Genomic DNA, 144,179 nt, shown 5'->3' on the forward strand with positions numbered 1-144,179 from the left:
TGTCCAGAAACTCACAGAACCTCTGTTTGTGTGTGTGTGTCTGTGTGTGTGTGTGTGTGTGTGTGTGTGTGTGTGTGTGTGTGTGTGTGTGTGTGTGTGTGTGTGTGTGTGTGTGTGTGTGTGTGTGTGTGTGTGTTTTCTCATGCAAGGCAAGATGCCATATCCTTCTAAGATACAACAATTTCCTTGTCCCAATCAAAACAGTAACTCACACATGTCCACATTGTGAAGGAGCATGACAGCATGTGAGCTGTTGTCTTTGTCACTAGTGTGCATGAAAATCTATTTGAAAATCTATCTGATGTCACTAAAGCACAACATTTTATTTAGCCATAATAAAATAGACTGAAGTAACATTTGTCATGGTCCAGGGTCCTTTGGACCCCGTGTGTTTTGTTTTGGCTTAATCTTGTCTGTTCTGTTCTGGGTTTTTTGGTTGTGGGGTTTAGTTTGTTATTTCTAGTTCCTTGTGTTCTCCCAGTATTCTGTGTCAGATCTGCGTCTCTGTTCCCTCGTCTTACTTCCTATTTTATTTTGATAGTCTTCCGGTCTTTGTCTATTGTGTTCAGTTTTGCTTCCCCTGGTCTTGTCCTTGTAATTAGCATCACCTGTGTTCCCAGCTGTTTCCACTCCCCTGTTATCCTCCTGTGTATTTAAGTCCTGTGTTTTCAGTCCTGCCTTTTGTTAGCTCTGCCAAATAAATCTGATATTTTACTTCTGTCTGGCGTATCCTGCGTTAGGGTCCTCCTTCCTTCCTGCCTGCCACACAGCCGTTACATGACAACATTAGCTAACACAATACAATTGTTAACTTTCCATTAGATGAATCAAGTACTCTACTGCAGCTGCTGTAGCTTATGCTATGTAGCAAATTCAGATGTATAGTTGCCTTAATTAATGAAAAGTGTATCATACAATTTTTACCTTGTTTCTATAGGACAGTCCATAATGTGCCACATCTCTACAGCTTATTTACGAGTCCCACAGTGGTAAAGGTCTGACCACCGGGTGCTTGCAAATGTGCCCCATCCACAGAGGGTGGGATGAGGACTTTTTCCCTTCTTTAATGTCTTTTAATCAGAGCTAGTGGTTTAGGCTACATCACATATTGGTTGAAGCACACCATCAGTGTGATAAAGTCTAATACAGACATATAAACGAGGACCAGATTTTGCCATGATGATGATGATGGTGATGACACAGGTGCTAATACAGCCAGAGGCTCACAAGATGAAAACAGCTCACTGGTGAATATACAGAATATTTCCATGGCGGAGCTCTAAAAAAAGATGAAGAACAAGGGAATAACTTAAAAAAATATAGAATCCAGTCTTTGTCACTGGAAAGTCTGTGACTTTATTTGTATTCAGAAACAGTCGCAGACTATCTTCATTCTTATTTCAGTCATAACCACATGACTCAAAGCAAGAACCTGTAGTGTATCAATGTAAAAAAAGATCCGAGTACCGAACCACCCGGTTTTCTGTAATCTCCAAAAACAAGCAAGTGTTTTGGGCTTTTCTCTCCTGGGCACTCCCCTCCTTCTGCACCGCATGGAGCAGGGTTCATTTGAAAGCCAGTGTTTGTTAAGGCTTTAGCGGTTAGTAAGTGCTTCCTTTGTTTGGTGGGAGCATGGAGACGGGGGTTAATATCTCCCAGGGAGCACATACAAAGAAGGCCTTCAGCTTCCCTGGCCGGAGAGGGGTGGCTAGATGAATGAGGCATGGTCGGTGGGGCAAAGGTGCCAGGGAGGGCACGGGAGGGTGGGGAAGTGCAGGGGGCAGGAGGCAGGCAGAGTCCAGCAGGTCACAGGGGTATTAGAACACTGCAGGGGGTCTGAGAGGCTGCAGGCTGCTAGAGAACAAAAGGAGAGAAGTCTCATTTTGGACAGTGATGTGATGCAAAAGAGACACCAGGCTGGGATAACTATCAGTGCCCATTTGGTCTAAAACAACCACTGACAAGTCAGAAACTGTGATTATGACTTTCTGATGTTTATTCTTATTGTCTCCAAATTATAGTAGCCTTATGTACAGTAGTGAATGGTTGAGGATATTACATGTTAGTTCTATTTGAACCATGTGGTGTGATTCCCCTGTCCCAGTGCTCCCAAAGGTGGTAGGATGGTATCTATAGTGAAAAGCAGTAATGTCATTACGCTGCTCAAAACAGAAATGCCATTGATACCATGTGATTACACACTGTTTTGAGTGTTATCACATGGTAAGGGTCATCCCCACATCCCCCTGAGAGATAAAGGAAGTGACAGATGAGATACCAGTGAGGAAACTAGTGAGTGCAACTCATTAGAGCAGGGGTGGGCAATTAATTTTCCCAAGGGGTCACAAAAGAAACTGAAAATATTGACAGTTCTGCTCGATATTAATTTAATCTCTTCATAAGTTCAGTGGTGGAGCCCTCCACAACAGTCCCAGTTTCTCATGTGGCCTCTTGGGAAAATTAATTGCACGTTCCTGCTTTGCAAGGAGGTAGATAAACTAAAAATGTAAATAAATAGAGTTAAGTCACCATGTGACAAATTATTCATTTAGAAGTGAAAATACTGTAAACAGGAAGTAGTCTGAGAACACAAACCTCCACCAAGACAGCTCACTCTCCAGGTAGCATTTACTTTTAAGGAAATAGTATTGTGTTTTTTTTTTTTTTTTTTTAATATATATATATATATATATATATATATATATATATATATATATATATTCATTTTGTTTTCTTTGTTCTTTTTAAATGTACGTGAAGAGGTTTGTAGTAAGGGCAGCATGACAGATGCTTACTTTAATTACACAGACATTATGTAGGAGTAGGTAATGGATAATAGGTATTGATTTGTAAATAACTGGACATGGATAACTTGAGCTTATTATATAAACTAAATTTATTATACTACAGTATAATTAATATATTATACCACAGTATATTTCTAACTACCTAGGCAGTTCATTCTCTTTCTCATGACAATATTTTCTTTAAAGATATAACACATTTGGGGGTGAATTTGAAGAAAAGGCAGATGTGAAATGTAAATGTGAAATCAGAGGTCAAATATGACATATTTGGATGCAACACAACCCTACATCTACATCCCTACAAAGTTTTTATCAGAATGCAACACACACACATACACGTACGCACATGCTACCAAAAGCATAACCTCCTCAACAGAAATAATAAAAAATATGAAAATATGCTGTTCAGCTTACATGCTTTCTTCACCCCCACCACCACCACCCTGCCTCCCCAGTGCTCATCCAGAAGCAGTATACATATGTGTATTTTAGTACTCTGTTCAGCACGAGTGCAGTTTCCCAATAGAGCCTGATTGTGAAGGCTCAGTGTTGCATGATGGAGAACAATGGGATTTCTGTAGTAGTTTTGGATCAGATTCTATTTCATGGGAATTGGTGTGTACTTTGGATTGCTACATGTGTTGGCCTGAGTCATGATACAGATACAATTGGGGGGGAACTTGGCTGTAGGGGATAAGACGTATTTTGAACTGGGATTTGGCAGAAATAAATTTTTCCAGGTATTGATGTGCGAGGGATCAATAACACAACTCTAATTATTTCTGGGTTTTTTTCAACAGCAAGAACAAAAACTCCATCAAACGTGCGTGTTAATAATTACAGATAATGTATTCCAGAGTGCCACAGAACAATTCTCTTCTTTTAATGGATCGTTGCTTTGTTTTTCATTAGTTTTACTTCCTTGTTAGAAGTGTTGCTAGGCTACATATCTTGTGTTAGCTTGAAATTATGCTTACAGTGTGTCAATGAGGTCTGGTTGTGAGGGCTTTTTTGATGTCTCCGTCTCTCCATCACAATCTCATTGAGAAGAGAGAGAGGGAGATCTGTCTCATTGAACTCAGTCTTCCCACGGAACTCCAACTGGATTCATGCTGCGTCTCAGCCAAACCAATGGTCCCTTTGTGCCCGTCCATCCCAGATTCTCTCTCCTCTACACACTGCCCTCTCTGTGCCCTGTCTATGACCAACTATTGCCTCTCTTCCTGCTTCACCCTCATAACTACTTCAGCAAATCTCAACAAGTTCCCTACACACCTTTGTCAGCAGGGCGGTTAATCTCATGGGACGATTTTGAAATGTAGTGGTGTGGTTATTGTACAAGCAAAACTACAATAACTGAAATGCAGCTGCAAACATACACTCACTGGCTACTTTGCTAGGCACACATTGGTAGTACCAGGTTGAACTTTTTGCTTTCAGAACATGCTTAAATGCTTAACCCTCATCCTACCAACATATTTAAACATACATGGACTACTGACTGTAAGAAGCAATTATAATAGCAAATAATAATAGCCAACCTTATTTCTTCTCAAACATTATTATGTAACTGTCATCTGAATAAAAAAATAGATTACTACTATTTTTGCAAAGTTACAATTATTTTGCGTATTTTGTAAATGTATTGTTCTTTAATACAACTTGCAGCCTTTATTCAATGTAAATCCACATTATTACTCAAAGGTTTGTTTGTCAATAAGTAAACATTATTTATGTCATATTTATGTTATATGATGAAATCAGGATCATTTTGATCCCATTATAAAATAACAGATAAATACACAACCAGCCAGGCCAGCGATCTCATCTCTCCAGCATGTCTCTGGTCTGCCCTGGGGCCTCCTCCCAGTAGGATATGCCTGAACCACCTCACCTAAGAGGCACTCTGGTCAGATGCCCATACCACCTCAGCTGGCTCCTTTTGATGTGGAGGCCTAGCGGTTCTTTTCTGCATCCCTCCCAGATGACTGAGCTCTGCAGCCTATCTCTAAGGGAGATCCCAGACACGCTTTAGAGGAAGCTCATTTCTGCCGCTTGCATGCATGATCTCATTCTTTTGGTCAATACCCAGAACTCATGGCCAGAGGTGAGGGGAGGAACACAGATCAGTCTATAAATTGACAGCTTTGGGTCTCATCTCTGACTTATTGCTGGCAGTTCAAACCAAACTCTCATTTTGATTGTACAGTGACCAGAAGCAACTAAAGACGACTAAATCTAATCAGACATAACATGCAGTTATGGCATAAATTTGCTTCATGCTATGCTCAGGGCTTGCTGATTGTGACAGGAGGAGCACTACCTTCCTGTCTCTGATTTGGCAGCAAAGGTAACAGCTTTTTCAAGTAGATCTTCTAGGCAAGCATGAAGCAGTCACATCAGCAGATGGAGCTTTATTCACTCAGTCTTTGCTGCTCAGACTGGGTCTTGTAATGTAACCATATTAACTCTCCTTTTCACGTGATGTATGACCAGGGTGTGCCCCAGATCTCTCAGGTACTGTAGCTCCAGCAACGTCACCAACATTCTGATAACTTCCATCTTGGGAAGCTCCTCATCCAGATGATGCAAGGAGCAATGGCATCTGAGTCTTTCTTCTTTTAAATGACTGTGTTAAGCTTGATCTGGACACCTAGACACGAACGCAGAGCACAGTAGTGAGGTTAAAAGATGTTCTATTAAAAGTCCTTGAGAATGGCAAGCCGTCCTCACAAGCTTCTCTCTCTTTTCCAAAACATTCCCAAAAGCGTTCTCTCTCCACAGCTTCCTCAGCTGCAGCAGGCATCTGAACAAAGCAGATAAAGGTGAGCAAAGCAAGACAACAGATTGCAACTGAGCATTGCAGGAGCACAGCTAGTTTACCACATACAGTGTAACAAACTGGGTATAAACACCAGCTTCTTATGGTGAATGTCCTAATCAGCTCAATAATGTGCAGGTGCATAATAGGAAATGTCTTTCAGGTATGTAATTAGTGGGGTGGAGATCCCCACAAGGCTCCACCTCTGAAACAAAGCATACAAACAAACTCACTCACACTGATAGAGGAGAGAAAGAGAGAATAAAAGTAAGAGATAGAGAGAGAGAAAGGTGAGTTGGTCCAGGAGGACAGGGGAACCATGACAGACCAAGTCAATGTAGAAGTCCAAATGAAATGTGTAGTTTTAATAAAGACTCGGGCCCTCTGGGACCTCAAAACACTTATATTTTTAAAAATCAATAATCAAAACAGAAATAGAAAACAACATTGTTAGGAACAAACTGATTGACAAAGTTATAAGAAATTGGAATAAACAAAAAACACCTGTGACATATGAAAAAAAAAATACCTCTGGGCTCTGCACAGACCCCATTTGGTAGGATGAGGAATAATGGCATAGATTCAACAAGGTGTTCAAAGCTTTCCTCAGAGATTTTAGTTCATATTGATATGATAGGATCACAGTTGTTGCAGATTATCTGGGTAGGCCGCATTGTTTAATAAGTTGGTACTAAGGTGCCCAAAGTGTGCCACACCATTACACCACAACCAGCAGCCTGAACCTTTGACACAAGGCAGGATGTGGCTGTCTTCATGTTATTTATGCCAAATTCAGACCCTATCGTGTGAATATTCTCCAAGACTTATCAGATCTCATTAGTCTCAGTTTTTCATTCTTGCCTGACTGGAGTGTCAGCTGGTGTGGTCTTCTTATGCTGTAGCTCATGTGCTTCAATGTTCTCTGTGCAGAGAGATGCTGCATAACGTGGTTGTAACAAGTGGTTGTTTGAGTCATTGTTTCCTTCCTGGAAGCAGTCTGGCCATTCTCCTCTACCCTCTGACACTGACAAAGCATTTTTGCCCAGAGAAGTGCCGCTCACTGGATAGTTTCTCATTTTGGATCCTTCTCTGTAACAGATTGTGCTGGAAAATCCCAGTAGATCAGCAGCTTCTGAAATAATCAGACCCGTCTGGCACCAACAATCAGGCCACATTCAAAGGGACTTAAATCACCTTTCTTTCCCATTCTGATGCTCAGTTTGATCTTCAGCAGGGTGTCTTGACCATGCCTACATGTACATATCTACAGCGGTATGCAAAAGTCTGGGCACCCCTGACAATTTTCATCATTTTCCTTTAAATAAATCATTAGTTGTTCGGATCAGCAATTTCAGTTAAATATATCATATAGCAGACAAACACAGTGATATTTGAGAAGTGAAATGAAGTTCATAGGATTTACAGAAAGTGTGTAATAATTATTTGAACAAAATTAGGCAGGTACATAAGTTTGGGCACCCTTGTCGTTTTATTGATTTGAGTACCTTTAGCACTAATTATTGTCAGTTTCCACTGTGAGGAACATAGTGAGGAAATGGAAGACCACAGTCACAGTTCTAGTTAAAGCCCGAAGTGGCAGGCCAAGAAAAATCTGAGATAGGCAGAGGTGAAGGATGGTGAGAACAGTCATAGTCAACCCACAGAGCAGCTCCAAAGACCTACAACATCATCTTGCTGCAGATGGTGTCACTGTGCATCATTCAACTATTCAGCGCACTTTGCACAAGGAGAGGTTGTATGGGAGTGTAATGCAGAAGAAGCCTTTTCTGCACACATGCCACAAACAGAGTCGCTAAAGCACATTTAGACAAGCCAGCTTAAATTTAGAATAAGGTGCTGTGCACTGATGAAACTAAAATTGAGTTATTTGGACATAACAAGCGGCCGTATGCATGGCGGAAAAAGAACACAGCATTCCAAGACAAACACTTGGGAATCTTGTTAAAGTTGAGGGTCGCATTGTTTCCAGTCAATAAAAGCAGATTCTTGAGAACAATGTTCAAGAATCAGTGACAAAGTTGAAATTGTGCCGGGGCTGGATACTTCAACAAGACAACGACCCCAAACACTGCTCAAAATCTAGTGAGGCATTCATGCAGAGGAACAAGTACAGCGTTCTGGAACGGCCATCTCAGTCCCCAGACCTGAATATTATTGAAAATCTGTGGTGTGATTTAAATTGGGCTGTCCATGCTCGGAAACCATCAAACCTGACTGAACTGGAGATGTTTTGTAAAGAAGAATGGGCCAAAATACCTTCAACCAGAATCCAGACTCTCATTGGTAGCTACAGGAAGCATTTAGAGGCTGTTATTGCTGCAGAAGGACGATCTACTAAATATTGATATCATTTTTCTGTTGGGGTGCCCAAACGTATCCACCTGCCGATTTTTGTTTAAATAATTATTGCACACTTTCTGTAAATCCCATAAACTTCACTTCTCAAATATCACTGTGTTCATCTGCTATATGATAGATTTAACTGAAATTGCTGATCCAAAAGCCAATGATTTATAAAGGAAAATAATGAAAATTATCAGGGGTGCCCAATCTTTTGCATACCACTGTAAATGCATTGAGTTGCTGCCATGTGATTGGCAATCAAACAGGTGTACCCAGCACAGTGGCTGGTGAGTGTATGAGCCCAAGCAGAACCTAGCTGGTTGGAAAGGGAGTTCTCCTGTAAATCTTTCACATTATTTATCACCGTTTCTGAAATACAACATAATAACTTGAATGGAAAAGTCAAAATGCATTAGCAGTGTGATGTATTGTGCGTTTTATACCTCAGTGATGATGCTTGAAGGCTATATTTCTTGATAAAATTCCTTCACACTTGGCACAAATGTTAACTTGGACTCAAGGCTGAACTGATTAGAAAGGCTGAATCCCTGTGACCAAACATCCATCTCATTCTAAAATGCCGTACCTCAGGAACACATGGAGGTATTTTTCAATGTATCTAACACAAACATTCACTTGCATTTGTTTGGAATTTGGTGATGAAAGGTCAAATGTCAAAATCACTATGGCTGCAGCTCAAGAGTAGATACTCTTATTGTAAAAAAAAAAAAAAAGTATCACACTAATGCCTTACAGGATATATATAATGAAGTTATGAACTTTTATATTCCAAAGGTTAACTTAACTATGATCTCCTGCCTCACATCTGGTACACAGGTACACCTTAAATTCTTTCACTACATACACGAGTTTGAACAGACATGGACTTAAATTTACTGGTTGGCAGGGGAAAGGCAACATTTCCACAAATTAACTGTCAGTGAAGAAAGCAGTCTGTGGCTGGCCTTTTGCGTTATCACCATTTCCACTTTCACAATTACTGTGGCATTTATGGAGTCAGTTGTCAACAGGCCTTCAGCAGAAAGAGTGATTCACACCAGGTGTGGTTATTTTGGGGTTTAGCACATGCTGTGTGATATTGTACAATCCAGGACGACTAACGAGGTGTTATCGGCTATTTTCAACCTACCTAAATGAAACTGTAAAATAACAGTTGCTTATTTAGCATGTTCCATATAAACATTTTCATTACCACATTGGTTAAATAGCATATTTAGGATCATTGGTCCTGCTAAATGAATAAATGTTGTCCAGAGTTGCACTGAATACTCCTGTATATCTCTGTATTCATCTTGCTGCTTCCATTAGCTTCAAACTGCAAATACCCATGTTATGGAAACAAAACAAACTTTCACCCAATGAGTGAGCCCTGACCCTAAATCATTCAGAAAACGGCAGTTACCAGAGGTGGGAAACTCCAGAACGTTGACATGTTTACACGTATTAATATCAAAACAAAATGTGAACGCTAAATCAAAAGTGAAATCTGTGTCCAAACCTTAATGTGACGTTTTACTTTGGATTGTATCCATCTAATAAGGATAGCATGGTCAAACCATTAAGGTTTAAGCGAGATTCAGCGTGTAAGTATGAACTGATGCTGGACTGTTTTACACTTTAGCATGGATTGCAATTGCAAATTTAATAAGCCAGATTTATTGTGTTTTATATAACTGTTTCAGATTGATGAAGTATATTTTCAAGATGCCTATTTGGATAATATTGCATCACGACTGGAAATATTTATACGTGCTACATCACTATGGAGAAATAATTCATTGTTAAAGTGAAAGAGGGTTATGGCAGTGCTGCAGTGTTTTTGCCAGACTTTTTGTTGTCTGTCATGCCAGCTGAGTGAGTGTGCATCTGACTGTTTTAAATTGCAACCGTAAACAACTTTTCTGCTCATTAAAAGAACTTGACATCCCACTTCCTCATGTCCCTAGCAATACACTCGACAAGTGTAAAGTAAATCTATGCCGTTTAAGTCCCCGCTGTTTATAGCCAGTCAGATATGTCCCCAGTAGGATCATAATTATCAAGTTGCTCATCCTGCTTGTAGAAAAAAAAATCATGGAACTTGATCACAGAAACCTTAGCCACACTGCCTCCAAAAGCCATTATTTCTCCTAAAAAAGTCAAACATGTTAACGTATGCTTGGTTCCCTATCTAACTAGTGTTTTTTTCCCCTTTTTCTTGATGTTTTTTTCCCAGTTTTTTCAGGGGTCACTATAGTAGCATTTTCCCCCTGAATGATCTCATCCAGTTCTCACAGCTTTAAATATGATGTTCAGTTCAGATTCAAAGCAGTTCTGTGAAAGAATAATATTGCTCTGTTTAACCCCCCCTCTCCACCTCTGCACATTCCCCAGCCTACAGAACCGTGCCAACAATATCACCCCTCCCTTTTCCCCTTGCGTCCCGCTGCCTATTCTGCTCTCTCCCTGATAATGTCACCAGAATAGGCGGCAGGTGTCTGGGTAAAATGCCATGTCCACAGGATAGGAAGTATAGGATAGGAAGCATGACTTGGTTCAAAAGAGTGCATGTACTGCTGATACATTGCTGTTGTCTGCAGATGACTTACTGTTTAGTTTCAAGCCTTGAAACACCATATTAAAATATAGCTATTCCATCAGAAAAAAAAAGTGTTGAAAGGTACCACTGGGCTTTGAGTGTTTTGCTTAGCTAAATTAATTTCCTCCAGGTGCACTAGCAGAAGTCGGTGAGAGAAGCATGGAGTTCTTTGTTTTTAAATTCTGTTAAACTGCACATTTATAGTGATAGCAGCACTACCTCAGGTTCACTGGAAATTTGACAAAGCCCCAAGAGATCTATTGTAAGAAATGAATAGAACGTGTGTCACCGATTGCTCCTCTGAGTCATGATCCAGTCAGCATCAACGCTGAGCCCATTACGCACGCCATCTCACAACAGTTGCAAGTCCTTTACTTTTGTTTTTTAAAAGAATGTTATCAAGAAAAAGTGACCTTGGTTTCAAATATATAACACGATCTTATGTAAGATAATCTTTGGATGAAAATGCTTGTACATTTTCTCTTCATTTTTGTTGTTAGTGAAACGGAGCAGTTTTTTATGCAGTGTAACAGGGAAAACCCAGCATGTCTCTAGAATGAAGTAAACAGCTTTGGAAAACAGACACATGCGCTTTTATCCTCTTTCAGTTTCATGAATTCTTGTTCTCAGAATAATTTTTCATGTGATACAAAGACTCAAGTTTGTCAGAGACTCCAGAGTCAGTGATGTCATCAGATTTGTAGTCAAGAAAGAGGAAATGAGGAGAGTGAGTTCACCATAACCTGTGCTTGTCCTGGAGCCTAATACTTTGATTGGGGGTTTTGGGCTGGGAGACAGGCAGAGAGGTCAGCCCTGGCAGAGTCACACTCTGCTCAGCTCTTGGCTCTTTCATCACACACTAGTCATGATCCATGTTACTTAAAAGAAGAACTCTTGGTGCCTTCCTGTTTTTCTCTTTCCAAGCCTCTGCTTTCTCGCTTGCAAAGCTTGAGCTCTTGATCCAAGTTTGACATTTCAACTGCTTCACTTCTCACAAGCCATCGTGAGCACAATATGAAGGAAAGCCAGATGAGGATTCACCACTCAGTCTGTTCAAGTGTCATTACAGGACAGGGAATGTAATGTCTAGACTTAAACTAAACAGAGCCTCTGTAATTAGCTATCTCTCACCCTCCCTGAGATTTGACAGAGTTGTTGAGAATATGGAGAGAATACGATCGAAGCTGGTGGAGTAGAGTAAGATTTTGTAAGTTTACCGGAGCATGTGGACATGAGCTGGATTGAGTGTGATGAAATTTAAGGAGGACGGGCACAGGCTCTTGTCCAGTTATTATATTCACTGTGTTTGTACAACTATGAATGTTTATATGGATTTTACTAATCTGCTTAATCTTTATTAGTATTATACTCTCGCTGATGCACACCCAGACATAAACACTCACAGAGTCACATACCTTTTACTCATACCTGTTGCTATCGCTCCAACAAAACAGACATTAACTTTTGTATTTCCCCCTTCCATCTTTCCTCTCTCACCCTATTCCTTTCCTTTGCTCTCCTCTGCTCTCTGCCTTTCCGTGACTAGCTGTCATTAATCTTCCCTCTCTAGGGGCAGAATCTTGACTGTGTGCCAGTTAGCGCTCATACAAAGCCAAGACAGCTATCCAAAAACAGAGCCGCTTTTCTTGTTTCCAGAGCACCACGAAGCTCACACTCACACTCACGCTGCCGTGGCCCTCGGGGCAACGTCCTCAAACATTCACACCGAGCTTAACACCCATACATTTAGATACACATGCAGGCTGGCATGTGTGCGATGCATCTGTTTGTTTGTTTTTTTCTGTTTTGTTTTGTTTTGGGGTTTTTTTTGGCATGTCACACTGAATCAATCATCAGTCTTTGGATACATGTCCATTATAATCAATATGATTATAATGGACATGTACATGTATAATGGACTTCTCATTCTAATATTTCATCAGCTGTTGCTGATACAGTTCTATTTATGTCTTTATTTTAATTTTACTGATCATATTTGTAACCGCAATAGCACCTGCAGCAGCCTTCAGGAAGGGAAAAAAGTGATTACAGTTACTACAAGAACATGAGTCAGCTTCTGCTGACATTTCAGCATGATGTTATCAAGCTATACACACTTATAGTCCTGCAACAATGATTAAGCTTTGTTGACCAACTTGTTATGTTAAATATTTGATTTCTGCATACTCGATTGTTTGCATTTATAGCTACAATTAAAATCACCATCCCTTATTTGTATTCTGTATTTTTCAGTCTCTGTTGACCAGTCAGTGAGGTGAGCCAGAGTTCACCTGAATGACTGGGGTTCAGTAGGTAAACCAATCCTTGACGTCATCCTCAGTGTGTTGGCAGCAGACTCTGGACTTTGTTTCACAGGTGGGGATTGCACATTGCAACTCTGTGGAGAAGAGTGAGTAGTAATTTCAACATTTGCCCCTGATAAAAAAAAATACAGATCCTTCACCATCATAAAGAGCTACTGTGAGGTTTACAGTCCATTGTTAGTGCTATAAATGTCAGTCAAGAGCTTATTGTTGCTTATGAATGCACCATATCTTTATTAATTTATTACAACCCATTTTCTAAACCTACACCTACTAATTTTAATTTATCGTGAGTGAAGATATTGTGACCTGCAGAATACTAAATAAAAAAAGGAGCCATCCACTAGCAGTGGATGTGTTGCGGTATCTCATCTTAAAAAAAAATCAAGTGCTCCATTCAGCCCCTATCAGCCACACACACCAAAACACACACACATACTTTACTTCTTAGAATATATCATCCAACCTTTACAACCCACCACCACATACTACTTAACTTGCCCACTTCCCTTTGGCCTTAGATCTTTTTTGGCTCCCTCACTTTAATCTAGAAAGACCACCATGTTCTTCCTCAAAAAAATCACTGTTTTCAGTTTTCCAAAAACAGGAACGATGCACAATTTGAACTTATAAATTAACATAATGTGGTTTTACCATTGATTTGGTTCTCAAGTGTTCCACTCTGTCGATTTTTTTTTTTTTTTTACTCAAACCCACATTATCTTGTTATACGGGTGTGGGAGTGCGGTTAAGTGCTGGGGGTGTGTTTCAGATTGTGTGAAATATGTTACAGATATGCCACCGCTCTCAGGCTTACAGATACAGATGCAGATTTGCAACATTGCTAAGGTTGATGAGGACAGCTCCTATTTATCTTAGACAAGTCACACACTGTTCTTTTGATGTTTTAACAATTGATTTATACAAAGGGATTCATTCATTTTAAGTTCTCTCTGAACGACTGAAACAAAATCAATTTCAGGCATGTTGAAAGTTGTTACTGCAGATGTAAGGGACACACATGTAAGATGCACATAATGGTTTAAACGGAGCTCAGGAGGTGCTGTATCTACCCAGGGGGAGGATTTACATTCATTTGTCAATTGTGATGATCCTAATGTGTGCACTCAGTTGTATACAGTGTGCTATATCATGCACATTATTGCTACTTGACTTCTTAAATACAACGATAAAATAAGCCCCATGTAATTATTTCTTGAAAGGGGCAAATAAAAACCTTCAAACTGTTCAAACAGAACTTTCGTTCCTCTGCTTTTCATCTCTTCGGCCTAAAGGCAACAGACAGTCAGTCATATATCCCCGTGTTTGCCTCGAAGGAGGACGCATTAACCTGCCTCAGCTGTCACGCTAGCTCACAGTTGCGTGAGTCAGCGTCGGCAAGTGAAGTTGGACCTCGGCATACCATTCTCACACATCAAAGGCGCGGGCTAAAGTGACTCCATACGCTGAGCCTCCGTGGCACGGTGCACACAGATTCAAAAGAACCAGTCGGGAAAGAAAATTTAAACAAAATGTTCTGAGGTCATCCCGTTTCCAGGAATCAAAAGGGAACAATGGTGACAAAATAAGAGCTACAGCTAGTTATACTGGAATTGTAAATCAGAGTCAATATTTGCCTTTATTTTGAAGTGGTTGTTTACATATGTAATGACATGTTTACAATTCAGAACAAAAGGTTACGGTCCTTTCAAATCTGTAATAACTGACATAAGTGTTTAATGTGTAAACTATGAAAATGATGATTATGCCATGTGGTATGTGTTGCCTACAAACAAACAATAATCAAATGTGGATTTCTGATTTCTGAAAGTAGGGAATCAGCTCTTTGGAGGGATTCTTTTAATACAGTATGTCCCATTGATGACAATCACAACACAGTTTTTGCCATTTGTTGCTGATGAATTTCTTGTATTCATTTCAGAGATACGTTGCCAGTGCTGTTCTGTTCTCTGCTGGAGCGTGCCAGGAAGCAGTCATTATATTCCAACTCAACCCTGTTATTAAATGACTGGGTGGTGGGGAATACTGTTTGCAAACATCTGCCTGACGTGACCAGAGAGAAAGTGACACAGACAAACAAAACAGCTACAGAACACCCTGACAGCTTCTTCTATTAATAAAATATTGCAGTGTCTAAACAAAGTTAGCCTGTAGGAGTGCTACACACACCAAATTAATATAGAAAAAAAAAACCTGTGAAAATAGTCTTCATTTACATGACTTTATGTTAAAGCATTGGGGACATCAGGTAACATTACATTAGCCTTCTAAATTTTCAAAAGGCATGGTCTGTGTTATTGGCTAATTTTATGGATACATACTGAAATATTTCCCACATGATGTGGGTAATGAAAAGGAACAATGGTTCCTTTTGGAGTCATGTGGTACAAATTTGCAGAGAAAACTTGTTTCACTCTTTAGTTACAAATTTGTTGCTCTCTCTCCAAGCACACCTTGCAGTGTGAGGAAGGACAATACAGCTCTTTCACAGCTCTGACCCAACCATCACACCTCCAGGATGGGGACAAAAGCAATTGTTCCCAATGAGAGCCGAGAGACACAGAGATGAACTGAACGTGAAACAATAGACACAGACAGCCAAAAACACAGCACAGTTTCAGTTACAGGAAAGTGGGCGGATTGTAAAAATTTGTGGGAAGCTGAGTATTGTTGATATCCTCGTGTAGATCAGAGTGTTTGTGCCTGTATTTATTGGTCCAATGGCAAGCAGTAAGGGCTGTAAGAAATATCTATTTAGTCTCCCACACCAATTGCTTCATATTCCCTTTCAAACAGCCCCTTTGTGTCAGTGTTTCGTCCAAGCATGGTGAAACAGTGAGCTGCATTGACGAGATGCAGACAGATTATCTTGTTTGAATGGCTTTTCCAGAGCAGCAGAAAGGCCAGCACAACAATAGGTAACTTGTTGTAGGCACAACAAATCTAATATTCATTTAACATAGCCTTGTTGTAGGCTACCAGTGGGGGCTGCTCATGCTGGTACAGTAACTGTTTGTATTTGCATAATACACTTCACCTCAGCAGGGCTACTAATTGGGCTGGTTGGAGGGAGCCAAAAGCCCCTGATGAAAGAGAGCAGCAGGCACAATTATCATGGGAGACAACAATGAAGGGATTGAAATAATTTCTTTTGTGGCTGCATGGGACTGTCTTTTCCTCTCTGACAGTTTGACTTTTCCAAATAGAAAAGAACAGGCAGGGCTCACAGGCAGCAAGGTGGTGCAGTAGTTAGCACTGTTTTCTCACAGCAAAAGGGTCCTGGGATCAAATCCAGCAGCTGGCTGGGGCCTTTCTGTGTTGAGTTTGTGGGTTCTCTCTCAGTATGCGAGCTTCTTCCCACAGTCCAAAGACACGCATGGGGTTAGGTTAATTGGTGATTCTAAATTGGCCAGAGGTGTGAGTGTCCAGGGTTTAGTGCACCCTTTGCTTTATGACAGGCTCCAGCTCCCCAGTGATCTGAATTGGATAAGGAGGAGAAAATGGACAGATGGACGCAGGACTCAGCTACATTTAAAGGTTGTAAAGTAATCTGAGTGAATCCTAAATCTTTGCTTGTATGTGATCTAATGTTAATAAATATAAAGTATACTGGAACACTGCAATATAGTCTCTATATAAAGTCTATATAAATACTATATAACTTTTTGCTTGTCTTCCTTCACATGCATATAAATGTGAGTATTCTTAATACATAGGGTTTAATATGACGTTGGCCCACCCTTTGCAGCTATAACAGCTTCAACTCTTCTGGGAAGGCTTTCCATAAGGTCCAGGAATGTGTTGAAGGGAATTTTTGACCATTCTTCCAGAAGCATATTTGTGAAGTCAGACACTGATGTTGGACAAGAAGGCCTGGCTCACAGTCTCCACTATAATTCATCTCAAAAGTGTTCTATTGGGTTGACATCAGGACTCTGTGCAGGCCAGTCAAGTTTTTCCACACTAAACTCACTCATCCATGTCTTTATGGTCCTTGATTTGTGGCACTGATGTGCAGTCATGTTGGAACAGGAAGGGGCCATCCTCAAACTGTTCCCACAAAGTTGGGAGCATGTAATAGTCCAAAATGTCTTGGTATGCTTGGTAAGAGCTCAGTAAGAGTTCGCTTCACTGGAACTAAGGGGCCAAGCCCAACTCCTCAAGAAAAACCCCACACCATAATCCCCTCTCCACCAAACTTTATACTTGGCACATTGCAGTCAGACAAATACTGTTCTCCTGGAAACCGCCAAATCCAGCTAGTCCATTAGATTGCCAGACAGAGAGGTGTGAATCATCCCTTCAGAGAACATGTCTCCACTACTCTAGAGTCCAGTGGCGGCATCCTTTACACCACTGCATCCGACGCTTTGCATTGCACTTGGTGATGTAATGTTGGATGCAGCTGCTCGGCCATGGAAACGCATTACATGAATCTCTCTACGCGCTGTTCTTGAGCTAATTTGACGTAAACCACTCTGTCAGTTTACGTAGCTACCACTTTGTGGTTGGGTTGCTTTTGTTCTTAATCACTTCCTCTTGACTGAGGAATGTTTAGTGAGGACACTGAACTTGTTGCACAGGTGGCATCCTATCACGGTGCCACGCTGGAATTCACTGAACTCCCGAGAGTGACCCATTCCTTCACAAATGTTTGTAGAAGCAGCCTGCATGCCTAGGTGTTTAGTTTTATACATGTGTGGCCATGGAAGTGATTAAAACACCTGCATTCAACTATTTGAATGGGTGAGTGAATAATTTTTGCAATATAGTGCATATGCATCTTTATCTTTCATGTACTAATGTTGCAAGCACTTTTGGGTATGTTAACAAGCAGCATGTGAGTATGTGTACAGACATGCAAGTCTGGGTGAGTTTTCCATTGTGAGTGTGTGTCCTTGACATGGCCAACAAGCTAAAAATATCCTCCTTTACTTTTCCATTCATTTTCAGTGTTTTCAGCTAGATTTGATGCTACTAACATTGGCACAGAGGTTTTGGCTTCGCCATGATGATCATTAATCACAGATCATGGTGTATCAGAACCTGACAGGTCTTTTCATAGTTTCACAGTTTGTGGTGAAGCGCAGCATAAAGGAAGTGCGTGACTGAGGTTGGCAGGGGTACTAGAGCTTGAGTCTGCAGACCAGATTTGGACTTGTTTTATTACCTTCCCCAGGAGTTCATCTGTAATCATTCACACACACACACACACACACCAATAAATCTTTTCAAAGTTATTCACACATATTTTTGTATATTAGTAAAGCTGTACCAAAACCGTGTACAAAACACAAAACAGCTAATTAAAGGTTACAGAAGTTGAAAGGGATTTTTTTTTTTTCCCAATTAGAGTCAGTGAAGATGCCACTTTATTCCCATGGCTGTATATTAATGTTACTCTAGAGAGAGATTACATATTTTGCGACTGTTGGATCATATCATGATGGTGGTGCTCAGTAGTATTGCCACCTCACAGAAAAAAGGCCCTGGGCTCTGAGTTTTAATTTTACCCACACTGACCATTCATGCTTTTTAGGTTAACTGCTGGTTCTAAACTGGCAGTAAGTGTGAATGTGAGAGTCTCTTGTCTGTTTTATTTTTATCCCTGTGATGTGCTGGCAACTGATCCAGGGTGCACCCTGGCTCTTGACAACTTGGCTAGGCCCCAGCCCCCACTAAACAGATAACCAGAAAATAGCTGGAAAGATGAATAGATGAGAGGTCAAGTTGTCTGCATATGGGACTGAGTATTGGTAATACTAGCAGTGACACCGTGGCTGGTATGTTTTCATCTTTATGAGTCTGTGATAAAATGTGGTCCTTGGGGTGCAGACCATAGTGAAAACTAGCACACAGGCAGTTCTGAGTAATTTGGCAAGCACACTTTGGGAAATTGTCCCAACCCTAAAAGATGCAACAGGCATGTAGTTGACCTTGACATTATAAATATTCTGCACTTACAGTATATATTGCCATCTAACCTTACATTAGTTTTTCAAAGCTGGACACAGAGCTACCATGTAAGCACTGTTCTTGGGAGGATCTTGGATTTTGGTGTCTTGCCCAAGGAAACACACCAACCCTGTTTATTGGTCTCCATTATCTCAGGCTTTATTGGTGTTGTGGCTGGTATGATTCCAAGATGGAGTATAGTTTTGATTTTGAAATGGTTAACTTTCATTGATGAAGCAATTTTACTGAAATAAAACTTGTTCATTTTGTCCATAATGGAATATTGTCATTTAACTTAATATAATTACACAGGATTTTGCCGGACAAATTGCACTATGGTTAAAAATTACCAAACAAAGTAAGTATGTGGAATCTGCTTATAAAACAGATTTTTTTCCAGTCAACCAGATATTCAACCAGTTTCTCAAGCAACAGAAAGAAACTTCATATCCTCCATAGGAAACAGGTGCTGAGTCAGTGTGTAGAGGAATTTCAGAAGAATGGGGAGGGAAAGGTAGCGTGTCAGCGTGTGCATGAGCGAGAGAGGGAGAATGAGAGGTGTGTGGCAAGTGTGTGTAAAAGAGAGTGTGAGTAAGCCTCGGAGCTGAGGAAAGAACAAGGGGAGGAGACTCTCTGGGGATTGCGTGCGGACATCAAATGTTTACCTGTAACAAAGAGAAAGGGGAAGGTGTAGAAGGCAAAAAGGAGAGGAAAAAAAAGGACGTGGTTTACAGGGGTGGGCGGGGACCCAAAGCCCAAAGCATGAGCTTCGCACGCAACTTAACAATACTACCTTTATGAAGACTGTATTTCATTAGTCAGTGAGTGCACACACACATATTCGCACGAGATAGCGCCGGTGCTACACATGCCCGTGAGCACACATAGACACAAGTGAAGGAATTTAACAGGAATAGATAAGGGATGGCACTTAGACTGAGGCTCTCCGTGTCACACAGTGTAAAAGGTTAAGAAAGATTTTGTGATGTCCAGATAATAAGATCAAGGGCACTTAGACTATTTTATGGCAAACACATTTTACACCAAATTGGACCAAATAAGTGATGCCATCTGTGGAACAGCTGGAGTTTCTGTTTGGCAGAGGGGTTACTTGTGACTGTGTGTCCAAGAACCAAAACTTCTGAAAGCAGATGTTTAACATTCCCACACATTCCAGACCCTCCCCATAGTTGCCCTGTTCATTTTTTTTTCTCTATAATTGCCCAACAAATCACTACAAAATGAGAGACAGCTTTTGTTGCCAAAACCACAGAAAGCGTCAGTAATTTACCAACAGGCGACCTCTCTTTTACTTTCTCCGGGGGTCTCTCTCCATCTCCAGTCTACAGTATCTACATGGCTCTCCATTTCAAAACGGCCTTATCTGTACTGAGAATAAAAAGACTGGAAAAACCTGGGCTCGTGTGGAGCTGATAATAGATTACTATCAGCAGCCAGGTCATGGATTTATATTGTCCATTATGGACTCTTAAAGTAACACCTATGAATAATTTTATAAAGTTGCAGGCTAATATTCACACTTATAAAGGCAACTTGTTTTTTTTTTAATTGTTTGCATTTATCTTATTGAAACAGCACATTGTAAGTTTCCCTTCATAATATTATGCATGCAAAATGTTCTCAGTTCCATTTTACCTTTTACCAAATACAGCATTCCTACTTTTTCACACTTTGAATGAAAGAAAAATCTGTCAGTCACAGCTCTGATCGGTAACTTGCGTGTAAAAGGCAGAGTTATTGGGATTTAGCTCGGGGCGCCTGCGGTCAGCACAATATGTGTACTATAAATAATTTGACTGTGTATCTTGTGTGATTGTGTGAGCAGGGTAGGAGAGACGGGCAAGCGAGCTACGCTCAAACTGGGATCAGGGCTTCCTCTCCTGTGAGTATCAGCAGTCAGAGCGCAAGGCACAATAGAGAGCATTGTTCAGTTGGCAGGCCCCTGCTTGCCAGCTCCCCCTCCATACCTGAGAACAGACAGGTGTATTTCTCCTAGTCACGCATAGCCCTGCCACACTCCCAGCTGCCTACACACTGCTTGCCACCAAAATCTCCCTGCGCTTACACACACACACACACACACACACACACACACACACACACACACACACACACACACACACACACACACACACACATTTAGCAAAGCATCCACAGGGGAAAAATTTTTTTTGCATATGCTTACTCTCCAGCTGCAGGTATAAATTGTATTCCTTACAGTATTTTCCTTCTTTAAGGCATTTTAGCCTTACCTTCACCTTTTCATATTTAAAATTGTACATTTAATATGGGCTCTTTGCATAGTCACAACACAGAACTTGTGCCTCTTGACTTGCATGGACAAACTTTGCATATGTAGGTGTGCAGCTGCACGCTTATTGATGCATACTTACTGTGCTGATAATTAGAGCTTTAAATTTTTATTTGTATAGACTGAGGTTTGCTCTTTCACATAGAAACCCAATAAACCAAGACACCTGCAATGGTCAAACTATGTTACAGCTCCAGGAAGGGTGTGTTTCTCCAAATAAATTCCCCCTATGCCCAGTGTAAGAGTGAATGAGTCATATAGGCTACATGTCGGTGGCACTGTACAGCTAGCCCAGGCCAAAAGTTGATCTTATTTCTCGTTAAGTGGGGAAACTTGGTTGAATACACATTCGAACTCCAGTTACAGTTTGACATCTTAATGCAGGATGAGATGAGAAAGGCCTGAGGGAGCTAATTTACCAAAATCTTTACGGTTAGCACCAATCGAATGAGGGGTTTGAGGGGGATTGTGCCATTGATTACATGGTTTTCTTTGAAAGGCTTTCTCTTCCATAGATCTGACTCCCTAAGGTGCTGGAAGGAATCCAGCCCTATCATTCTCATGGCACAAGAGGATTAGCTCTTTATCCTCAGTGATTCTATAGAAAAGAGGTACACGCCACATTATGTCTTATTATGTAAAACTGGCACAAGCCATTTTTTACAAGTTTCACATGAGAAATTTTCACCCACATCACTGTGAAACCTTGCCTTGACCCCTGTTTTGCTACACTTTGCCCATTCCCACAGCCATGCCAAAAAAACAGACGGAAATCTGCATGCTGGCTGTATGTGAAACTGCATGGGCTGCCAACATGGAGTCTAACCTCATGTTTCCTGGCTGTTATTTATCCAATTAATTGACAGGCGGATGTAGAAGTAATAACACTTGTAAGAAGTGGGAAAGTGAGAAAATAAGGAAAAAAACAGCATGCAGTTATCGGGAAATATTTGTCACTGTGTCACTTTCCTGTTATTTCTATAAGGTCATTAACAACTTTCCACCTGCCCCCACCTGTGATGCTGCCCATATCATACTATAAGAGCAGCAGTGTGGTCTGCAATAATGTCTGCCTTTCAGTCTCATAGGCTCTTCTCTATATCCTGTTGCTGAAGCTTGGGCACTCAGGGCCACATAAGGAAACATTTGTTCCCAGTCTGGTTGAATAGAGCCTTGTGTTGGAAGTAGTCAAAGAGATACAAGGGGATAGGACATCCAAACAGTCCAACACAAGGGCTCTGCTCTGAAGCCCCTCTCTGTCTGAGCTGGGCCAGTAATGAATGTCCTCTAGTCTTAATCACTCTCGGAGCACACACTGGAGATATGACTGACTCAATTGTCCTCTTCTCTATGTTTTCTACATTGAAAGCAGAAGGTCACGAGGGTCATCGTGTCCAGTAAATATTAGATTTGTTTCACCAACTCCAGGTGATGACTGCCTCACTTTGCTCTTTTGCCAGCAGATTTCCACATATCACACATTTTACAGTTGTATGACTGTCAGTGGGTGTACACTCAGTCTTTTTTTTCCTGAGGATCCTTTAATGCATTCCCCCTTTTCCTCCCATCTGTGTGAGCAGCATTCAGAATGGTTTTATGCTCTCTGGATATGATTATCCTTGTCACACCAATCTGGAAAACATTGTGTGCACATTAGCACATACCTACAGACACATGCTGGCGTGAGTGGAGACATGGTGTAGGAGGATGCACACAAGAGAGCATAAACACGTTCGCAGGCAATTGCACAAACACACTGGGAATCCCAACCATGCATGCTTTATGGGGGATACAATGAGAAGTAATGCATTTTCATTTGAATTGATACTATTGTTCAGCTGGCTGGTTGCTTAATATGAAAGCTGGCACAGTGTGTTTACATTCATCACATTGTTTTTGGATAAGAGATAAACACCTCTTAATTACTCCCTTGAGATAATTACCTCAACTGTTACTTTAATTCAGTCTTGATTAACAATTAATGAGCTAAGAGAAGACTTGTGGAAGAAGTGAGGTCAACACAGTGAATCAGATACAAATGTGTAACCCTCCTTTTCGTTCTTTCTTTTCTCTTTTTTTTTCTAAAGGAAAGAAAAACCCTTCACACAGCAGCGGTGGCTTAGGAATGTGAGACAGGAATGCTGTTGAGTTACTATAAAGGGGGTTTGATCACTGAAAACAATGACTTTGTGTTTTCATCCCCAGCGCTAGTCACGCAATGCTGTGTGCGCAAACCTCCAGCAACTTTTCAACCCCTGCACACAAGAAAGCCATCAAGTACCTGCAATTGACAGAATCGCGTGCAATTCAGGTACTCCTGGACTGTACTGGAGCACAGCCAAATGTGTCAAGGAAAAAGTGGAATGGAGCCTTGCCCGCTCCTGCATAAATAGATGCAATGTATGAAGAAGGAAAATATATTAAATGTTGATATAAGTTCTATGTGAATATACTTTCTTTCTTTTTTTTTTTTTTAGTTTAATAAGGATCACTTGTTTAGGTCAGAGTTCACCAACTTACTCACATATCCCAGCTTTGTTGTCACTTATCTTCTGTCTACTGTGGTTTTATTACAATCATAAATGTTTCATCAAAACATTTTTAAGTATGATTTTTTTTGTAATGGAAGTAAAAAATAAATAATTAAAAAAAAAACAGTCTAATGCACGACAAAACCATTCATGACAACAAATATTCATACAAGCTTTGATTCTGACCCATGCTGAGTGAGAAGAAATGCCCAGTTTCATTTAGCTTCAACACACTGCAAGTGGGTTATATTCTGATTTTAATCTGTGCTCCCTTCCCGGGAATCCGGTCCTTGTTTTGAAGTTTGAGAGACGCTATGATCCCAGAAATACAAGCAAGCCTGGAGGTGGTTAGGACATGAAAGTGAGGTAAGAAAGACAAGAGATTCATTCATGGGAGGGTGATTCAAGGCACCGACATCTCTGTATCTCTGCGCTGCGACAGATGATCATTACTCACACACACTGCTCACACGCAACCTGGAATGAAACTGACAGGTGATGAACGATTGCAGCAAGATTCTAACAGCTTATATCTGTAACATCTTTACTGACGTTTAGAAATAACAACAACAACAACAATAATAATAATAATAATAATAATAATAATAATAATAATAATAATAATAATATAAAACTTGTGAAATAACTGTAAAGTTATTTCACCTATAGTTTATTAATTAAGTAGTAATCATAGCCTATGGTATCGTTTCTTTTAAAAACTGAGATTTTAAGGTTTAAACCTGATTCAGCTTTCCCCTTACCAGGTATTGAACGGCAGCAACAGTTAACTCCATTTACCGTCATGCCTTGCGTAACTACGTTTGCCGAAAGCAGCATGTGCTGAGCCGCTCCGCTCAAACTATGGCTCAGTGAAGCTGCAGCTCTCCACGGGAGCGTGTTGTGTCAGCAGACCCTCTGGCTGTAGCTGCCGCAGAGACCGTCATTGCGCTGGACCATAAGGAGGAATCAGCGTCTTCGGAAATAATCATTTTGATTGCTTTGCTGGATTTACTTAGGCTTAAATCGTTTAATGCTGGGGTTCTTTGAACGCATTAACTGGATTAATCGCGGCACTGACCAACGCGGAGAAGTTATTATTTTTGCTTAAATCTGATCACGATGACAGCAGCTGATGGAATCAAAACTCCAGCTATGGATCTTTTCGTGTGTTATAAGGAAATACTGACTTCTCTCTGGGACGACTTTCTACTCCTGCCACAGATCCAGCTGCTGGACAAGTCTCTTGGGATACACGCGTGGTCAAGTGTTGACATTTTCGTAGATGGTTAATGTTATGCGCTGCCACGCTTTCGAAATTAAAATCTATTTTGGTGGATTTTGGCACACTGAAGGATACCCTGGAATATATTCTGGAAGCTCCGCTCAGCTGATGTCCATTGATTTGGATAATGTCAATACGCATCTCCTGATTCCGCAGGTAATGTGGATAATATCAATTTCAAAACCTTTGTGGCAGTAAAATAATACAACTATGCCTAATTTCTGACAGAAATTCATATGGTGATTTTTCTTTCTTTCTTTCTTTCTTTTATTTATTTTTGAGACGCAACGCTGATTCGAAATAAATGCGTTCACTATTGTCTGTTTTGCTCAGAGGTTCTGTCGTTATCTTCTCAACACACCCACTTGGCCTATACCTTCTCAAATTGTAATTTATAGTCAAATTCTTCTCGCTTGGGACTCCTTGGGAACATACTTCACGAGCTGTGTTTCTACTCAGTGTCAGCGGTGAGCGCTGTATTTGACATGGGAAAGCTTGCCAAAATCCCACTAAGTTCACCTGCTCGGTGTGTGAGAACCCTGCTTCGTTAATCTAACATCATTACATCTGTTAATCATAAAGAAGAGGAAAAATGGCTCCATTTAATATTTCACACGCATGGATCGAGCGTTGCCACTGGCTATGCACCTGCACTGCCGGGTGTCCACAGCCCAGAGAGCAGTGACCTGTTGTGAGTTGTTAAAGACCAGCTGCAGCTAAAATAAACCCACAAGGTGTGGATACAGTGTTCATAAAAAGAAGCAAGCCCTCAGTAACTCCATTCAGGTGAGAGTAAAGTGGTATGAGCTCTATAACGCTGACCTCAGAGTGTCCTGTGAAACACCTGTCATTCCTGGTGTCTTCTGCTGTCAGACACATGGTTTGTAGAACATGTCAAATCTGAGCTGGATTCGGTTATAGATGCTTAATTTGAGTTGAACCTACAGGTGCACGTGATTGCCCAGTTGCAGGAGATAACCTGCTTTGCAAGCCGGCTTGTCCATCTTTTACAAGAATGGTGTGACCTAATGACACTCCTTTCATAACGTGTGTGTGCATGTGTCCATGGAGCTTAATTTGATGAGGCTTCCGCTGTTTTAGATCGCTTTCACCTGCCTTCATCTTTCAGCACCCAGTCTTCTGAATCCCATACATTTCTGTAGCAATGAAGATTTTCTTCTATTTTTATTTTGGAAGGGCACAGAGCCCCACTATATGTCCATATACAGCTTAGAGCACAGGCTCAGCACCCCCCCCCCCCCCCCCCCCCCCCCCCCCATCCAAGTCAGCACCCCTCCCACACCACCTCTATTAAAAATCTTCTCCAAACAAGACCCCCTTTCTCCACTGAAGAGCGACCCTCTGTCTAATGCCAAGTGACTCTCATGGCCAGCATTGACGGTGGGACACTTGCTTCACAAAAGGAGCTGAAGTGTCAAATAAACTCGGTCAGAGCCCCCGACACACAAGAATTCCTTTATCTGGCACCCTGGGAGGCAGACAAAGACAGACTTTGTGTCAGTGAGCAGGCCTTGACTAAACACTGGGGCTTTTTTTTTTTTTTTAACTCCTCTTCTCACAACTTCTGCCTCTTCTTCCTCCTCCTCCTTTTGTCATTTAAACGGCAAAGTGGGTGCATATCTGACCCCCAGTTGCCCAGCATCTGCCCTGCGCATGACCAATGTCACGCTTTTGCTGTGTAAGCTTGTTAAAAATACAGATGCTTCCATGGAAGCCCACGAGCCATCTGATAGACATCACAGCAGTCATAACATTCCTGTATGTGTACTTTTTTATTCTGTCATTTATGTCTGATTCATCGCTAAAAATAGCAGGAATTCATTTTCTCACAGTTTACAACTGGCTGTGTTGTCATATGATATGTTTGTGGTGAACCACAGCAGAGAACCATATACACACACCCAGGGTAAGACTTAAGAACCCTGCATTTACTCCACTCAACATTTCAGGAGAACTTTCTCATCATTGCCATCTGGACTTGACAAGGATATAACGAGTTAATCTTGTAGGTTCTATTTTATCATTTCTCCACAAGGTTCAGATGACGTTTATTGGATGATTAACACCAGTTTTCTCTGCCTTAATATAAATGTCACCTAAGCAAATCAGGCAGCGCGTGCAAACAGTGCAGATTAATCAGACACACTGTTTCTACACTGTGGTCTGAAGTAGATTACACAGCTCTGTTGTCTGGCCCTTGCGATGGAAAAGGACCACATGCAGCATTAAGACTGCACTGCAGCTGAGACAGTTTAGTGACCCAGAGTTGGAGCTGTGAGAGTCATGTACATCAGACCCCTAGGCGTGCTAATACAGGCCTGCGCAAGGAGCAATAGTCTTGAGCACAGTGGTTAAGGTAAACAGAGTTCCTGTGGTCGAGCGTGTTAATGGTGTGTTTATGAGCTTAAGCTGAGAGGCGATTTATCATGTCTGAACTCAAGGCCTACCTTGGGTCCCTGGCCTCAGTTGAGCTCGTAGGGTGACAACACCGACTGAGCAGCATGACCTCCTGGTGAACTGTGACTCAGTGTCATGACCGCTTTTGACCACTGAAGAGAAGTGGAAGGCATTAGGAACATTTATTCTGCATTAATTACAAATATGGTCAAATATGCCCTAATGGTTAACTCAGCCTGTCCTCAGGTTCAAAGCTTGAGTCGCAGGAAAACATCCTTACATCATTAGTGTCAGATAATGATTTAATGAGCTCCAGCTCCATTTAAGGAGAAATGCCAGGCTGTATAAAAAGCTCTTGTGTATCTTTTCATATAGAGCACCATTTACACTCTGTTTGTGTGTGTATATGTGTGTGTGTGTGTGTGTGTGTGTGTTTAGAATAGGCTCTAAAGTTTGTCTGAACAGGAGAACTGTCATTTATTAGTAGTGCTGGAACAATGGGGAGCTTGTCTCCAGGGTGGTGGGGGCTAGAAGGGGGGGCAGTGGAGCCGGGGAGGGTGGCCTGAGATTGGGCAGCAGCCTCTGACCAAGAACAAGCCCCTGTCTGATGGAAAGAACTGCTGACCCTTCCTGAGTAAAATGGCACCTTTGTTTCGAGGTGTATGTGTTTGTGTCTATGTGTTTATGTGTGTGTGAAAGGGAGAAGGAGAGAGGTTTTTGAAAAGCTGGAGCGCTTTATAAAGTGTTTTTCTTCTTGGCGATTTGGCAATTGTGTCTCCATATGTGCTGCCTCGTATCTTACATTTGGTGATTCTCACACTGTTCGGCTCAAGGTAAGGAAGTGAGCGCAAACTAGAACTGATATCAGTGCTGTTCAATAGCACGCCATGTTTTTGAGGTCCTCTTTTCTTGCTTGCAGTTTCAATGAACTGCACCTTGTTTTGAAGAGCAGCTTTCATGAGAACATCCTTTAACAGTAATGTCCAGCAATCACGTCAAAATGGGTAAACACCTTATATTAGTAAACCAATGAGTGTCTTAGAAGCCATACAACACTTACCCTTACGTGATGCTCTGACACCGGATCACCGCTTTAGATTAATTGCCCCCTTTTTTTGTGTTCTTCTGGCTTGTTGCCACAGTCTGAGTTGTGCTTTCTTCCTACAGACCCACAAACAAGTGTCCAGTCTCTAATGACGCTCATAAGGAAGAGATGTGATTTTAAACATTGGGGTGAAGAAAAATTAAAGGGAGGTGAAAGGAGGTGTAAAAGCTGGTAGCTAATGGCAGCAGATTGCTGATTTCCTAAAGGAAAACCACAACTTAGAGGGTGGCTTGTGTGTATGTTTCCCTCAGGATGGTGTTATTCTGGTGTGCGAGTTACCAGGAAGTGTGAGGTTCAGAGAGGCAGGCAGCCTGCACTTAGGTGAGTCTGAGGCCGGCTGTTTTAGAGGAAGTAGCGTGGTAGCGTAGGGTGGGGGGTTCACCAGAGTGATGCCTTGTGGTCTGGCACAAAGCCGGTCTTCTCTGATTAAAAGGTCCCTGTGCACCGTTTGTTTACAGTTTTTCAAGTTACATTGCAGCCACATAGCCTGTCACTTCTACAGCCACACTGACCTCTGCAGGAGAACGTATAGAAGATAGAGAGTATCAGTCCAAGTGTACAGACCAGAGAGCAAACAGTGAAAACACACAGCGCAGGACAGGGGCACCTCTGTGAGCCCAGGCAGACAGCTCTCCATTCTGACTCCGTACGCTACCCCCCACCCATCCCACTCACACACACAGACACACAGACACAGACACACACACACACACACACACACACACTGGATCTCCAGAACAGGAATGATGCTATCAAACTGCTGCAACTATAATAGTAAAACTAGAATACAAATAGTTTGCAGTGTAATGATGACAAAATTGGTTTAAAGTTCACCATTTTTCCATCATTACTTGTATTTGTGGAGCGACGTGGACTTTTGGGTGCCTTCTTGACCTTCCTTTTATGCCAAAAAAAACAAAAAAAAAAAACTGATAATTTAGCAATGCTTTAAATTCCAGACATTTCTCCTCCAGTTTTCTTTTAACCTGACCTCTTGACTTGTTCTCTTCTTGCTCCTGTTTTGGAGGGAAAATTCCTCCCTTTGTCTTTTTGCGCTCACAAATGTCACATTCCATCAAACCTGTGGCCACGTTCAGCCTTTACTTTACTGGGTGTGGGTTGCCATGGCTGCCTCATTGCGTTTCAGCGAGTTACACCTACATAAGTAAGCCACCCTTATTCAAGAGTGGGTTTCTTTTCTTTTTCCAGTTCAGTCTTTCATTCCTCATTTCTTTTATTTTGTCTCCAGTGGGGAGGATAAAGGAGACATTTTCAGTGTGAAGAGGAGCGTGAAATTTCCTGTGTGACCTCCCTGGGACGCAGCAGACCACCCTCACCCTCCTCAGACCCATGTTTATGTGTGTGTTAAATCACACAGGAATTGAATCACAATCTTCTCCACATAAAAAGTGCAGTTGTTGAAAACTCTGAGTTTCTGGACGCATCGAAGTTTCACACAAGTTATCATGGCACATTAATGTATTAGGCCTGATAGCTGGGAGGCAGACGCTTGTGTGTTCAAGGCTCTCTGAGTAGCCCAGTGTGTTGTGCTGTCAAGCTATTACTTTGAGCCCTGAGCTTCTGACAGACATGGAAGAAATGACCACCAGTGATGCGGAAAGGGGTCACTGACAGGCAGATAAATTGCAGCACCAAAGTGCTCTAATATGAGTTAAATTGACTGGAAGCTGTCCTGAACTCAGGCAGTCATCAGAAGGTATCAATCACTCAGCTGTGAAAACGCAAAGCCATTCGTGGTTTCCAGGAAGCTGATGCTGATTTAGTTTTCTGTAATCTTATGTAGGCTTAAAATGAAATCTGAGCTGTATACGGTGGGATTTTACAGAGCTTACAGTTACGTTTTGTCTGCGTAAAATAACACTAACAAAACTGCTGTGCTGCAGTGCCATCTGTAGTGAATTTTGGGAATTGCCTTGATGCATGTCTTAGACTCTTCTGCACTCTTGTGGAGAATGTGTGCAAAAACATAATGCCTGTTTCCTGACCTGCAGTACTTTCTGTGACCACTTACGATGTGTGGTGCTACTTTATAACTTCACTCTTCCCTGCACTCCTACTGCCTGTCCCAAGCCCAGATAAATGGCAGGATTGCGTCAGGGAGGGCGTCCGGTGTAAAATCTGTGCAAGTCAACATGTGGATCCGTCCCCTTGGGAAAGTACCCCATTCACTTAGGACATGGAGGAATTCTTTCAAGTTGCTGTTTATAAAAATAAAAAGTAAATGTAAGCCATGCCCAGCTTTATCAACCACAGTGATATATAGGAACTCTATAAATGAAAAGTGTTATAGTAAGTTTCAAATGTATAAAACTTTAAACTAAATCAGCATAATTTTGTCTAAAATATACTTATCTATCAAATATCAAATCTTAAAATTTATCAGTCAAAAGAAATCTTAACATTTTTAAATTTCATTTATTTTTATTTATTTATTTTTAGTTTTAATAGCTTTGTGGTGATTTTGTTTGTGCCCTTTATCCACCAATTCATGGTGAGAATGTCTTCATTTATTTCAAGAAAAAAAAAAGATCAGGCAGCAGGTTACAGTTCAAATGTGAACTCTTTGAAAGTCATTCAGATCAATTATAAAATAAATTGTGATTCATAATAAAAGATTAACTCTCGACTCTTATGTGTTAAAAAAAAAAATCTAAACATGTCACATATGTCTGTATAGTTTAGGAGTTAGGTACATCTCAACTGTGCTACTGAATCTGACTTAAAACAGGACTTCAACACTTTTTCACCACAGCTGATTAAAACATGAAGTCTTTTGATAATTCTGGCTCCAAACTACAACTGGAGACATAACATTTTTTCTGTTCAGGCAACTTTGGTTTGCCACGAGTTGGCATATTAACAACATCTAGTGGCTAACAACTGGAGACATGAGAATGTCCTCTTTTCCTTCGGTCCTCTATGATCAAGCTGTGTGCTGATGGTGCCAAAGGAAAGGAAAATCGGAGAACACACTTTGTACTGCTGCTGTTCGACGTGACACTGGGGTCCAGATATTACTTATGCTGTGGAAACTTATGATTTGGGTGCCCCATCAGGCACTTTGTGCATATCCAGAGAATGTGATGCACATTTTGGTGGCAACGGGCATGATTGTAGAGAGTGTGCAGAGGAGGGATAATGGATGTATTGGACAAAGGATGTTGGATATTCAGCTGCCAGGCAGGAGGAAAAGAGGAAGACCTCAGAGGAGGTTCATGGATGTAGTGAAGGAGGACATGCAGAGGGCTGGTGTGACAGAGGAGGAAGGTAGGGATGGAATGAGATGGAGGCAGATGATCTGCTGTGGCGCAGCTGGAAGAAGAACAAGAAGATACTGATCTCCCATAAAGGTGTGCACTCCCTACTCTGCATGTATCCAATCCAATTTGTATTTCATTTTATTTCACATTCTAATATGAAGGATGCATACAGTCCTATAAATTACATAAAACATAAGCAAATGTTTAAAACAAGTTAAAATCTCTTTACTGCTGTATACTGTTGGATTTTGGGGGCATTTTTCTTTTCTCTTTTTTTTTTTGTAAAGTAGGCAACACACACACACACACACACACACACACACACACACACACACACACACACACACACACACACACACACACACTTCCTGGAATTCATCACTAGAGGTCACAATTGGATTCTTTTCAGGGGAGCTAATGACGGCCCCACTCTCTACTTGTGTATTGTTATATTGTTAAGTGTAATTTGATTACACACATCACAGTGGATAAACTTGCATAATATGCAGTTGTGATTTCCTCTGCCTGCCTCTTCTACCTTTATCTTAACTGTAAATTACAGCAGAGCTTCATGCTTTTCTTGGTGTGTCCTCTACTGCACTTTATGCATTTTTGATCCTGACTGCTTTTAACACGTATTTACAAATGCTTTGATTAGCATTTATTCGCATCCTTAGCTTTTCACTGTTTAGCAGTATTTGGTTCGGGAATGTGGTCAGTTCTCTTTTCCACCTTGTAAAATTTCCTTCACAGATTGCTTTATGGTGTTTTTATCTATATTTTTTAATGAGTATTTTGGTTTAGTGTTACCACTGTCCCTTAACAGCGAGAACATGTTGGTCTTGAATCTCCAGGTCATGTTTATGTCCATGAACATGTTCTCTCTGTGTCTATGTGGATTTCCTCTGGTAGCCCTGGTTTCCTCACACAATCCAAACACATGCGGGTGATTTGAAATCGGCTGTAGCTGTGGCTAGAAGAGTGTATGGCTGTTTGTCTCTCTGTTTTAGCTCTGTGATGGACTGAAAACTTGTCTAGTGTGTATCCTGCATTTGCTCCATGACAGTTGAAACAGGCTGCAGACTGACAGATTTGAAGTTAGGTTGCCATTACAGGTAGAAGTACATTTGACCACTAGATGGCAATGCTGTACCATTAAACGTGGCTGGTCCTCTAGAAAGCAAAAGCTACTTTGCATGTTGCAGCAACCCTGTGATCTATGGAGTAATGGATGTAGATTGGCATTATTATCTTCTTATTGCCCCTCATTCTAGCTCATCTCCCTTTGAAGATCAAAGTGCCTGTGTGCCTCAGTGTGTACCGACACTGATAAAATCAGAGCGAACTTCAATAAACTTCAACTGTTCACTTTGCACATCTGTCTCCCCTGACCCTTTTCCGGCCTTGCAAGTTGCTGTTGAACCATAGGAGACTCAACTGTGCAGGATTTTTTGACGATTGCTCAAAATATCTCAAGATATTCTGAATAACAAAGCTGTAAATATACTGTAGTTTTAAATATCTGATAGCACCCAGTCTGGTTTTTGGATTTAGCAACTAGTAAGCAATCTCCTCACTGAGGTTCTTCAGCACGTCTTTGGACATTACGGAGCAGACAATGAGTGAAACCGAGATAAAGGTGGCATACTTAAGGAACAGGTGGCGCAACATATGACTGAGTGACAGCAAAGTCATGAGTACAATGCCATCTCAGTTTCTATTCCCACAGGTGTCTTATAGGTGTCAGTACAAATTACACCTAGGTCGAAGTTGTACTTCGTTAGTTTTATTATTAATTGCTTCACAGATGTAGTTAAACTTAATAAGCTTACAAAAAGAAAGGTTTTTGTGTGTTCTGAGCTGTACTGGTGCATTGAAAAGTCACTTTCTCATTACCACTGTTGAGTATTGACTAATACAATTGTTGCTTATTTTGAAAGGCCCAGTTTTCCATGTCATCTCATTGTGTACACTACATTGTCACATGCTGACCGATTTGCTTTCAACTAATCAGATTTGAAACTATGCAGTTTTTCCAGTTTACCGTATGCCCGAGTTAGAGATTTAAAAACAGTGTCATGGGAAGCAGTTTTAATCATAGTTCAATATCCGTGCAACCTTATGCTCCTGTAGTGTTTTTGATATAAAGTGTTTCAATGTTCACACAGTCTGTGTGTTCATACTGTATTTCATGTATGTACATGTCCAGTCAGGCATGTGCTATTACATGCGTTTGTGTATAAGTGCAATACCGTTGTGTGTGCACTTTAAATGCAAAGCTGCAACTCATGCAATGGCACAAATGCACTATTTCAAGTTATCCATAATCTACAGCTAATCAGATTCCTCCTTTTGAGTAGGTCATGCATGGGACTTGGACCTTTGACACTTTAACAAGTTGCACACGCAGAGAGATATGCAAAGCCTTCTTAACTTTAGTCATTTTTCATGTACTGCTGAGGCCTCTTATCGTCTCATTGCTTTCTCACCAAAGCCTAAATACACACAAATTTCAAGCTGTGGCCTTATCAAAGCTGCTGACCATTCATATCTGCTCTTGCTGTATTTTCCATATATTTTCTATTTATTCTCAGTGAAAGTGCAAACTTGCACTGCCCACATTTTGCTTTCAGGTCTTTGTGGAAAGCTCACTGATAATTGCACCTGAATTAAAACTCATTCATTCTCAGACAATTGCGGTGCACAGTGTAAGTAAAACATTGCTACACTGCTTTCAACTGCTTATCTTTCCATCTCTTCTAAGCTCTCCAGAATTACTCATCTCTTCATAATAATCGATCACTGAAATCCTTCAGCAGCTTTTGATAACCTCCTACTGCAGAGCTGAGAACCTGACCCGGCGTGTTCAGTCAGGCAGGTATCTTAGGAGCTCTCCTGCCTTTACAGAAAAAATCCATGTTTTTCCCCAAGCTGTTTACTGCAGACAGTTTGTTGAGGCATGGCAGAGCTGCAGAATGAGCAAGTCAGGGTGGAGCTTTGGTAGAGATATGAAGGAGGAAGTCTGTAGTGTATTTGTATGTGTATCTGTCTAGTCAATGGCTCAGGTAAACCTCAGTCTACTGTTCAAGTTAATCATTGATGCTGGAGTTCACCATCTTTCTGTACTTTGTAAGAGGGCAAGGCTTTAGGAAAACATTTGTTCATCAGCTGCATGTTTTAGATTTTAAACCTCAGAAGGCTGGCTTTTGCATTAACCACATTTTGCAGCTGGGCAGTAAAGAATTACATTTCTCTGTAGCTATTTATTATTGCTCTGTGTCGTGGCTCCCTGCAGTTGATTTTAACAGGGGGTGTTAAAGAGCAGCAGCTCCTTGACAGGCCTTTTTGGTGTACATAGCTTTTTTTATTTGTTAAACTTTCCAGCAGGTCACCTCCACATAAGGCCTCCCTGGTATAACACTGGCAATTCCTCAGTTTGAAACCAGGTGAAACCCTACCACAGTAAAGTACTACATCTTGCCCTTCTGCTTCTACAGCACCCTTAATTGGTGCTGCATAAGCAGCCCGAATATGATACACTTGTGTTACACTATTAACAGAGAGGGAGTCTAGTGCTCAACGTGTGGCATAGCTAAACTAGACACAGACATATACATGCACACCCATGTACACAGAGAGCTGGTTGGCAGTGGTGCATGGCTGTTGTGAGCTTGGTATTCAGTGTGGTGTAAGGAAAAGTTGGTGTGAGATTAGCGTATATGTTTGTGTGCGTTCCTTCGTTCGCTCACAAAGCCAGCACTCCTCCACTGTAAACTCTGCCAGCCTGGATTCTTCCAGACATCTGTCTCTCTCTCTCTCTCTCTCTCTCTCTCTCTCCCTGTCACACACACATTCACATGCCTACCTAACTTCTCAGTAAATCCCCAAGTCTCAACAAGCTGCAACTTGAAATCCAACCCCAGTGTACCACAATGTGTGCATGCAAAAACAGGTAATACGCTTTCAAATGTAATTGCAAATGTGACATTGCTATACTGTATTGTAATGTGCTCTCTTTGTCTTGTAAAGCAAGGAAGGTCTGTGGAGGTAGTGATCATGTGAGAGTAGATGGTCTTAATGTCTCTGAGGAGAAGGCAAAGGTCATTTGGGTGAGACTGGACCTCTCCCAGAACTGTGGCGCCATGTAACAGATCAACTGCACTGAGCTCTTGAGGGCTGAGTCGTGTACGACCAGGGAGGAGAGGCAGAGTTCAGATTGCGAAAACATTTTGGAAAGTTTGAGTGAGGTGTTCGGGGACCTGGTGGCTACAGATGGCAAGCTCTGCTTCTGCCAGTTGCCAGCTTATCGCTTTTAACGATGTTAGAGAGCGATGGTCAGTCCCTCCGTCTCCTGGGTTTCTGTGTCCTTCATGCCTGCCAAGGCTATAAGAATGGCAGCAGTACACCAATAAAACCCCACATGGTACTGATCGAGAAGTATTAAAGTTTATATTTCCTAAATCATGATGATCAAAGAAATTAGATATGGCCAGCACATTTGGTCATTTTTATGCTGAAAATGGCCTCTTACTTAAATGTTTTGTTAAATTTCTTTAACCATTATAGGAACAGATTTGTGAAAATAAAAAAAAATTTAATAAAGCAATTTTTAGAATCAAAATTCATGCAAGAACTTTTCAATTTCAATGCATTTATTTAATTTTTTTAGTAAAACTTTTGGTTTGGGGCACCACAGGTCAGATTCATTTGCCTGCCCACCGCCTACTGCAGTTTCTAACCTGCCTCCGTTCCTCTCCTGTCCTCTTCTTTTTTTTGGCTGAGCTGTTTTGGAGGGAGCTCCAGGGGTAGCATTCATTTAGGAGTCAGATATAAACAGGCATTAAAAAGCAGCATGGTCTTAATTAGCTGAAGCTGCTCATATGTTTGGTGTGATTGTGTAATGTTTATATTTCAGCGAGTGAGTGAGTGCATGCTGTGTCAGGCCACGGTGCTAATCACCCAACCTTAGTTTTATTGCGCTGTGCGTTGCGACGATGCTGAAGTGAGACGTGCAGAGAACACTCCCACAGAGGCAGAAGATCAGTGGACAACTTGTATTTTTAATAACTTTGTAGCAGCTTAAAAACAGCTGCTGTTTTAGCACCAGTGCACGTCGTCTTTGTAGCAGCATCGTGATTATGCTATCTCAAAATGTCTTCCATATGGGTGCGTCCAGTGTGATTATGTAACTCGGTTTTAAGTGTGGGTAGTTTGCTTTTGGGTTTTTTTTTTTTTTGTGTGTGTGTGTGTGTGTGTGTGTGTGTGTGTGTGTGTGTGTGTGTGTGTGTGTGGAAAAAAAAAAAAAAACAACAGCATAAATGCATAAACTGGTTTTATTTGTGAGGCACTGAGCTGTAGTGTAGCACAAGTAGAAGTCTGTGAGTGCAAGCATCCTTATCTTAAGCAAAGTCCCAAACCAACATAACTGTCTTGCTCATTTTCCAGAGACATATCTGCCCCTTTCGGTGTACAGTGAAGCAATAACATTTGGCCAGGTCATAAAGGAGCTACAAGAGCCATAAAAAACACCTTACCATGTCTGGGTTTCTGTAGTCAGGTTATTAAGCTGTAAAACCCTATTGTAAAAATCTTGATTGAACCGATTTAGTTAAGGAGAGTGCAGCAAAGATGAAAAGGGCCTTACCCTGCCATACTTTCATAAACGTACAGTGGGCTTGGTTTGTGCCGGTAAGCACACAGGAGAATTCTTTGAATTCCCCGGCCTCACACCCTCACTCTACTTTTGCCGCCTGGCAGCCAGTACTGCTGGCTACATGCGCTTGTTTGTGGCACGTTTGACGTCACAGAGGGTTCAATTAGCTCTTCAAATGAAGTAGTTGTTGCTTTTCTCCTTCCAGTTTAAAGATATTTCACTTTATAGTTTGTACATTGGACTGAACCCGTAGATAAGAAAAACAGTATGTGGGAATATGCACTTTTAACCTTGCAAACACTTGCACACAGACACATTAATATTCACCTCCTGTGTAGGTGGGCCAGATCACACTGTCTGACCATACTGGAAGCTGTCCACAAGTCTGGATGCACCGCTTCTCTGCCTTTTTTCCTGTGTCCCTCATCTCTTCTATCTATCTTTCTATATTTGTTTCCCAAACCCAGACATGTCCATAAATAAACGGGATCTCCCTCTCCTCAACCAGACCCAAGCCATGTTTATATTCAGGCCTGTGTTGGGGGCGCCATCTGGACCGCTGGGACTGTATCACCACCTTTCTCTGAGCTCAGGTGGAATCAAGATGTGCCGCTGGCATCTGCTTAGCGGACTAACACAGGCTGAAGACAGTTGGTCTTCGGAGATATATCGTTTTTGAGCCCCACGTTGTGATCATTATCCTACAGTGAAATGATCGATTCTGTTTAATGCTTTTTCATCGATTACATCACAACACAAACTGTACTTTACTTTCAGCATAGCATAATCCTTCAGTTCCTGTTTTATTCTTATGCAAACTGTTTAAGAAAGCGAGGAAGATTTTTTTTTTTTCAGAACAGACAGTTGAGGAGCTTTTTGGTTTATTTGGTTTATTTACATTAGCTGGATGTGGTCTCCTGGTCTTCATTTCATTTGGTTCGGGAACCAGGCTATTAAAACTAATGAACACTTATTGCCCTGAGTTGGATCCTGAGTGACTTGCTAAACATCCCTTCTGTAGCTGTTTGTTTTACTTGTACCTGATTAGTCAAACAGAGCAGTAAAACATGTGGCTGAGCCTTTGCCTCTGGTCTTTACAGGTACTCTCATAAATAGCCTGATGTACAATATGTGATTGGATAGCCAGGGTTTTTCTTGTTTGGGTGGGCTTCACTTTTCTCCACTAATCATCCTGGAAATCCAGTGTTTTTAATGCATGCGCTGCACAATACGGTGTCCTGCATATTCAGGTATCTGCATGCAAAAATCCATATTTTTCAGTGTTAAAAAGCAAAACTGTTTAATGCGGAACATTTTGAAGTTTCATTAAAGTCTGCTGCATTTCGTTTGTGCACTAGCAACATGCGTGTCTGCTTTGTAATATTCTGATACTTTGTTTAACAACTTTATTTATTTTCCGGTTTACCGCTTTAAAACGGCCAACACCTTTTACCTTTATCTCGTTCCAGGATTTGGCGCTTGATCGTTTTATAATTGTTTGCTGATCGCCAGGTGTCACACTGAAAATTACAGCAATAACTGACAGATGCGCTAGAAAAGTGTATGCATGTGTGTGCATATGCCCACGTGCTTTTGTGTGTTTGTGTACACAACTGATTTCCACTAATGATTGGCAGCTTCAATGTGTCGCTGCCAATCATTAGTTGAAATAGAGCGAGCGAGTTAGTGACTGACACATGAAAGTTTGTATTTTTCTCTCCTCACCGTGACCTTTGTGCTGCATAAATCAGCCCGAACAGCTCGGGTGATGTTAGGGAGGAAAGGCGTGTTCTTTTGACTCTTCTCCTGACATTTTCGGTTGGTTTTTAATATGATATGTGCATATGGAAAGCATGGTCAAATAAACAGCGTGTAAAGTTTCCCATGTCTGTACCAATCTGTCAGAAAGAGATGGTGCTTGACTTTCATCCCCCTCCTCCTCCCCTGCATCGCCCTCACTCAACCCCTCCCACTACTCTACAGCCCTCGTCATTCCCAGGTGGAATTTCCCTGGAGTCAGCATCGGCTATTTCTACTTGTTTTAACCTAATTAAATGATCTGAGAAGGCATGCGAGTTAATGGCTTCTTTGTTTATCAAATAAAAGATTTTAAAAAATGTGCAACTCTGAGAGAAAGAATATAGATATAGATAAAAGCAAAGGAGAAAGACTTCTTTTCTAACTTCTTTTTTTGTGCGCGACATTACCTGTGCATACCTGAGGACGAGTTATAAATCAGCTTTCTTTTTTTTTCAGAAACCTTATATGGTGAAAATACAAGGTAGGGCTGCATGGGCCAAATCAATAGTTCTAATGTTCTTATATTACCTTTCACTTAACGTGGTCTCATTGTAAAAATCTGTAATTAAATATAGAACACAAGGCACCACACCTATAAATCTAGCACAATTATAAAAGCCTGTTTTGGCTTGATACTTGGAGTCCACCTACGTCAGTGGTGTGGCTGGAACTGGTTGACTGCGCGCATGTGTGTGTGTGTGTGTGTGTGTGTGTGTGTGTGTGTGTGTGCGCGCGTGCAGGTTATGTACTATATCAGTCCCTGTTGTACTTAGTCGTTCTACAGATTTGCTCTAAAGAGTTTGGAGATCTCACAACAGCACAAAACCACCTTTTACAACTCTGCTTTCCTTGTTTGTACTGAAAATCATGAACCGCACTGGCACCTCGGCAAACAATGGAAAGAACAGATTAGAACATTACAGCATAATGTGACGGCAAAATGTTTAGAGCAAGAATGGGCCCTGCAGCTGTGTAAAATGACATAAAGAAACAGAAAGCAGGGCCAGGCATTGTGGGAGAACATAGAAGACAAACCTTTGGAGAGAAGTTTGGGTCCTCAGAGTATCTTAACTGTAGCTGCTGGGAGAGGAAATACTGAATCCTCACTGCGGGGGCCTTCCTTTGTTCTCTCCTGGAGAGAAGGTGCCTCCAAAAGTGCCTGATAGCACAGGTTTTTCTTGGATGCCTAACAAAGTCTTTCCTGCTTCTTCTCACACATCTAAAGATGTATTTTTATCACAGCACAGATGACAGGGGTAATCCTTTGGTGTGTTGCCACCCCCAACTGTCTGTATACTTCCTCTTTTTGTTTTGCTTTCACTCTCTTCTTTACCCCCTCTTATCAGCTAATCCCTCCTTGGACAGAATGGTCAATTAAGGGACTTAGTTGATAGAAAACAAGACCATTTTGGATGCATGGAATGTGTGAAAATGTAGTGAAAAGGGGGGTTGTGACTGGCCCTCCAACCAAAGAAAAGGGGGAAATGGAGCTTTTTGCAAGGGTTCATTTACCAAAGCATAGTCTTTGTTGCCTCTGAGAGGTTAGAAACAAACTTCTGAATAGTGCAACAGAAACGGAGTCGAGAAATCTCACATCCTAAACTTGTTTTGTTACACAAGTGGGTTAGAGCGGGAATTTCAGGCGTCATTATCAGACACTTTTATAACTGTAGCATTGCATTGACCTTAGCATTCCTGACCTTTAAAGCAGGAAAAAAAAAAAAATGGCACAGCAATGTCTTTCAAAGCAAAACCACATGTACATGCATGGCTTCTGATCTGCTTACTAAGATTAGACACAAATGACCAGGATTATGACGCTGTAGAATATCATGGTTTAATATGGTTTTAGAGCTTAAGGCCATCTACTTTTGTCTAATTCGGGCAAACATATTTCACAAGACTAGTTTGATTAGTAGAAGCCCTGAGTTTTCCATAAACTGCAAACTACCACTGCTAACTTTATGAACTGAATTACCTAGAAATCAGTTTTCTTCTGAATTCTATATTACACTCTAAAGTTACTCACTTTCTATTCTGAGGAACTGACAAGTAGCAAATCTTTTTTCTTATGCTTCTGAAACTAATAAGTGATCACTTATGCCACATTTTAGCGGCACACATCCATCTAATCCAACGTCTTTTCAGTGAATGGCATTCTGTTACTGCTGTGAAGTTTGAGATGCAGCTGGGGGTGAAAGAAATGTTGTCTGTGTACAAAACATAAATGAGATGTGCTTTGAGCACAGACTCGGTGCTGTGCTGCTCAAAGGGGGGAGAGGAGAGGTGAAGGAGAGGGAAGGGTGGGGGTAATTGCCACATTAAGGAGAAGGAATTCAAAATAAATTTAATCTCCCAATCCCTTTCACCCCCCAAGAGGTTTACAGTGAGCATGCTCTGTCTTGTTTTGAGACACAAGGAGAGCGCAGAGAGAGTGAAATGGAGATGGGGAACACGGAGGGCGATGTTCTGATCGAAATAATCGGCTGGCTCCTGATTTTATTTTTTCAAATGTTTGCACAGGCGAGGTGATTTTATGCACAAAGTGTCTGAGTTGGACGTGTGTGTGGGTGTGTGTGTTTGTTGCTGGACTAATGATCTTGCCCAAACCAGATTTTCATTCGGTCTTCTATGCTAGCACATTTCTCACACCACCTCACTCGAGACACTATTCAGCTGAGCGTCTTGAAACCAGAACATGCTTTGATCCTATGCAACACACTACACAAGCCCACTGCACCGTCTGGCAACATTTCAAGAATGGTACAGGTTGTGGTATGTGGGTTGGATTTAAGATTGGCAGATTCAGATCAAATTGAGTGATTTAACACTTTTAAAGTGCAAACTTTCCCTTTTGATAATCATTTTGTGTGTATGTGTGTGTGTGTGTGTTTGAAAATAACCTGGTGAAATGCCCAAAGTGAGGCTGTGTAAGCTTGTGAAGCGCAGAAGCCGCGTTAAAGGCCTGGTGGATTTTATTGTGTGTGGTTTGGGCTCTTACTAGGACATATGGTGTGGCATATTTTTTTATAATGTAATCATTCCTCCTCCTGCAACAACACTGTTAAAACTGTCTGCATGCTGGGGCAAGAATTCAGTCAAGGACCCTGCTGACCCAGACACAGCAGCGCATAAACAATGCTGGTAAGGCTTTAGCAGCACACATGAAAGCACGCAATTACTGCACACATCATACATTGTCAGTACCCAAAAGCTGTTTATTTCCACAAATTGCCTAGCGGTTCACTGCAGCTGTTTTTTTTGTTGTTTTTTTTTCTGATTTTTAAAACCATTATTTCAGACTTGGGTCGATGGTGCATACATGCAAACATCTTGCTCCAGTGGTTTTATTAGTTCCCTGTGTTTATTTTACTCAAATGCAACCTGTGATTTGCAGAGGTTAGTCATCTTCCACTGCCGAGAAGGGACAGAGAGGTCACCTGGAGTTCGTTCATTCATTCATTCAGAAGCAGTTTAAGTGACACTGATCTGGCTTTCGGGTAGTAAAGGTAATTAATGTTGTTGCACAAGCCTATCATTATGGCTCCCCTTCATGTTGTCCATGTATATCCCTTCTGTCACACTTGCAGTAATTTCTGTGTCATGTGTAGCTCAGAAAATAATAATAATAATAATAAAACGCAAAAAAAAAAAAAAACGTCTTGCCTTCTCTGCTTAAAGTGATGCGTTTTAATCACTGGTCCTGCTGTTTGAAAGATGCTTCCTGTAGAAACGACGCTGCTAACAGGCTGCTGTGGCACAGGAGAATTGGCGGCATGATTGAATGGGATTGTCTTTGCTCTATTCCGCCGTCTCATTAGGGAAACACCAGCCCGGATTTCAGGGTGCTGACAGGCTGATTTGGCGTGATGGGTTGCCCTGTGCATGGACATGCCATCCCCTCGGCTGCTGCGTGAACACTGTGCTCTGTGTTGACTGTGACGGCAGGCACACAGATCATCTTTCCAGCAGAAGCAGGAAGTGAGAATTGGAGGGTTCCTGCTACCAGGCCCCTTCTTTCCTCCCAGTACTACACGAGGCCAAACTGAAACCATGTGTGTTCTCACCCTGTGGACCTCCGCATACAGCCAGCCTGGCTGCCCGGCTGGCAAGTGATGTGGTCTTTCTAACAACATGTGATCTCAGGAAACATTCAGCCTCCCCCTCATACTATTGTTATTTGAATCCCCTCTCTGTTTAACTCCGCTGAGGTCTCTTGGGGAAAGTGGTAAGTGATTCCTCCCTGTGTCCAGACTCCAAAGAAACACCCCTCCTCTTTAAAGCTTTCATTCAAGGTTAAGCGCACGATGGATGTGATTGGGGAAGTACAGTAGTCTGTCACTCGGCCCAAAGGTCATTTCCTGCTGCCACGGGTTAACAAGGAGCAGATTAAGAAAAATGTCTTAGACTCGCAATGACAATGGAGGAAGTAAAGCACCGAAAATTACACACAATTTATTTGTAATCACATAAATTCATCATTTTGTTGGCTTGTATTTGACAGCTGCAAAAAAAGGTTGAAAACTGGAGAGATTTTTGGGATGCAAATAACTACCACATCTTTCAAGTAATAAGCTCCACTGTATGTCTTTACACACTGAAGTACACAATATAAAAATCCCACCCTCAATCTCAGTATAAAAGTCTTGGATTCAATCATCTATTTCAGCACAAACATACGTTTCTTTCTTTTTTTTTTTTTTTTTTTTGCTTAGGACCGTCTGCATTACAGCTTCTTCTAAGCATTCAAATTGTGTACACTGTCATCAATCACAATGTTTTAGTCAGTGGTGACATGCTCAGGCATGGGAATACTCCTGAAGTGAGGTGTTTATGTTGATGGAAAGTGAGGGTGTATGAAGCTGATTGCTTAAAATACCCGTCTTTTCTTTCAATCCTTCCAATTCAACCAATTGTTTACTGAAAACACTGACTGATGAGGGGATAATCTGTCAAAAATATACTGTACAGTGTGCACTCCTTCATTGTTTGCCTCACTCTTTCTCTCTCTCACTGACTTCTGTTGCTCTTACATTTTCAAGATAGAAAAAAAGGCTAATTTAACCAATGCATGGCACTGGCTACACATGCAAAAGAGAATTAATGGGGGGGGGCTTTAAAAAAAAAAAGCATATTCTTAGAAAGCTGCTGTGTCAGCATTCCTGCTGCTCCTGGTTTGTGAGAGGTTTCTGGGGCCTTGCTCCGGTCTAATTCCACTCCTCTGTCTCATGTGAAAGTCAGCCCTGACCAACCTCCCATCTCCCATTTTTTCCTAATGAGACATGTATTGTAGGGACACCTGTGGACTGCCATTTCCATTGAGGGGGGTTGAAGGATGGGCGTGTGGTGTGGCAGCTCTGCTAGCTTTTAATCGAGACGCGTTGACTAATCGCCCAAGGATTAGCCTCTTAGACAAGGCCTCTTTCATTCTGATATGCCATATAGAGCAAAGACTACACTTGGAGATGCAGAGGGCGGAGGAGAGTAAATTTTGGGGGGATGGGGGATTGCAGATGGCATACTGTACCTGGGTGTGCTTTGTTTGATCATGCCTTAGCACTCTATACACACACACACACACACACACACACACACACACACACACACACACACACACACACACGCGTGCGTATCCTGAGGCTGGATCTTCTCTCAATTCTCTAAATGGAGACAGCTCTGCATTTTTCTCACAGCAGTCACCTACTCTGCCTCTACCTTCAGAAAAGTGGAGCATATTAACAAAAGACTGCCCAAAATCCATAAAGAAATAAAAAAGAGGAGCTTTACCACAGCAATACCACTGTACCACTTCACACTTTGCCCTGTTTTCAGCCCTGTTACAAACAAACATGCACATGGATACATTTTTGTGCAGGCGTGCTGTGACTAACATTAAGTTTAGTATGCTGTGAAGTCTTTGTCTAAGTGTTGGTGGGAGTAAACTGTGGACCTGTATATTGTTGCATGTAAATGAAGCAGGGTGCTCTTATTGGAGCTCTGGGGCTGAAATTCACAACTGATGTTGCCCAGACCCCTCTGCTGTGTATTCTAGGGTTTGATGAGGTCATTTATAACATGCAGTGTATACATGCACGCAGTAAACATTCTCATGACAAGATATAATGAAGAGAGAAAAAAGAAAGCTTAACCTTGCTAGAGACTATTGCTTCTGTCTACTCTACATAGAGGTGTAAAATTGGTTTTCCTTTAAGACAGGTAAGACAAGGATCCCTTAAGAGAGAATGCACCCTTCAGAAGGCAGAACAACCCAGATTCCACTTTAGCATTCGATGTTTACTTCACTTTACTTTACTATATATATATATATATATATATATTGCTCCTGAAAGTTCTGTCTCAAGAACATTAAAAGAGAATGTACTTTGGTTTCTGGGATTAGAAACTGGTAAGGTATGAAATGCTGTTTTTTGTGATTCTCCTTTTGCGCAGTTTGACTTTCAGCTTTCGCATTCCTATCAGAACAGGTTGCTACACACTTACACACTGAGCTGTCTCTGAGTAGGGCATGGTGCAGTGCAAGCACAGGTCCAAGACAACTCTCGTAACATGACAGAGCATAAAGGGGGCAAACAGCACAGTAATTTGAGCCATTTCAAATATTCTGTTGGGGTAGTACTTTCCCGACTTGTCCTCCAATGCAAACAACAATATCAGTCGTTTGTCGCCAGTCGTCCAGTGGCGTTCTGCTCTTCCTTTTATTAACCCTGACTAAAAGACGTGTTTGCAGTGAGCACCCCTTTAACAGCTGGCTGGGATCATCAGAAATTTTCTTTTGTCTTTTCATTTGTCACAATGAGACTCTTTTTAAGCTGTTGTGAATGGGTAGCAGGTGAGCTGGGCTAAGATGTGCATTGTCATCCATGTTTGTTTAGTGGTTTTATGTGTTCTTTCAACTGTTTACACTCTCAAATAGCAATGGCTCAAGCCAACATTGATGAAGAAACCTACATGAGGAAGATATGATGGTTGAATATCAGGTTCAAGGATTCATAATTTGCTGTCTGAAACTGTATAAGAGAGTTCATTTCTTCTGTTAAGTTGCACTGTTCTACCTATCAGATGCCACTTCTTCAAACTGTTTGCTCTAGAGTACACACGGTGGCCTGTTGTTTGTCTAGTCACAGGAGCAGCATGGATGTGGCTGCCAACTGGGCTCTGCAGGTTATGTGGAGCTTGTGGGGAAATGATAACAAAGGAAATAAATTAAATAGTACTGAAGCATTTGTGGTCTGGGAGATAGAAAAGTGAGACATATTTTACAGCAAATGGGGGGGGTGCAAAGGCAAAAGCTGAGACTGCAGGATATGAATAGGTGTGTGTGTGTGTGTGTGTATATGTCTGTTTATGTATGTGTGTTAAAAGGCTGTTTTTATGAAGCAAAGGGCTGGGAACTAAGTGTTTGGCCCTCCAGGTGTGTGTGCCAGTGATTGTTAGGGCTTGTGAGGCCTGCTGCGGAGGTGGCTACGTGACAGTGGTAATGATAGGTTGTGGCAGGTGAAGACATGAGTGTATATGTGTATCTTGCTGCAGGCAAGTGTTAGCTTGGCTCCTGATGACATACTCACACACACACACACACACACACACACACACACACACACACACACACACACACACACACACACACCCAAGACTGTGCACACTTTGAACAATGTACCTTATATCAGACTTCATATCCCGCGCAGTGCAAGCAATTAGATGCATGACATGAGAACAAGTGAGCACTTGCCAAGTGAGGAGGGCCAAGTTCTTCAGTTTGGGGTCAGATAATCCTCAATCAACCAGCCCTGTCTAAAATGCAGGCGCTTAATTCAGGTGACTGAGAGGTCAAGTTCAGGTTGAGCTGTAATTTAGCAGAGAGTCAAGTGCTTCCTGTCTGATGGTCTCTGACCTCTTGACTTAACAAGTTGATCCATGTTTTTACTTCTTCAGGTTTTTAGGCATTTATGCTAAGTGAAGAGTACCAAGTGTGTACACATATATCAAGTATTTGTTTCATCAAGATGAGAATAATTGCATAGTTTTCATGTGCACCAATTTGTCATGAAATTGTGCTTTTATTATGTATGTAATCTATAGTGTGTGCAGGTGAACTGGGAGTGAAACTACAGATGTTTTTTTTGTTGTTCAGTTCAATTTGGTTCCACAATGAAAAGTGAGTCAGATAAATTCATATATTAAGTCTTTAAATATTCTGAGACAAAAATATGTCTGAAAGAAACTTATATATATAGTGCCTTAGTATGCATGGAGGGTTTCACCCCAAATCCAGCAACCTGAGATTGCACGCTAAGCGGAAGGAAAGAGGCCGAGGACTAGTGAGTGTCAGAACCACTATCCTAGATGAAACATTAAAGATCCATCAGAAAGATGGCCACAACTAATCATAGTGAATACCTCAGGCAGCAGAAATCCAAGAAAGAAGAGGTCCAAGAACAGCAACCATCATGGAGGGACAGGCCCCTGCAAGGCATGTACCACTGGCAGATAGAAGAAGTGGTTGATATCAAAAGATCCTACCAATGGCTGGGCAAAGTTGAGCTGAATGACAGCACAGAGACACTAATCATGGCAGCACAGGAACAAGCTCTAAGCACAAGATCAACAGAGGCTGGGGTCTACCACACCAGGCAAGACCCCAGGCGCAGGCTGTGCAGAGATGCACTTGAGACGATCCAGCCCATACATGAAACGCCATAACCAAGTGGCTGGTATAGTAGAAAGGAACATCTGTGCTGAGTATGACATGGAAGTCCCAAGGTCAAAATGGGATATGTCCTGTGGGACTTACAGATACAGACAACCTTGTGATGGCTAACCAACTGGACACAGTAGTGGTGGACAAGCAGAGGAAGAAAGCAGCAGGGATGGACGTAGCAATACCAAGCAATGACAACATCAAGAAGAAGGAACATCAGAAGCTCAAGAAATATCAAGGGCTGAGAGAAGAGCTAGCGAGGATGTGGAAGGTGAAGGTAACAGCGGTCCCCATGATAATCGGAACACTCAGGGCAGTGACCCCCAAACTGGGAGAGTGGCTCCAACAGACTCCAGGAATGACATCTGAGATCTCTGTCCAGAAGAGCACAGTCCTGGGAACAGCTAAGATACTGTGTAGTACCCTCAAGCTTCCAGGCCTCTGATAGAGGAAATGAGTTTGGAAGAGGACAGACCGCGTACAGGGCAAGAGGGGAATTAATTTTTTATATTAACTTGGGCAATAGACAAGTTTTTGCATGAAGTCATTATTATAATAAATGTGACCAACTAAACTTGTAAACTATTTACATGTGTGCTTATCAGGGTCAGGGAGAAAGAAAGCATGATGGAGGATAAGAGAGGAGCTAGCATGGAATTGCACAAGGATCTCATTGTTGCTTTTGTTCTCATGGGGTTTGCACCATATCCGTCTGGTGGATATGGTGCTATCATGTCCTCCAAGATGAAGTGTTTCAAATATGGATTTTTTTTTTTTTTTTTTTTTGAAAAAAGGGCCTTTTGAACAACTGAACAGACTGTCTAGAGTGCATAATGCAATATTTTTCTTTAGCACAAGTTTTCTGATCAACATAACACATGCTCTTAAACACTGAGCTAAGATCTGCAGATGTTTAAATTAGCATTTTTTTTTTTATGACAAACACATACCTGGAGCTCATTAAATGTAATATTCACTGTACTACACTCTCCTGTCATTTACAGTAATGTATGAAGATAATAGTACTGCTTGACAAAGATGTTCATTGTTGTGGCTTGCACCAAGACCTAGCATCTTGGGGAAATAGAACTGGCTGCGGCTAGTCCCATCACACAATAAAGCTCTCAGTAGGACCTTTTCAGGGCCACGGCGCTCCACAATGGTCTCACCACTCTGGCCGCATCCGTTTGCCCCATTCTGCGCTTCTTTCTTCTGTGATGTCGCAATATGTGAAAACACACATATACATATATATACACACACACACACACACACACACACACACACACACACACACACACACACACACACACACACACACACACACAAATACACAGGAAGAAGAAAATGAGGCGAAGCAGAGACAACAGGCAAGCTATTGTCTTGTCTTACATTGGATAGGTTCAGAACTACTCATGTCTGCATATCTGTGGTTTAAGACGGTTTATTTCCTAGTGCTATATGCCAAGATGACTCTTTAAGGTGTCATCTACCATTTAGTTTGTTAAAAGTGGGGGAGATAAAGTTAATGGCAGAAGTGAAAAATGATTTTAGGCAGCTCCAGAGTCATCCTCAAAATGGCAGCTTTCCACATTCCATGCTGAAGAGTAAAGTAGTCAAAATAATACAGTTTGACAGATAAACAGTGGGGAATCACTAGTTTGTTTGGGGGCTTTTGTTCACCAAGATCAGACCCCCTTTGTCAGGTGCATGTGCGTAAGTACTTGTGAGATTATTTTTTTCATTAAATTTTCTATTATAAATCAGACTCTAATGGGATGAGTTCAAAGGCATCAAGAGGATATTTCCTGCTGTCTGAGTGCATAGAACTACTTCAAAGTAATCCAACTGTTGACAGCAGCTGGTCTTCTCAGGAGCGCTGACTTTGTCCTACTGTATAAAGAAGCTATTGCTTTTGTCATTCCCAACTGTATACCATCCCTCATGTACCGCAGTAGAAAGTTTTATGCTTTAGACAGTATTAAGCTCTCTGGAAGGATTTCAAAGCTTCCTTTTGCCATCATTGACTCTCATTGTTTTTCTTCAATTCATCTTTTTTTACCGTCCCAGAGACGGCAGTGCCCAGAGGCAGTATCAGTGCTTATATTTGTGATTTTGTTGGCAGAGGAACAATGCTTCAGTTTAGGCAGTGCATTCCTGATTATTGACACACGGTGGTATGGAGAAGGATTAGTGAGTGCCTTGGCTTTCTGATTCTTCAGCTTTGGCTCATGGGCTACACCTGAGTGTATCTATGACAACAGGCATCACAATGGGCAGCGATTTCACCACCAACCGGTTCGACAGAGAGTCTGTAGCAAAACTTGTGAAAGGAGTGTCACTTGAGAGGAGAAAGGGGGGAAGTGTTTGCTTTATAGTACTGACTGTGGCACAAAGTGTGCCTGTGAAAAGATTTCTAGAAATTGGACTTGAGCTGTCACCACTTTTAAATGATGATCATATAATTTTTTTTTTTTTTATACAATGTTGTGTATACAGTAGAAATAGTTTAGTAGGGTGTAGCAGGTGATTTATAATTTCTGCAAGAGAAACTGGTTCCTATTCTGACAGCCCTGATTACCTGTGTCCGGCTGTCCCACATGTGGTCTGTGGTGAGATGGCCTGATATCTGGAACTGAGGCAGCATTGTTAGCCAACATTTAGTTTGCTGAGGGTCTCCTTACCTTACGAATTTCTCTCAGTCTTATCAGCAGGGGCCCACAGGACCCATATCAAGCATCCGGGAAAATACTTTAACTGACATCATGGATTTAGGTGGGAATTGGCTACTTGGTTTTGCAAACAAATGCCAAGACAATGAGAATGCATATTATCTTCCAGCAGTTAGAATTGGAACATGTTGGATGTAAATGTGCTACTTACTAAATCTGATGATACAATGAGACCCAGGATGCAGGGATTTTATAACTTCACAGAAAAAGCACATAATGTTCAGGAATTTTTAAATGTAGGATGTCACGATAATTTTTTGCATTTAGAGTGAGCATAATAAACATCCTTTTTTTTTTTTTTGTCTCCATTGCCCTGGAGGCATTATGTTTTTGGATTGTATATCCATTCGTCCATTGTTCCATCCCACTGATGTTAATATAATATGTCAGGAATGCCTGAAATGAATTTGATTCCAGTAGGCACAAAACCAAGACATCTTTGACCATACATAAATCCCTGACGTGCTAATTTTGCAAAATATCGCACAACGGTTTAATGGATTGAAGAGATAAAGCAAATGCAAAAACTCACTCACCGTTGCTTGATGATGTTAGATGAAAACACTTTTTTTCTGGTGAGTATCACTGCTGGGCTGCTGTGGTCCAGGAGGTAGAGCAGGTCATTGACTCGTTAAAGGCAGCTGGTTCCAATTGTCTTTGGTCAAGACACTTTGTAGCTTCTTTACAGCAATACCAGTATTTTATGGATTAACCTTTGTGTTCTGTGACAATAAGGAGGCCAAGTGTAAATATGCTTAATTTATTAACCCCTTTCAATATCATTACTGCATACTACTGCATCTCAAAGAATGCAAATATTGTGAAAACGTTCTTTTTTGTGTGCATGATTTAATTCAAAAAGATAAATTAGGGATTTTGTAAACTGAAACATTTAAAACCTTTTTTTGTTTTAATTTTGATTATTATGGCTTATAGCTCATGAAAATCAGAAATCCAGCATCTCGCATCAGTCAACAAAAGGATTTACACAGAAATGTCCAACTTCTGAAAAGTATGTTTATTTATAGATGTAGCGTGGCATGGAGGCGGTTACTGAAGCCCAGGTTGCTTTGATAGCATCCTTCTGTATTTTTGAATTGGGTTTTCTCATCTTGCTCTTGACTGCATAGATTCTCTGTGGGGTTCGGGTCAGGTGCGTTGCCTGGTCAATCAAGCACATTTTCATTTTCAGACGATCTAGCACATTAGTCTCAGCGTAAGTTGCAACTTGTTTAGTTGGCAGAGGTTAGATTTAATTTCAAAGAATATTCATATTATGGGTTTAGACATCAGTAAGGATTACACAGATTTGATCTGTCAATTGAGGTTGCATTCCTGAAAAACAAGTCTTTTGGTCATTCTCATAAACAAGTATGGGAAGCATATTGCTTTCAAGCTTTTGAGAAACGGCCTCAGTGACATCATGCCAGCATTTCTGTTTGTGAAAATGAAGGTCTCAGCATTTGTTAATTACTTATGGCAGAACTACTTCTGAACTTCTGTATCTTCTCGTGAGTGGAGCACAAAGCTTGAGAATAAGCTGATATATAGATATCATGTAGGAAACAGTGTATCCACACTGAAGACACTGTCTATACATTCAAGAGGTGACTGTTATTTATAATATAAACTTTATCTTGAACTTTTTAACTGTGTTCCTAATGTACATCGATAAGAGAGGTATTTAGGGCATTGCTCAGTCTAGTAGAGGTAATATTGCTCAGCAGGGCAAACAGCTGAAAAATATGCCAAGTGGAGGAAAATCCATCAGCTTGGAGCACATTTGAGTCTCTTAATTTCACAAGTTAATCCATGTCAGTAATCTCCCCTAATAAAAATAATTGATTCATGCATTTTATTTTGGAATATATTTAAATAATAAAAAAAAAAAAATACATAAGAGTAAGCACAGGTGGTACCCCAAATTAGCACATAAATTGTGAAAGAAAAAAAATAAACATGAAAACTTCTTCCTGATAGCTGAGATGTCAGAGGCATATATTGTCATGTGACAGGAAATGAGAGAGACGTGTAGCAGAACCGGACCACAAGTGGTTTTGTTTGGCGCTGCCCCTGTGTTGACATTGACACTGTGATGACACATCTTGCACAATACCAATGCCACTGTTTTACCATGAAGTTACTGTAACCCCCCCCCCCCCCCTCTTAACTGGAAGAGATTTAGATAGCCAAGAAAATAGTTGCTTTTTTGTGATACAGAAACACATACTCATCAGAATTATTCTTTTTTTTTAATCATTATATCAGTTACATACAGTATCTGGACATTTTCTCTAGAATCCATGTGACAGACAGTGTGCAAGTGTTTTTCCCAGTCATTCTTTCATCCTGGGTGTGTAATTGATGTGTTAGCCTTGTCATGCTGATGAGGAAATGTAGTAGTTTTTTTTTTTTTTTTCCCTGATGGCTCAAGGCTCAACCCTGCATGGGCACTGAAGCACTGGCCCTTTTGGAAACAAAATTCCCCTGCTTATAATGAAGTGTCACAGGCTTTAACCATGGTCTTGTGGTGAAAGGCAGCGTGGGAAGTTTGTTGAACTTCCTGACCCCACACACCACCACAGCACATTGACCCTCATCACGTGATAAAGGAATGTTCCTCATCTTTTGTTTTAACATCCACGGCACTCACAGGGTTGAGAGCAATTTTGCATACTATAGAATGATCACTAGCTTGGCATTTTGCCTCCCCATTCTCCTCCAGTGTTATTATCAAACACGATTTGTGGGCAGCTCTCTCCTGCATCTTTTTAAATCACTTCAAGCGCTGCTGAAGCCTTTTTCACCCAAAGCGGGCACCAATCTAATGGCATCATTTGGGCCACATTAAGAGAATCAACCCCATTTTTTTCCCCCCCTATGCTTAAGGTTTTGTGAACTGGGGAAAACAAAAGGCCAGCCCAGTGAAGCGCATCTCGCCTGGCCGGCTGAATAGAGGGGCCCCTTTCATGGCTGTTTATGAGCACCCCTCTTCAAAAACACACATACAAATCACATCCAGTTCTCCCAGTGGCTCCTCTAATATGAGGGTGATGGCAGGCAAGGGTGGGGAAGGGATTTGGGGCCTCTCTCCGCATAGTCTGTTCCAGCTGGTTAATTTCATTTACCAAGTATGTAAAGTTTGTAACATATTGCGCAATTAGTAGATACTGTTTCTCAGTAAAATAAAATAGAATAGAATACAAACTCACATGGCACAATAAAAAAAAAAAATTATGTTTCTTTAGCAGCTTTTTTAAAAGAATCCACTGAATTAACACAACATAAAGATAAGACTAATAGTACGTGTCACTGCCTGAAAAATGGGGATCTTCTCAAATTAAATGGCAACCAATTAAGACTTGAGTAACATGCACTCTTCTCAGTAACAGTATTCCACAGTTTTGTTAAGAGTTGTTAAGTGTTCATCGCGTAATAATAATATCACTTTGGGCATCTGCTGAGAACATTGAGATTTTTCACATAGCCACTGATGTGTCAAATTCTAAGTGATTTGCAATTTATGGCAGAAAAATATCCATCACAGCACCAGGCACTTAAGGGGACACCTTTTACAGGTGCACACAAGGGTTAGATATTATAGAAGAAGTACATCAAGTTTCATTCCAATTGGATATCATAAATAATGTCCAGATGAGATACTGTGTTCCTATTTTCAAGCTACAATTTTCACTGTATACATTTACACACATGTAGAGAAAGCGTGAGCTGCATATACGTGCCTTTTCCCTGTGACTTAGTGACAAAAGTCAGAGAGCCGACAACCTTTTTTAACAAATTGAAGTCACGAAGTAGATCTGCAACTACCTTTTTTGCTCTATGTCATATGTTGTTCAACAGGTAGGGTTTGATGGACAGGAGGAATGCAGGCTTAGGGATTTGTTTTGGAATGGTAGTCCATTCTTTGGGTGTTCTTAAGCAAATAGTGTGGTGCTATGTCCTGTTTTTACGGGTTTCACACGTCACTGTTCAAACTCTCAAACAGGCTGATCCCCAAGAGGACGTGGAAGAATGGAGGAGAGCAAACAGTGTCTAATACTTCACCGGTCTAACCTTCTGCTAACTTGATATACACATAGACAAACATGCACTCACGCACACAAACACACACAGACACACGTACACACCTTTTACCTTTTGCTAAAGGATGTGAGTATAATCCACCTGTTTTTTTTTTTTTTTTTTTTTTTTTAGCACAGTCCACCTCATTCTGAACTTTTGTTAAATACTTACAGTTTGTCAAAATATTAAAAAGTTTCTTCCTTTTGTTGTTTTTGATTTTCCATTGTCTTCACGCAAGGAATTTTTTTTTAAAAGCACAACAAGTCCTCACAATCACTGTTGGTGGCTGCTGTATGTCATGATTAAGCAGCATATGAACCCCCACCCCACCCCCAAGTTTGGTTCCGTGTGCCAGCCTAATTGAGTGCTACTTTAATGCGTTTGGGTCAAATGCATGGAAAATGGTGGGAATTCTGTGGGAAAGTTTGAACACTCATAAAATGATGGATTTTTAAGTACTCCCTTTATTCCAACAAACTGTAATGAAACAGGCCAATGTGTTTTTTTATTAATGGCATGGAAAACTATATAGGAAACATGTAGTGCTCCCTGCTTGGTGCGCAGTGCTGTGTGCCTCCGTCTGATTTAGTTTATACAAGCATGTGTGAAGCAGTCAGGCGTATATGTCCAAACATGTGTGTCACTCTTACACTAGTGCCAAGTTCCCAGCCGTGTTTTTTCTTTTATACAAACATAAAGGAATCAAACACCTACTGCTTCCATAGTTGTCCCTGCGATCCTCTCTTTACTGTTCTTTTTCTTTTGCGCTTGTTTTAAATCTTTCTTTGATATACTAGGCATTCCTTGGCTGTTGTGCAACATGATTTGGGGCAAACGGAGAGAGAAAATGAGAGAAAGAAAGAAAGACAGAGAGCAAGCGAGAGAGGGGAAAAATGGTTTGTCTCGCTGTGTTTCATGTCCTGCTGTGTGCTCATATTTCTTAGCCCACTTCACAGTTGTGGGGAGCTGGCTTATCGTTGGTCTCCTCAACTCTTTCCACCATGCATGGCCTAACTTAATCTCTCTTGTGTACTGTAAACTGCACCTAATAACCCTGCACACGATTAAAGCAAACATCTTAATAACGGCCTGTCTCATTATCAGCTCACATTGGGGAAAATGAAAGGTTCACCCTTACCTCTGTAATGTGGCTCACAAATAATCCGGAGAACAAGGCAACCTGCTTAGTTGGTGTCTGAAAGAGAAACAAAGAAATAACCACAAGCCTGATGTTTTAAACAGAATTATCTGCATTTTAAATAAAGCAAATGTTGCTGATTAATATGTGTTTGAGCAACATTTTCTGCACATCATGCAGGGACCAGTTTACAAAACATGACTAAAGTGTAGGAGGGAATGAATTGTGTTACTCTAGAGGGTGCTGTTTGCTGAGGAAATGTGCCGTCCTCCCTTTTCCTTTCCTGCAGCTCCCATTGAATTCCATTCCTGCTGTTTTCTAAATATGAAGTTTTAAACACATCCAACCAATGTAAAGAACATCAAAATAAAAACAAACAAACAAAGCCCCCAAAACAACAAAACAAAACAACCCAAATTTAGTGTATATTTTACATAATGTATATTTCAGATCAGACTCGACTCAAAAGGTAAAGGAAAGTAAGAATTCCTAAAGAAATAATGGGAAGTCTTTGAGAGACTGTGGGGTATTATGCCTCAAGGTGTCTTTGACATGACATTAGGCCTCTATAATCCTTCTGTGTGTGTGTGTGTGTGTTCTCCTCACCTGTATGTCCACACACATAGACACGGAAATGCCCACAAGATGTTTACACAGGTTTCACACAGCCAACGAAAGTAGATGATAAGCTGCCAATCAGACCTCCCCTGGCAGAGTGGAGACGGGGAAGAATGCATCCTGGGTGATGGTTACACCTGTGCTGTCTGTGATTTCCTGCGGCGGTATTGCAGGGTGTAATCCCTAACATCGCTTGTGTTTATGCTTGTGTTTTAGTTACAGCCCTGATACACACATGCTTTCGAGCTTAGATGCGACTTCTGCTTCACTTACTCCTCATCTTGTCCCCGGGGCATCCTCTGCAGCTCAGACACACACAGGCTCATCCCCAGAATGTATACAGTAAACTCATGTGTCGTCAATCTTCTGTTCACTTTATATACACAAAAGGAATCTGCACAGAAACTGAAGACAGATGATTTTTGCTTTTTTTTTTTTTTTTTTTTTTTTGGTCTGTTGATTTGTATTAAAATATGAAGTTAGAAATTCTTCTCTGTAAAAGCAGTTTATACTTTTGCTTTGTTCTAAATATAGAAAGCAGGAAACTGTATTTTTCTTCTGTTTTGGGCCTGAACTTATATAACAGGATAATTTACAGGAAACACTAAAGTGTGGCTGTTTCCTTATGTACTGAGTATTTGAGGAGGTCTCTTTTTTTATTGTTTTATATGGTTAGTGTTTCGTCATGAGTGACGCCGGCTGCACCACTGAGGTCATGAATGGGCAGGACAAAGTTTCTGTGCCAGCGACTGAACTCACTTTTTATTTTAGCAAATATGCTAAATTTAGAGCTCAGCCGCAGCCAAAAGTTTGTCCCAAACTCCCTGAATGACACACCTTTCGAGAAGTGACTCTTAACATCTGCTATGTTTATCATAATTATATTTTTTCCTCCTGTTTTTGTTCCATTCTATTCTCTTTTCCTGACAGGCACACTGTACATGTTGCTCTGTTTTTCATTTATTAGATTTGTTGGCTGAGTTATTACTGAGAGGACCCTAATTCCCACTAAAGGAAGGGCATGCTTCAGCTGTGTTTTTGAAAACACTGTGCTCTGACGTTAGTAGAAGTGAAGAACCAGTAAAAGGTCTGCTCTGTTAACACACCCTCCAAACACCACTGCCCAGTTAAAGGTCTGCTGTAATAGCGGCATTTCAACCCTTCAAAATCAAAGACGGCCAACTGGATGATGGGATTTGGTTTGCCATCCTGGGGAACGGACCAAGTTGTGACAGTGCATAAAGTTACGTATGAGAACTTCTGCTGAATGAGACAAAACCTAACACTATGTAAAGTCTAGACCAAAATAGATGCTGCATTGAAGCCTTGTGGGTTTTCTGTATAATGTGACATTGATGAGTTCCACCCATCGCTCATCTGTTATTTTTGTCTCTAATCCATTGTGGATGGCATTTTGCTCCACTGTAAAGTAGGTAATGTTTGCAACTTGGTCCTCTCCGAGCCACTTTCACTGAGAGTACAGAGTATTGTGTGTAGAGTAGTACATACCCTATCACTCTTTCACCTCAATTAATCCAGGTGAACAAATGGACAGCTACTGTAAGTGTAAGCGATGCAATATTACTGTATATATATTATCAATGTGTGAACTGACACGTGTCCTCTTCTGATTTTTCTTCACAGTGAAGAAAGCCAAATTCCTTAGATGACATGTCGACCTTTTATTGCATCCCAGGGATCTTCTGGTGAGTTTATGTGTTTCTAAGGTCACTGCAGACTGTTTGTGCTTGGGGTATTTTAGTGTTAGTGTCTTATCCTGTTAAATATTCCAAATCAACCTTCTGCAACCTTAATGTGTTCAGGAGTGTTTTATTTGTCACTTTTTGTGGCAAAATGCTGTGTAGCACAGAGGATGCATGCCACAGACTTATGGTCTTAGTGTGGTTTAGGCTTATAAAAACTGACGTAACTCCTGCTTTTACTGTTGGCACAACAGTAAAAGTAACCAAATGCTGTGAACCATTTAACTTAGAATGACGAATTGAAACCGAATTTCCAGGGTGATGTTTGTTGTTTTGTACTTAAAAGACTGTTCGCATCCTCAAAGTGGCGTCTTAACGCAAGTCATTTAATTAAACTGCTTTAAAAGGGCCCAGCCATCAATATCATTTTGACTGTACTGTAGCCTCCATCACACTGTGTGCTTAGCTTCTCTCACTCTTCCAATCAGCCCCCACCCCCACCCCCTTCACCCCATCCCACTCCCCCACTGGTAGCCCTTATCCCTTGCTCTCTCTCTTTCAGCTGGTCCACCCTCTATCAACCAGTGTCTGCCTGTCAGTGTGTCACCCCAGGGTGATGCCCCTCTCTCAGCCCCTTGGGGCCCTTTTGCCTTCAGGGCACTCCATGTTTGCCCAATCATTTGCGAGCCGGATACGGGGATGAATTGTTAACTACAGCAGGTCAGCCAGTGCCCCACACCCCCAAGCCCTCTCTGCTCTCCCCCGACCTGCTGTTGACTCATCTCCATGGCAATGGGGCAGGAATTTATTTATTTTTTTCTCATGTGTCTGCTGCCAGCCAGTTACCCGCCACCCTTTGCCACTACCGCTTCCTCTTCTCTTCATTCCCTCAGCCTCAGAGGATCCAATCTAAAGGCAGCTGGAGAGAGTCACATGGTGAGGAAGTGTTGTGGGTGCCCACTGTGTAGAGTGGTGCTCTCTCTGGAGATTGGCTCAGATGGGGAGAAAGGCTGTAGAGAAAAAGGACTGTCATTTGTTTGGTAGGGTTGTGAATGCAGTCGCTACCTATTTTCCGAGACACGAGCATGCAGCCAGTTTTTAAAATTCTTGCACATATATTTTTGCAAAATGTGCAACTTAATAAAATCTATACTGTGCAAGCTGCCTAAGTCCTCTTCTCACAGGGATTGTGAGTTATGTTAATTTTTGCCATTCTGTGATTTGGAGATGTTCAAAACAGAGAACAATTAAAGAAGTATTTATGTATGCCTATTTTCCTGCTTCACAAACCATAGTTATGAAGCAAAAGTGACATAAATCACTTACATTCCTTCTTGATATGGTGATTGTGTCATTAAAAATGTTACATGTGACTATCTCTAATAGGATCAGAAGCTCCGATGCTATTTTCATTCAGCCATAGCTTGCAGTCTAATTCCCACCATTGTCTCAGCATATTGACAAGCTTAAGTGTGTGTTTGCCCCCACACATTATTAGCTTAGGGCAGGTGAGTGTTTGTCTACCCGTCTCCTTGTATGAGATCAGTGTTTGCCCAAGGAATGCACCATGTCCGATTTTTCATGACACATTTTTTAGCTCATCCAACTGGTGCCTTGTGGTTGAGTTGTGTTGTGCCCTGGCAAGAGCACAACGCAACTCAAGAGCCTCTTTGACTCAGGACTTGTTCTTGGATTGTGTGACTTAGTGGGAAAGTATTAAGGTTGGCCTTTAAGTGACAGGAGTCCAGATCATTATTAAGAAAATGAATTATTAAACATTATCAGTGTGTATGTCACTCATTATTAACCAGGAACATCCTGTAGATGGAGATGAACTCTGAGAGAAGCTGGCTCCTTCGCTTTGTGGTTATAAGCAAGGCTCAGCAAACTCATTCCTCCCACTGCACTTGAGTGGTTAACCAACCATTACCCATGGCATGCACAGCTTTTCATTTAGTCCTCGAAAGACTTAATCTACAATATTTACTGCGTCTTAAACAGCATATGTGTTTGCATTTAAGGTGTCATTGAGTAATTGTTCGGTGTTTCTGTTGAACAATGTCCATATTAGTCACCATTAGTCTACATGTATATTCGAATTGCGGTGTGCCTTTGTGAGTCTGTGTGGCTGTTGTCCTCTGCCACTATCTGGGTGGTCCTTATGGCTGATTTGACAGTAATCCGCATGTCCCATAAATCAGTGTCCAGGGTCTGCCCGGGAGCTGATGCTGTGTTCCTCACTGAAGCAAGCAGCTTTAGGCACTAAACCTAGACCCCAGCCCCTGCCCTGCCCTGACCTGGCCACACGTCAGCTCTCCACACCACCTCTAAAATAACTCATCACGCATGGCTGCCTTTGGAAAATGGCCTCACTTCTTAGTACATATGAGCCACCAACAGTATAATCCAGTACAGTAATAATGGAGGGCACCATTACAAACCGTATATCATGATTCCAAACTTCCAGGTTTTCAAAACTTTTTCATTACATATATTTTATTTTCTGTGAATTATTACAGAAAGGTTTTTTTTTTTTTCTTTTTTTTAAACTAATATTACATTTGTTTTTTCTGACTAGTGGCTAACAAAGTGACTCTGATAGGCTTCTAGAGACCTGCCCTCAACTGAGATGCCTTATGAAAGAGCTAAGATTAAAGTCAAATCTCAGTCTTTGTAGGGCCTACACTTCTCTCAGAGAATGAGGAGGGAGGGTGAAGGCCCGTCCGGCCGTCTGGCTTGCATTCAGCTCTCTACTGAGCTTTTATCTAGGGAGATTGCTTGCAGCTCTGTCCAGACCCGACTCCTAGGGAGTGCACAGTCCTGAGACCTGTGGCATTAATAAAGATAATGCTGTTTGGAATAATAACAGTCAGTTCTACTCAAGAGAAACAACAGATACAAGTGGGCAGAATACAAAAGAAACCTAGATGAAAGGCTAGTAGGTAGGCCTGTGGACCTCTCAGGCTCTCTTGTGGGAACTGATGGAACCTATATCAATATGCTCACATACAAACAGTGCTGAGTGGGACCCTATATCAATTTTGACGCTTGGTGCCATGATGCAGAAATGCAATTTGTTCTTTTGTCTGCCAAGATCACAGAGGCAGATTGATGACTCGTCTTTCTTTTTATTTTTTTTTCTCTCACTTCACTCCTTTTCATTCTCTCTATTCTTCGTTGCCTTCAGTGAGTACAATTTAGTTTGATGAGCAGGTGGTCTTTTTTGAATCTTACGGTGCTTCTGGCTCCCACCTCTGGCGTGCGGGGCTTTCAGTTGGAGTTAGTCATGTAGGCCAGGATTAGAAGGGTGGAGGAGGAGGAAGAGGGCCAGTCACAGTCTTGGTATTGGCAACCTCAACACCCTGCAGTCAGAACCATGCCGTGTGCAGCTTGAAAGAGTTATTTTGTTGCTTAAGCTTTCAGTCGCACCCCAGATGGCTTTTGTGCTGGACGGGGACCTGTTTGGGGACAAGGTTAAAGTAACAGAGTCCTTCAGGCTCGTTGAGTCTCTGAGCACAGCAGGTAAAGCACTGCGAAGCAGACAATGAAGGCAAAATGCTGCCCGCTCTGCACTTTTCCACCTCAAATCTTAACAGCGAACCAAAACAAAATAGGTGTTTTAGAGCAAAGGGAAGCCTTTTCTCCTCAGCTCACCCACAAACACACAAACCCATGTAGTGAGATTCAGTGCTTTCGCTGCTTCACCTTTGAGCTCATGTTTCATCACACAGGTGCTAATTACTCAGCCCTGTTACTACTTAAAGGAGTTTATGGGCAATTACGTTATCTGTCAAACATTGCTTTGCAATAACCTCCATGGTGACGCCGAGACAAGTGATCAGTATTTTGTCAATAATGCAAACCAGAGTGTGCTGCTCAGCTGTCTTCTCCTCACAAATATATGTATTTTTTTTTATTATTTTTAACAAAGAAAAGCAAACATGCTCATATTTAAGAAACTTAGACATTAGTTTAGTCATTCTTCTGAACCACTGCTTGTGATATTCATCTCCATGTGATCACAGTAACCTATTTAACTAGTGCATTGCTTCAGAAACATAAATATCCATTTACTTCTGTTGTCTGTGTACTTATGGAATTTTTGCATTGCTGACTGTATGCTAACTAATTCAGCCACTGTGTCACGATAAATGTGTCATTTAAGTGTCTAAATATGTGTCTGTCACTAGAGGTGGTTGAGGCTAAATCAAATCCCCACACAATATGGCTATAAAGAAGGGGGTGTCAGAGTGACTGGTGGTGATGGTTTGGTCTTTAAAGTCAGATCTTTAAATCAAACTGGGAGGAGTGATTTGGTCATACTGATCTGTTAGCCGTTCTCGGTTTGGCCCCCCAAGTGTTTATCATAGAGGTTTCACAAGTGGCCACTACTGCTTGCACTGATAAACAGCACGGATTGGATCCAGACCCAGTTGGGTTCTAGCTGGAGCCCTTGGGCTTATAACCACACAGGCTGAGAATGTTAGTCATTTGTTTATTATTGGCAGTATTTGCCTGCTCCTAATCGTTGACCGGATTAGCCAGATTAGGTGTGTTCCTCATTCTACCTTTTTCCACTTTTGTATTCAGGGAAATTTACATTTTGCATGCTTTGGTAATTCCTGCACTGGGAGCATGCACATGCAGAGATGTGCAGTTAGGCTTGTGCAGTGATGCGTGAATATGTGTTTAAGTAAATGCTATTGCACTTGTGTCACTGAAGGATGTTTGTAATCAAGAGAGTTTGACTGATATCCCCTCTAACTCCTCCCCCCTTTATTGCAGTGATCAGGTTCAATAGGAAAACTCTGTTACTGTGGCTCATATTTTATCCCATGCCAAGTCATCTTGCTTTGTGGTCATGCTTGGAGCTGAAGGAGTGTTTGGATGTAGCAATTTAGGGCTCCAGAAAGTATTTTTTGTCATTTATTTTTTTCAAACGGAAACACTCCAAGAGCCCTGTAGGAAACAATTAATCAAAGACGCTGAATGTCAGTGTGGCGTCACTGGAATCGGAAATTACTGATGTCATGAAGATGGAGAGTGGTCAGAGTGGTGAATATATGCCAGTTTTGTGTGTCATGAAACTATTGGCTGTGAGTCACCTGGATCAGAGGGGGAACAGGGTTTACTAAACTGAGCTAACTTGCTTAGGGTGACCTTTACAGAGCTGATCCCAAACACTACATAAATCTGTTTCCAGTTTCAAAACACAACCACGCACATGCTCATTAACATGCCGTACTGCTTCACCCAAACAGTGTTTTTGTGGGTGAGAAAGTCCTGCAATTCTGCACAAATGCCGAGCACATAATTCACGCTCCACAAGTTCTCCCACAAACATGCACAGAAGCATACGCTAATGCTGCAAGATGGGCAGACATATAGCAAATACTTATCTATGTGTATGTGTGTGAATTTTGAAGTCAAAAGGTTAGGAATGATAGTTAGTCAACTTGGCGGAGATTCCTATCTCACAGGGTGGAGCAATGTGTTACTAGGTATGTGATAAAACTGCCTAAAGTTTCAGGCTGTTAAGGGCATGTCACACTCATATCAATAACTTCTAAGTACATTTTTGCTCTTTTGTGAAACTTTTGTCAAGCCTCTATAAGTAATTTGGAAGTACTATGCAAGGAAATAATTTCACATTTGAATGTGTTATGATAGTTCTAAAAAGCTAGAGCCAAATTCTCTCCATATAATCATTAGATGAACATTAAATTGTGTAGGCTTCCTGAAGGTTTTCTAAAAAAACAAAACAAACAAAAAAAAAAACTAGTTTTTAATGTTTGATTTGTATTTGCTCTAAACTTGACATTTATATTTAAAGTTGTGTTTTAGAGCTCTGAAGTCTGTAGGAATCTTTTCTATAAATGAAAATCAGTTCAGCTGAAATTCAGTAAACTGTCAAAGACTTTCCATCCCTCAAATCTCTCGATAAAGACACTAATATTGGGTGTGACTGACAAAATGAAATGTTCAACCCTCCCTCAGCATCCCTTTTGACCCTGCACGGAAAAGTCTTTTTACTTACTGCACATGTAAGCTCTTCAACTGAAGCAGTCACAGCTGAGCTTCATGGGGTGTTGGTTAATTGGCAGTTTTTGGTAACTGCAGATATGCTTCACTATGCATATCTTCCTTAATGTCCCTAGCAGTTTTGGCCTTTTTAAAGTGTCCTTTAATTGGCTGCACAGTCACAGTCTCCTGTGGAACCTAAATGTGGCGTGTTTGACCCTGAGGCCCCGGGGTGAAAACCTTGTATTAGGAAGCTTTAACCATCTGCTACTTACCTTTTTTTTTTTTTTTTAATCTAACCCTCATCTCATCTCTCTTTCTCTCTCCCTCTGTTTCTGCTTTCAGTGTGAGTTTTAAAGGTAATCTCTTTTTCATCGAGACAGTATTTTACTGAAAGTACAAGCTGCACTGTTTCATTGTCTTCCCGTAACACTTAACTATCCTGCATTTTTGTGTTTCTCCATCAGCCTCAGTTAGGTAGTGCCGTCAACATTGTAACATGCCTGCCTCCTTTAGACCCCAAAAAAGGCCTCAAATTTGGACTCTAGCGGCCGAACACTAGATCTGATCATGCCTACACACCAGTCACTTTTAACTGGGCTGTATCAGCAATACTCAAAGACCTGAGAGGACTCTGATCCCACCATGGGGTGTATAGCTGTGGCTCCGGCTGTGCTACACTTTAATCCCCTTCCCTTTCAACCACAATGGGAAACATGTGCTTACTCTGTGTAGGGTACAGGCCCACCATGGGAGAAGCTGTTTACCTTTGCTCCAAAACTAACATTTCATGACAATTCTCGGTCACTACACCTTCTGGTTTAAAAGGGTCGTAGAAGGTGACGTTTTTATTTGAGAGAAGATGATTCCTTACCACTGCCGATTCTGAATAAAACTGTTTCCTCACTTCACACCTTGTAAAATTTGACAAACATTTTTGTCAAAGTATGTGTGGCTAAGAGGGCGGGTTCAAGGCCAGAGTCAGGAAACAAAATAACATGATACATAGTGGTACAGCACTTTTGCTTGATTCATGCCTTCTCAGTCCTCGACCATTTTTATTATCCACTTAACAATTTGCAAACAGACAGACAGAAGGTCTTCAATGGTGAACACCAAGCACAGATTAATACGGACACATGCCTCAGTTTTGATTGTTGTTTTACGATCTTCAAGTGTGCTGTATGATGGCTACATGCAACAGTCAGTGGGGGTTCCCACTCACACCTCTCAAATGAACACCCTTAGAACTGGTTGGGGTTAAATTGTCATAATTCATTTTATATTAGATCTGCCTGAACTTCATTATCCTCATAAGTTTCCAAGCGGGTCAGAGTATGACACTGATTTTTGCTTCTTAGTGGGGGAAAAATATCCAAACACCAACATAATCCACTATGTGGAAATTTTCATTAACCTAAAACTAATGTTCATCATCCATGTCACCAAAGTTCTGTCTGAGTTCCAGTGATGAGTTGTTTATGTGCTGGCAGAAAACTTCAACAGAGATTCAGAGGTGTAAAAAAGAATCAAGTAACCATATGCTAAGCTGGAGGGCAGGAAATGCACTCCAGATGAAGACACTACTTTGTGGTTTATTTTGCTTGTGTGTGTATGTGTGGCTGTGTACGTGATGTAACTGTACTGTAGGTCTTTTGAGTTGCACAGGACACAGCATCTTCATTTCTACCAAATTATTTCAATTGTAGGATTCTAACTGTTTTTACTGATCTATTGGTCTATGACGTCATCAGCTACATTTGCTAATATCGTGAATGTTAAAAGTAATGACAGATATCATCACAAGTTACAAGTGTGGGCAAATATTTGTGATTTTTGGGCAAAACACCCTAAACTACCAGTTCAATAGCTTATTGTGGGCACTATGTTGTATCAGTTTTCACTGAGGCTAATCTGAGGCTCTGGTGACAAATTCCTAACTTCTGACTGGTAGCACTGTGTGACTTACACACTGGCCTCCACAGGTGTGGTAGGTGATCTGAGAGATGAGTGAACTCTTCCTGGGTAACGGTAGCCGCAATCAACTTCCCATGTTGCCCTGCTCAAATCTTCCCTTTTCCATTGTCTTATCTGGGCATCCAGTGCAACCCAAGCCAGGGTGCGGTGCCTCTGTTCCTCCATTCTCCATGCTGCTGGTTTCCATTGCTGATTTTCTCAAATGTCACTGTGAAGAGAGAATGACCCACTTGAGCTGAACTTGAGTTGGGCTGACTGACAGAGTCCTGACACCCCACTGTAGGCACCCTGTTAAAACTTCCTGCCTTTGCTGCCACCCACAAGTTCCCCACCTTCTGATCTTTGTGGCACCAAGGGCAAAACAGGCACAGCCAATCAGGTATGCAGTAGATCCATTAAGGATTTTGTTTTTCATAATGCACACTGAAAGGTATTGATTCTTCTTCCTGATTCAGTGGAAAAGCAGTTCACATTCCTTTAAAAATTTGTAAAGACAGGGAAATTTAGTCATTGGTAGTAGTATTGGTACTAGGGGATGTTTTTTTTCTGATTATAAGAGTGGAGACTTAACATAGATTGTGTAGAGACAGATTGTACTTTCTCCAACTGTCTGGATTTGATTAAGCCATGCAGTTCACCAGCAGCAAGCCAAGCGGCTTCTTTTACACTGTGGCTTAAAAGCAAGAAACTGCAAATAGTTACAAATCTCAGCACTGAAGCTAAAATGTACAGCGATGTCAGACCTGTTCAGCAGCGTATCACAGAACCAAGCATTCACCAAGTATTTGCACACTGACCACATGAAATAACTTTGCCACACTGTGCTTATTTATCTGCTAACTCAAACTTCATTATTCAGTAGAATAAAAAAAAAAAAATGTTTGTTTAAGGAAAAATCACTGACCAAAGCCAAATTGACACTTACTTAAGCTTGATAAACTGTTATTTTCCTGCTTTTAATACACTGGTGCATGGTAACTTGAATAGGATTTGAATCATTTGTGAATCATCTATCATTTGCATTCCTGCCAAATACACTATAAACATGTTTCCACATGTGCTCATTCCATAGCTGAGCTGCCAAACAGCAGTCGAACACTGCTGAAAGAAGGCTTATCTCAGGCTTCTATGATTTTCCTTGACAAAGAATTTTTTTTTTTTTCCTCCCAAGGAAACTGCAGTCTTAGTTATTCACATTTTAGTTTGTAGCATATTGGCCATACATGGTAAATATTTACTGAATATTTCAAATTTTTATGTATATTTTAGCCAGTGGGTGATGCTGTCAATTTTTTTGTGCCTTCACAAAGACAGGAAGGGTTGTGGGGAAAAAAATCTGATTACACTGAGTTCATGTGTGTGTGCGTGGGTGTGTTTGTGTGTGTCTGAGCATAGCCACCAAGCTTTGAATGTGTGTGTGGACTTGCAGACCTTAGCTCAGCTCAGAGATGTAATCTGATTTGCAGAACGGGTCGTTTCACATGACTGGTTTAAAGGACTGCTGGCGCAAGGTTGTGCCAGTGTCCCTGACTGATTTTTATGTGTGTGTGTGGATATATGTACTTCAGTACTTGTGTGCATACACCTACAAGTATTTATTTGTTTTCACAAAGTGCAGTGCAGGAACATGAGCATTTGTTAGTATAGGCTCCTACACAGTAGAGAAGGAGAGGTGTTGAAGTTTGCAATGCGGTCAACCAGACCAGACTGCTGCGTTTATTCCGCTGTTCTTTAGTTTAAACACAGTTTATTTGCAAAAGTAAGGCCACCACTAATTAACAGTCAATTACACATCTGGAAAAAAGTAAAGCTCTTCTACAGACTCGGATGAAGGTTTTGTTTGCAACTTTCTGTTTACACATCTCTTATAATCAGAGCTTTATTTTGAACTAATGGACCATCAGAAATTATATCAAATAATTGAAATCATCCTATAGCCTTAGCCCTTTTTAGAGGACTGCTAGGATTAAAATCCCCTTAAAGCTTTGCCTATGAAATGTTTATTGATGTTTTTTGTGGTGGAGATTCTCAGATGTGTTTTTGAGCTGGAACTGGTCCATCATGTGATTTTCATTGGAGAGTGGCTGGAGGAGACGACCACAGTAAAAACAAGTGAGCATGCATGAGCGTGTGTTTGTGTGTCATCTGGCCTTGTTAATAACTGCAGGTTGTTTTCCATCTCGGGGTCATCAACTGCGGTCATGGCATACACAAATGGAAGAGAGGAGGCCCTAGGAGGTGATATATGTGTTCGCTTGTGGGAGTGTCGTGTAAATGCCTGTTTACACGTAAGCATGCACAGGTCTTGTGAGTGAGCCTTGATTTCTCAGTCTTCATGCTTCTGAGAGTTTCTGAGAGTTACAAGTGTGTGAAAGTGTACTTGTTGTTTGACAGTGTGTTTTCTCTCCTGTGTGTGTGGAGAGCTCATAAGCAGGATGATGTAGCAGGCAGGAAGCTCTGATCCCATCAGGCGTGTCAGCAGGAGTAGTTTTTCATAAGGTAGTAATCTTACCAGACAAAGGGGTGTCCAATATTAGAGAGAGCCCCTACCCCTGAGCTAATCAAGACCTGACCAACCCTTCTCCTGGCTCACCAACTCTCTAAACATTACCTCATCTGGAGGCTTAGCCTAGCCACATGCAGCTCCAGTCTGCTGGTGTACATGATAACTCACTTAGCACAGTATGATAGCTAGAAAAAAATGGAAATATAAGAAAGGATATAAAAGAAATGGGACCAGCACACAACTACCTACAGTGCCTGGTGCCAGGGAAAGGTATTTTAAAAGGCAAAGGAAAGAAAGAATCATTTTACCATGTCCTCCAGAAACTCTGGGAAGCAATTTGCTGGTATTCAGTTTCTCTCCCCACCGTCCTGTTATTGCTGTTTCCCCCTCTACTCTTGGAGCCTTCAACCTGAAAGGGAGTTTTTTTTTTTTTTTTTTTTTTTAGTTCAGGCTTTGTGTCACTCGGAAACAGTGCCTTTGTAGCCAAGGTAACAGTCCTGAGACAATGAAACTCAGAAGCAGTGAGCACCTTTGTCTTGGAATAGATGAAGAGTGACCCAAGCTGTCTTTGGTCCAAACCCTTAACGTGTTTGCATCTGCTGTAGAAACCTGCAAGAGTCTTGATTGAGTATCTACCTGAACCTATCGACCTCATAAAATAAAACCAGCACACCAAATAAATTTTAAATGGTACAATGGAAAAGCCACTTTGACTACTTTAGTTTTCCTGGGCTGCCAGGTTTTGCAGAGCTGCCCTGAAACCCAAGATTTACATAAAACATAGATGAAGCATAGTTTTTTTTTTTTTTTTTCTTTTTTAGCTTCTGTGATGGTACTGTTTTACTAATTTTCATGTAGTCACGCATATATGAGTCATTTTGTGCTTTAGCCCTCTTTCATATGGTTAACTGCTGCAGGTGTAACACACTAACAAATTTAAGTCAATCTCAGACAATCACTGATGCCCATAGACTGCATATAAAAGACAGAGATAGCCACCTTAAACTTCCAGTTTAGTTTTATAGCCATTGCAATCTTAACATTCTGGAGCCAAAATGTTTAGACAGCAGAGTAATGCTAGCAAGCTTGGTTAGCATGCTGCATCTATAAGCCGTATGGCTCCATTTCACAGACAAAGTTTTGTGCACAGACTGTACCAACACATAGCAGGATGTTATTTGTCCCAGACAGTGATTTGAATTAGCAGAGGTGAAGTCTAGCAGACTGCTACTGGCTACAGCTGCCTGTGCCAGCTGCTGCACCCCAAACAAAGTCTTCATAAGAACTGGAAGATTTTGCCTGCCTTTGTTCAATCTCTGTATGCTGCAGCTTTCTGGGTCCAGTTTCAAATATAATTTTGCATAAGTAAGTGGGCCTAAATGCTGTGGAATGCCGCTAACTATATGTCTGATTGTGAGAGTCATTGCTTTTACAGACACTGCACATGAAGCCAGCAGTCCTACGTGCTATTTATTTATTAAAAAAAAACCTGACCTGTAATCCTTATTGTACTGATGTTATTCTTCTTCTTTTTAATGTTCAGAGGCGAAAAAAAAGAAACCATATCATTAATTAAAGAAGAAATATTAAAATAATTAAATTCAAGTGAATTTCTCCCAACAGGTCTCAGACATTATACACTGCTACAAGTTAACCCTGTCACATCTATAAATCTTTCTCATGTACAGTTAAGAAAGTTTGCTAATGCAAGTTTGGGCAGAGTTGGTCTAGATAAAATTTGACTCCAGTTTTTGTCTTTTATGTTCACCTCTCTCTGAATCACTTTATTTCACCATCCTTTATCTTTTCCAGATGATCTCAGGTGAGCACCAAGAAGAGGCTGAGTAATGGAAACATGATCGCAACAGATTCAGCAGGTAAGGACTCTGCTTTTTGTTTGATCCTAATTCAGAGGAATATGTAATTACACATGGTGTCATCTTATTAGGAACACTGACTGTTGCTATAAACAACCAGACTATGGTATGTTCACTAAACAAACAGAGGAAGAAGTGTAAGTTCACATATATGAGAGACATGATCAGGGTGGTGCCACTGGATTCATGCCCATGTTCTTGCTTTTTTTTATTGTGTAACCCAAGTCATGACAGCACGATAAAGAATGCAGGGGCACAGAGATATCACTTCAAACACAACTTCTCTCAGGAGTCTCAGATGCTTTCATTGGACCTGAATGAAGATATGCTTTGATGACCCACCACAGAGTCGGTGGCTTTCAAAGAAACCTGTTGATGGGATTGCGCAGGGCAACCAGCCGGCTGAATGAGTGGTACTGTATGAGTGTGCCTCTCAGGATACTCGTGGGTGTTCTCAGTGGAGGTCAAATCTGCTTGACCCCAACATGAGTAGTCATTTTCTGTGGATTTTTGGCTTGCAATGTCTTTTTTTTTTCCTTCTTTCCTTCCATCTTGTTCTCTCACCAAATGGAGGGGAACTGTGTATGGATGGCAGGGTGCCAGCAGACAGGTACAGTAGATGTGCTGATGAGGGATGGTGATAGGGGCTGGCCTCAGTTGTGGCCTCAGGCAAAGAGACGTACACAGGCAGGCTGAGACTAAGAGGCAGGTTGGGACCTGGCACTGTATGCTGATGTTCCTCTCTTGGCTCTGCTCCAAGGTGAGGCATGTGAGAGAAACGTGGGAAGGGAAAATCCAGAATGGAGGCCAGAAGAGATACACAAAATCGAGTAATGGAATTCTGTCCACCTTTGCCTGATTTTCAAAAGCAAACAAAAACAACTAAATAAAGGGTAGCTAATAGCATGTATTGGTAACAAAAAGTGGAGGAGGGAGTAGCCATGTGAAGAGAGAGTACAAGAATGAGGCTATACTGTACGCTGATGGAACGTGACTTCTCACAGGTAAACCAACTCAGCGGTGCAGACAAGCAGAAAGAAGATAGGAAACATTGATAGATGACTACTTATCGTCTGACATGTTCCATCCCCGGGCAAAGAACAGGCAGGGCAGGCCCGTCCTGTGGCTTTGCTGCCATGACACATGCAGGTTTGAGTGGGTGGTGGACAACGTAATGTATTTTGTGGGAGGTAAAATAAACCCTCGGTCGTCAAGAGGGCACCTACCTGGATTACGTCATTTTAGGTTAAAAGCAGATGTTGCAGTGAGATTAACGATGGGAATTAAGAAAATAAAAAAGAACAACATATTAATTCAGCTGTTCATCTGAGTATTAAGCAATCTCCTCATATTCCTGTCTTTAGTTTTAAAGATGATGAAGCTAACTATTTTTGGGTGAAAAAAAGTTAGCTTCATTTGTGTGATTAGCTGGCCTGGTAAGTTGGTAAGGAGGCAAATTTGTTCTGCTCAAGTAATCAGTTGAGCAGAAGCTGATCAATTTTGATGTTCTACTAATTTATAATTACTTGACTTAAATATTAATTCACCATTTTAAGGAAAACTTTGCCATGAAAGATCCTATACCTCTATTTTTCTTAAGTATGGATATGAGAAATGTCTCAATATTCAAGTAAGTGGTTTTGGGCTCCAGTCAGTCATTAGTTTGTGTATTATGTTTCCAGGATCATACTAAATCCCGGTTTGGACTGTGGACCAGCATCCTCTGAAGCAGATGTTTGCTCCTGGCACGGCCGCCGACAACATGAGCTCCTACACTGGCAGTCTCGCTCTCGGGATTCAGTGAGCAGCATGAACTTGGAGAAGCTATGACATAAACTCAGCAGGACAGTGAATCGTGTTTTGCTGCTCAGACATCATGGAACAGATCGTCAGCCCCATCTGGAGAAGTGCTCTATAGGAGAGTTGTATATTTATTACTACTTTGATGGATCAGCATGTTGTTTGACTTTATTTTTTAAATTGGTTTAATTGATCCATCGTTCCTTGATTTTTCAGATTTTATTCACAGTGCTGCTTATGCAGTAGCTTCAACATTTACCTTGTTATTCTGGAAGCACCAGAACTGCACATGGAAAATGATCAGTTGTCATTGTCGTTTTTATGACTGTTTTCATAGTTGAAGGTAGCGCTTACACTTGTGCATAAGAAAGTTTATCCAGGGAGGAATACAACACATATCTCCGAGTGTGTAAAACAAATGAATGCACATGTGATTGAGATTTATCGGATTTTCAGACAGTGGAAATGTGATTTTTATCCTCTCATTGCTGCCACAAAGAAGCTATTGTCCGTGTAAAATCAAGAACTCTTTCACTGACACTGCATTTTATTGTGACACATTGGCAGCTTGGGCTAATTTCAGTTAATAATCCTGTCAAGCAGTTTACTCTTATTATGATTTATGACTCCATGACTTGTTGTTTTTGTTAGGCCCTGTTAGCAGAAATTAAAAGGTGTATCCGAACTGCTGTCTGTTGTGTCATTCCAAATGTAAGATAAATGACTGGATGTTTCAGTGATATTTGTTACGGTTAGTCATTCTGGCTTCATTACTAGTTAGGCCAGTATGTGCTAATCTAGCACTTGAGGAATAAATGGGGTTGTATCTTTTTTTTTTTTTTCTTTTTTTTTCGAAAGGGAAGCAAGATAAAGGTGAGCTTTACAGTAAAAATGTAATTCTGTTTAATTTAAATGAAGACAAACTGCCCCCCCCCTTTACAGAATAAACCCTCTAATACAAATTTCAAAGTATATTTTCAGTTGATATAACAATGTCTATGTAAATGCATCACTTACCATAATCACAGGGAACTAACATTAAAAAGATTACATCATGGAAATTTGTGTTGTCCTGCTGAGTTTACTTTCTATAAACTACATGTATGATGTTGATGGAGAAGTGCTTAATGTCAGAGTGCAGTTCAACACGGGCCAAAATCCAGGGAGTTTTCAAGCATATATAGAAATCCCCACAGGTCCCTCATCCTGTTCAGAAAAAATATTACAGCATGCATTGCTAATGCATTTATTGTTTTCAGTTAGTCGGGGTGAGTTCAGTAATTCAGCACTGACTTCCCATTCAACTGTCCTTCACTGTCATTTCAGCTGTGATTCAATAAAGTCTGGTTCAGGGTGGGTGGGAGCTAAGGGCCTTGTGGGGAAAGGGGATGGTGCATAGGTGCAAGAGTGTATAGTTACCAAGGGTGTAATTATTCCTCGAGAGGTTACTTATTGTTGTCTTTCCCTCAGTAATAAAACAAAGCTGACTGGGCAAGTTCCTTCGCAGTTTGTTCGGGCTTTTATTCTAGTGCTTGACAACTTGTCCCAAGCATCATAGGAATTATATTAAGACCCAAATTTGAGGTGGACAAGGTCATAGCAGCCTGAAAAAAAAGACAAGCGGGATAAAGGCCCCGGTGGTGATGTTTTGGAAGTTGAGCTTCGTGACATCTTTATGGGCCTGCTTATGTTCAACAACATTAGCATGTCCACAATGCACTTCTCTGCTTGTCTGCCCCCCCCCCCCCTCCCCCTTTTTTTTCTCTCCACCCTTTTCTCACACACATACACATTTACAGAACTCAAGAGGGGGGGTGGGGGGTGGGGAGGAATGACCTCTCGGCAGCTCTCAATTCACTGCACTTCTATAGCCTTGAATGGACCGGCTCAACAAAAGGTGACATAATTTTCTCAGGGTTTGATTGGCCCCCTCCATGCCACAAAATGACATCATGCAAGCCTCCCCCTCCGACACTCTACTGCCACCTCCAGCACTATCACCATCACCCCCCCCCTCCCCGATTCTTGGATGCTGGGTTACCAAGACAACAGAGCTAGGCCCAGGCCATGGGGCAGGACTTGGCAGTGTATTGCAGTTTGGCTGTCCATAATAAGCTCAGGCAGTGTTGCTGTTGTGTTTGTGGTAAACAGTCTTGGGAAATGATATGGAGGAGATGGGAAAAAGGGATGGGATAATGATAGGTTGCCTTTTCATTCAACCTCTTCTCTACATGGAGTATTTATGTAGCTACCAGAGTCAGGAAGTATGTCAGCAAGAAGTGTCAAGTCACAAAACTTTGATGTGTCAACCAATGAACCCTTAAAACTTGAAGCTTACACATGTTTCTGGTATAAGGTTTACTGTTTCTCATTTTCATTAAGTTCAAGTTCAATGAGAGAGTGTGTCTTCATGTAGTCCACAAGCCATGGATAATTTTCTTTAATTAATCAGCTGATTTTATAATTTAAGCCTGTGCAATATGCTGTAAGTGAGGTTTTTAAAATCTGTATTCTGTACGTCTTGCTTTTTTGAAGCTGTGGGCAGCGGTGGTGTTTGTCATTCCACTGGTCTGTGACATCAAGTAACACATCCTAGGTTCTCACGCAGTATTGGAGCCAGAAAATCTGCTGGCTGCTTATTGCTCAGCTCAGTAAAACCCGTGTCCCTAACTAATAAATGCCACTTTTCATACTGGTATGTATCCAGAAATATTACAGCCCCTGTATACCAGACTATCACAGACATACAAATGACCATTTCCCTTTGGAATTGTCATTAATGAGGATAATTTGAAGGAGGTTGACATATAGCTCTGAGCCAATCCTTGTTGGTTCCAAATTCTCCTGCAGCACTGATGCCTTTCAGCATGCTCCAAACCATTTCCTCAAATTGGAGCTGTATTCAAAGAAAAAAATGACACAATTACCACTTGGTCTTGGAGGGAGTCCATGCTTCATGTTGAACATTACATATTGCTCCAAAGAGTCATGTGTGACGCATGTGCTTCTGCTGGTACACATTGGTTTAAACAGTCAATATAAGGTAACTTTTTTCCTTCTTTCCATACAGGTTTTTGTCTTTATCGTGCCCATCATGCTAGATCTCTTACTCACTTTAAAGTGCTCCTCTCTTTAGTTTTCATGCTTTGCCTTTCTTGTTCCCTGTGGTGTGATGTGATTAACTGTGGTGCACAGGGTTGGCCCCTTTTTGGACTTTGTTGGACGAAAGCAGCTTTAGTGGGTTTTTGAGCTTGGTTGAACACCGACCGGGTATCGGTTACCTCTGGCATGCTGAGGATGCGTGGGCTCCCAATGTCCATGACGTCGATCCACTCAGCTTTGCTTGCAAAAAAAAAAAAGAAAAAGAAATTGTGGGAATCTGCAATAGTCTGCCCTTTCTCCTTATTTTACACAATTGTTCTTTTATGGAGAGAATCTTTTTTTCCAACAGGTTTTTGTGTCTTGGGATTTACATTGAGTTTATTATGGCTGCATTTTCCCAAGTAAGAACATCATCAATACATAATCTGCAAGTGAGAGTGACATTAAGGTAATACACTTCCCAAAAAACAAAAACATACAGCAGTGCTGCTAATTTATTCATGCTGACAGCCTTGATTGGCAGGGTGACATAGATAAGGCGGTTGCATGGCAAACCATCCTTCAGTCTGGGCAAGCACCATCTCTCATCCTCTCCATCGCTCACCTCTCTCGCTCACTCCTAATCCTCATTGAGTAAGGGAAAGAGAGACTCGGTAAGCAGGAGAGGATGAGGAGGAGGGGAGCGACAGAGCAGGCCAAAGGCTCCACTGACATCCATGGGAATCTGCAGATCCATTCAGTGGTAATTATCAGCATCAATGCAGAGAGGCAGTGGTGAGGCAAGGGGTGGGGGCAAGGGGTGTGGGAGAGTTTTGGGGGTGGGATTGGGTAAAAGGGAAGGGGGCTGGGGGAGGGTCTGTCAGGGACAGAAATAATGGTGTAGATCCAGGAGTGAAAATGAGAAGAGGCAGTGATTTAGAAAGAATTGTCAGTTATGGTAAATATGATGCGAGCCTGACATTATGAGCAAACACATGTTGATTCAGAGGAGCATTTCCCTTTATTTTTCTGGAGACGTGATTACCAGAATATATATATATATACCAGTAACAGAGATTTTTTTTTCTCTAAGTCACTCTGTGTCAGTGCTTTTATTCAATTGCTGTCAGTGGGACTCACTTTGTTTACTTTAATTATTCTTAAGTAAAACCATTCTTTTTCTTTTTAAATTGCTTTTGACTTCCTCCTAACCTGCATGAAAGAATTTTCATGAAAGTACAATATTTTTTAATGGATGTTTTAGAGAGAAAAACATTGCATACACATATATGAGGCAGTGTAAAATGAAGGAGCATGGTAGACGTCCTCAAGTCCAGGATGCCAGCCCTCTTTCCCCCCTACATCATACATCACTCTGACAGGCCATTTCACTCCTGGATTCAGAATTCAGCCCGAGAGACCACCTCAAACACTTTGGGGTTGTCACCGCATGGTGAGAACGTCACTCCCAGCCCACTGAACAGCACATTTGAACTTTAGCCAGCTGGCAGAGCCAAATCTGCCCGGCTGAGGAAATTATGACAAATGATTTTATTCTCTCCCTTTATTTTTACACTGAAAATCTGAAAATTTTCCAGAATGAGAGATTCACCGCATCAGCTCTGAGTGACCTTTACTGACTTATAAAGAGGAAGAATCTGATTTAAATGGAAGACACAGAATTTTTTGGAGGTCAGTTCTCTCAAACAGTGTTGCTCATCTCTTTTCTCTGTGAAAGAAAAGTGAAGCCAAAAGGTCAGGTCAGCACTTGTCTTCTTCATTAGAAGCTCTGGTGATACTCTGGAGTTTACCAAAGGAAATATTGTTGGATAGAGCTGTTTCATTATGCCTCTGGTGAATTTAGAAAGATGGTGTCAAACCTGTCAGTCGCAAGGATAAATGATGTCTTAATGTGAAGCTGTCAGTGAGAGGCATCGCCGTAACTTCGCAAAATATGGTGAGAATGCTCAGAAACCTAATGCACTGTGGTAAAACTTCTCTTAAGAAGTATGTGGTAAGTTAGGGTAAAGGTAGAAAATCCCCTAAAAGCAGTCATGTGCTGTTTATTTACAGTTTATTTTGCTTCTTTAACCTTACAGAAAAAAAACAAAACAAAAACAGTCACTTCCCCTTTAAGTCAAAGGAAAAGCATGATTGGATGCCAGGTGAACACCTTTTTTTGGTTTTGTTTTATTAGAACAACCTACAATGCAGACTAATGAAAACAAAAACAAACAAACAAAAAAAGTGTATCAGTGCTGCTTCAGGTCAGTGTCTCATCATTAGAGGCTTTATCTGAAATCATTATAATTAGCCTTTAAGTTTGAATTTTCAAATGTGTAAGAAGGTGGATTTCTTATGATGCTGATCCACAGTACCGATATCTCATTTCATTGTAAAGACCAGTGTGACAGTTTGCTGCCTCCCACACTGCGGGACTCCTTTGGTCAGGGAAAAGGCGTGACCCTTTGACACACAAACACACACAAAGTTCCTTTTTACACGCAGTCCTTGAATTTCATTTCCTGATGTGTAGAGCTAACAGAGAGCAGCAAGAATTCACATAGTGATCCATCACAATGATAGCACAAAGAAGACCATGATGGCAGCGCCACTGTGTGCAGTTTGCTTTCTTATTTGTTTTAAACTTGCTCCTTTATAGATCTGCGGAGAAAACTTCTAAAACACACTACGCGTGTTACACACCCACTTACACACACCGACGTACCTCAAATAGTCGGTCACTTTGCCAGATAAGACCTGTCACTCCTGTGTCTGGGCTGGTCGATAGGCATCAGCTCTGAAGGCACCGAGCCCTTGTTTACACAGTTTACACACATCAGTGAGGCCCTCAGCACCGACACACACTTTTGATTCATCTGCTACACCCCACTTCGCATGCATCTACACCAAGATCGCTGTCATACAGCCATGTTTGCATCCACCCAAGGAAATCACAGCAATGGGAAAACAAAACAATCATCCCTAGCCAATCCTGTCCTGCCTTCAACGAGGTACCATGATGATGAACTCTTAACGAGAATGTTTATAATATACTGAAGAGCAAGAAATATGCTAAAATAAAAATTAAGGTTTCACATTTTGGTGACTATGGGATAATAATACCAAAGAGGGTAAAGGTTAAATCCATGATGCACTCTGTGTATGCAGGAATCAGAGGAATCTGAAACAAATTTAGGCCTGCTTTTATCTTGAAACAGAGGATGTGAAAATATTGCAGACTCAGGGTTTTTCTTCCCTTGTGATTGTATTTCAAAGGCAGCGTTCTCTTGCTTTTCATCCTGCTTGAAACGTAGCCCAGAAAGTTGGTGTTAGGTGATCTTATCAGAGAAGGCCGAAGTGTTCCGTTCCTTATTAGAAATTCAAAATGCTTCCTACTTCTGTGAAAACTCTGAGGTCAAAACCGTTTTTTGTTTTTAATTTTGAATACAATGTCACTGCATTCCATGCTGTGCCTCGCACGTGTTAGTTCTTGTGAATGTGATAAATAATAATGGTGTCATAAATGTGTCATTTTACACAAAAATGAAAGTAGGGATACCACTTTCAGAATCACCAATACAATAACTACCTCATAACATTCTTAAATGTGTACCCTCCAAACTAACATGTAAATTTCACAAACTACTCAAATCACAAATCTGCATTTTCTGAACATCTGTAAAATATCTGGCCGTGACTGAGCAGTTCACATTAAAAAAAGCTGTTATTTAGCCTCCCACAGTTCACTTTTCCTGTGTGCAGAAACAAGCATGATTTCACACATTTAAGAGAAATTGATTTGGATGGAGAAAAGCATTGCACTGGCCCGCTTCCAGTCAGAGTTCTGGATGAAATGCGGCAGTAGCAAATCAGTGGCAACATAGAACACTTAAAACAATCTGATCGGGGAAAGTTAAGAGTTTTCACTCCAAAAGGTGAGACCCTGTTCATATGAATGTCTTGTGTTATGCGTTCATATTCTGAGCCACTTTTTTTTTTTTCTGAGGCTTGCAGGAACATATATCAGTGCCTGACAGTGATCAGTGTTTTATGTTGGTTGGGTGATTTTCCAGCAGTTGGCTCCATATGCCCTGTCTTTGGGGATGTGCCTCCCAGCCTCTTCTTTAAATGTGGTTGCAAGACCCTTGTGCCATAAAGCCGAAAGGTTTGTGAGGAAATGCAGAAGGCTGTATTTGTGCAAGTGTTGCTTTGTTTATATGCGTCTGTCGCGTGCATGTAATGTCATTGCTGGCACTGAATGAGTTCTTTTATGTGAAGCTTCATTGTGCTCGCTGGGGGACAAAAAGCATTCCCACGTTGAATCGTCCTGAGAATAGCTATTAGAAAACAGTCCCATCTCCACCAGCTTGGATGGCATTGACACCTTTGCAGGTTACTGTAATTTGGCACCTATTGGGATTAGGTCCTCTTTCTCATAGCATACAGTATAATGCAGCTGACATACGTAACTCATTTTAGTTTATGAAGGTACTCTGAGTGAACTCCTTTCATTGTTTGCTTTTTATGCTGTGAGAAAGCAGCGTGCTACCCTTTGATTCACACAGTCATGCTACCAATTGATCCATTTCAGACTGATCCTGCTGCTGAGCTTTTGGATGACACATAATGAGAATTATAGCATTAAATTCCCCATAGTGATGTCAAGCAATTTCTTTCCTGTTTTGATACAGTCTACTCATACTTCACCCCATGCATCTGAGGCACCTGGGAACTCCCCAGAGAGAAGGAAAGCAAGAGATGAATTGAATCGGTAAACAGAGGGAAGTAACAATGACCTTATGGTGTAGACTGGGGGAAAAAAAAAAAGGCAGCTTAGCTATCTCAAAAATCCCTCCAGTATAGAAATGTGTTAAGTGTTTACAATCGGGGGCATGTTGGAGTTATTTAGCAATGGACATGGGAGTGAAACTGTGGCTTCACAGCTGGGGCCAAGCATGATTAGTGTGATGGCCGTAATGACAGTGGTGATGGTGGTGAGGTCCCCAAGAGGTTATGATGGGCTGAGGAAGAGCCGGAGTTTATTGCCACTGGGGGGAGGAGTGGGTGTGTGTATTGCATTTATATGTTTTCAGCACCAGAATCTTTTCAGAAACTGGGATCACAGTTAAAGACTGTGTGTAGCTGTTTTATGGCATGGTGCAAAATGTTAAAACACAACTTTTATGGGGGAAATAGTGTGAAATGAACATAAAAAAATGCTTGGTATGATTGATAACAAATAGTGTGGGATGGATGGGAGTGATCGAGTGTCTTGGGACTGGAGCACATCCTGTCAGCTGAACTTCCTCTCTTTTTCTCCCTCCTTATATTTGGTGGTCTTCTAAACAGCTGGTGCTCACAACTGCATGCAGGGTGATGTGTGGGTTGAAGGGGTCTCTCTTCAGGATCTCCAGCTGAATTGGGGCTCAGCCTAGAAAAGTGCTCTGGGGGTTAGCTGACCTTGTGGCCCCTGGGTTAACCTATCATCTTCATCTCTCCCCAGGGTCAAACCCATAGCCATACTGAACACATTAACCCACTGACCCCCTCTGTCCTCTTCAGGACACTTCATTTTCATTCAGTAGCTGCAAGGGCTTTTGTACACACTGATTTGCATATTGCATTTGCTTAAAATGTGAAATATGATGAACAATAAGTTGTAGAAGAAGTGGTTCACTTGCATGTGAGCAAAAGATCAGTGTTGTTTGTGGATGGGGTAGTTTAGGACACAGCCATACCAATTGCAAGCTCAAAGTCTGTTCAGCAAGACTTAGCAGTAACTGTTCAGCAGCTCATGATTGAAGCTGAAGGCTGAGTTTCCAGGCCTGCAGGCTGCAGAGGCTGGCAGGCTGGTCAGGTGGAAGGCTTGGGGCTGGGTGACTATCACAGGGTAGCACCACTCCTCCCTCAGCCACTGATCTGCCCAGCATGCACTGGACTTAGAGCAAAAGCCGGGGATTATCTCCACTGCACTTCCACCTCTACCACCCACTGCCTCCTTGCAATGCAACACCATGCTGCCCATAATTCACCTTCTTTCTTCCATTCCTTCTAACTTGACACCAGGCAGGTGACCCACATGCACATACACACTGTAATTTCATTGTCGGTACTCAACATGTTGTATGGTTTCGCAGCTGTGAATTTAGGGCACTGTTCCTCTTTTTCTCACTCTCATAGTCACGTTTGTCCAAGACAAATTTCTCCTTACTGACCAACAGGTTCATCACAATTTCTGTCTATTATTATTAAATAATAAATGAATTAGTAACAAATCTCTGCCAGTGCTGCTTGAACACTTGAGCTTTATTGTTCCTTATTATGTAAAACTCCCAGGTACAGACAGGAAACAATACTCGTTTTTCGTGTTCCTTTTACAGTGCCTCTTTGGTTACTCACCCAGACACTCAGTCATCACTCACTAATGAACTTAGATAGCGTTTGAAAAGAGACTAATGTAAGACTGACGTGTAAAGATAAAATCTTATTATGGCTGCACTGAAAGACTGAGTAGACCAAATTAATGTCATAATTTTAGATGCCTTTTCTGTCATGTAGATGCAGCCCTTAGCAACTGCACTATTTATAATGCCACTTGCTCTGTGTAACTTGTGCATTTGTGATAAATTCCAGATTTATCTGCCTGCCTCTATGTACACTTCTTTAATTTTAATTTTGCATTAAAAGATAACATCACAGCCTTTTAACATGGCCTGCATGATTAGATGGTTTCCATTTGTTAAGGGTTAAGGAAAAATCCTCTTTTTTGTGAAAGAGATAACAGAGAGAACTAAAGGCCTCTACCTTACTCTCTGTAGGGCTTCTCTCCACATGGTGCTGTTTTAAAGGGAGCTTATGTTTCATTTCCTCATAACTCATTGCCTACTGTGTGCTCTATATCTCCCCCAATTCTTCCATTCTGTCGCTTTGCTTCTCTGCCTGGTTAACACAAATAAGATGGTCGTATCTCCCGCATAATTGACACACTAATGAGCCACCTCTTGCTCATTATGTCATGTGTGAGCGCTGACAAGCATCTCGCTTCTGTGTGGGTTAAAAAGCAAACAGTAGCTGAATAAGATGAGTACTGATAGAGACACTACAACAAATCAGCTCGCACAATCAGATGACATCAGTTGGCCTGTGGCTGACCCTGCAACGCTGCAACAAAAGTTAGAGAGATTAAAAACACACACACACACACAAACATACATACATAAAACACCACTGGGTTTATCAAACATGTAGGAGGAAGTGATAGAGCTCTGTTTAGGAGAGAAAGGATGAAGTGAATGACCTCATTATGTTGGAATAGGGATGTATCTCTTTCAGTGATTCAATTTTATTATTATTATTATTATTATTTTTTTTTTTGCTGTTGCCTGGGTTTATTTCTTTGGCTGTCTTTGAGGGTTTACATTAGTGATTTGTGTCTGTGCTTCCAATGCAGGCCAAATGCTGCAGTGTTGCAGCTGTGGGGTGGGATCCACTTGGCATGGTGACATACTTTCTGTCAGAGAGATGTGCACTATTCCCAGTTCTTTGCATCGTGCTGCTGATGTAAAATGATATGAAAAAAGATTTCTGCTGTATTTTACAGGTTGTGCTCAGTTTCCTTGTGTTCAGTTTCAGACTAGTTAAACGAGCTAAAATGGCCTCCGAAAAAATGGATATGTGCTGATATTTTTTTTTTTTTCACAAAGTCTGCCTGCTGCAGACATTGGCTCATTCTCCATGACAGGGGCAGCAGCGAGCATGTACCCATGTGTGTATATAAAGATGCTTATGTTTCTTAATAGGGGATGGAGTGACAAGGAACACTGTCAACAAATGATGGGCCTGATGCCAGATGAGATAACAACACTGTTGAAAAGATTTTGGGGGTAATGTGGCGACAGGAAACGATGATCTCATAAAGGCTTTTTGGCTGCTATGTAGAACCGCTGGTCTCCTGGAACTAGAAGACAAAAATGAAAACGAAGGAAAGATAAGGGCTAGAAGGTGGTTAAAGGGTCGAAGGTGGAGTGGTAGGGAGTTTATGAGAAAGGCTCTGATGGGTGCGATGTAGAATGGATAATATATTGTTTAGCTCATTTTTGGTATGCATTTGTCCATAATGTGCATGGTATATCTATAGTCTGATCCTAGTGCGCTGTATGGGAGATTTATCATGATCCATGATTCTGCTGTTTCTCTTCCTTTGTCCCCTTAACCTGGCCTCTGTAAAACCACTCTGCAGGCACGTAGCCACTGCACCCCTCCCTTCACCTGCTTATGTCTGCAATCATATTGCCCTCACACACTGCTGGCAAATGGCCATGTAAGCAGTGTAGATACGGTATTGCCTGCACTGCTAAATACCCACACCTGACAAACAGGACGATTACAAGCATCATAGTAGCAGCTGCATTCAACAGCACATAGCGTGCTCAGTTGCTGGAGATTAAAACTGTGTAGCACAGTCAGAGCAACTCAAACAAAAAGTCAAGTTTGTTCTGCTTCTTGTATCACATAGACACATACAGTGCTTCTAAAACAGAAACAGGAAGTATTGTTTTTTAGTGTAGGAAGTTAAAAAAAAATGCCTTAACCTTGCTAGTTAAACAAGGCCAGGATTTTACAAAAGACAAGTTTCTCTAGAGTGGTTTGGGGTTTGGCATCCTTTAGCTATATTAAACCTGCACAAATGATTGGCAGCAAGCACTGAGCAATTCCTTTGAACAAACTAACAGAGGACTTACCAAAACAAAACAATCCCTGCCGATATAACATAGAAATGTAACTGAGATTCATAGCAGTTGAAATATAGATGCTATGCATAATGGAGCATGAGTGCACAAAGGTTGGGCCAATTACTTAGTCCATTATTTTCATGTTATAGTTTTGATGCTTAAGTGAGGGCTGCCTACAGTTTGAGGTGGAACCAAAGGCCTTGCAGTTTAGGTGGGCCTATTGTGTTAGCTTAGCTCTGACAGCACCTGGGACTGTTTAGCATCCTGGCTAGAGCTAGGCAGAGCTGCTGGATAAATTTCAGCTCTGTGGGAGAAGAGCAAAATCTACGAAGACAGAAAGAGCTTTCTGATGTAAGCATAATAGGAACGCTGCCAAATTTCCTGTAGGTTTTCTCAATTCACACATGCACAGCCTAATGTCTCACTAAGCAAGCTTCATGTACAGAGTCCACTCTGCAGTTGCATCAGACAGGTCAAATGCATGTTGCTAGTGCATGGACCTGGTCTACAAATAATAATACAACATGAGATATGCAATATTTGATAAGAACATAAATACAACAGTTACTGGCATTACTGTAATAATCAGTTGCCCCCCCCCCCCCCCCCTTTTAAAAAACCTCCAGTCTCTCTGTCAGTGGAACAGGATTCAAGTTAAATTCAACTTATTTATCATTTTTTTGTAATCATTTTCCCATTTTTGTCTCAGCATGATGTGTTGCTTCACTTTATCCACTAAGGGTACTGTTCCTTAATCCCAAAATGGTCTCCCTACTCGCTTTCACCTCCAGCCTTACTTTTCACATTAGTGCAGGGGTTGAGCAGTGATTCCACCTCAAAAGCAGTTGGCTGTGATTTTTGTTTCAGGTCCAGCTACTGCACCAGTAGTGCAGCATGGCAGATTTCTCCAAAAGGGTTTCAAAGGCAAACGTTCTGGGTCAGAAAGAGGGGTTTCTCTTTGTGACCCAGTCATGCCAGAAGCAAGGGTAAGCTTCCTTTACTGGATGGATGGGGCAATGTTCTGCCTTGACCAGTGTTGACCTGACTAGACGACCACAGGCACTTGGCCGACTTCAGCTAATTTTCAGGCTGCCATCCCACCTCCATGTTCTGCGCTCAATTTGGGCTTTTTTGATCCGTCCCAAACAAAACCACAAAAGTGGTGGGGCTGATGCAGTGAGACTGTCGAGAGGCTCTACCTCTCAGTGAGGTCACAGACTGCATGCCCCAGCCTAATACTTGGCATGTTGCATGAGAACTGTTTTGAATCCCATGCCTCCTATTCCCTTTTCTTCTTCATTTACTCCCTTTTCTCTCCAGTGTCACCCAGCTTTCTTTCAGGGATCTGACATCTTAACACTTCATCATCTTTCATCCTCCTGATCTGGAGAAGATGCAAGAGAACATATGTTATCTATATCATGGTTACATTACTCATCTTGAATCTATAAAGATCACATCCATCCTCACACAGCAAAAATCATTAGCGTGTCTGCATCTTGGCTTTACAAGATGGTGCTATGACGTGATATGTTAGTATAACACCAGCACTGCCAAGATGGCTATATGGTAAGGCAGAGGAGCTTTTATGTTTGGGTACTGTTACATGCCACAGAAGACTATCAAGTCTTGAGCCAAACCTCTAAGAAGGCACCATATCCCTCATCTCTCTACATGAGTGCCTTGTTAAACTGGACATAAAGCTTAGACATTAAGGCAGAGATTTAATGATGGGGTGGGTGCTGGTGTTTTTTTTTTGTTTTTTTTTTCAGTGACCAAACAGAGATTTCTTCCAGGGGAGAAGAAGGAAAGCTGATAAATGGCAACAAGGTACAATAATATACCTGAATCCTGCAAATTATAATGTATGCTGGATTCAGATCTGTAGCTTTGGTTTGACAGTGTTACCCAATGCAATAAGCAATTATCAACAGGAAAGAGGAGAACTTTAGATTTCCTTCCATGTCTCCTTTGCAGTGACTTGCACACAGAAGTCTGTTACACTTCCACAGCTCAGTTACTGCCTGGGCAAGCTCCAAGGGCAATTTTCTTGTACCATACCATGTTGAATGGTATTATCCCCACTGCTGCTCAAGCTGCGGTGAACTTTCATACATGATGAGACATGCATGGCTTGGGAACATATTGCTTGTCAGTCATACATCACCTTGTTCTAACACCTTAACAGACACAAAGGTGCCATTATTGTTTCTATAATGCTCCCTCTGATTCTTTATTTTACAGTGAGAGAAAAAAAAAAAATCACTTCCTGCATTAGAAAGTGTCATGTTTCTGTCTCACACAAACAGCCCCTTGTTTCACATGCAATTTACCTGTCCCATAGCCATAAGGGCTGTTGTTCCCCTTCGCTTCGTCAGGGCACAGAGCGCAGTTCACTTGGAGGACAGACTTACTGTTGATGTTGTCTCTGTGATACACAACCACAAGAGGATAAGATGGAACTCAAATTATGGGATGTCATGGATGGCAATAGTCAGCAGTTTGCAGCAGTTACACAAAGTTTTCCCAGAAACCTAAGCATTTATATGCTGTCTTGAATTTCACAAAGGCTTTTAAAAATTTGAGATTCAGGCATTTTAAGCATCTCTCAGAAACAAAGTATACAAAAATAATGCAGTTATAATCACCAGTAAGCGAGGAATCAGGTACTTACTGTTATAAATATAGAGCTATGATTTAGGGCACACAGTAGGAAACTGTTGAATTGAAGGGCTACTGCTTGCTGGCCAGAAGTGTGAATATTTTGCTGTCTTGCCAGGTCTGATCCAAAATTAATAAGTACGTTAGCTCCACCCTTCACTAACTGCCGACAGTGGAGAAGGCCTTAGGCCAAGGGTTATTGAATAGTGTATGAATGTACTCTGCTAAGACTTGTTTAGCCTGTCATTGTAGCTTAAGAGTATAAACCCAAAGGAAGTGTCAGTATCTCTGTATCCAGTGGCTTTCTGCAGGGTGTGTATGAATTTGCACATTTGCACAAATTGGCATACATGACAGAGCAAAGATGATTAAGAGAGAAAAAAGTGTGTTCGTGTGTTGTTCTGCACTCATATTGGTACTGCACAATGTGTACTGCTCTGTGCTGGGGGTGCATTGACAGCTGTGAGTGTTAACAGATTAGATCCAGCAAGTTTTATAGGCCTCACTCATTCTTTAAAACATGATCATTTTATTATGCATCACATGAAAACCTTCATTTGAAATTTACCATGAGTCTGTCATCAGATTGCAGCCATTCCTATTCTCAGTAGCCGTTTTGTTATCCCATTGCCTCGACAATTAAGAGAAAAATTAAGGGTGAAGAGAATGAGATGAAAGAACTTGGCTGGGGTTCCAACGTTTTACGGTATTATCCTGCTTGTAAAAGCACACTGGTGATAATTACACATTAGTGGAAAATTATTCCTAAGTCATGTAGCTGCACTATGACCAGTCTCTCAGAGGTTCCCTTGCAGCACCGTCACTTGCAAATATACTGATTTGCCAGAACATATAAAAGAGAAAAAAGCTAAACAGGTTATACAGAGGAGATGGGTATATGGACATGAAGGGAAGGATGGCTTTGCAGCAGTGCTACATAGACAGAAGGTAATGTTTGCCACCTGGTATGCATGTGTTCTCCCCATATTGACTTGGATATTCTCCAGGTTGCATCCTGCTTCACAATTACTATTAGAAGGAATAGGCTCTGGCTTCCTTGGACCCTGAAAGGATGAGCTACTGGCATATTTTGGATGGATACTGAGTGATATTAACATGATAAATATCCCCTAAAAATATGCAGTGAGGTATACTGTATGAACCATATATGCATCAGCCTCTATAATGCGATGGAATGTCTTGTAAGACATAAACAATAAGGTATTACAGAGGATTAATATATCTCTTGTATACATGCAGACCACAATATATGTTGTTACTTATCCATGATCTGAAAATTAGGTCATGTAATTATTCTGGTTTGGTTACACAGTTGCAAACCTCTGACAAATTTGTTACCATGCATTGAAAGTTGTACGTACAAAACATGCAGGAAGCAACCTCATTTTAGCTGATGCAAAGTGTAAAAAGGTGTTTAAGGTGTTGTTTGTGAACATCTGTTTTTGTGTGACCTACTGATAGGGCAACGTTTTTTCAGACACAACCATTTAAACCAGGTCAGCTTAAATGTCAAAAACCAGTAATGGCAAACTGAGCCTTTAGTTGCCTTAAATTGTTCCCTTTTCATTTTTCTTCAGCCACATTTGCTTCTTGTTGCACAGTATCTATGCAAACAGGCCACTAATCAGAAAATCTGAGTCATGCAGAACACATAAGCTGACAGCTTGTGCCCAGTCAACTGTGCTCGGTGGGTAAAACACATGGACCGGTATTTGCTACTTCATGCTATACTCACACAAGTATTTCTAAATAGAATTATTTGCTTTGACATTAAAGTGAGTGACAGTGTTTATAGTGGGTTGTACTTGCCAGCTTAACTGTGCTATAAGAATTCAACCTATAAGCTGTTTCCTTTCTTACTGCTGTAGCCTTTTGACCTTTTTTTTTATTGAGCCTTTAAACTTTTTCAGCTCCATAACCATTACAGTTTAACACTTGGAACATACTGTACTTTAATTTAATAAATTATATAATCTAAAAACACATTTTTAGTTCACTGAACATAAAAGCTGTGTTTGATGTGCAAAAATAATGAGTGCACAATGACACATATTTAGGTCTTAATAAGACATAATTGGCAACCAACATTCTTCTGCTGCTGCATGTGTCTTAATCTAAAGAGTAATAGAGGTGTGTGTCAGCGAGTGTGTGTGTCGGGTAATGGAGTTACTTCCATTAAAACCTATATGAACACAGAACAATGAAAATGAGTGGAAGGAAGGAGAGAACAGAAATATGACAGAAAGTTTCAGTTGTTTAACAAAAGTATGTAGAGTAGAGGTGAAGAGATGGTGTGATCCTAAACGGCCGAGTGGAAACTCTGCTCTGACACGGGGCTGTCAGCACTCCCGGGCAGCCACCTCAGAGCGCTGCCTTCGCTATGGTGACGGCAGACTGTTTTCTTTAATAATAGGCAACTGTGAGTGCGTAAGCGTTCCCGTGCACAGATACTCAAACATTAAGGGCACCTGTCAAAGAAACCATGTCCTCTGAATCTGATGAGCTCAACAGCTACTGTGGAAATGCACGAGGCTTATGTATAGTGTGCACACATACGCACAGGCACAGAGATCCTCACAGATGAGAGGAGTCGTCGGTGCGGTTGACGTGGACATCAAACTCTTTATGAAAAGGGCCTGAAGGAAAAGAGTTTTGACAGAAAATTTGTCTCACTGTCTCCGCTTGACAAAACAAAAGCTTACGTACATTCAGTGGAACTCAGGAGAAGTGAGAGAGATTAAAAAAAAAAAAAAAGAAAGAAAAATCTGTGATATTGTTCACGGAGGTATGTTTGGGGGCCTGCATGTGATGCTATCACCATCTGATGGTATCTCACCTTGAAGAGGTCCTGGGAGATGTGCAGCAGGGAGGGAATCTTTGTCACGTCTCATTGCTCTGTGCTGGATGACATGCAGCTGTTTACAACTTAAGGCGGCCCAGAAAACCAGAGACAGGTCTTCTGTCGCGTCTGCACTTTTTTTTTTTTTTTTTTTTAATTTACGATGACGTTCCATCACTACCGACGGATGTCGCTTCACAATCACATCTTGTGCTGTGATGAGATGAATACGATAGCTGCAAGACATGATTTACTCATTTCCATATAAACTATATTATCATTATCACAGTATAAATCTGCCACTGGCTGACTGTGTGTTAGTCTTAGAGTATCAGCCTCAATCATAAAATGTGTTTTTTCATGTTCCTGTAAGTATACACACAGAGATGATAGTTGGTGACACTGCTTATTAAGCTTGACTACAGAAGGTGCTCATTAAAGCTGAAATTGATATGGCTCTCTGTGCTCAGTTGCTCAATGCTTTTGTTCAGTATGGGAATAGTCCTGTAACCCAGAGTGCTTGGCAGTAAAGCAGTGGGTCGTTTTGGCTCTGTGGTCTGTTGTGTCTTTGTCAATCACCTGGCCCTGGGAGGAAATAGCTGTGTGGGACAGCAACATCCTGGCAAGCACCTAGGACAGCTGATACCATGGGAATGTCTGTCAAATAGAAACTTCAGGCACTTGTAGGATTGTATAGTATTATTGTGTATGTAGTGCATGGTGCGAAGAGGTTTTCTTATGGGAAAGGAAAACTTTTCATGGCTTTTTTTCATGGATTGTTGAAGATTACTTGCAGGATTTGTGGAACTGCATTGCCATTATCGTTGCTTTCATTTTCAGTGCTTCCTATTTTATTCTTCCTCTGGTCCTGAGCTCACTCAGTCATCTGATATTTACATGCCAGCAGCTCCTACATCTCAATCGCATCCAGTGTCGGTGCATGCATTATGTTGGTCCATATGAATATAAAAATAATAAATCAAATCAAACATCCAGATACATCTGCTGTGATGACCCCTTGGAAAATAAGGGAGCGTCTGAAAGTACCTTTCTTATTGTAAAGTTGAGCTTCTTCTTTGCTCATTAAGAGCAAACATGCAATAGTTGTCAACAGCGTCACTTCACGCTGCAATAAACAATCTCATCATCAAGTGAAGTTATCTGTACATCTGTGTCTGTCTTTGCAACTTATATGTATCACCACCTGCATGTGTTTAAAGCTGTCTATAAAGTGAATGCATCTGGGTTCAGATGAAGGGTAACACGCATTTGTCAAATAATCCACTTTGGGATTTATAGTGACTTGGTTAGTAACTAGCAGCAAGTGGCATATTAATAACTTAACAGCTTGGCTGGAAAACACTTTCCGAATGATTTTATAATGAAAAACATTTTGCACTCAATTCAAGTGCAGCCAGTACCTGAATGGGCTAATGCTTTTGATTATTAGGTTTTTATTCAATCATACAAGCTTTCTAATCTTTCCTTTATGATCTGAAGTCAGCAGAGCTCTTCAACCAAAAACATGCCAAGAATTTTAGCAACATATGGCTGGCTACAGGAGAACTTATTACTAGGAGAATCCATGTAGTCTGTCATCATTTGATGCAAAGCCTAGTCTTGATCCTGTAATCACTCTGAACTAATATAACAAAGAACAGGCCGTGCCAGTAAATCTGATTCAAAGCAATTTGTTCAGTTATAGGGAGCTGGAAAGTGGAAACTGATACCCAGTATGAGACTTTGGTTCCACTGCACTCAGGAAAAAATGCTAAAAAAAAAAAATCATTGTACAATACTATGGTTGCAGCTGCTTCAATCTTCCCATTGAGCAGGAGGTAAGTCAGCATGTGTACTGTAGGCAGCACAAGGCTTAGTAGCCAAGACAAACTCAGACTGATAATAATGTTCACACATAATGGCAACAGCATCCAAGAGTATAGCAGAGGAACAACTATATATGAATGATCCTATAAATTTTTAAATGGAAGAATTACATACATATACTTCTTAGGTTTATTAAAATATAAATCTATATAACAAATTATGGCTGCTAACAAGAGAAGGCAATGGCTGATTAATAACGCTGTGAGTTACACATTAACAAATACGCAAAACACTTAAAGTACTTGGTTTTACTGCAGACTGCCATTCAAAATTCAAGTTCAACATTTAGCTTCCTGTTTAAAACTAAAAGCTGTGTGTCTCTTTCAAATCAAAGTCAGCTGGTAGTAATTTAATTTGGCTGAATCATTTTCAAGCTTCGATTTTGTTCAAGTTTTTTTTTTTTTTTTTTTTTCTCCTAAGTCTAAGTCATGTTTCGCGTGGCGGAGAGCTCGTCAGCGTGATCAGATGTCTAATCTTCATGAGACTCTTTGACATCATTACTGTGGGCTGAACACAAACATTATGCTCTTTCACTTCTCTTTACTTTCTTATGCCTGTCTGACATGACTTCTATAATTCAAGCACTTTTTCACCAACCTCCAGAGGGGAAGTTCTGAGCCTGTCACTGTGTCAAAAAACACTTTTCATTTTTCATTTCCACTGCACAGTGACGCAATTCACACGGCGTGTTCTTTCTAAGTAGTATTCTATTATAACCTCTGTGGCGTGTGCTTCTCTTTTCTCTGGAGCTGGTTGGGAGTGCCCTGTGGGCTTCAGAGGTGCATCCCCTTTTGTCATGTGTTCTACATATTTCACACATTCCCAGCTCCTACTAGAAATGGGGATTCACAATTTGTGTGTCAGCATGTTTATTCCCTTGTTCCCGCGTCCTAGTACTTATCACTGTGGCTGCATGCTTTCCAGACCACACCAAGGGTTAAAAATTCCCACTTGCCTTGTTTTTAAAGTTAATTTTGGTACATCTACATGAAAAAGGTCAGGATTTTGACAAGAACAGAACTGAAAGGCAGTTGCAAAAAGCTTTCCTGTAAACGACAAAAACTTAAATGGATGTCAAAGGTCAAATATTGTTTTGGAAAGTCCAGATTCACTTCTTCGATCGCAAGTTCTGTGAGCAATGTGCTGTAGATAACTAAGTTTCTCAAATGCGCACAGCTTGTGCATTTTTACATAACAACTGTGAGCAGGCACAAACACACACACAGTCACAAACAAGAAGTACTAGTGAAACCTGTGCAAGTGTTCTAGGAACCAAAGGGCTGTTGAGGGCCTAACACAGAGCAAGCAAGCAGAAGTGTAGGATGTATTTTTGTACCCCAAATATGATGCTATTAGTCAAAAGCCAGCTGGACAGCCTGATGCTAGAATCTGTTGAACATTAACTAATTGTTGCTACAGTAACATCACAAACCTATGGTCAGATTTATCTAAAATCATTTAGTTTTACTACCAATATTGGCATGTTACAAAAAAAAAATACAGCAGTGTGAAACTGTCGTGTGAAATGGTGACCCCACTGGCAAGGCACCGCTGTTTTGAATGGAAAATGGGAAAGATGGAAACATGGAAAGGAGCATAAACAGCTTAAAATCCACAGAGCCAGGAGCCTTCATCTCAGGTACCCACACAAGCTATACTGGCTCATTTTGCCAAGCACTTACTTCACTCCTGCTCCTGTGTGCGTCACAAGAGCTGCAAGAGGTCATCTTTGACAAAAACATTCCCTGCTCGCCCCATAAATAATTTGCTCCTTATTTCCTTAGATTTCTTTCTTTTTTTTTTAAGTAATCCTATGACCCTGGGGATGTAATGAGTTGGGATTAATTCATAATGGATGTGCTGGATATGCCCAAGGCTTCCATGTTGCAAAGCCAGCCTAACTGGGTCAACTGCCAAGAGGAGGTGATTAGGGTTTGTCTGGTTGACAGGAAACCAAAGCCTGACAAAGAGAGGTAAACTTTACTCTGGCACCTTATTTTTCATGGAGGTGAAAGATGAAGGCGCACACCCAAAAAGCCATACACTTTCAGAGGCAGAGCACCATAACTCTGATCATTTACACACCCACAACCCCCAGCACTCCAGTGAGCCAGAGTTATTAAATTAATTATGGTCCTATCATTTTTTATTTTATTTTATTTTTTTATTATTCAGCATTCTATTACAAAAAAGATACTGAATTTTTTCTGGTAAAGGTGGTAAAGATGGAGATATTGTAGGACTTATTTAATTTAAGTGAGTCACTGGTGCTACCTTGCATCGGTTGTGTTAGCTCATCGGTGGCGTAAATGCTTGTTGGGGCTCGCAGTATCTCTCAAGTGTAGAAGCATGACTTAATCTGTCCAGTTAATGCCAGCAGGCCCACTGGTGCAACAGGCCTGCATATGTTTGGCTGGGAGTTTGCTGGGCTGCAGTGTGCTGAGCTGGCTACAGCTGGCCGCAGCTGGCAGACATCTATGGCTATAGCAGGCAGCAGACCGAAAGATGAGGATAAACAAAGTCAGACTGCATGATGTGTTTAAAAGCAGAATCTAAATGATGGTGATGTTATGAGAAATTAATGTGCGCTTATTGGAAAAAGCAACCAATGAGTTGTTATTTGTGATGTGCTGTGCTCGTCAGAGAAGTGGCATGTGTCGAACTGTTACTGGTAAGAAACTGAGATTAGACAGGTAGTAAAAGTTTTCACAATCCTTGCCTGTGGTTCCCGCACAGCTATGAGTTTCTATGTTCTTATGCATACATGAACCAAAGTATTTCTGATTTCATATATACCATATACCATATATATATATACCATATCTGCCTAATGGCTAATGGCTAAAGGTTTGCCTTTTGCCCTGCCTGTAATGCAAAACAGGTGAAAGAGGCAGTGCCACTAAGGCATAGCCTAGGTGGCTCCCCAGTTTGAAAGGTGCAGCTCTTGCCCATATATCCTTTCCTATTCTAATGGGTATTACCCTGCCTGCAATGCCCCTGCAGTCACCCCTCTTCAGCCAGACCTGGTCTATTAATGACATCCATTTTAGGAGGCGGTAAGCTAGATCCTTTTATGTAGCAGCGATAAAATTGCTTTTTGCCTGTGCTTAGCAAGGGTGCTGATCTGAGCAGCAGACCATTATGTGAATGTAAACCTAATTATTTTCTGTGCTGCTGCAACTGTGGCCCCCAGTCCCCAGCTGCAAACTTAGACTCGTGCTCTGGCCTCAGCTCCTGTGCCTAATGAAGCTCAGCCTACCCCATCTCTGTAAAGCTAACCCAAAGAGAAAGGCTAATTCACTTAGCTAATAACTGAACCAATACGCTTCAACTCTCAAATCATAACCAAGATCAGATTCTGTCTACTACAATAATATGTGAAGTGCCCTCTTTAGGGACATTAACTCCAATCTGATGTAAGATTTTTTTTTTTTAAAAGAACTAAATCAGAGAGCATCTCATAAATCTTAATCTAATAATTCTCATTTGGGCATGAATACATATGCAAATGAGCCTGAAGGGGTTGTACAAAAGGGGAAAATGGTGTAAGTCCTACATGCTACAAACATGAACCATATGCGTTTCTCTCTTTGTCTATAAATGTAGTCAGATGGCTTTGTTCTTGCAGTACCCCCTAGGAGAGTGTTCTGTTCAACCCGGGTCCCTTCAAGCAGCCACAAACCTCCCTTGCTTGAGCCTTGTTTCCCAGAAGATCCTCCTCCTAGTGTCCCCAGCCAGAAGAGGATAGTGTGGGTAGTGGTGGTGTTGCAAGAATAATCCTGTGAAATATCTGTGACCAAGCCCAGAAAAATGACATTATATAAAAGGGAGGTGGACCGGAGGAGCCAGAAGGCATGAGAAGCCACAGTTACAGAGGAAAATGGATAGGAAATAGATGTAAATCCAGTGCAAGATATTTGCATCTGCTCCCAGAAGCTGTAGTTTGACTGGGTGGTCTGCTGCACCGGCCCACTGGGAAGTTTCCTTCCCAGTGGGAAATAGGGCGCATTGCTTGGCAGCTCATGTGTACTGCTGGGAATGTGACAATGACCAAAAAGAGCATTGCTTATAAGTCTTAATAATGACAATAATAATCGCTTTGCACTCTGTCTAGACGAGGAACGGTTAAATTGGGTGTGTGAGGGTGTGAGGGCCAGGAGATTGGGGGTGGGGGGCAGCCACTCCTGGAATGGGTGAGTAAAGTGAGCATTCTATTGAGGTCTTAGTTTGGCTAATCTCCCCCATGTGACAGCACAGCCAGATTTGCTGCCATGGAATGCCACAGGCTGTTGTGCTGAGGACAAAAAGAGACAGAGGCTTAAGCTGCAGGGGTGCAACACTTCATGGTCCTGGAGAGCAGCACAGCTATGCCAAGAGAGAGAAGAAAAAAAAAAGTTCTCAGGGTTTCCCCCCCCCCCCCACTCCCCCCTCCTCCCAATATTCACCTTCAATAGTCATGCGCTGCAGTGGTACAGTGGCAACTCACCACCAATCACGACACACGTGTGGCACATACACATAGTTTTCACCCACTATAGAAGGATGATCTGAGATGTTTTGAGAGGTTTTTATTGCTCACATTTGACCCACTGTTCTCTTTCTGTCTCCCTCCCTCTATCTACAGTGCCTACAGTTGTTCCTGTCATGCTCCAAAGTCATTTTAGGACCACATCTGGTCTACAGCCTTAGAGACTTCCCATGAATACCAGAACCGTGGCAAGGACAAACAGTACAGATCCTTAGGGTGGATGGCTCCTCTACCCAGCAGTGAATGTTTTTCTACCTTCCCACTTTGTGATTCATATTATCTCAAAGGGCACAAACCATCAACAACTGTCTTAATTTCCAACTCCACAAACATTGCAGCAATCTCTGTTTTGATTAGCATTTTTCTTTAGTTTTTTTTTTTTTTTTTTTTTTTTGTGAACAGCTCCAATTCAGCTGAAAGCAATCTCACTCTGCAAATGTATAAAATGGTGATAATAAACATAATATATTTATACATGAGATCAGATAAGATATGAACAATAGTGGGGAAGATTTCATGTTTGTGAGATGATATCTCACAAGCATACCTCACCCTTAAATGTATGAAAGACATTATCAGTGCAGGTATGCAGGTAAGTATTGTTGGATGTGTAGTCAGTCAGCTTTCCTTGCAACTGTATCAAAAATCTTGTAACTTGTTTGAAGTTAAGAAAAATGTATTTATGCTCAGTATGAAAAAATATATATACATATATAAAAACCCTGTGCCAGAGACTGAAAGACTCAGCCTCAATCCCCAGCACTTCACAAACCAGCTAAATCCCCCCAAGCCCCAGATATCCAGTCTGGGCCGGACGTGAGAATTCTTGTCTAGTAGGGGTAAGGACATGCAGTTCTATCAGTGTCAGCTCCACCCCTTCTCCCCTCTTGCCCCCCTCCAGTGCTTTAATTAAAGAAATAATCAGCATTTGCATCACAATGGTACCCACAGCTCTTACCATTAGTGGCCTGTTTGCCATCTAGTCTAATGAAAATATAACATCACCTAAGCCCTCCTTCACAGATTCTCAGATTAGCCATTGCAGACTGGAAGAGAAAGCTTGGACCTTGAGTTGGTTTAATGCTTTTGTATGATAAGCATTGCCCCCCCCCCTCCAAAAAAAAAATCCGGCCCAGCCAAATCCTCTCAAGAGGGTCTAAGTGGCAAAGATGAGTGAAGAGAGAAGAGAAGAGGAGTGGGGAGTACAGGGGAGCAATGAGGAGAGAGGACAGGAGAGGAGAGAACATGGAAGAAGAGAGGACAGTTGAGGAGGACGAGAGAGTAGATGGGAGGAGAGAAAAGGTGGGCTGGTAACCAAAGCATCTATACCATGTTCAGGTCCGGCTAGACCTCTCCTCCATTGCCTGCCTCCGCTCCATTGCCCCCCCTCCCCTCAGCTGTCCCGGGCCACAATAGGCCGAGCATCTTTTGTGGCATTAACGGTTTGTAGGAGCGGGAGAACAATGTATGAGAAGTGAGGAGCGCAGGGTTCCCACACACAGGGCCGACATGTCCACACACCCCCACCCAGCCACAGCTCAAAGACAGCAACCTGCACACAGCTGATCACAACCTCCTGCTGTGACCCCCCCCTCCCCAACCCCAACCCCAACACTTGCACACAAATAAACCACATTTTCCTCCACATGCATGTACAAACACACACACACACACACACTAATAAAGCAAATGCTCACATGCACTTTACATATATTGCTGCTTTGACACAGATATTTGCTCATGTTTAATGCATTAATAAGAATTTATGATGTGGGATGAAGTTGTTGAATGCTGCATTCGTATGTGTGCACATGCTCATGCATGTTTATAGTTTATTGCCTGGAGGGGCCATACAGTGCTGGTGAAAATCCTTTGTTGCATGATGGGTGAGGGTTTGTCTGGGATCTTGATTAATTTGTACTCTCATTTGTGGGAGGGGTCTTTCACCAAGGGTTACAGGGTGGGAATGTCACTTACCTAACTTTAAGTTCTTCCATGTCTGACAGTGAACTTGACTCATTTAAGACTCACTGTTCAGATTAAATTTTCAAATTAAATAGAAGTTTTCGTCCTTGAAAATAGTCCCTTTATACCTTATAAAATATTAGATATAACTCCATATGCAACTTTCCCTCCTTCGGGATTTCTGAATACACCAGTTGGTTTCCAGCTTAAACTGACCCTAGCCTAGTATTCACCTGCAGTTTAAGCATACCTGCTTACCTTGGACTCTGCTCAGACACTGAGAAATGACTCTCTGTTACACAATGGCTAATTCTAATATTGGAGTACTTCAATCATTTAGTAATATGTGTAAGAGCCACTTTATAAGAAGTTTAAAGATTTTGGACAAATTTTATTATTGCACTTCTGTGCAAGCAGCTCAGAAGTGGCATGGAAATAGCTGAAGAAATGCCACCACAACTATAACTGATTTGGATCAAAAAAATTGGGTATTCTACAGAGCAAACTTCAAGTCAATGTATCATTGCTCTGTGCCCTTAGAAACCTAATGCTAATATATAACATGAGCCTTTCCTGTGACTACATTATTATGGCTAATAATGTGTTGCTAATGGTAGAAAACCCTTGTTTCTGATTGCAGACTTTGAAAAGTTTGTCCCACAGTGAATTTAAATGTTAAGATAAGGTTAAAAACTTGGATTGAAATCCTTCCTGTGATTAATATGTTTATGCATTTTTGTCTGGTTGTGGTACGTGATGTTTATTTCTGGTTTTGAAAGATTTGTTTCTTTTGCATCTCTTTATTCACTGAGCCGCTCGTCTCTCAGCCTGCAGGACTCTCTGGTCACATGTTTATGCCAAGCAGCAGCAAAGTGGTCAAAGTGCCACACTTTTGCATGCACTTAGCTTTGGGTGAAATTAGTGGCTACACGCCCAGCAAGTGTTTGTTTGACAGAAAGCAAGCCTGTAAGGTTGGGTGTATATATGAATACATGAATCTTTGTTATTTGCACTTAACCGGAACATAGTGCAACAGATCACTGTCAGCAGCTGCATTGTTAACTTGAGCAGCGTGATTAGTTTGGGTTTGTAGTTTACATGAGCTGCAGAAATATGCAAAACTTGAATTGTTCAAATGACAGCTGCATCCTTCTTTATTGAGTACACCTTATCACCCTGTTGAAATACAATCTATTCAACAAATGAAAGATTCTCTGTGTGTGCGTGTGTGTGTGACTTTGTGTCTTGGTTCTATGCATTATTCAGCAACTGTTTATTTCACACTTGGCAAGTGTATAACTTGGGACTTGCTAAAGTGGACTGATCAGCCTTAAAGTCATTTGAATATGCTGTCCTCATATTTTAGTTAAAAGTCATTTTCTGTCATAATTTCATGAAACACAGACCTACAGTAGCATAGCAGCAGGTAAACAGGTAGTAGCTCACAGACCCCGAGAGTTGACAAATTTGACTCTAAAGCAATGTCTCAAAATTTATCAACTACTGTGACTGCAACCATCTCCATCCCAAACAACCAAAGGAGAATTTGAACCTCAACACTCAGCCATTCATATGAATGTCTGGTGACCAGTGCCCTGCCTCTCGCCCTATGTCAGCTAGGTTTCAGAGCTGGATAAGCTTCTAAGAAAATGGAAGGATTTCTTAGTGAGCATTAACTCTGCTCCAAATGTTGGTTGTCTAATAGCAGCAACACACACACATGCACACACAATCTGGGCAGCGACTATATCCTCGTAGCTGTCTTTTATTCTTTTCTTTTTTTTTTTTTTTAACATTAATGCTATGCACGTGAGTGTGCAAAGCTCTACTCTTCAGGCTCACTTGAGCCGTTGTTGTTAAATGTTAACCTCTTTCATGCACATAGGCTCGATAACGTCATATATCTGGATTGCAGTTCGAGGCTGATGTTGTTGAATCATTGCAGTTAAATTCTGGCAAATCAAATCAGTTGTGTATTTTGCTGACATAACCCATTCTTCCTGCTGTTAATGACTTCAATCACTCACTCATGCTGCAAGACACAGTTTGGAATAAGCATGTTTTAAATAGGACTGCCCTAGCTGCAATAATGTGGAATAATGTTTCTTTTTCCCTCCCTCTCCCCTTGGCTCTTCTTTGCCCTCTTCCCCTCCATCATCCAAATCTGCTGTGTGTGGTACTCAGTGGATTCCCACACTCCACTGCTCTTGTGCTGTCATGCCCAATCAGTGGCCGGATCTGTATTGATTTTCAGCCACCTGTGCCAGGCGCCCTGCTGCTGCGAGGACTCCCTGCTCCTTTCCTCCTCTGCACTTCTTCACTACCCTGAGTCTGCCACTGTCTCCTGGGGCAACTGACGCGCAGTGTGCAGTGCAGTCCATTTGTCACCAATTGTCAGCGTTTAGTGGGGCAATGATGTGTGACAAGATGGGAGGGAGGGAAGGAAGCAGAATAGGAGCTTAGGATGTGGGGGTAGGTGGAAGGGGTGAAAGAGCTCCCTCCTATGGAATGAGAATCACATCCCACCATGCAGCCCCTTGCAATGAGAACAGTTCTCTCCAGAAGGCAAATATTTGAGAGGGTACGCATTGTGTCTCTTCCTGGCATAATAACTGCAAAGCCTCCATGTGAACTAGACATATTTCGTTTGTAATCATGTCTGCATTTCTTTATACACTTCACAGGCTGAATGGTGGTAAAAATCATCATAACTTCACTTGATTTTTGTACTGAATCTGCTGGATTACCCCAGGACATTATAACACAGAGAGGTGTGTGTCTTGATGTCCTTGTTTGTTTTCCTTAATAACCAGAGACTTTTTAAGAATGTCAAGGGTTGGGTGTCTTAAGTGGGGGTGCGGCTGGTCCCTAGTGAGACTTGGCCTGAGTTCAGCTTACTCATTTCCAGCTCTGAGTGAACGAGGAAGGGGCAGTTTTCTGCCATCACATCCCACCATTAAACCTAGCCTCTGAACTCAGACAGGAGGAGATACAGACAGAGGTGCCCCAGTAGAAAATGAGATATCAGTGTAGTAGATCCCTCAGTGGATCTGTTTTCATTCCTGAGGAAGTGGTTATTTAAGTAGACTATAGGGAGAGCCCCATTCTCCAAACATCCACAGAGGGGTTTATAATCTGAGTGCGAAATGATGTTTTGAATTAAGGTGCTGCTATCAGGAAGACAGAGGAGAACAGTGTGATAGTTGCAAGGTGGTTATGCCCACTTTGCTGATTTTTCTGTGACTGTGGGATCCCTCATATAGCTCTAATACAAATTTGCCACATAGTCTAATGTACCTTACATTGTGTGTAAAAACCCCAAATGCCCCAAAAGTACTTACTGTTCAAAGTTTACTTTTTTTTTTTTTCTCTGAGCAGGAAGTTGTAAGCAATTCACTCAGTGGTACCAGTTTTAATTCCCACTACCAGAATTTACTTTGGCACGGGAACTTAAGAGACTTTATGCTTATGCCTCGTTAATGTGAACTGACAGTTTCTTCAGTCCAAGGTTGAGAAAGAATCTCAGATTCTCTGAGGATACCACCTGAATGTAACACCTTGATATTTTCTTCAGTTTTGTAAAGCAAACACAGATGAAGCATTTTTGATACATTTCTCCACACAACGGGTCCTCTTCATACATTGCCAGGCAAAGTTTGTTGACTTGGCTTTGACTTAAGTAGCCTCCAACAATTATGAAAATATGATTCGGGTAATCTTTAACAGTGCTTTGCGTGTTTAAGTGCATGAATCAAAGTGTCTGGGTGTTTTTGCTCTGCTTGGTGTCACCGTGAAGACTGCCTTAATGGATCTTCATTAGGGTGCCCTGATTTGCCAAGTGCCTTTCGTCTGCTCTCTTCCTTGGCTGCAGAAGCAGAAAACAAGTCTTGGGATGCATTTTGGAGATCAGGTTATGTAAACACAGACTAACCATTCCTGGAACTAAAAGGAAGAAATCTCCCAATAGAGAGCAGTTCCACACCTTTTACAGTGGAGCTGTGGGATACTGTCTGTCCTCATCCTTTCCCCTAAATGTCGATCTGTTCTTCTTCCCTTGAATGGGTCTTTCAAGACTTGCAACCTGACAAGAGAACTTCCACATCGCTGAATGAACATCTAACCTCCGTAGATTATGTGTTGGATGCTGTCAGACCTACTCAAAAAGTCGTATTCTTGTCCAAATACTTACAGGTTGCACTGCGGAAAAGATTACCAAAATCTAAGACATCCTTCTCTCCCATGTCCTGAAGCATAGAGGTTAATGAGCAGCAGTGTAATTACTGTGCTAGGGACCTGTTTCTTCTCATCATGGATGACTGGCTTGGGATTAACTCATTACCCCCTATCCTGACCATGCAATTAGGCCTTGCACCACAATTAAGTCTCTATGTTACGCCTCACTGGTCACTAGACACAGCGATCATTGCCAGGGCACCATTGCTGCTACCTCTTATCTCAATTCTGTTCATGATTACTGAGTTATGGCTCGTAATTGTAATGACAATTATTATTTCTGTATGTCCTATCCAGTGCATGGTATCGATTAGGTTGGTGTAACCTACAACTCTCAGAGCTTGTTGACAGACAGGCTCAGATGGCAACATTGCAGGTTGTCTATTGCTGCTGTAACATTTTGGGTCTTGCAGGGTCCTTCAAATGTCTGTCAGGGTGGCCCAGGAACAATGATGCCCATCTGGAAGCAGACCTTTCCGACTCTGGATGATCTGATGGATGGGGAGGTCTCTTCAGGATGTCCAGCTGAGCCCACAAACAGAAACTCAATCAATCACCCCACTCTTCTGTTCCTACTGACGGGCACCCACCCAAACTGAGACCCACAGGTCAAGGGTTCTGTCAAGACATCTCCAGTTCCTTCCACTCATCCCTTGACCACAGGCAAATTAATTTGATCACTTAAAGTGTGTCTTCATGCTTCAAGTGTTCATTGTGCTTTTACTTGCAGTCATCACATTTAGATGCTCATGTATCATGCTTTGTTTCTGAATCAGATGAATCCGAGTTGCATGAGTAAAATCCAGTAAAAGTCTATCTGCTCAGATAAATGTTGCACGCGTCAGCCTACAAAATCGTCAATTTCCACTGCTCCAATGGAAGCCATAAAAGAGATTTTCTCTTAATAGCAGCATTTACAGTAGCTGCAGTCTGGAAAGTCTTATGCTTACAATCAATATATATCCTCAATCAAGTATTTCTGACAACTTCACAATATATTATCTTGTCCGGGATCTTAAAGTAAATAGTTGATGAAAAGCAGTTTTTTTCATCCAATCTTCTTTTCTGTGATTGATGAGGTTTCAGATGGATTTTCCATTGCTCTGGAGACTCCATATGTCAAGAAGCTTCTCGAGTTTCTGGCAATAGTACTCTGTTGTAGTTTCTGAGACATTTTCAGACCCACTTAAAATATGGGAATGCAGTGACTGAGTGATGAAGATGATATTTTTTATATTTTTTAAAAATATTTGACGGCTTTGGTATTGATGCCAGGAAACCGTATTGGAACCAGCTAAGCTTTTTTATTTCTTGTTTCATTGCGCATTGAGGCATTGAGATGGGCATTGAGGCAGATAAGTGATGGAACTTTATAGTGATAGCTAAAGCTAGTTGCAGAGCCAGTAGGTCAGAGGGAGACCTTTCTTCCTGCTAGCTGGCCCAGCTCGGCACTTATCAGTCATAATGACAAATGACAGCGTTTGATGAAACAGAGGGATTACATCATCACTTCCCTAATGAGGGAGCTCACAGCAGGAGGGGAAAAGACTGAGCAAGACAAGCGGTACGGAGGGAGAGATGGATAAAAAGAAGAGAGAGAAGACCACTTTACAAATGCCAAATATCCACGGTTGCCCAGAGATTGTCTATGTTTATCAATGAGCAGAGTTTAGGATTGCTCTGGAATACTGAACCTATAAAGCTATAATCAGTTATATAAAGGAAGTCTTTCTTAAATGATTGCTTTTGTTTTTGTTTCCAACTTAGTTTCCAACTTAGCTTGACATTTAAGTGTCCCTTTGATCTCATCAAATAGATGTCCTAGGACAGATACTTGAACCGTGCCATCGGTACTGTAAGGGTTAGGGTTATTTGGAAAGTCATGTGGAAAGCAACAGACACAGCGTACATTTAAACAGTAGCGCTTAGTTATGAGGCCAGCAGGGACATAGCTAAAGCAGTTTGCTGAAATATATCCTTTTCATTCATAATATTATTTGTCATAGTCACATTTGGTGTGACTACAGAATAGAAGCTTCAGAGGCAGCCAGGCCAAAGGACATTCCCTGTGTGCCCGTGTCTCTCTGTGTCTTTATGGTTGGCTTTGGACTTGGCGCTGGAGTCCGAGGGGGAGATTATCTGGCCTGTCTGCCTTCAGGAGCTCTTAGGGTTTGTGTCTTTGTGCAGCATTAGAGCAGGCTGGGAGTGCGCCCACCGAGAGAGGGGAAATGTGTTTGACATACGCTCAGCGCACACGGTCGGGGAGACTGGAACAGCAGGATACGATTAATGACCACAGAATCAGATTGTTACAATATGGCTTCCCTCACCCCCACCTTCTTCACCGTGGGGCTGTCATATTTCACAGACTTGCCTGCCTGTGTGTGTCTGTGGTGTGCTTGTGTGTGTGTGTGTGTGTGTGTGCACGCGCGCCTTAGTTAGGAAGGGGCCCTTTTCTCCTCTGTATTTTGTTGTCTCTCTCTCTGTCTCTCTTTCTGTCTTTCTGTGTTGTTGTGGGTCATTTATATGCAACAGTGCATTCTTGGATCTTACAAGAGAGTCTGTTCTCATGGGTTTTGTGGAGTACTTTGGCTTATTAGATGCATGGAAACAGCTCCTTGGGTCCATATTATCATATATGTATGGCCTATATCATAGACCCATTAATTTTAATATGCAAAATTGGACAGACCTATGCAAATATTTATACAGCTTATATATACATCCATCCATCCATCCATGTTCTTAACCGCTTATCCACCACATATAATATATCCATATGCACATTATTTATATTTTTATAAATTGTTTCCAATAAATGTAATTTACAGCTGTTGAAGAACTAGTTTGTTTCTCACTTTCTTACCTTATGGTGATGAGGTTGTATACAACAACAGTAAAGTGAATTTTTAGATTAGGACTCAGGAACAAAAAAAATCTGGAAGCCAAATGTTCCCAGAGTGTTGCAGTGGTTAGAAAGGTTCCTTTAAGTGGTCTTCAGCGATTTGGGGTCAGTGACCAAAGAGCAAAGGGTCACACTGGGCATGGATGCACAGAGGTAGCAACGGCATGAGGAAGGAGTTGAAAACCTTAACAAGGTGTCAAACAGGCCCGTTGGGTTTGTGCACATGAGCATGCACATAACTGGACCTGCGCTGTGATGTTTGTTGACACATCTGGGAGAGAATTTTGAAGTATTCACAGGTACCATAAATCAGGAGAGGGCATGATTTTTCCCAGGGCCTCATGTCACTCGCTGCTGGTAAATGACACCAGGCTGCGTTACCACAGAAACAAATTACAACAGAGTCAGGAGAAAGCGTGGAATAGAAAGATAATAAAAAAGAGCGCAGGAATTTCAAAGCTTTCCGCTGCTGGGGTTAAACGACAACAAATTCAAATTTGTCTTTCAAGTCTTGCATTCGAGGAGCTTTTTTTTTTTTTTCTGTGAGCTTCCTGATTCTTTACTTCCTGATGTCTACTTGGAATTTCACAGCAAGTTACAGAAAGTGAGAAGGGTAGAAAAAGAAAGAGAGAGCTGGATGTACTGTCTGGCACTTTTGGCTCTGTACCTGGGCACAGCACTCACTCATTTATTGAAATCCCACTCTGTGATCCTGCTATAAAGCGAGCGATTCAAATTTCTCCTTCATCTAGCCCACGTCAAAAAAGAAAAAAAAAAGGAAAAGAGAAAAGAAACGCTCAGTCTTCTACATTTTTTTTTTTCCCACTGTCTCTTTCTCCAGATGTACTGGCCACTCTCTTCTACTCTTCTAATCCGACAGACACAAAAACAGTTGAAGCTAATTTAGACTTTTCACTCTTTTTTCACTATTTCACAATCTAAGTAGCAGGACCTCTTTGCCCTTCACCCTGTGCTCACTACAAACACCTGTTCCCTCCAGCTGCTGCAGCTTCATTGCACTCTAGGACATCCTTATTCCATGTTTTCCAAGCCTTTCCAAGGGCACTAGAAAGGATTCTTAAAGATTTTTCATTTTTCTTGGAAATACATAATGAAGGGTTTTAAATCAAAGGCTGCAATTGTGCCAGACAAAGAGAGAGGACCATCTAGCCAATCTGTAAAAGCAAAATTAGAGCTCCAGAAAACTTTAATGTGCTCCCCTGCACCTTGTTTTAAAGCATCCCCATCTGCTCACAATGACGCTAAAATTGCTGATGCTTCAGCGGTAGTTGGAAAGCATTAAACGACCTGTGGAGAAAATAATAGAGGCACACAGCTGAATCATGCCGAGGCCCTTTCCACTCGCCATCCCAGAACTGCTACCAATTAATGCTCTCAAGAGCTGTACATGTTGTTACATTATATTATGACAGACCTATAAAATTAGATGATAAAATATTATAATTACCAGATCTTTGCTTTTGTCTGTAGATTTTGCTTACACTCTATTGTCAGCTAGTTCTGTAAAAAAAAAAAAAACAATTCGTATTTCCTGCTGCACTAATCTGCCAGCAAACAACAAGCACCAAATCACAAGACATATTTCACTTACTAGGCTACTGATTCTTTTTTGTGACAGTGAAGTGATCATTTTAAGCAAGGTCTGATGCTAAATATCCTGTTAGCACTGGGCTCTGGTTAGTAACAGACCTGGCCTTGTGCAGAAAAAAAAAAAAAAAAAACTCCATTCTCAAAGGAAAAGAGACAGCTCATATCTTAACACATGCGAACCTCTGAGTTCAGCAAAAAAGAAGGAAAGAAAAGGAAAACACACACCTACTGTAAACGTATACATACATGTGAGCACGCAAATTGTAGGACTCCAGTATTTTGGAAAAAAAAAAAATTGAAAGCAACTCTTTTTTTTTTTCATTTCTCCCTTTAGTACAGACTGGATACTGCTTTGTGTGTGTCACTTTTTGTTGCTATGGCAAAGAGTCGCTCTGTGTTTGATTAATTGGTTTACTGCCAGGTTAGGTGCTGGCTGTTTCTCAGGAATTTGCATTTGGCCATGAACTTTACTTTTACATGTTGGTTGAGGTATTAACTTATTTGGACGAGGGATTAAGTCTTACTGGTCGTCCCGTGGATGGAATGGACAAACATCGAGGAGGTATGTTTGAGATACTGGGCCCTGTCAGTAAAGAACTGGCTGTTGAATTGCTAATAATACTGTGCAGCTTGTGTCACTGCAGTGGCTTTGCAGACAACCAACAAACGCATGAGACACGTATACAACGCACTCCCATCCCATGTGAAAATTCCCTCAGCTTGTGCACTAAGAAGAGAATTAGATGACTCTGAATGGTGATGGTGGGGTGGGTGGGGGTAATTTTTTTATGCTATAAGGAAAAGATAATTATGATCAAAGAGAACAAGCATCAAGAAACCTCATATTAGTTCTCCTGTTTAGAATTTAATAGATAAAAATGTCTTTAAGAGGAAATGGCTGGATCATTACTGATACTGCATTAGTATCATTCCATTATACTTATTTTAAAAATAGGTGTGGTTCAACATTGAAACAAAATAGGAACTAGCCTTCATGCCTGCCTTACATGTCACATAATCTCTCGATGTACGCGACTGCTTCAGCTTTGTCTCAAGGATCAGCTACCAGAGCTCGGCTTATTTTTAGTTCTCATACCCCGTGAGAACGACATCAGTATTACTGACAAGTCAGGTTGACTTCCCTCTAGCAATCTGTTCCGAATAAGCAAATATGGAAAGTTAAATGATATGTTCTGTCAAGATTTGCCAGGTACAGCGAGTCAGAGAGACAAACTGCTGTATCTCTGATTGGTTCGTCAACAGAACTTTTTCTACAAGGGTCTTAATTGGAAACAAATGGAAACATGGATGGAAAATCTCGTCGCTATTATTGAGAGAATCCTTCTTTGAACAATGAGGGATAATAAAGATAAGGATGAGAAACCTTGATTAAATAAAGCTTATAGGCAAACCCACTTGATCCATGATCTTGTTTAGGCTCCTGGATTCAATAATGGAGAACTGCCTTGCTAATACATGCTTTTCTTCTGTAATACATTGTTGTTGTTTTTTTTTACCTACGTACTTAACACGTACTGAAATAAAGCACATGCTTTGGGACTGCTCAGACTGACACCAGGACATTAATAATTCATATATCTATGCATTGGGTGGTGGTGGTGGTGGTGGGGTGAGGTGGGGTGGGGGTGGGGATGGGGGGCAAATATCACAAAGGTGAAAATATTAAATGCCTAAACTGCAGATCTCATATTATTCACTGGCTGTGTACTTTAGTACAAACCACCCACTGCCAGACCTCACCTACCTTCCTCCCAGACTGAGCTGGAGCTCATGAGGCCTCAGACACACTTAATGGGATTATGGTAATATAATTTTGTGACGCTGACCTCGGGCTGGTGCCAGGTTTCTTCCACATCCTCAGACAAAGGCACAAAACTCACCAAGGCTTCCAGCAGGCTGGCCCAGCTCGGCCTCTTGGCACAGGCCGCTCTCCTCCTAGGGCCAGTGGAAGATGGATGGCTTTGGGGCAAAGTCTTACTTCCTAAGTCTGCTCCAACAGTAACAAAGCAAAATCAAACAGTGATGGTTGTGAAATTTTATTGTAAATATAATTTCCCAATAGCAAGAACAATCTGGATGTTTTTGCTCATGTAATCACATTGTGATTTCGGGTACACGCCAATTAATGCTGTTCAGGATGGAGGAAATGTGCCCTTTATTTGCTCCCCATTTACTCCCACAGTAGTTCTTCGGCTGAGGGTGTAGCCTCCATGGAAACAGCCTTGTAGTCGGTGTGTCTTTCCATGTGATTTAGCTTTGTTCATCTGGATGTGTCCTTATAGTTTCAGAAGGAATTTTATGGACTGGATGAGCAATTTAAATTGTCTGTATAGGCAATCAAAACAATCCTTCCATCAATAAACTAAACATGTTGTAACTGAAATGTCCATGATTTTTGTTTCATTAGGCCTCTGCAGTATTTGACTTTAAAAAAAAAAAAAGTGTTACAAACAAAACACACTTTTAAAGACAAACACACTCTGAAAGTCCATCACCTAAACACAACACAGTATGCTTGCAGTACAGTATGTCGATGTGATCGACTTTTGGTTTGTTTCATTTTACTTTATTGTGTATTTTATTGTTGTCCACTCACCATGGGTGTATCACCAGATTTTTTTCAGCTTTCCGTTTCTTTTCCTCTTCCTTTTGCCTTCAGAAAGACCACCCATAGGGTTCCGAGGGGGCAGACGTCTCTGTGGAATAATAATGGAGTCGTCCTGGGAAAATTGCCCATGGAAAGGCCTGTCTAAAAAAAAAAAAAAAAAAAAAAGAAAGAAAGAAAAATTTGGTCTCGTTTCCGATCCTTCTCGGAAACATTCATCAGGGTACTCATGCTGTTTGGTGGGCAGCCCCACTGCAGCCCCAATCCACTCACTACCTCAGCAGGCTTGGTTTAAAATGATGCTTTTTTTTTTTTTTGCCTTGCCCAGATTTGTTTTTAATATAGATTCCCAGTAATGATAGGCTGAATATCTGATGTTGTGCAGTTGCTTTGAATTGTTAGCAGAAGTTATAATCAGGGAAAATGTTATTATCATTTTTTGTGGCAATTTTTTGGGGATGAATTACATTAGATTTAACATTACTTCTGGCTTGCCTCTGGCCAAGACTGCCTGTGCCTGCAGAAAAGTCTGCGAAATGAATCATCGTGGTCTCACAGAGGGAGAACCTCAATACTGATGTCATTTCCTGGCGTGGTGCTACCATTTGACAACGCTACATGACACACCATTCTGATGAAACATGATGAAAGTCGCTATCAACATGTTCACTATTGTCCATGTTCTCTACTTTTTTATTGAAGCCAGAGGCTGGCTGAAGTATTAAAAATATATCCTATCCAGACTTTCTGTGAATAATAAAAATTTATAGCACTTTTAAGCAGCTTTACTTACAGTTTAAAATTAGAGTTTAAGTCCCATAGAAGCATTGCTGTTTGCTGTACTTACTATATATATATATATATATATATATATATATATATATATATATATATTTTTTTTTTTTTTTTTGTTTTTTTTAAATTAATTAATTTTTTTTTTTTTTAAAGATTGCTTTTGGGAAATAAAAGTAGGCTAATCATTTCCCTAAAGCAATTATATGATCACCTTATGTGTTCTGAATTGATTTTTGGGGAGCTGGACTTTGAAGTGTAAACACTTCACATTTTCCCATGCACACACACTGCCAATAGCCCGATAGTGAAACAATTTAGCAAAATGTTTTGGTCATTTTCTATAACTAGAGAACCTGTGTTTACTAAAGTTGAGTTTTTTCTTTGTTTATTGAACAGAAATGTTGGCTCCAGTTTAACTTTCATGCAGCAGTTTTCGCGAGCAGCCAATCATGTCCTAAGCACTGAGTTACGCCTGCTGGAGCCAGCTTAGACATCATCCAGACATTTTAAGTCAGGTAACATTTTTTTTTTTTCATACATTCCTTAAGAGCTCATGCTAACAGCTCTAATGTCAGTGTTTAGTTTAAAGTTCCTGTGACATGTTTTTCTGAGAGTGTATGGTTTACGTTTTGGATCAGTTAAAATTCTCAAGAGTTTTCATTGATGACAATCCCAAAAGGGATTTTTATGAGGTGCTTCTGTCTTTTCCTTGTGATCGCCCACACCACCAGTCTGCTCTGCTCTGAATCAGCACTGACTGCCTTCCCTTTGCCCTGCTAAGCCCTGAGGCCCTGCAGCCATATTGCCTGGCTCCAGGTTTGAGCCACTGGAGGTTCAGTGATGGATGTGCCCCAGGGGCTCTCTGTGGGAGGTGGGTTCAGGGCCTCACATGCCCAGCATGCTCATCACTGTTATAGGGGAAGTTTACCACCTTTGCATTTAACCAGAGATACCAAAGTCAAGCCTCATGACACTGTCTCGTCCACAACACAATAAGTCTTAAGCGACTGCACATCAATTTCTGAAAGTTTTACCAGAAGCTACGGAAAATCCCAGATCACATGAATGAAGAAAAGTAGGGATCTTAAGGCTTTTTTTGCAATCAATATTTTGTTACTTTTAAATTTTAGAAATCCTCAAATACTTAAAAACTAAATATAAACATAAATATTAAACAGTCAGTAGAAAATGTTCATTCAGAGGAGCAAACAGTTTAGATTAGCCAACAAATAAATTAGAGTAATAAGCAGCTTTTTAGAGAATCAATCTCTCATTTCTCCACTTTACATGCTAAATCAATGTATGGGCAAAAAAACAAACTCATTCTAGTCTGTAATACAATGAGGTGTTGAAATGGTTGATGGCTCTAGTTAATATATCGGGCTCTCTGTTTATAATGCAGGTTTTGTGAACCCTAGTATGATGTGTAATAAGTAGCTATGGAGTAAGGTAAGAAAGAAAAGAGCCCAGTCATCACAGTTAGATGAAGTGCAGCAGCGGATGACAAAAAAAAAAAAAAAGATTTTAGTCTAGTTGATGTGAGGAAAGAGACGTCATCGGTGAATGTGCCTCAAATTTCAACACAAAGCTATAGTACCTGATTGTGTTTACACTGTCACTGATTTATTAAGGTCAGCTCTACTTCTATGGTACTAGACCAGTAATGACTAAAAAAAAAATACTGTGTTTAGTTTGTTTCTTTAAGCTGTTGAGTATACAGGCAAGGGTGGTGGTGGTGGTGGTGGTGGTGGGAGGGTGGGGACATACATCTTGCCAGTAGGCCATGGTAATAATGGACCTGTGACCTCATGGTCTGAGAAGGAATAAGTGTAGAAATGCAGTTTCACTAAACCACTGCGGTTAGTAGACAACTGGTTCTATGTAATGCAGAAATCAAATTATCTGGGCCCCGCCCCCCCCCATTCTGTTCCAAGGTAATTCAGACTCATCCAATGGCATCACGAATCGGCTGATCTTATGTGAACAGAGTACCTTGTTGTAACTGGCATGATAATGATGAGGCCTCTGGATGCCTTTCTCTATAACTACTTATTACACACCATACTAGGATACACAAAACCCGTATTAGAGACAGAAAGCCCCAAAAACTCCCAGATGTGTTGGTGATAAATACTGACACATGGAAACCACATGCAGCGCTGAACGAAACACAGGACGAAACAAGACAGCCACATATTTCTCTGTGTTTTGCTTTTATTGCAAACAAATATAATACAAAAGATAAGCTTTAAAGACAATGCCATGTTTACCTAGGGAAACTGCATTAAGAAGATGATGAAATGGGAACTAATGGGACAGAATATAAGATGGGGAACACAACGTTTTTGAAAAACAAACGAAAATCCTGTTGATTCCAGCAAATTCTTTACAAAACAGCTGCTTTTATATTTATTTAGTCATTTGTTAGAAAGAGAGAGGAAAAAAAAGAAAAGACTTCCAGTTTTTCTTTTTACTTGCTCGTGTAATTATAAGTATTCTGTACATAACTAGATCGTGAATAAAAGGAACTTTTATACGGAAACATTTACAAATGATAAATAAACAAATTTGTACCACATATGACAGCAACCTATTTCTCCTCAGCTAGCTGCTGCCGAATTAAAATGAAAATTGCAAATAGTTATTTTCAAATAAAATTAATGCTAAAGAATAAATTAAGAGAAAGGTTAGGAAAAAAGTTGAGGCAGAAGGCTTGATAGAAGCACACCAGACTCAGACCTGATGGCTGCTGAGATTGATCAGGTCAAAGATCGCTTCCTGTATCTCTTCTAGCAGGAAGTCAGAACTATGCTATAGTTTTCACACTGCAATTCAAGTGGACAAAGCCTCACTACTATAGCTCTCGAGGCACCAATGGTTTCAAGGCAAAAAAAAAAAAAAAAAGCAAGCATTGCTGTTACATCTAGCAACACAGTAAGGCCCTTAGGAGAGTTACATGGCACCTGCTATAGCATTTCCAGCACAGTAATTTGAGCTAAAGCAAACAAGAAGTAGAATATTTGACTAATTCACTGATGACACGGTCATATCGTGGCCAAAAATTCTAATCTATTTCAAACCTGTGTCATTGGAATCACAATAAAATATGTACAGTACAAAAATTCAAAACAGAACGTAGGCTATTATAAGACGGCAGTGTCAGTAAACAGTTTCTTACTTCCTGTACAAAAATACATTAGTGAGAAGTAAGGCCACTGGGGGTGTTCTTTTTTAATCGGCATTCCTGCTCCTTTAGATGTGCTGGGTGCTGATGACACTGATTATGATAATAATGACAAGGGCAGAACACATACACAGTACATACTAATATATTTATAGCCAGTATGTCCTCACAGAGGATTTAACTTTTTTTAAACATTATATCTAAAAAAATATAATCACAATTCAAACCAATACAAAAGGCACTGTTGTGAGCCAATCCAAAGATATATTTTTAGAACTATAAAAAAAAAAAAGTTCGTGTCATGTTTTTCTGTTGGCAATGTATGGCGTGTGGCGTGATGGCGCAAACGCCACTGAGCAGAAAGTCTGGGATGTAGGTGTTATATAGTCAGTCCTCAGATTGCCTCCTCAGGGCCTAGAGAGTTGTGTGTAAATGGGCTGCTCCCAGTGCTGCGGGCTGTGGGTCTGCGGCACAGAGGGCACCCCGGTGGTGTCAGCGATCGGGGTGTACATTGGCCTCTGGCTGGAGCTCATGTAGCTAAAGGTGGAGTACAGGTTTGAGCCTTGGCCAGCTGCATGGCTGTAGTAGGAGTTGGCACCACTTTGGTGGTCTGAATAGTCATACTGTGATCTGGTGATGGAGGGGTAAGAGTTGGTGCTGTAGTGCTGTAGGTTGAATGACCCATAGGTGACATGCTGTGGGGAGCCCTGCTGCTCGCTGTAGTGGCTGGGGCTCAGCTGCTCTGTCTTAATCTGGGTGGTTCTCTGTTGACCCTGCTGGCCTTGCTCTCCTCCTCCACCCAGAGTGGTCAGAGAGTGCTGCTGTTGCTGCTGCTGCTGCTGCTGCTGCTGCTTGGACATCCAGGCGTGGGCTCCAACACTGGCTGGCTGGCCGACTGAGGAACTGTTAATGGGATAGCTGCTGGTATAGCCGACCTGTGCTGCACCGTTCACCCCAGTATGGCTGTGAGGTGGCAGGTACTGATCAAACTCGTCAACATCGAAGCTTCCCATATTGGAGATAACCTCACTGCTCAGCTCACCAATGTCCACAGCTCCAAAATCAATGTTGAGCTGGCGACTAGTGCCCTCCTGTATGGGCCGTCCCTCACGCTTCAGGTCAGTTTTGCTGGAGGGAAGGTCTGTCTTTGGGGTTGTTGGGGGTGTTGGTGGACCCTGTGACTGACCTAGTTAGACAAAGGCAAAGTTAGACTCTTAGTTAACAGAACATTTACAAAAATGATGCATTTAAGAACATGTTTACTGGATACAATATACCAGGGTGACTGTAAACGGCTCCAGAAGAGGTTTATTGCTACTACTGACAGGTGTTATTGCATGATGGCTCGTAAAATCTAATAATCATTAACCACTAATCATTAACAAGTTCTCCCTTCAAGGCCCTAAAGACTTCTAAAAATGTCACTTCAACAAACCAAAACGTAGCTGTTGAAAAAAAAAATACATTGTAGAAAATATGTTTGATTTTTGTTTCTTTTTCCCTCACCTGAGTGCTCTCCTGGTGAATGCACCTCGCCCATGCTTGAAGCCGGAGAGTCGGCCTGCTGCAGCGCCTTGAAAATGGCATTTGGAGAGATGTGAGTTTGTTCGCTGTCCTCAGGTTCGCTTTGCCCGTTCTTGACCGATTTTCTCCGCCTTGGCTGATATTTGTAATCGGGGTGATCCTTCTTATGTTGCACTCGCAAACGCTCAGCCTCTTCCACAAACGGACGCTTCTCTACCTCATTGAGCAATCTGAAAATGCCACACGGAATTGCACATTCTTATTAAAATGCGACTGGTGAACAGTTGCAGAAGCTAAGCTTACTGAATCAATGCAATTGTTAATTAGCACTGATTATTACCCCCCAAAAAAAAGAAGAAAAGAAAAGAAAAAAGAGGAAAGAAAGTAAAGAAATAGGGAAAAAAAGTCTAAAAAAGTTTCCCTCTCTTAATTTTTTAACAAGTTATGATATGCATAACAACGTTTATAGAAAAATCATCATAAAGATCAAAACATAGGTAAGTGAAAGTAGAAAAGCATTATTCAAACCCCAATACTGTAAAATAGCAAGAAAACGCCATTTTAATAAATATTGCGCTGTGCACAGCGGCGCGTAAAAGCGCACTGTAAAGGTGAACCAAAAAACTAAAGCGAACCTACCTCCAAAGTTTACCAAGGGTTTTGCTGAGTTCCGCATTGTGCAGATGTGGGTACTGATCGGCCAGCTTTCTCCGTGCAGCTTGAGCCCACACCATGAATGCGTTCATGGGTCTTTTGACGTGGGGTTTACTTTTACTCGAACCGTTGACGCGCACCGGCATAGGGACGAGCGTCCAGTCGTAACCCTTCAACACCTGAGACACCGCATCTCTGATGCACACAGGGAACTTTTCTTCTTCGTTTTCCTTCTTATAGTCTGGACCCATGAGGAGGTGGTTGTCGGACGGACGAGTGTTTTCAGTGTCCGAGCCGGACCCGGACGGACAAGGCGAGCCCGCGGAGTCCTCAGACATGCTTGGGCTGGGAGCGTCTGAGTGACACTTCTCCTGTTCTTCTGTCATCTTCAGGTAAGGATCGAGGAGATTCATGCGAAAAAAATTAAAGAACAGCTTCTCGCAGGAAAAAAAAAAAAAATCCTTCTCTCTAAATCCAGGTGATGTGCCCCGAAAGCTGCAGTCTCAGCTTGCCGGGGCAAACTTGAATCCTTTAAAATAAAAATAAAAAAGGTCAAATTATATATGCGTGTGTATTTCTGTCGTTCCGTTGAATGGTCACTATTTCGCAGAGAAGAAAACCAACTGCAAGTGGTCGCTTTCGAATGCTTAACTTCAAGACTGTGACGTTAAAGACAAACGTGAGAGATCTGCTGTTGCGGGATTGCTGAAGAGTCTATAGACTCGGGAGGCGATGCCTGGATTTATGTTTGACGGCAAGGAAATGATTGGGGGGGGGGAGCTTTTTAGTAGGCGGGGACGTAATTTGACTCTGCTCCAGAGGCTTGCAGTCAACAACTGAAAACTCAGCTCAAGTAGGGAAAACGTGTTTTTCACCTAATAGTTTTTGATTTCATTTTATTTACTGGGTAAAAAAAAAAGTCAATGCTAATCATGTGAACTGTTGAAACTATTGAAATCAAGTAAATTTAACTTCCAGACAGACACAAAATCCACCCAGTCATTAAAAAAATGTATGCTTCTCATTAAAACACTTAGTATTTGTTTTTGTTTTTAAAACTTGACTATGAAATTATGTTTTTCTTTTTCTTTACGTCCATTTATCTTCGACTTGTTTTCAGATTTCTTTTTACACATTCGGTTTCTGTATTGTGTTTTATGAAAATGTATATTTGGCATGTTGTAATTATAATCCCTTGCTTTACCGAATAAGTTTATCCTTGTGTTTAAGTTGTCGCTGTTTTTTTAATTTTCTGTGAGAATATTCAACTGTATGAGATGTTTACAGGAAATAATCAAGAAAACAGATAAAACAAAACAAAAACAAACAAAAAAAAAACTGTGTTAAGTATGTTAGATTATTCTGATCTTCATGGAAGAGTAGCTTTGATGTTTATGTGTCTCTGAATACAGGCAGGCTAAAACTCGTGCTGCACAGAGACAGCTCTGTCAGTGAGTCTGCAGAGTTGCTGCGGAGCAGCAGCCACGAGTCGTCTGAGCTTTGCACGGTGACAGTATTGACCAATAGGGGGAGATAGCAGTCCAGAAACTTGAGAGGAAGCCGTGGATTTGAGGTGGTGCTGCAATGATTAAAACAAATCAGGAAGTTATTGCAAAATTTTGCAAGTGGATTGAACTTTCCAGCTCAAAATTTTAGCACTTTTTTCTTCGGACATTTAGTGGTCCAAACAAGCTGGCTACTCACCCACTCAACCCCACGTTTCCTCCTAAACTGACTCAACAAGAGTTAACTTCATTATTTGAGTGACGTAGGTTAGCTTTGGCTTAACAAGTGGACAGGTGATTTTTCTTAATAAGTTACACGCAGATTATAATTTTTAAAAATAGCTTTGTCACCACATATATTTAGATAGTAGCTGCTACTAGTAGTAATAGCAGATGTAATGTATTTGAAAAATAAATGGAATGCATGAAAGCAAGACATTTTACATACATGTTCTCAGTGAGGACGACATATTTTAAACAGAGTGCATGAAAAACGTGTCACAATGCCCAAACTCCACTTTGCTGGATTTCCTCCAACACTTGTTTTTTTGTGGACAAAGGACACTTTGTTCAGAGTTCAGTTCCTATAATCCATGTATTCAATTTTAGAAATGAAATCCAACTGTAAGTTATGAGATCACATGCAGTTATAAAAAAAAAAAAAGTTTGAATGTTTTAATCACAAATTTATTATTGGGAAAATTTATTAGTGGACATTTATATCAAAATGTATTAACAGCAAAGACTTTAAATGTCAACTAGGAATTATTTGTCAAGTGTAAGTACTGTAAAAATGTAAGAAAATTGTTAAATAATCTCTAAATATTTAAATTTTAAACAACATTTTTTTCTTTAATTGTCCTCTTTTCCAGCATATGGTAAAGGTTTAAAGTTTCCTGTCTTGCTCCCATGATTTTAATTAAAAATATTTAAGATCTCCTTTCATTGTGCACCCTGCCCTCTTGGTTGACCAGACACACTGGCAGATGGCCCTGGCTTCCCCTCATATAACTGGATGACATGGACTGAAATGTAGAAAGATTGTTCTTTCAAACCTGCTATTGGAGATAAACACAGGGAATACAAAAAAATATAGTGTAGGTTTGTTGCTCTTGTTTCCACACAGGTATAATTCTCCTGATTTTTTTATCACTTTAAAGAAACCTGATTCTCTGCTGAAAACCTTGAGTTAGAAAATTGAACTTTCTCACATGTCTGCAGCTGTAGCTCAGATAACACACAGTTTGACACTATACTCTATACTGTCTCATTAGAAGGTGAATATTTGATCCAATTTTCAGCTTTTTACCAGACGTGGTTTGTTGTGGGAAGTGCAACAAGAGCTGCTGCCATTTGAAAGCGTTCAGGTTGGGAGTCAGCTGTCCTCAGCACGCTGAGGAGTAAACCCTGTGATGGCTAACGCAGAGGCATCAGACGTGTGCGACATGTTCACACCCTCGCAATGCTGAGTGCCTTGCACACTGATGTACAGTTGATCGGGGGGGGGGTAGATCCTCGGGGGGGCAGGCTCAGGGCTTACACGGAACACCGGCCTGCAGGCTGAGCTGGTCTTGGGAAACTTCTCAGCTTGACTTCGAGTCATGGCGTCAAAATGTTGAGGCAAATACTGGGGGTAAACTGCCAAATCATGTCTTCCACCTCTCCTAGCTCTCTCAGATTCCGCTGCAACTGTCTGAGCAGACAGCTCCTCCTTTTTTAATTCTTTTTTTTCTTTCATTTGTGTGTGGATGCATTACAGGGTGTGTGAATCTCTGTGTTGTTGCTATTGAAGTGTGTGAAAGAAGAAGGGTGAATAAAATTCTAATTTTGTATTGCTAGTGATATTTTGTTTTTCATATTCTTGGTCTTTTTTATTTGAAAATGTTTTTGTCCTCTTTTTTTTTTTTTTTAGGATTTGATCCAAATAAGTAGCCAAAAAAAAAAAAAAAATCTACCCAGTCAAATAGTGCAACAGAGGTAGAGGGGGCAGAAGTGGCTTCAACCACTCACAACTGACATCACATCTGTTTGAGATGTACCACAGCTAGCACATAATTCACTAGAAATGGCAGAAGACTGCAAGATGGAAAACTGACAAAATCCTTTTGGCAAAACACATGAAGTTTCCTTCTGGGTACTTCATCAGTTTCTCAGTACCCGTCTGAAACGGACCACGCTGGTTGCAGTACCCATTGTCAGTGACAGTCTCATAGGGATGGGCTTCCTCAGTGTTTGTCCTTCCAGATCAGAGTGCTTTGGGATGGGCAACTGCTGACACATGGCATTTTGTAGTGAGTAATATTTAAAATGGACTTTTTAAGACTTTGTCACCCTCAGAAGAGTCAGCCTTGTATTTCCTGCTCTGACTCTGTCGCACCTCCCTGATATCCCACAGGGAACCACAACAGCTCCAAGTGACTTCATCAGAAAGACTGCGGAGAAGAAAAAAACAAAATTAAAAGATCAAAACAAAGCAGTTTTCTATTTAAAACATGCAAGAGATACTTTCAGTTCAATATTTCAGGAAAATTTTGATTGATGATATACATATCTGTAAATAAAATAAAACTTATTTCAAATGATACTAAAGTACACCATGCAGTCACCACCTCACTCACAAGGTCAAATCAGATAAGAGATTATAGCGTAGCTACGCCACTAAGAAAACACCTTCCAACTGAGAAGCAGATGTATTCTGGCCTTCACCCCTGTACAGCTTCAGCTGTGTGTGCAAGTTACTGCTGCACACTTTCTTGCATATCTCCTTCTTCCTCTGACCTCCTCTGGAGATAGTGCAACTATAATCTCAGTCTTATCTGCTCTTGGCTTCTAGTAAACTGAAACACCGAAGGTACTTATTGATAGTGTATCTGCAGGGAAGGAAACACACTCTGATCTGGGAATACAGTGGAACCAACAGTACTTGATAAACATGAGCCGTTTTTGGATAGGTGCCGCCACTGAGCATTAGTTTTGTTATTATTTTTAACTGAATTCTGCTCCTTAAAACCCACTTACATCAAATAGTAATCATCTTTCAATCTTTCTGAAAGCACACCTGAAAAGAAAATCCAATTTTGAACTCAGCTGAGTGACTTTCAGGTGCCTCCGTGCCTCCAGGTGAAGTGGTCTCTGACTCAGTTTAAATGACAATGAAATGCTAATGAAAGCAGAGCGTGATATCTGTAGGTCACTGCCCTCCATTTCCAATGACAGGGCCTGACCTATAATTATGTCTGAATGACAATAGCTCATTCTGAAGGTGCTGACAAAATGTTATGACATTACTTGAGTCTTTGCAGAGGTCAGTAATGTGCTTGCTTTCTCAATGGGGGTCCTCTGAAATGAGAGCAGGTGACAGTCACAAAAGATTACTTGATACAACATTTACAACATGAGCGTCTGCTTTTATTTGCAATAGTAGTTTTTTTGGTTTGGTTTAGAAATACAGTACATTATGTAACTTTTGAAAGACTAGATCAAGTAGGAAGCTGAAACTCATATCAAATGTACTCTTGCTCAATGCCAAATATTCTAAGACAAACATTAAAAAGGTTTTATTTTCAAGATAAAAACAAATGACACAGTGGAAATTTTCTATAACAAACAACAAAACAAAAATTGAAATTTTTTTTATTTATTAATTATTTGCCACTGAGTAAGGGTCAAGCTTTCATGTTTAGGTTGTTTTGCAGAGTTGTGAAACTGTCGTGGATTTTTGCACCTTTGTGTCTGGAGCTTAGCGCTGATTCAGACTGGCTGACAGTGCTAGCAGCTTCCTGGCACCACTACACATGAAAGGTCTCATCCACGGCTCTGGATGATGTCAGACCCACACCTACGCACAGAGACACTTTTCATGAAGAACCTGTACGCACTTGGGTCTGGTCTATGTAATGGAATATTATACCATCTTACCCTCCCACCTGTTTCAGTGATCAGGTGAAACGGAGACTCTTGTCGCCATCAGTGTCATAACCTAAAAATAAACTCTAATGCGTTTCCCAACTTCCCCTTCTTGTCTGTGTCACCTGCGCCTGTTTACGTCCCCATTTGTTTATTTCTCACTACAGCATTTGTTTGTATATTAGCTGATATTTGCTTATTATACACCAGGATTTAAATCCTATGTAGAAATGACCCACATTGCACTGTTTGACTCTTCTGTCAGCTTTGTCCCCCCTTGTCTCTTGTTTCATTATCCTCCCAACTTAACCTGGCTCTTTCAGCATGGCTCATTTTCTGGGAGCACTGATGAAAAGGGCCATTCTTTCCACACAGTCATGGAGACACTAGAAATACCAAGTTAATGAAAGAGTGATGATATCTAATCACCTTCCAGAGCATAGCACCTGCATCAGAGCCAGTGCCCCAACCTTTGCTGAATACTCACAAATGGATGCTCTCTACAGATGCACTTCCTCTTTGCTGCTCACCACCGACCATGGGTATGCCTTTGATACCACTTGTTGCAGGAGAAGCCGGAATATCTTGTGTGGTCAGGAAAATCCAGTCTGCTTAGGTGTTCAGGGATTTCAGCATTAGACCGTGGCAATAAGATTATTGCATTCAGAAAGGGCAGGGGTGAAATGAACAATGACATACTTGAAGGGCCTTAAAACAGTGTCTTATTACAGCGGGGAGAGCCCAGTCTATTCTTGTTGAAGCCTATTTCAGGGAAAAGGAAAAAGAGAAGGTCAACAAACTGCTTTTAGTGACTGTAACCAGCAGTGACAGAGTTAGATCAGAATTTTGTCAATTACCAGTGAGACCCTAAATATGGTGGAGTTATCATTATTATTTCTGTGCAGTTAAAAAATATATATTCTTGACCTTTTAAAGCATAGTTAAAACTTGGAATTAATGGTTTACATAGAGTATTAATAGAAATCACTCACAATCACTCACAAATTCAGTAAGTTAGTTATTACCAAATTGGGTAAAAGTCTTTATAAGTGGTATATGTTAATATGTCACGTTAAGTACATTTTTTTGCAATTTTTTTGCTATTCCTACTTCACCCAGTTAAATACTTTCATGTACAAAATGCATAAAAATTGTTCTTAAATATGAGTGTCTTTCTGGGCGCCTGGGTGGCTTAGTGGTGAAGCCAGCAAACACGTGCTGCGTTGCGGTGCGGGTTCGTGTCCCGGCCTGTTGCCAATTTGCCCGCATGTCTTCCCCTGTATCTTTCCCCCATTTCCTGTCTCTCTCCACTGTCACAAAAAGCTGTTGTGGCCAAAAAGTGTCGTTCTCCTCACCCACCTCAGCATTTCTTTATTGCCCTAAACTTTTTCTGAGCTGTCTAATGATCACTTTGCAGCATGACCCAAAGTTTGTGTAGACTGTGAGAGACGTTAGGTGATACGCGCCAAACACAACACAGTTCTCACGGCTGTGTGTGTGCGTGTGTGCGCGTGTGTGTGCGCGCGCGTGTGTGTGTGCATGTGTGTGTGTGTCCCTTTCTTCCTCAAACTCCCTTTGGGTGCTCTTGTGTTCTGGCTAGTTCAGACTCAGCAGGGAAGCACCATCTAATTGGAGCAGCCCAGCGGTGCTGGGCCTGAACCTCTGGGAGCCGGGCTCATGCGTTCTAATGTTACTCTAAAAGGAAATTGTTCTCCACTATTTCCTGATATCCAATATTTGAGTGGTTTGGAAATCTTTCTTAGCAGGAATAAGAAAACTCTAACTGATTTATTAGATTTGCTGCACAGCTGAGTACTGTCTTGTTTGCTGTAGCTTGCTGTGTCCTGACACCAGTTTGGTGAGTTGACTGCAGTTTAGCAACCTGGGCTGTCTGATTATTGGCCCTGTATTTTAAAGAGGAGCATACAGTATCAGCAAACTTGTTTCTCAAATTGCATTGCATCTTGTGGACGATGGCTGCTGGAACCCAAATTAAAACAGTCCTCCTGCTCACAAATAATTTGGCTGTTTAACCATAGCAGACTGACTAAATACTATAAAGGCTGTGTGGTGAAGTGAGGTGAGTGCAGAGGGGGAGCAGGTCAGATGACTCTGATTGTGGGACATGCAGGCAGGAGGGACTGGCACAGTTTAAAATGACGAACAATCATTATCAAATTTGAACACTACAAACAAGCCATTTTTTTATTGAATGACTGAATGAACTAAATCCAAAACAGTCACAATAATCTTTTGAAGTAGATTATAGAAACTGATTATGATTTATGGTTTCGACTGTCAGAGATATGAGCGACTCTTGCTTTGATTGTATAAGAAGTTCAGAGCTCACACTCCATCTGAGAAAGAAAAGGAACTTCTGAATCACAAAAAAGGGGTATCAGGAATCTATGACCAACTGCCAGCCACACACTGTAATTAACCCTCTAGAGTTACGAAGCACCTACACCTCAGCGCACTCCTGTGACCTGAAACTGTGGCTCCAGCGCACCTCAGTTTGGTTGAAGCTGCTCATTGAAGCTTAACTTTTTTTTTAACAATAGGTATCTATGTATAAGAATGTGCAGGTGGCGGACCCTGAGAGGGAGCTGATGAAGACCAGTGGTTATACCGTGGGTGATGAGCATGTGGGGAGTGGAAGATTAAACCCAATCCAAGTCTCTTGGGATCGGACTTATAGTCATGCGTAGAACGGGAAGAAAATGGAATACCTCTGCACATTTCCCACCAGTCCAAAGACAGAGACTGTGTGCTTGGGTTGTTACAATTTTCATTTAAGCTTTGGCTAATGGCAAGTAAACAACAACAACATGGGGGGTGGCATTGCCATCTGACTTTGAGGCCTTGAGGTAAATAATTTATATAAGAAAAAAAAGCATATACAAGTATTATTATTTATTTATTCTTAAGAAACAACATCCAACATTCATATTGCATGGCACACATTTGACTACTGTCATATTAGTATGAGCCGAGAGCCAATTGTGAAAATTGAGATGTAAATCCCTTTTTTAAGGTGTGACTAGGGAGCGTTTCGTCCTTGGCGGTGGCAGGACAGGCTGTACTCAGGCACCTCCTCAACAGGCGCCAGCTGAGCTTCATCTCTGTTGAAAGCTGTCTCCACTTCCCCAAGTTTCTGGGGTTCTACGTACGCTTCTTACTGGCATGACTGAAATCAGGTATTACTTTATCAGCCCAGTCCAAAATCCACCATCGTGTAGCTTGATTATGAAGAAGTTACATCTGCTTTGCTTCAAACCTGCCACATTCTCCTTTTTATGGCATATTTGTATAGAATTACCAGTCATTAAACAAATATCGCAGAGTCAATTTAATTTTCTAGTCTGTCGATACTATTATTTATATGTAATATGCACATGGATCTGGTGAGTGATTGAATGTAGGTGGCGTATTTGTTATGGATACCATTTTGTTTTCTTAAGACTGCTTATGAATATTTAGCATCTGAAGGTTAAAGTAATCTCCTTGCTGTGCTTGCCTGGCATCTGGGTGTGTGCTGAGTGAAACTTGGATTCCTGATTATTGCGTTAAAGCAAATCCTCTGGGTTTCTTTTTAAATCAGTCCGCCATTACATTCAACAATAAGAGGCTTATTTGCTTTTTTGGAGGATTCTGTGGTCCTGATTGGCCAGTGAGATGCTGTTTGCCTGAAGGTTGGCAGGGCACATACTGCTATGCAGGCTCAAAGTGGCTTTATAAGATATGTTGGTGCTCAGTACTGCTGTTACAGGTTCACACACTGAAACTGTAATAGTAGAGCCAATTGCATAATAATGTTCTCACCCATCTGTAGCCAGCCCACATGACATCCAACCTACTTCCTCTTTACTGTAATCTCAGGAGTCCTGGAGAGGATTAGCATTCCTATAATGTAAATTGCTTAAAGGGGACAAACATTTATACAGAGTTTTGCCAATAAAGCTGCATCGGGATTTTTTGCATTAATTTTTTACTATGAACAGCAGAAATATAAATTAATATTTATGAATTTTTCAGTGAAATATGCTATGCCATCTATCTTTTTTATTAAATGCATGACAATTTAGGTATATGCTTCTAATAACTGAGGTGTGCTCAGAGTTATTCCATATAGGAAATGATGACATAACATTTTATGTTGTTCTGATGAGTTTCACAAAAGGAACTATACTCAGAGAAGTAATTAAGAGAAATTGAGCCACATATGATGACATCGGTCCCTGTCTGTACCAGCTTTCTTAGCCATTAAAAAGGGGGCAAAGTAGGGCACAAAACAAGGAGGAGATTCAGAAGAGAAGACAGATGAGGTTTATTTAACTGATCCATCTATAAACTCCAAACAACTGATTAGTGAGGGAGCCTGAATTAGTCACATTAGCCAAAAGAAGCATCATCGTTGCTGGATTCGTCATTTCACTGCCATGCTGAGTGGGATTAGAGCTCTTTTTTTTGTTCTTTTCCTTTTTTTCCCCACTCAGCCAGCATCACTATGCAAGTGATGAAGTGTTTCTCCCAAATCAAAGCCATAAAGAATGTCCTCTCCTCCAATTCTCTGCACCATCTTTTGCCTGTTCTTCCTCTACCTCCCCCAACCAACCCCTAAAGCTGCCTCAGCTGCAGCACTCTTAAACGAAAACCCAGATTACAAAACCTCACAGCCAGTCACTCAGCCAGACTAATGGAGGCCAGAAAGGCCTTGCACTTTGTCATGCTGTCACAAGATTTCAGCAACACTCAGAAACTGATCACCATTTAACAGTTGTCTTACCAATTATTGCTTATCCTCTGCGAAATGTTACCTATTGCATATGAAAAGGTACAATACTCTGAAACCAACAACAGATGTGTGTGCACAGCCTGTCTGACAGAGAAGGGTCAGCAAAGTCACCACAGCTCTTGGTAGATATGTGCAGAGAATTTTTATATAAGCAGGACTGCTGCCAAGAAAACATGCCTGCTAAGTTTGAAAGAAATGAATCAATATGCTGATTAACCGCTCTGTGCCTGCAAGGGCTGCAATGCTCAGCTTTAATGATTAACCTGCACTTTTAAATGCTGCCCTACTGCCATATACATGTGCAGTTTTTAATGCTGCACATGAAAATTATGGTATGCTTGAGTTTAGAAAAAAATGCAACACCAAGAAACTAAAGTTAACAGTTAAAGGCAAACATTTTTTTTTTTTTCACCTTTTTTTTTTTTCCTTCGCAGCTTAGCTTTAACAGTTATGATAACAGTGGAAACATTGGATAGGAACCATGAGTAGTCAGATTATGTGATGATGATTAAGTTTTTAATTGTGCAACCATCAGCAGATTAGGTAACAGCAGGATTTGAAGACAAAACAAAAGTCAGCGTGACTTTAATGCTGCTATAATAATTCACAGTTTTGCAGGAACACGATAAATTTGTCCCATTATGGCAACCAAGTAAGAACTGAAATCTCTTTTTTTAGGGGGTTTGTGATCAACCTGTACACAAACACCTACATTACTACTTGTGCTGGACATTTTTACTGATGACTTATCTGTAAGCCCCTATAGTCAATCAGATTCATGTAGAGCCAAGAGAGAACAGGCTCCAGCAGTTAGTTTCTTCTTCTAGCCCATCTCACTGAGCTTTGCATTCAGCTTGCCAGTGGCTGTTATTAAACATGCAGAGTGGCAAATCACTAATAAGGCCAAAGTTTATCTGAGCCTTCAATACTGCATTTTTTTTTTTTTTTTGTAAACGGTATGGTGCAGATTAAAACATGAGCAAAACGCTGCAATTGTGGAGGATCTCAGCATAGTTTAACACCAGCCTTGGATTTAGGTACAGTACATGCTGAAATTGTCACCTTAGCTACTGTTGTTGACATTTAAAGGCAAATGTTCCTGAGATCATTTCATTTGGGAGATTTGTCTGGCATTTCCACAGCCATTAGAATGTTCTGTTTTATTTATTTTATCTCTGTTTTTGCACAGATGCCTCCTTCCAGTTTTAACCTTTCCACATCTGCTGATGATAATTGTATTTTGTCATTACCACAAATTCCATGACCTGAATTTAACCACGCATGAATCCTTAAAAACAGAAAAATATCCACTGTACAAGGATTTGGTCATTAAAGCCACTTGTGGAATGCATCCCTTAAAAGCAGTGAAAGGACTATTTTTCTTTTTTAGATTTTTGTGTATTAGATGAGTTTATTTTTAAAAGGTTTTTATGTTTCCTCAGGGTGACTATAATCTTTACCTTTATTTTAGGATAGTTTTTATTTGTGTTTCTGAAGGGTTTATGAGCAGCTTTCTCAAGACTCATCTACTAATCATATACTTTAAAAATCATTTGCCATATTGTTTGCACCTCCTCATTTCGATGTATTTTGCAGAATCAGCATGGAGAGAAAGACAGAAAGACATTTCTGCTTTTACACTTTCTCAGCTAATTTTCAGCCTTGCAGGCATTCTCATGCAGAGAGGTTTGAGCTGTAATGCATTTGCTTGGCAGTCATCTCATTTCTCTGTTTGAGTCCAGATGTTGCTTTGGCTGATGCACAGCACACTTGTCAAATGAAACCTAGTGATGTTTAAGTGGCAATTAGTCTCTTTGTGCTCAAGTGTATCTACACACTTGAATGTGCACAGACACACATACCCGAGCAGAAATCTGCCAAGTAATCTGCATTTGCCAGGAGGTAATCATTTCCATGTTGCTTTATAAGAACTCAACAGCTTTTTCTTTGCAACTGTGAGTAAACCTATGCGAATGAAAGCAGTATTGCAAAGGCTGCAGTGTATAAGACCTGTAGGAGGACTGTCTGGTATAAAACTATACTTTGGAATAAAACATTTAGCAGATTCTGCACCTCGTTCATGGTTACATTACTTGTCTCAAAAGTCCATTTTTTATTTCATCATTTAATGAAGTTTTATTTCATCAGTACTTTTGTTTTTCTTTTAAACAGAATATCAGCAGCTGCCAACATGTTAATTTTGTTGGCCATCCTGTGGAAAGGTTTTGGAGGAACTAGGCAAAGGAGTGGCAAAAGGAAAAGGGTGGAATCACCGGGTAGGAGGGGTGGCGCAGTGGCAGGGAGGGGCTGCTTGGGCTGGCATTCCAAGTCCGCAACCCTATTTAGGCTTGTAATATTTTCTTTATGTCCACATGGACACTGATCATAAAATTTTCTGTTGACTTACTGCTTTCTTACTGGGATATTTTTCATACTCAGATCAAGTAACTGCAGATCGGGGAAGCTTGATTCTGATCCCCCAACAGTGAACAATCTTTTTTTCTTTTTTTTTTTTTTTTTTATTAATATTGGAAATCGCACATGGTGAAACAATGCATCCACTATGGTTATTTCCTGCATCTGTGGTCTGACCTCTGATCTTCAGCAAATAAATCACCTATTATTAATCCCCAATTGAAAGAATCGTGTTCAAAATATTGCCACAGCTTATTTATGTATGAATTGTCTATTTGTCACAACATTGAGAACGCGTGGAGAGAGAAGAGTGATCCCAGGGGCAGCTTTATGGCTCCTGGTTTTATAAGACAAGGGTGGAATGGTAGAGGTGAGGGGGAGTCAGTGAGCTTTAACAGGCACTTGGGATTTGATAGCTGCTGAGGGGCTACTTGAGGAGTTGTGTCATTTTACAGCTGCTGTTATAGAGGCGAGCAGCTAAGTTACATCCAAGACCTCAGCTGTGTAACGGGCTGACTGGACTGCCCAGATAGAAATGTGAGTCACACAAGTGATGCTTTTCTCCTGTTATACAAGGCAAAGTGGGAGTTGTGTGGTGGCTATAGTGTGCATGTAAAAACCTAAATAAACCCACTGTTGGTTTCAGGAAGATAAATAATACAAACACCTGTTAGCTGGGTATGAAGCACTAAAAAAAAAAAAAAATTTAGATAGTTGTGGAAATTAGGAAATTAGGGAATCTCAGTACCCCCCTATAAACTCTAGGAATGATCTTTTTATAGTGGAAGAAAATCAAATATTATTAATCATTATTGTTTAGTTACTAATGTAATTTTTAGGTTAGAAATAGGGTGATCTTAGCTGACCAATAAAACAAATCAGTCTCTGTCATTAACATCAAAGGTTGACGCTTAATATCAGAGAGGCTTAAAGGCTTGATGATTGCACTCTTGATAACCCAACAAAATAGAACGCTTTCACTTAACACTGACTTGTCTAAGCAGTAAATCGGTTTGTTTGTTGTGAGTACACATCCTAGGCTTTGCACTTCTTTTATCCTCAGAGGCTAAAAGAAGTGCCAGGCCTAGGATAACAAATTCACCTGAACCTGCCTTTAAAATATATAAATACTGAAGTTTTAACTGTTGTATTTTTATATCTTTCATCTGTTTGGAGTAGTTCTTTCTCAAGTTTTGTTAATGTGACTGTATTAAGACTGTATGGCAGATAAATGATCACTTATCTCAGTACACAGACCAGATGTCCCAAATGTAAGTTTAAGGTCAGAGGTTAATGTACTGCTAGAGGCAATACAGGACAGTGATCTATATATAGAATTTTATAGGATCATCATTGGATCCCAGGGACTTTGGAATAGACATTTATGAGGTGATTTGCCTCAGTTTGTTGACAGAAAACAGTAGGCGTTATTTTGAAATTTCAAACTTTTTATTCAGATCTTATAATAAAGTAAGGTGTCACACTACATAGACTGACACCTCGTTCTGACACCTTGTGCTTATCGCAAAATTTGCAAGGATAATATCAAACAGTTAAAAAAAAAACCTCAGTTATTAGACCAATTGTACTGGACTAATCTCTCGTGTTAACATAGAAATAAAGACATATACAAATAAAGGGTAAGCATCTGTTGGTAATTACTGACCGTTTAGCTTACAGCCCAGCGATGGCCTTGAGAAAAAGAACACTTTTCTCACTGCCTCTAAAGAAAAGTTGGCCTATGCCAGAGAAAATTATCAGTGGCTATGTCCCACGAGTTCAGCAGCTCTACATCCAGACCACCTGAATTGCTGTGAAATGCTGACCTGATCAGGTCTTCCTGTTTCCCTTTGTGTGAGCGTGCATGGCTCAGTGCAAAGCAAGCATAGAGATGCTACGTGTTGGGCTTGCTTCAGGTCCTGCAGTCAGCCAACTGTGTTGAGACAGATTGGACTTTTGTTTGGATCTGACATGTTGGGCCGTCTGCGTCTTGCCAAGTAGCCTTCAGAGACGAGGAGGGAAAGGAACTGTTCAGTAAGCCTGTCTCATCTCAGCATCCACCCGCTCAGCCCTGCTTTCCGGCCGGGACTCCTAATTGTGTCTCTAGGTGAAGTGGTAGTGGCCCAGCAGTGGGGCGCTGACACCTATGTGTGATGTGAATAGGACCACACACCACAATTACATGCTTTCACACACGCACATTCATACAAATACTGTTGTCCCAAAGCCTGCATGAATACAATCACAGTCCACAGAAGTCCCCGACACACACCAGGTAGTCCTGGTCTGGCTGATCATGAGACTTACACAGAGGCAGATACCACTCATTTCTAAAGTGATGTCATTTCTGAGATATTTTGAGACTACGTCAGTGTTTCATGTTTAGGATAGCGTGGATATAAGCAGAGCCAGAAATATCCAAATCTCCTCAACCTTCAGAAGGCTCTCCCATAACAGTGATGTCTTCCTCACACTTATATGAAAGGTCTTTTTATCCAGTACTGACTCAGGCTGACCACAGTCTGGCCAGCTTCCTGTCTGACCATCAGCAAACACAGGGAGACGGGTAGTAAACATAGGGGCATCCACCTGTTAAAAGGGCCAAATCACATGAGTCAAAGACAGCGGCAGTGGTGGGGCAGGCTCAGCTCCTAATGGAGAAATATCTGTGTTTTAGGGCTCCAGCTGAATTGTATTTTTACACTATGACAAAAAACATTTCATCCAGTTTTATTCTGCAAACTGCTTTCCGGAATGTCAGCGACTTAACCATTTTAACACGAAATACAGTTGTGCTGAATAAAATTCCTAACAGTAGCCTTTCCAAAACATACAAAGATTGGCACCACTCAAGATTTTTTTAGTATTAGGTTCAAACTCATGATCTTTGAGTCTGTCTCCAGTTGTCAGACGTGTTAAGCGACGTTCGACCACCTAGGTAAATTTATCTTATGCATGCGCATGGAGCCGACCAGCCATCATGTTTATGCAGCAGTAATTTGTGCACAGGTGAAGTGAAGGCCTGTTGTTTTGCTTAACCTTCTCTGTGGTAATTCAGAACCCAGCTAGCTAGACCTTACTTAACCCCCTGACTTCAGCCCCAATCAACAAATGGATATTAGCTGCCATATAGCCCTACATTTGTGTATCTGAGAACCGGTTTGTAGTAAAAACCTGTCAAAATATCACACTGTCATTTCTCTTCAGCAACAGCAACAAGAGCTCTACAGTAATTTCCAGAAATCTGTCGAAATTGCTTAAGTCTTAAATTATATATAATTGGTCCCTGCATTAGGTTACTGGGGGTAGCCCCCAATCATGTGGTTGTAAGCAAAAAGGGCTCTAGTCACTTCCAGCTGGTTAATAGCCAAACGGCTGCTTACTAACATCCCGCCAGTTGCCGAAGGTTACCATGGATTAGTATTAACTTGATGCAAAGTAAATTTTCCTAAATGGCAGTGGCACTTAAGTGTGGTGAGCAGCATTTCATCAACTGTGAATAATTTCAGTACTTGCATAATGCTGACTTGTACTGCTTTTCAGTTTCTCTTCTGTGACAGCTTCCTCCTTCATTTTTCCTCAGTGAATTAACTTGCTTGGATTTCCTCCTTGCAAGTGAAGGGTCTCTGGATGTTCTTACTACTTCCTCCTAACTCACCCTCCACATACGCAGCACACGCTATGTCAGTATTATCTTTTTAGTACCTGACTCACCTGTAACCTGAACTCACTAAAAAGCAATGATAACAGGCTTCTCTGCATGGGGTCACACTGCATTAGGGTGAAACAGACTCTCTCTTTGTGCTTTACCAGTGAAGTTTAGGACCACGGCTAATCATGGGGGTGAAAGCGTACACCATGCCAAATCAGCTCCAGCCAGGCCAGCTAAATTTATCTCAAACTTATTAACTTTGCTCAAGGCACAAATTGAAACCAGCTCGGGTGCTCACGCTCCAGAGGTGCTGAGTGTGAGAAGTGACAGTTTGATTTACAGGGGGAGCCCTGCCACAGATGCTGCAGAAAGGGGACTGGCTGGGAAGGAGGGGTGAAGTGAGGCATTTTATATCAGACAGGAAAACTCAGGCAGGAGTGATCACTGGTCAGAGAAAAACTAAAGTTGGACTAAACAAATCAGCTCATTTTGATGCCATCGTCACCAAAACAAAGAGTGCTGGTCGTGGAATCTTTTTGCTTTTACTGCTGCAGTGCAGCCACAGATTGGCAGGAAACCACTGGAAATCTTCCCATGTAAACAAAATGCCACCTTTACCTTTTTAAGATTTTCATCAAATCTTCATCGATGATCGTTTTCAAAACAGTTCTTCTTAGCACTTTGCTTTCCCATCTTTCACATTTCATGGCACATTTCACATCCTGGGTTTGTGTAATCACATTATCATGGTTGTTTTCCAGTAGAGAACAAAGTGTGTTTATTTCATTTTGAAGATAAATATCGCAAGAAAAGGCAATGTAGAGTTGGACTGGCAATGGCAATGCCAAGAACTGATATGGATACATATGAATCTAGTGATTCGCTTAAGTATCCTGTTATTGTCTTCTTATTTTTAGCATTACCTCTACTGACACTTCACACCATAAGTCTGCAGATGGCTTTAACAGCAAATCCTTTTAAAACTCCTCTTGTTTAAATGATTTAGTTGAAGTCAGATAGTGTGTGTGAGTGTGTGGTTCTGTGGATGCATGCCTGCATGCTCATCCCTCCCCTCTTTGTGGGCTTTGTTAGACCAGGTGTGCCTGTTCTCAGCGCAGTGCCCGGGGAGCCGTGAGAACGCAATCGTAGGGCCTTCTCTCCCTCCTCTATCTGATTTATTTCAGCCTCTATGGCATTTCAGCAAACAAAAGTGCCGCTCAGTATTGATCTGGATCTTTCCCATTTCCCGCTCTGCTTTCTTTGTTTTGCTCTGGTCTAGGATGGCTGCTTTAAATCAGGCACTCTTGACGTTTGCTTAATGTCTAATTAGCCATGGGTGGGCATGGCCTTTGATTATAGGAAGTGCCTGGGGGTGGGGCTGCAAAGACGGCTGAATTTTGACAAAACACCACGGACTGATCAATCATGGCCTGACATATTGTTTTGTCTTTAATTTTAGAGTACTTGGTTTAGGGATACGTCCTCCTGGTCACCCTCTCATGGTTTCCTGTCACCAGCCCATGTGCCACTTTACTTGCACCATGATGCGTGTCTCAGGATCCACTTACACTGACTCCAGGGTGTGCTGTGACTGACTCATCAATCTAGAGTGCACTGAGTTGATACTGATAACGAAACCTCATTGTTAGTGTTGCAGTTGTTTGCATCTGATCTTAGGCAAATATGTTCACCATTATAAATGCTACTGGCAGATAGTATCTGTTTGTGTACTTAGCACATTGCCATTAGGGGAAAAACAAGTGTGCCTAGAACTTCTGTTTTTGTGGTTTAAAAAGAAATGTCACACGTTTTGTACTGCTAAGAGGTTTGGATCATGAGCATTAAAAATAAAGCTTTCACTCAGGCTCCACAAGCCTTCAAGGCTTCCCCCTCTATCCCAAACACTGGCCAGATGGCCGGAAAGTTGACTTTATTTAAATCTGGTAATTCTGGGTCTTTCCCCACCCCCGCTCCTACAATACCCCTCTCCCACCCCTCTCTATCTTCTCTGTGAAGATCACAGCGGTGGTGTGCCAGTGGGCAGCAGCCTCAGCTTAGAGTGGACATGTGAGAACGACACGGCAATGATATGCTCCCAAAGAAGGAATTACAGTTTAATTTCCACAGAGAGAGATGTGAAAGGGTGTGGAACAACAAAACAGAGATAAATTTAACAGAGAAATCTGGTAAGATAATTATTTTAGGATGTCCGTGGTTTTATTTTTTCTCAAAAGATTTAATTTTACCTATTTTGCTCATTATTCTGTGGATATTAAAGATGAAAAACAGCATTTGAAACACTGATAAATTTTAATATAACGTAGTGTGCGTACTGTACATAGCAAATACTTTTTGACATGGACACCTCCCACTTTGGCAACTGTCACAGTTTGTCTGTTACTCATCATTACTGCACCTGCCTCATTGTCTGTTTAAACTGTCATTGCACCTGCAACCCTCACTACAGCGGCTACCTTTCATCTCACCATTCACCTTTGACCGAGATGCCACACTGACAGAGTAATGCTACTTATTACAGCCTTCATTAAAATGGGGGTCATAGGTCAACAAGCAGGCCACAGGACATCAGGCTGTCATTAAGGCTAATTGCTTGCTTGTGATCACCTTCTGTCCTCTGAAAAATTCAGTTTGGTCTTTATGACTCTTTTGTTTCATTACATTTCCAACAAAATTAAATTAGAAATGACTGTTACAAGATTACTTGAAAAGGTCAGATCTGTGGAACAGAAAGTCCAGAATTACAACTAAACCTCTGACATCACAGCTGTGCATATTAGGCTCCTTTGGGCTCCACTTATATCCCACTTCTACCTGTATCACTCTTTCATTACTCCCTACTCCCTACCTTAGCAGCTCTGCCTTTTAAGCAGCTCATTTTCTGAAAAGAGAGCAGTCCACTCCACCAGTCCTCCACTGTGTGTCCATCTGAGAAGGAAACTGAATATAAATCCCCAACAATGGGCAGGGTGCCGGGGGAATAGGTCGAAATGGCCATTTAACAGGTGCACCTTCGCGGCTTCCACACAGTTCCCACACATATCACCGAGACTGGTGGCCTGCCCTAGAGAGTACCCCTGAATCACCATCCAAGATCAAGTAGCGATCAATTAATGGGAGAACAAGGTATCCGCTGGGGGGATGTCCAGTGTCCCACCCACCCCTGCTTTGCCTCATAGAAGTGCCCATTTGCAACCCTATCTGAGTGGTTCCTCCATGTCAATGAGTGTGTGGCTGGAAGGACGGAGATATTATCGGGGTGACTGTGAGAACCGACACTGGCATTTTCACTGGGCTGACCTTTGTTTGCGTGAGTGAGGGCTGATTGGCGACAACGTGATGAGGTCACCTGGCACGGCAGCTGGGGGTCCCATATCTATTGTTCACCTGAAACACAGGGATGAGAACTGGGGAGGGGTGACAAATAGACTGTGTGGTTTTGTGAGCACACAGACAGGCGACTTCACAAAGTTTTGTGGCGATTGTAGCCAGACTACATGGGAAAAAGTATTTTTTTCTTACATAACATCAGTCGAACATTTGCAGCCAACTATTTGGACTTTGAATTGTATTTGACATTCCTTTACTATCTGTTTAAAAGTTAAAAAAAAAAAATCATGTTTGTTCACAGCCTGTTAGTGATAGGCCAGCATTGATCAGTGAGTGTGAATGTGCTAATTGCATTCTTGTTCCTGAGCAAATATACTTAATCCCAGGCGCTGATAAAGTCATGAAAGCAAATCTTGCCACAAAAACACAGAATGAATGCAGTGACAATAACTCATGAGATTTAAGTCTAAATAACTGTGATAATACGCAGTGGTTACGGTGCACCTCCTTATTCTTAGAATCTTCTCGTTATGTAAACATATACCTGTGTTCATACCTGTAGGTTTTTCTGTTCACTCCCAGAACCCGAGTTTATGTCCATATTGTGGCTTTTCTTTTTAAGGCTGGGAATGTGGTAAAAGGTTATTCATAGCTTTTCCAGCCCAGGCAGCTCCCAGGTGGCAGCACAGCCACCTCTGAAAACCCAGGCAGTGAATAAAGCTGTAAGTTATAAACAGCCTTATATAACTTCACACCCTCAAATATCACTGGAACATTTTTTTTTAAACTTTAAGGCAACCAGTGAGCCTCATTAATGCAATGATTGATGGCTAAACTGTTCTCTCAAATAACCTTTTAAAAAAAGGGAGTAAAATCACATTGATTCTGCTCACACAAGATGTATAGTAAATATATTGTATGTTCTGTGTGAAATACTATATATGTATAAGCTGCACCACTGCTAGTACACTGTTGTAGTTATTTCATTTCATTTCATTGTGTAAGAGGATCAGATATTTATGTGAAATTCTCAGAAAGGTGAAGAGCCCCCATGCAACATGACTCCACCTTTCCCCCGCTGATCAGATGGATCCTATATTTTCATTGCTCAGCCTTTATCTTTCTTTTCATCACCAACAGACCGTGGAGTGACTGACAGCTAGTTTGCAATTACTGTGACCAGACAACCTCAACAAACTAGCCTAAAATTTAGTGTTAGGCAAAGTAGGCCAGAGGAACCTGGTCCAACCCCCGTATCAGTAAACAAGGGCGGTTTTCAGATCCTTAGGGCTTTCCTTTTATTTTCCATAGTCATTATATATATATATATATATATATATATATATATATATATATATATATATATATATATATATATATATATATATATATATATATATATATATATATATATATATATATATATATATATATATATATATATAAAGAACCAGTATTCTATACAGTCCAGTCCAGCTCTGATGCAAATGCCTGTGGAACCTTTTATGCAACCGGGTGTCCAGGACTTATAAAAATATTTTGCTTTCCACCCTTTTAAGCCTTTTAGGCCTTACTAAAGGAAAAGTGTTCGCTCGAAAAAAATAGCCACACCGAAGAATCAAAAATCCACAGGGTCAAATGTCCTGAGTGGGCCATTTACTAAGTTTGTTTCACAAGCAGGATGCTCACACACTCCATCCTCCCAGTCCTGCAAAAACATATGAACATATGAAAACAGGAGCAAATCCCAGCACGAGGGCTAGCACCAGTGGTCCATAAGAATATAGAGACTGTTTTAGTGTAGGGACACTGTAGATCACCAAAGTAGATTAGCCTCAGTGCTACAGGGCCTTGTGAAAATCTCCCTGTAATTGGCAAGGGAATTTAATTTAGCTCATGCATCGTGAGAGACCAGTGCTCATTATTGGTGCCCAGTTAATGCATAAACAGAGGTTTCAGCAGGTCTGCACTAAGTGCTACCAATAATCAGATAGCAGCCACTTGGTCTGAAAGGCTGCCTGTACAAAAGTTAATTGTTCTTACTTCATAAAATTGCAAAATTCTATCAATTCATAAAAGACTGATAAAATTGCAGTGTTTGACATCTTTTATAAATTGTATAAACTATTTTTTAGGCTAAATCAGTCCCAATAATGTACATTTTGTGACAGAGCTAATGCCTTTGAAAGGCACCATGTTATAATACAATTTTGAATGCCTAATCAATTAAATTCTACTTTTTGTTCTCTTTATTCGCACAGCCCTAGAGAGGGAAAAAAAATGTTAAATTTGAAGCAATCGTTGATGGTTATTCATAAATATTAGCAATCATAATTTCATTTGTATAAATCTGTATAAATCTGTATAAATGAAAGCGAATTTTGTGTCTTCCTCCCAGATTTAAAGAATGTTATCAGCAGGATGTGAGGGAGTGCTTTTGTTTCTGTTTGTCCACCTGCAGTGGGCAAAACTGATCCCTCAGTGCTCTCAGTGTGATTATAAGTACTTTCAATGAACAAGAGTTAAGATTGGTTACTAATTTGACAAAATTGAGGCCAGTGAGTAGCATGACACAGCAGGCTATGGCCCTGTGGTTAGTAGCAATCATGCTGAGTTCGCCCACAGGCAGATGAACGGGTCACAAGGGAAGATGTAGGTTGCTTCTGGAGACTGTGGCGGAGCCAACCACCCACCCTTGGGCATAGTAGGGGTGGATGAATGAAGGCACAATAATCCAGGATCCATTAAACTGTGACTGATGCCATTCTTTCTGGATCTTATGACTGGATATCTTGCCTGTGGCAGCCTTGACATGGGACAGACAGACCCACAGCAGGCTGCAAGCAATCCAGATTATAGCCCTCAGACACTGACTTCACTGTGGAATCTATTTTGCTGCCAAATTAATTTTTCCATTTCACTAATGGGTGATCTCAGTTTATACCAATAACATATTTAATATGACAGCTTGTAAGAACTGCAAATGAAAGTCAAACTTGGAAGCTCAAACTAAATATCGACACACCCTGCTGTGAGCCGAAAGGTATTTTTTTATTATTTTGTACTTTGTGTGTGTGTGTGTGTGTGTGTGTGTGTGTGTGTGTGTGTGTGTGTGTGTGTGTGTGTGTGTGTGTGTTACATTCCTACATAGGTTTACTGGGAACAGCTGTAGAATGAAACAATATGCAATACATTTTAATAGCGTAAACATGCTTGAGCTGTTGCCTATGATAAGAACAGCTCATCATTACATCTGTAACAGTGGCTGGCTCACTCTTATGGATTTTTTCAGGTTTGGCCTAAGTTAAGAAATGACAGGTGTCAGATTAAGGTTGCCGATCACAAGGTTGCGCAAGGAACTGTTGTGAAGTCGACATCTGAATTACCTGATATGGTTGAAAACGAGGGAGTATTAATGTTGGTAATATTTAAAACACTTCTGTGGTTTGACCTGTTTTTATATGTGAAATGGAGCATGGAGATTCAATATATTCATATATCAGCAAGTCTTACTGGAAGACAATGCCGTTTTCCAATTATTATTCACCAGTACTATAAATCTTACTTGGCAGTTTGATCATATAATCATATAGCACCAAGTAGACTGCCTATTATTTTGTAATGTCTCCACTTTTAAGAGAACTCCTCTCAGCAGGATCAGTACTTTGGGATCTCCTTAAGCAGCTCTGCAGTCTCATCCTTGTAAGCCATGATAAAGGAGTTTTCACTCCCCAAATCCTATTTAAGCCAAACTGTGCTAAGTTGCCCTGAAGATCATTTCAAGCAGTGAGGAAGCCACAGGGTCTGCTTTATCCCCAGACACTCAGTAGACATGTCTTCTTAATGGTTAATGTCACCACCTGTGGTGCCCCTGACTGTTGCTCAGATCCTGGTTGTATTGATCGGCTGGTTAGTGGGGAGAGCTCCTCCAGGCTACGGCATTTACATGGGGCTGTGACTCCTTTTAACAGAGGTGTGGTAACCCTCTGCTCTGGGGTTAACCCATTCTAAGATGAAAAGCACAAACTCTAATGTACTGAGTATGGAGTATTTATGAGTATTTATTACAATTTGTTGTGACGATGCAACATAATGAGTGCAACAGGTCATTACTTACATGAGACGAGTCTCTAAGGTAGATTTAATACTTGTAGGCAAAACTCTTGTATTCTGATCACGTCATTAGGTGGTGACCCCCCTGACCCCAGGCCCTAGGAGATCTAGCTGTAACCAAGGGAACTGATGCAATGATGAGAACCTTAGGAAAACCCAGTCTGAGAGTTGAAGCCACTGGTGTAGATAATGCTAATTAACGGTCATGCAGTGAAACAAAATGGCTTAATTGTACTGGATTCATCTCGTGCTGAGCCACAAAGGCTTGGGGGAGGTTACGCTTCCAAACGTAGATTATTGTAATCCTCCAGTAATTACCGAGCCACATCTTCTCATGGGAGCAGAGGGGCACACCAGGGGAGTGGACTTTGCATTTTTATTCATTATGGCAGCCAATAATGATGACAAACTGATACAGCTAAAAGTTTCCCAAGAAGCTGCACAAAATTCATTACATGTCACCAAAATCATGCATATTTATGTGGTCCATACAGAGCTGCCTGAGGCGGTAGACAACTATGAAAGTCCATGTCAACAGAGCTGAAAGCTTTGACTGGTTTATGAGACCTTGTTGTATCTCCGAAAGAGCTATAATGTGTTTTTATAAGGCTTGCCCATGCCACAATGGCCTTCGTTTTTTGGCCTTTTCAGAGCCTTGAAAATGTTACGCTTCTATTCTCCCTCTGAAGCCACAGAAAGCACACTTGGCCAAGCTGGCCCTTTCTGGCTTTTGACAGGAAGCTCATGATTTTAAATGTACGGCTCATGCATAATGAATGAGCCTGAACAGGATGTGAGGGCAGTGCATCCAGAGAGCACCTGGGCCAAACAAAGATGCCCTTTCTGCCATGGGATTTGTGCCCTGGTACCCGCTGTCACCAGCACCCTGCTCACACCCAGCTGCGAAGCATTCAAGCTCGCCATGCACATTCATCTCGTCAAAGTTGACTCCAAAAAGTGACACTGTCCACTCAGACATAAAGAACTCTTTATAGGGTTATTAATGATAGGCTGAAAGCTGTGGACAAATGTTTTGGAAACAAGTTTGCTACTGTGTGCGAGTTTCACTTTGTTTTAATCCATGACGCTCTGGTAAGGATGCATTCTACTGGTATGGTGGAGCAGTATTGTGTGTGTGTTGAATGTGTCAGAGGTTAGGAAGCACATCAAATTGTCACTGTGTTTCCAAAGTCTGGCATCTGCATTGATACAAAAGTATTCACCCAACCTTATCTTAACAACTGCAGAGTTGTACAGGGGATATCTCGCAATTATTCCAGACTTTTACTGACAAGAGATCAACAAAATTAATCTTGGAATTGACCCCTGCACATGACACAATCTTGTCTGGTCTTGTTCTGTAGACAATGCAAATGAGGCTGAAAGGAATAATTAGCATCGTCTGGGATTTCATTTAGCCTCAGTCTGAACAGATGATAAATGGTTGATATATGCAACCTAAAAGACAAAAAAAAAAAAAAAAAAGTCCCGGTAGCTATAAACATCACCACACAACAACAAATTATTTGTGAGCATGTGTCTGTCTGTGTGCATTTGTATGTGTATGTGCAGGGCCAGCCGACTTGGCATAGAATGACCCAGTGGCATTGTTGCAGTGTGTGCAGCCTCAAGCATGGCAAGATTTATGCCGATGGGGGTGTGTTGGAATCCAGGCGCTCTCATCCAGCCCAGCTGCATAGAGAACAAAACCAAAGGCCCAGCTGCAGATATTAGCATGGGCAGCCTCTCGCCCTCCCTTTGTCTCTCTCTCTCTCTCTTGCTCTCTTGCGCTCTCTCTCTCGCTTTTGCAGTCCATGTGCCCTCATCCCACAAGTCTGTCACATGCCCACAGGGCTTTTGTGCCTAACTGTTGTTATGGTAATGTTTCAGCCCACAAGGGAGGAAGAAAAAGGAGAGATGTTAAAAGTTGATTGCAGACAAAATTGAAAGAGCGAAAACCAATAGGAAACAAAGAGAGGACAAAATATAAAAGAATTCTTAATTAATTATTGAGTTCCTCTCAGAAAGTCAAGTCAGTCTTACCAAACAAAAGTATTAGCACGCTAGCATTAACACACACACACACACACACACACACACAGAGAGCACAGAGCCCCGTATGGAATGCAAACAACCCTGTCTTGTTGTTGACTGGCAGGGCTTGTTTAAGGGTAAATAACATTTAATGTGAATACATTATGTAGTTGTGCAGGATGTATTTTATTTTATTTCATTTATTTTGGGCCAGCTGATCGGTGGACTTTTAGAAAATATTACACAAGGCACTGACCCTACAACATCAGTTCAATAAAAATGTTAAATTCTTTTTCATTTATATAGTGCCAATTCAAAAATAAACAAAATACCATAGCTTCTTCACACTGTAAGCTGAAGACTTTACAATACTGGAAGTCAAAAGTTCCCTTTGACTCGGAGAGAGTGGGAAGAAGGCAGACATCTCCAGCAGAACCACGCTCAAGGAGAGTGGCCATCTGCCTTGACTGGCTATAGTGAAGAGAGAAATGAAGAGCATGGAAAAACTTCAAACAATATCACAATGACAGGTCATCAGCAGGTCATTTGACAGGTCACTGGGTCACTGCAGATCACGAACATGTGACTCTAGTGGTGGACATATCCAGAAAGGTAAATGGAAAGAGAGCTAAGATGAGAAAACATGGACTACGGGAGAGTAGACAGAATAAGGAATGCAACAGTGACATATATACAAGTATACATGGAAAGTATCAGATAGCTCTAGCTAAGAGAGCTAGAGAAGAGTTGTCTAAATATAAACCAAGCAGTGAAAACACGACAGGCTATGATGATTTTTTTTCTCATATAGTTTAAATTTTACTAAAAAGGATCAGAGAAAAAGAGGAGAATGGAAACATACCTGTATTATATTTTCTTGCTTTTATGCGTTGTTGTGTGACAAAGTCTATGATGTGCCACTAAAACAGAGAACTTGTAGAACAGGCAGAAACAGTTAATATTACATAAGCTGCCAAAATACTGCAAAGCAAATAAAATATCATTCCCAGCTTTCCAGAGTGTTTTTTTGTATAGCCTCAAATACCATGATTGGAGTGGAACTTCACATATGCTGTCTGGAACGTGTGTGCGTGCATGCAGATGTAAAGGTCTCCTTCAGGTCTGGAAGCTCTCATTGCAGTTCCCCACTTGCAATCTGCAACACTGGAGAGCAGATTAATGACTCGTGGAATGATACCATCCCTAGTGTTTTATATTGTCTCTTTAGTGCTTTCCCATCTTTTAGCCTGGCCTTACTAACCTTAATGAACACATTCCAGCATTTTTTTTTTCACGTGAATCTGCAACAATATGTGGTAGAATGAATACACTCAAGCACAGATAGAAGTTTTTTTTGGTTTTTAGACAGAAAAGAACTGATTCAGTGTGTTCTACATTAATTAATACTTCAGTGAATACATATATTCAGATTTTCTTTTCTAGCTAACCACTTTCCCTAGCATACAGTAGTCAGATATTGAAACCTAAGTAACACAATTAGATTAAGCAATTATGTGTGTCACTCACTGACTGTTTATTGACCTTAGATAAGCCACAGGGATAGCGTGAAATTCATGTTTTAAAAGCATACATTTGCTAAATTCAATCCATCTCCTAATTCTTAGGCATTTATCTGTTGGCGTCAGCTAGGGACACTTAAGTCTTGCGGGGCAACGTTTGTCAAAATAAATTTTTCCATGCTTGACTGGTGGAGAGTGACAAGTGTGTATTTGATAAAGTCTTATTTGTTTATCAGCTGAGCACTTACACCGACAGGCACACGGAGCAATGACAACTTAGACAACACGCAAATGCATGTTGAGATGCAGTGCTACTCTCGGTGTGTACACTGGAGTAATACGACAGACCAGGATGTCCATTACATTCTGGGGTGTGGGGCAAATTTGACTCTCACAGTATCTCATGAGCAGTGTTGGGGGTCATTACTTAATAAAAGTTATGTATTACATGTTATTTGTTGCTTTCCTTAAAAGTAATGCAGTGTGTTACACAATTGCTCGATGGAGAAAGTAACTCATCACACCACTCGTTACGTTACCTTTGCGTTTAGGCTCTGGCTGCTGGGCTGGGGTTGGTGTGCACTCAGCTTTAACATTACTCTGGGTACTTTGCTACCTCCATGTTAACATGCTGTCTGTGCAGATGCTTGCAAAGAGCCGATGTTGTGTTAGCAACATAATGCGGTTGTTTCTGTCCTGGAATGCAGTTTGCACTTTAACATCATGCAATAAAAATAAAAGTAATGTCCATATCTCCACTCCTCAAAAACTTTCATGTGATGTGCAATAATGCATTACATTACATTACAGTAAAATGTTACTTTGGAATGCGTTACACCCTGATGCAAGACCTAACTTAGCTGATGTAGTGCTGGAAGTTGGTTTTATCCTCCCTTCTCCTTTGTGAATGGTGATATAGTCCTGACATTGGACTTTGGTCTTACTTTGTTGCTAGTCTTAGACTCTTAGTCCAAGTATCAAATATCAAGTATCAAGAAGTGGTCCTTAAGTGGTGCAGAGAACTGATAAGAAAACATACAACAGTGGTGTCCCATCACTAATGTCTCCTAAAACTTTGAAGGCACACTGATGCGATGTAAGCTATAATTATTTTAAGCTTTTGATTTATTGGTCTGTTTTCTCCTTTTTCTTCAGCATTCCTTTCGTTTTGGTTT

The 144,179-nt window shown here is 41.1% G+C and overlaps 1 protein-coding gene and 1 long non-coding RNA gene across 2 annotated transcripts; one reads left to right on the forward strand and one right to left on the reverse strand.

Annotated features, from left to right (window-relative positions):
• The first annotated feature begins 24,122 nt into the window (after positions 1–24,122).
• LOC115784735 (uncharacterized) lies at positions 24,123–73,523 on the forward strand. The gene is made up of 5 exons (XR_004020289.1): positions 24,123–24,249; positions 24,519–25,192; positions 58,228–58,289; positions 70,603–70,667; positions 72,350–73,523. It is a non-coding gene; the product is annotated as an uncharacterized LOC115784735 (long non-coding RNA).
• A 39,027-nt stretch (positions 73,524–112,550) lies between these two features.
• On the reverse strand, positions 112,551–116,426 carry sox9a (SRY-box transcription factor 9a). The gene is made up of 3 exons (XM_030735261.1): positions 115,702–116,426; positions 115,045–115,292; positions 112,551–114,724 (listed from the first exon to the last, which is right to left on the reverse strand). Exons 1-3 carry the CDS (start codon positions 116,127–116,129, stop codon positions 113,946–113,948), a joined length of 1,455 nt encoding a protein of 484 aa, XP_030591121.1. The 5' UTR covers positions 116,130–116,426; the 3' UTR covers positions 112,551–113,945.
• Positions 116,427–144,179: the final 27,753 nt, after the last annotated feature.

Source organism: Archocentrus centrarchus, chromosome 8 (genome assembly GCF_007364275.1).
Source record: "Archocentrus centrarchus isolate MPI-CPG fArcCen1 chromosome 8, fArcCen1, whole genome shotgun sequence".
In the NCBI taxonomy this organism is placed as follows: Eukaryota; Metazoa; Chordata; class Actinopteri; order Cichliformes; family Cichlidae; genus Archocentrus; species Archocentrus centrarchus.

Excerpts from the sequence above, each read along its gene's own strand:
- sox9a (XM_030735261.1), bottom strand. The coding sequence starts at position 116,129 with ATGAATCTCCTCGATCCTTACCTGAAGATGACAGAAGAACAGGAGAAG. Across the intron at positions 115,293-115,701 it reads ACCCTTGGTAAACTTTGGAG|ATTGCTCAATGAGGTAGAGA; the intron begins GTAGGTTCGCTT and ends TGGCATTTTCAG. Across the intron at positions 114,725-115,044 it reads TTCACCAGGAGAGCACTCAG|GTCAGTCACAGGGTCCACCA; the intron begins GTGAGGGAAAAA and ends TTGTCTAACTAG.